At 41.3% G+C, this 121,896-nt stretch overlaps 11 long non-coding RNA genes across 14 annotated transcripts; 4 read left to right on the top strand and 7 right to left on the bottom strand.

Annotated features, from left to right (window-relative positions):
- Positions 1–13,818: 13,818 nt before the first annotated feature.
- On the bottom strand, positions 13,819–21,777 carry LOC121896084. Of its 3 annotated transcripts, XR_006095916.1 has the most exons (6): positions 21,404–21,772; positions 19,837–20,860; positions 17,263–17,384; positions 14,567–14,708; positions 14,438–14,481; positions 13,879–14,180 (listed from the first exon to the last, which is right to left on the bottom strand). It is a non-coding gene; the product is annotated as an uncharacterized LOC121896084 (long non-coding RNA). The 3 variants fall into 3 exon arrangements; XR_006095915.1 differs by having other exon boundaries at positions 13,819–14,180; positions 17,263–20,860; positions 21,404–21,777; XR_006095917.1 differs by lacking the exon at positions 17,263–17,384 and having other exon boundaries at positions 13,880–14,180; positions 21,404–21,769.
- Positions 21,778–24,240: 2,463 nt separating this feature from the next.
- On the bottom strand, positions 24,241–25,553 carry LOC121896085. Its single transcript, XR_006095918.1, has 2 exons — positions 25,180–25,553; positions 24,241–24,617 (listed from the first exon to the last, which is right to left on the bottom strand). It is a non-coding gene; the product is annotated as an uncharacterized LOC121896085 (long non-coding RNA).
- Positions 25,554–28,016: 2,463 nt separating this feature from the next.
- On the bottom strand, positions 28,017–29,329 carry LOC121896086. The gene is made up of 2 exons (XR_006095919.1): positions 28,956–29,329; positions 28,017–28,393 (listed from the first exon to the last, which is right to left on the bottom strand). It is a non-coding gene; the product is annotated as an uncharacterized LOC121896086 (long non-coding RNA).
- An 11,018-nt stretch (positions 29,330–40,347) lies between these two features.
- Positions 40,348–41,665, top strand: LOC121895943. Its single transcript, XR_006095875.1, has 2 exons — positions 40,348–40,721; positions 41,289–41,665. It is a non-coding gene; the product is annotated as an uncharacterized LOC121895943 (long non-coding RNA).
- Positions 41,666–44,192: 2,527 nt separating this feature from the next.
- LOC121895942 lies at positions 44,193–45,510 on the top strand. Its single transcript, XR_006095874.1, has 2 exons — positions 44,193–44,566; positions 45,134–45,510. It is a non-coding gene; the product is annotated as an uncharacterized LOC121895942 (long non-coding RNA).
- Positions 45,511–48,037: 2,527 nt separating this feature from the next.
- LOC121896514 lies at positions 48,038–49,355 on the top strand. Its single transcript, XR_006096021.1, has 2 exons — positions 48,038–48,411; positions 48,979–49,355. It is a non-coding gene; the product is annotated as an uncharacterized LOC121896514 (long non-coding RNA).
- A 2,527-nt stretch (positions 49,356–51,882) lies between these two features.
- Positions 51,883–53,216, top strand: LOC121896513. The gene is made up of 2 exons (XR_006096020.1): positions 51,883–52,256; positions 52,824–53,216. It is a non-coding gene; the product is annotated as an uncharacterized LOC121896513 (long non-coding RNA).
- A 13,759-nt stretch (positions 53,217–66,975) lies between these two features.
- LOC121895533 lies at positions 66,976–68,293 on the bottom strand. Its single transcript, XR_006095795.1, has 2 exons — positions 67,920–68,293; positions 66,976–67,352 (listed from the first exon to the last, which is right to left on the bottom strand). It is a non-coding gene; the product is annotated as an uncharacterized LOC121895533 (long non-coding RNA).
- A 3,180-nt stretch (positions 68,294–71,473) lies between these two features.
- Positions 71,474–72,770, bottom strand: LOC121895536. The gene is made up of 2 exons (XR_006095799.1): positions 72,397–72,770; positions 71,474–71,850 (listed from the first exon to the last, which is right to left on the bottom strand). It is a non-coding gene; the product is annotated as an uncharacterized LOC121895536 (long non-coding RNA).
- An 8,143-nt stretch (positions 72,771–80,913) lies between these two features.
- Positions 80,914–107,912, bottom strand: LOC121895534. 2 transcript variants are annotated; one of them, XR_006095797.1, is made up of 3 exons: positions 107,548–107,868; positions 106,215–107,012; positions 80,914–81,543 (listed from the first exon to the last, which is right to left on the bottom strand). It is a non-coding gene; the product is annotated as an uncharacterized LOC121895534 (long non-coding RNA). The 2 variants fall into 2 exon arrangements; XR_006095796.1 differs by lacking the exon at positions 80,914–81,543 and having other exon boundaries at positions 106,635–107,012; positions 107,548–107,912.
- Positions 107,913–119,241: 11,329 nt separating this feature from the next.
- Positions 119,242–120,575, bottom strand: LOC121895532. The gene is made up of 2 exons (XR_006095794.1): positions 120,202–120,575; positions 119,242–119,634 (listed from the first exon to the last, which is right to left on the bottom strand). It is a non-coding gene; the product is annotated as an uncharacterized LOC121895532 (long non-coding RNA).
- Positions 120,576–121,896: the final 1,321 nt, after the last annotated feature.

Raw genomic sequence — 121,896 nt, 5'->3', positions numbered from 1 at the left:
GCTGACATGAAGTCAAATAAACTAACCAAATGGTTATTACAGTTACATGATATAATCAGCTTAATTTAGATTAAATTAATGTTGCAGCTGGTTGACAGGTGGAGTTTATTTTAACTACTTGTTGTGTTGTTTATTCAAGAACATCACATCATTTAAACTAGTCACATGCTATGTAAGTGAAATCATAATCTATAAGTAAAGCAGGTTTAACTGTATGACTCACTGATTAAAACAGACAAGAGGGTGTAGGGGTTACTACACATGGAAATTAATATCTTGCACTTGTGAAATAAACAGGGGCGCCACCTCCATTAATTAATGAATTAATTCAAAATAAATAAATCAAATTAATCAGTCTTATGTCTGAAAGTCATGAATATAGGGATCTTCATCTCTGTTGTAAAGGAATACACAAATACAATGACTTGGCTTTAAATCAATTTATTTATTGAACTACCAAGGGATAGGGATGAATAGGCAATAACTAAGCATATACATATACAAATAGAATTAATGATGTAGAGTTATCTATTGTGTGATTGGTATGATAGACCTGATAAACAGACGAGATGACTGTTACCTGAGAAACAGCAAGTCAAATCAGCGGTACAACAGCATAGTTCTGAATTGCCAATTGAGGTCATCCAGTCCGGATTTCAAAAGCTCCCATTGGAAGGCAGCTCCTGGTTTCAGCTTTTCTAGTTTTGATTCTTAACTCACTACTCTAGATTTTGAGGTTTCACCTCCTATTGTTCCAAATCACATCTTCAGACTAGCAAAGAGAAAACTTCCAACCAGCATGGCAAAAGGGCTGGAAGACAAAGATAAAAGCAAGAAGGGAGCAAAAAGCAGAAGCCTGGTTTCTCAGATAAGAGATTATTTCAAAGTTTCAGTCTGCCCAACCAGAAGATGCATCCTTGCCAATCACACGGATTGCCGAGGTCTGAGGGGCAGCATCAGTCCCCTCCTGTCCATGGACAGGTTTGTTCAACTCCTGAATGCTGTTACTCTTTTAATCAAAATTGTAAGTCTTATAACAAATGCATGATTTCTAATTTTGCATTTTTGATAATAGCTTCATTATTTTGAGAGTGAAACAAGCAGAGCGGTACTAAATATGACATTAGTGTTATCAAAGGTAATGGAACTATGTTAGTGATAGACTTCCTAGCTTAAAGGCAGGCTAATAAAGTCTAACTAACTAACACACACACATACTAATACATTTTATTAATTGTCCTTAGACAAAATGTTCATGGGTTGTCAGTCCTTTTTTCACTTAGGTCTGACTGTAAATGGCATCAGAGTTCACAGTAGGATTAAAGTTGGTGCCACCTAGTTTCTGTGGGTGACTGGCTCTTGGAGGTCTTGTAGGGTCAAAGGTGGTTGGGTCAGCGGTCTGGTTCAGTGGCCATGTAGGAGAAAAGGGGTCTCTTTATCTGATCATTGCTGTTTGCAGGATTTTAAATCTCACTGATGTCTTTTTGGCTACATTCCTAGGGGGCTGAAGAAAGAGCTGGTCCTTTTGTTGGTACCATCTGTATTCAAAGCAATGAGGGGACTTTTCTCCTACAAGGGTGATGCCATAGTTTTTTTGAGCTACATGGCAGTATTTTTCCTTTCATCCATAGTTTATTGCATAGAAAACTTAATTTCAGGGATGCAGGGACGATGTTGTGAATCATTTTATTTTGCAAAAGACATCCACTGGGTTACTTTTTCCTTTTTACAGTCATGAAGGGCTCCAAATTACTGATTTACATTATAGACTTGAACAGTTTGTCTGTTTCATAGATAGATCTCAAAAGTAGTATGTTAATGAAAAGAGCATTTTGTTTTAAAGAATGTATATTTTCCACATAAATTGATTTGGAAGTCCAAGCAATGAGATAAAGACAGAAAATCTTATCTGAACCCAGGTGTAAAGTACAATTCCTTCAAAACTCAAATCCAGAAATTAACATATTTCCATTTGTCCCTCCTCAAATAAATGCAATTAATTTTCATTCAAAAATTCTTTTGTTACAGTATGAAGACATTTTGTGGCCCATTGATACAAGATTTTGCTCAGTGCAGGACAGGGTACATCCTGATCTCTGGAAATAAATGTCTGTAAAGATGAAGAAGACTTGTCTTTTAAAAAAATAAATGGCCTCATGGCATTTTGAAGTAATTTCAGCAACAATAAAGTCAACGGGAAGTTGAAAAAGAAAGGAGTAAACAATAGAGAGAGGTGAAAGTAAACATTCTTGTAGGTTTCATGCTGCCACAGTGCAGTTCCCTTATGTAGCCCCTTAAGGCCCCTTAGGATTACCTAAGGGGGTTGAATGAGAAAGTTAATAGACACTCGGTACAAGAGAGCCTGTGTCCACCTGTTGTAATGCTTTTGCTATTTCCATCACGCCTTTGATAGCCCCTCATACGCAGTTCACAGAAGTACTGTCACAGAACTGTTCCCTGGACTCTTATCCAACACACATCAGCCATGAAATTGAATCCAGACATCACATGGTGGGATGCATCCAAAAGGTGTGCAAAATGAAAAGGAACCTAGGGTGTTGTTGTCGGACATGCCGGCTTGAATGCACACCCACACAGTGATGCAACATCATATCAAACCCCTAAAAGATGAAACAGGAAGGGCAATTATGCTGTAACAAAGATATGACTGAAAAACAGATGCTCAGATGAAATTTAGGATTTTATTGCCCAATATTATTATCCAGCTGAATTTCCTTTTAATTTAATATCTCTCCCAACTACCTCACACAGACTACTACTAGACATACAATGAAAGTCTTCATGGTTGACCTTGTGTGGAAAAAAATCACTCTAAAATAAAGTACTGTAGCAGTTGCACATTTGAAAGTGTCATTTGCTTAGCTAGTGGACCGTGAGGAATGCTTAGCTATGTACCGGAATGATACATAATAAAGATTTCACCTCACTAATCCAGGGATTTTCATGCAAAATGTCCCAGTTAAAGATCTCTCTAGTGGCTTGCTGTTCAGGCATATTCACAAGTCTGTTCCATTGTCAAATCATCTCATTTACATTTACAGTAAGTCTGATGTTTGGAGCCTCCCATTCCATATCACCAATGATGGCCAAAACTAGTGTCAACTTATGTATTTTGTGAACGATCACAAAGCTTTCTTACCCAATGTTGCATTAAAGGATAAGTCTGTTGATTATTGTGAACAAATACAATGAAGAGACTGAAACCAACAATTAATTGATCTACTATCAAGTATTGTGTGCATACAACCTGATATATTCCTGTGTGTCATAGAGCTCCATTGTTGTCCAAAAACTATTAAAAGACATCAATGCTCTGGGTGACATGTTTCTTCACTACCATGAACACACACACTGTAGTTTGTTTTGACTCAATCCCAAACACACTGTCCTGCTGACTCACAAGCATACCAAACGTGTATTAATCCCCTACTGAAAGTAGTCCCCAACAAAAGTACTTTTCACTCCTATATGAGTAGCAAGTATTGCTAAAAACTACAATGCCCAGCTGTTTTGGGAAATTATTTAGCCTTTTTAAAAAATGAAACTATATATTCACAACGTGATTCAATAGGGATGAAAGTGCTTGGAACTGAATGCCACACACAGGGAAGTCTGAAAGTATTTAGATACGGACTAACACTGTTGTTGTCTTTTCATGGGATTCGTTAACAATAACAAAAACTTAGAATATCACCAGTCTTATCCTTAACATTTTCTCAGAAATATTATAATTTTGAGCTGTGCATGTATGATGGCAGCTAATGGTAAAATTATTATATTTTACATGTCTTAGTTCACTGCCATGCATAAACAAATGTGGTACTGTTCTACTGTCATCTTTTCTTACCTATTGGCAGATCTTATACAATATTTATTCCATCCCTTTTCTTTGTTTTAGTTTGTCACTGTAGCACAGTTGTGTCTGTGCTGAATGAGATAAAAAATAAATAAAACAACATCCACAAAAATCCTTTGAGAGGATAAATGGGTATGTATTTTTATTTGAGGGAATAGGCTGGGCTCCTCCGGGTCTTCCCCAGTAATCCAAGCAGCAGTGCATACGGTGTGTATGTGAGAATAGTAACCCCCACCACCCCCTCCTCCCAAAAGGCTGCAGAACAGAATCCAACAAAGACAAAGATGCACAACACAACACAACACAACACACAAAAACAAAGCATAACCAGGCAGCATAATGAGTGAGAGTGAAAGCTTGTTACATTACAAAGACCACCTCCTTGTCTTTATTGAACATGACTGGAGACTTGTTAGCTGAAAGAGATCGCTGACAGTGTCTGTGACGTGACTGATCTGCCACAATGAACACAATGCCTCAGAGTTAATGAGTACATTCTATTGTATTATTTCCAATTATAAGCTTTTCAATGCAGGAGTAAGAAATAGAAGCTTATTAGTACATTTTCATTTTAGTGACTGTTTACTGATTTGCCAGAGAGAAGACAGTCATCTATGAAAATACATTTTTTAAATTTATCTAAAAAGGAGTTGTTAAATAACAATGTCACAGTTAAATCATGAAAACAATATATCTCAGCAGGAGATATTAGATATAGATCTCAAAGAATAGCTTGATCTCTTGGGACAGGCTATTTCAGAAGGACACTCAGTATAGTAGCTGCTTTTGTCCCCCAGTTTTAACTTAATCTTGAATGTAACCTTAAATAAGAATCATATCACTGTTTTGCTTAAAAAGCTGTCAATATTTGTTGCGTGGATCAACTATTGATGAATTAATTAATTCTTGGAAATCTAATTTGTTAATTTGTTTGTGTACAATTCAAGATCATCCTGTATTACAAGAGGTCATTTGAAGAAAGTAATCATTTAGTGACCTCTGCTGGTGAAGGTGTAGTATTACAGTCTGTGCAATTGAAGAAGTATTTATTGATATGATTGATTACATGAATAGTTTCTTGATGTACTGCACATGTTATCTCTATACTGTGAAGTAGATTATAACAAAGGTACCCCAACCCCACACAAGTTTCTGGATGCAGAATCCAGAGACACACAGACATCATTTCTTACTCATCACAACTACTATTATTATATACTAACATTACATTCACCCATTATTTATGTATTATGTTTTGCACATAGTTCATCACATACACTGTATATACATGACTCTTACTTTCCACTAGATAGCAGCATTGAGAAGAAAAAGAAGACATGTCACAGAGCAGACTTGTAACTGCACTTGTAAAATGCATCACTGGAAACGCCTCTTTAAAGTGTTTTACAGAAATGTTTCTTACGGTTTGATTTTCTGAACTACTGATAATGGTAGGCTTGTTCTACCATGGACAAGTGGAAAAGTGTTGCTGCCCAACAAAGCAAAATTACTTTGGGTTGAGAGCTCAAAGGATTCTAATAGACAAGAGCCACCCCAACCACAGTCTGTACACCCTATCTTATACCACACCAACAGACAACTGGCTTCATTCCTCTGGCTGTGAGGCTTCTGAACTCCACCACATCCTCTGCATCCCTTATATTTATTGCACAATGAAATTTACATTGAAATATTCTGTTGCACTATAACTTGTATATTACATTTATTTTGCACATATTGTAAAAACTGGGTATTTACAGTCTATAAATATTATTTTTCCTTTTTAATTTCTTCTTGAGTGCTACTTTTTTTTTTAGTTTGTTCTATTTTGTGGCTAAATGTATTGTTTTTTTCTATTCTAATTTAAAATGTTTTAATATTTGTCAATACATGTGTAGTATGGAGGGGGCTACAACAGATTTCATTGTGCAATTCTGCACTGTATAATGACAGTTAAAATGAACCTTGCACCTTTTTGACATCTGTTTTACCATTAAGTTAGTATGTCATAGCAAAGTATCATTTCTGTCAAAACAGCACATAAAATTTGCTTCAACTACAAAAAAGGAGCTAAAAACCAGTAACCACCATCATACCTACTGCACTGTGCCACAGCCAACTACACAGCTAAAACAAGAGAACTATATAAATTCAAAACTAGCTGATGAGATAGCCAGAGGTTAGTCTTAGCTAAAGCTAAATTTGTTATCCAATTAAACTGAGGCAGCAGCATCAAAACATGATGAAGAAAAAGAACAGTTAACTAGTTCTGCTAAAATGTAACTAACATTGGCTTAGCTCAGCAGAGTATCAGTAACTGTCCTCTCCACAGGAATTTGACTCCACAGGAATTCATGCATTTTGAATCCTTAAATTGCCTAATTAAATCACATATTAAAATATATAAAATTGTAGATTCATTTTTCTATTCATTTCAGTATAAATTTTAAAAGTAGAAAAAATGTGAAAAACAACAATGGAAGAATCTTTATTTTACCAATGTGTTTCGATGCAGGGCCTTCATAAGGCTTAGTTACAGAATATGGCTGAATTTTGTTTTTATCCAATGAGAGCAATTTAAAAATAAAAGTACACAACAAAATGAAAGGTGAAAAGCAGAAAACATACCCATCACAAAAATGGGGATAGAATTTAAAACCTGGGTGCTAATAAACAGCTAATATAGTTAAACACTACAAAATTACGAAAACTCTGATGCTAAAATTAGCTTTTTAAGATTGTAAAATCAGGAAGCCTTTTTACATTTCCTAAGGAAGTTCATGTCACTCCCTCTGGGCCCATATTGACCTTATTAAGACTAATAAAGGAACACACCAATGAATGTTTGTCCTTCGAAAAATGTCTGGCTTCTGGGTGTTTTATGTTTCCCCTTTTCTGTGAGTGTGATAACATTTTTGCTCTACAGGTGATTCAGCCTTCTTGAAGAGTATATTATTTTTTACACATTCTGTATATCAGCCTGGTATATCAGTGTATAGTGTATATCAGTACACTAGTTGCTGTCCACCAGTGTTAGTATTTTTCTTGATATTTGGTCACATTATGCACCCAAACATTTTCCAAATAATGACACTTAGTCTTGTGACACATGGTCTTTTCTTTTCATATCACACAATAAAAGTATGTATTTTGTAAATTGTATGTAAATTTCCCCCGTGTCAGTCGTAGGCTAGTCTATGGCTGCCACTTAGATACTTCTGGGTCACTTCACTCAATTAGGAAACTTCCTAAGCAAAAAAGACTATGGGCACGTCTCAAGTCTCTTATTTTATGTCTCCTTGCTCCTCACTCCTTGTCTGAACCAGAAGTTCACATGGGCACTGTGATACACTAATAAAGGTGCACAGTTATCACCGCTAGAGCAGCTGTTTCCTCTCTGCAGCCTGTTACCTGTTTAACAAACACCTAAATAAAAACCTGCATTCTGTATTTATACTGTGTCCTGCTCAGAGGCACAGGAACCATTTCTACTCGCAGAATGCGTTTATACTATTTATTTATTTATTTATATTGATTATTCGCATCTGTATTTTTTGATAATCCTGACCGTGAAGTCATTATTCGGTAACTCAGAATATAATCAGGGTGTCTTCTGAACACTGGAAAATATGTATTTGGCTTAATGTTTCAGGGAAAATGGAAATTATGTAACTCATATCAAACCCGACGCTCAGGAATTTTCAGCCTCACATGTGACTGAATGGAAATGACAATAAAGGATGTAAAATATGAATGTGTTTAACTGTTATTATGGATAAAATTAAAGTCAGGAAGAGTCTGTCTGTCAGCAAGAAACAGTTTGATGGAGGAAATAACATCATGAAAAGAAAAATCTTTCTAATAAATGAAGAAAGTTGTTTATGGTTCTTTTGTTGATCAGACCAACAATTAACAGATTTTTAACTATATGATGAATCAGAAAATAAAACATAAATTTGGGAATGATACACTTAAATTTAATCTGTAATCTGTCTCCACTTGGGTATGAAACTGCAGTGATGTATCAGATCAGTCTGATCAGCTGCAGCATCCAGTCAATAACTGATATCCAATAAGGGGGCATGTCGGCCGGTAAAAGACTTCCATGGAGGCTGCTCTCGTGTTTCCTCGCTCTTCAGAGATCGGAGCAGAATAAGAGACTTGGGACGCCTGTCAAAATGGGGCATCAGGAACAACTTCTGGTTCAGGCGAGGAGCGAGGAGACATAAAATAAGAGACTTGAGACGTGCCCATAGTCTTTTTTGCTTAGGAAGTTTCCTTATTGAGTGAAGTGAACCGGAAGTATCTATGTGGCAGCCATGATAAGAGCCGGTCGAATTCTCTAACTGATAAGGAAAGGTGCTTCAATACTTCCTTTCTAATCTCCTTTAGCACACGGTACACTTGACTATCCTCTACGAAAGGAAAGGAGATAATTCCGTCCCACAATTCTTTGCGGCAGCAACACTTAAAGTGACCAAGCGATGCACCATTCATAAACTCAAACAATTAAACCCACATTACACATCCACAGCAGTCCGTGTACCCTCCGTCCAAAGCTGTGTTCAACTTATTTGATAAACAAATATACAATGCATTATTTTGTTATTCTGTTTTTCGTGTAAATTAAATTAAATGGAAATTCACATGCCTTTCCCGTTTTCGTCCTCAAATCAGAAGAGAAACAATACCAAAACCAGTAAACAACTTGTTTTTCGCTTTTGTTGTTATATCTATAATATCTGCCCCCACTGCATCTCAAAACAGTGTCATTGGCTATGCCCATAGCCTAGACAGACAGACAGACAGACAGACAGACAGACAGACAGACAGATAGATAGATAGATAGATAGATAGATAGATAGATAGACAGATAATCAATGAAGTTGCTGCTGTGCCTCATGCATAAATACTCACAGCATATCTCTTAATGGGGAAACACACTTATAGTTTCTGCTTCAGGGCGGGTGTGATGCTGTAGGTATTTAATAACCTCATGTAGATATTTTTCAATGTTAAAGTCTTTTTTATGTCGCCATGTTCTCTTTTTATGTTTTGATCCTTCCATTGTAGCTCAACTGGGAAACACTCAATCAACATTAATGAACATCAGTTCCTGACTGGTCCTGTTGGCATGTCTGGAGATTTAAATAATCAAGTTACTCTGCTTCCCACTTTTTGTTTCCTTGTACAGTATTTCCCTGTTGAGCTGTAGTGGAAGGATCATAACAAAAAGATAAAATATGGTACTAAAACGACTGTAAGATTGAAAGATATCTGCTTGAGTTTATTAAATGATAAACTCAAGCAGATGAAACGATAAGTGTGTTTCCCTATTAAGAGAGACACTGTGCACATTTATGCATGAGGCACAGCAGCGTAACTTCATTCTATCTATCTAGGCTATGAGCATAGCCAATGACAAGGTTTTGAGATGCAGTAGAGGCAGGTCATTGATGACGTCAAATAAGCACTGCTGTCAACTGAGAACTGATGACACATCAATATGGACATCCTCTGTGATGTCACATAGCCGTCATGACGAACATAAGATGAAATGAAAGAGTAAAATAAACATCTGAAACTCAAATTCATTGATAAATAGAATATTTCTCACAACAACAGGTGGAGTTAAGGGAAGCTTGATTGATGCCAATCACAACAGCTCCTCTCATAAGCAGCAGGCAGTTTAATGAGCCAAGAGCTCCGGAGAAAACTCTTCTTCCCAAGATAAAAAAAAATATACACTTCCCTAAATATGAGCACACCGAATATTAACAGACAGCACCCACATTTATACAGTATGCCAAATATGCTTTGGAGGTAAGATTTGAATTTCGGTTGCAGGAGACACTGAAATTCCTGTCACCACGTGCAGTGTGCACATTGTTAGCAGAAAATTAGCATATAATGTACAAAATATTACATGAAACCAGCAGGTTCTTGTAAATATTCCTTTTACACAAGTAATCAACTTTAAATCATTCCCAAATTGTGTCAGTAATGTTACTAGGCTGTATGATCTGTAAACGGTGTAACTTAGGAAAAAATTGTCATAGAGTTAATATTGGATCATGAGGATGTCTTGTCATACTATGGGAAAACTGATGTCCTCCTGAGTGATGTATATCTCAGCAAAGGAGCAATTATGTGTTCTGATGTCAATTGTAATGGACATTTCTCACCCCAAAGCCCTCTGTGCTATGTGTGATGGTATTGTGGGAGCTGTGTATGAGGCCGGAAGATAATACTTTGCTTACTTCTTCCACCAGCGTAAAAACTTGTGTTATAGTATACAACAAAATAGTTATAACACAATATAGGCTAGTTTTAGTGTTATAGTGATGTGTGTCTGTGGTGCTGCATTGATTGGTGCGATTGATAGTAAGTGCTCCTCTTCTCCAGATGGAGGCAGTGTGGGCCAGACTAAGCAGCATTGCTTTCTGAGGTTTCTTCCTGGAACATGAAGCTGTCACAGCTGTTTGTTGTAAAGTGTGCAGAGTGTAAAAAGACTGGGTCCCGCTGTATCGCTCAGGCTGCACTACAGCGTCTATTCACAGGCGCCATCCAACTACTGAGCGGCACGGGGGCTTTGACCTGCTCCGTTTCCCACCTGGGCCGGTGCACCCCTCCTCAGACCACCTGGTGGTCCCGAGCTCCCCCAGGAGCACCATATCCATACCCAACTTAGCGCCGACACCCGATCCACATAGTCCGCTGCAGTTCAGAGCTCCTGAGCTCAAGCCGTCCTCCAGCCTCAGCCTCCAGGTAACTTGGATTACAGGCGCGCGCCACCGCACCCGGGCAGAGACACCTGATTCATCGCAGTTTTGGGATTTAACAAAAGTCATGTCGCCAACAAGCACGTTCCAGCGCCATCTAGCTTCCAAAATGCCAACTACAGTGTTGAAGGTTCATCAAACAGGTCAACACTTTCCCAAAGATCACTCACTGATAATGTCTCATGTTTTGAATAAAGATACATAGTTGTATAACATATGGCCAATTGCTGTTTTAATCTATGCTCATTATCAATTTATTCATATCATCCTATATACATACAGACGCTTGACAAATTCAAGGAAAAGCTGGTCCAGGTCTGAATGCTTGACCCCTACAGTGAGGGGATCTGGTGGCTCTGTTATGCTGTGGGGGGCATTTTGCTGGCATGGTTTGGGTCCACTTGTCCACTCAGAGGGAAGAGTCACTGCAAATCAACACAAAGTTGTTCTGAGTCATCACCTTTATCCTATGATGAAACATTTCTATCCTGATGTGAGTGGTCTCTTTCAGGATGACAATGCCCCAATTTATATGTTCAAAAGGGTTCACTGAATGTTTTGACGAGTATGAAAATGATGTGAGTCATAGTCTATACTATGGCCCTCGCAGTGACCAGATCTCAACCCAAATTCAACACCTATGAGAACTTTTGGACTGACGTGTTAGACAGCGCTCTCCACCACCATCAAAACAACAAATGAGGGAGTATCGTTTTGAAGAATGGTATAACTGACTTTTATTAAAAATAAACAAATAAATAAAAGTTGTGATTTTTTTCTTTTCATTTGAATGTATGTGATGTACATTGTTTGTATTGTATATTTTTTTCCAATGGACTGAGTTTGACAAGAAAGTTGACATAACATAATATAAACGTGGTCAGGACATGGATAACTGATATGCAGATGAGAATAGAAGCCACCTTAATGCAGAAATGACAGAGGTTGTCACTCCGACACAGACCATCAGAAACCTGGATAATGTAAGACTCATACAGGCATATCCTGAACAGGACTAAAAGCAGAACACGTTGTAAGAGGCAAACAGTGGACATGTAAAAGTACTTCATAGCAGTCTGTGTGTTGTTGACACGTTACAGAGCAGTGATGTGAACCCAGTGATGTGGCGAAAATGTCAGTCAAGTGCGCCCCGCGCAGTGCCTCAAATGTACACAAACATGCATAAATATACATAAACGTATATAAATATACATAAACGTACATAAACACACATAAATATACATTAATGTATATAAATATACATACGTACATAAATGTATGCATGCAGTGAAGAAATAAAAGAAAAATTTTAAAAAAAGAAGCGGCATATATACAGGTTCTGAAGCACCCAGGGCCTCCCATACCAGCACGACAGACTGGGCCAGGTCTATGCACTGGCAGGGCCCCAAAGCGTCATGCACCGCCAGCTTGAGCTCAGCCATGCTTGACACCTGGTGGCTATCGAGGACTCCCTTCAGCTGCAGACGTGGGCCGAGGCGTGGGCTGCCATGGTGCTGCAGTGCATCAGAGCCTCCACGTCTCCTGTCAGGGTGTGTGGAATGGAGATTGATGGCAGGAGGGGGTCCTATTTACAAACTCGGGTCAAAGCCTTCAAGCTGTCATTCATGACGTCAAATAAGCACTGCTGTCAACTGAGAACTGATGGGACATCATTATGGACATCCTCTGTGGTGTCACATAGCCCTGGCATGATAGATGACGTCACCACAAACATTCAATAAAACAAACAAGGAGGATGTCCATATTGATGTGTCATCAGTTCTCATTTGACAGCAGTGGTCATTTGACGTCATCCATAACGCCATCAAGGCTCAGACCTTAGATTGTGAACAGGAACTCCTCCAGTCATCTGGCTGCTAACGAGGAGTCTCCTCCATGCTTCTCGTTACCTCCAGGTGAAGCCGCTGAGTTTAATCTGTCGGTGACACCTGGGGGCCCTACCAGCGCGCAGACCTGGCCAACTCTGTTTAATCGCTGCTGGTACGGGAGGCTCTGGCTCCATCCCAGATAGCAAAAATGATATGGCCCAGATCCAGCCCAGAGCCTCCATAAGTTGTGGGCCAGATCTGTAAAATGGACCCGGGATGGTGTCCTTTGGCACAACGGGCCAATAACGGTGTGGATCCGTTTTTTCACTTCTGGGCCGGCACTGGGCCAGCTCCAGAACGGATGAGATTATTTTGTAGTCATTTGTCCGTAGGTGGGCCAGATCTGGTTCAGTTCTGTACTGGTTCCGGCCCAGAGCTTCCATAAGTTCTGGGCCAGATCTGTAAAATGGACCCGGGCCGGCGTCCTTTCTTATCTGGGCCGGTACTCGGACAGCTCCAGATCGGATCACTTTCTAGCCATTTTGTTCAAATATTTGCTGTATCTGAATTAGTTCTGGGCTAACCTTTATCTTTTCCATAACTAAATTCAAATTTAAAAAAGTATCTCAGGATATAAATTTCTAGAACTATAGTTGCATCATCATAACTGGTTGTTAAAAAATAAAAAAAACAGAAATCATAAGTTACGACAGGAGATGCTGCTTTGCTGATCGTTCACTGTACACTCATCAGTCAAAATCTGTAATGAAGTGTACTCTACTCACGGTGGATTAACCCCAGAAAAAAGTGAATGAAGCGTGACATGACATCAAATTGGGTTTACCTGTGCATGTTGAGTGTAAACTGAGTGCCCCCTACAATTTATCAACACACCCTCCCAGCAGTGTGGGACATCTTTAGTGCTGCTACTGTAATTAAAATTTCCATCTGCTGTGTCAGACTGTATGCCAAACAAACGCTATTCTAAAATAAATTTAGATTTAAGTTTTTGCATTTTCAAGTACATTGCTTTTCATTTTGACTGGGGCCACAACAGCTGATTATTTTCATTATGGAGTACTCAACTGAGTAGATTTGATTTTTTAATTGTTGACCCAATGAAAAGCAATGCATTTAAAATGGGACAAGAAGATAAAAAATAGTGTATTTATGTCATATGACAATAGCGTATGGCATATGAAGAAGAGACGAAGTCCTTTTAAACCTGTAATTTAGAGTGTAACAGAAGTAAGTATAAAAACTGACCTTTGACACACCAAAGCACACTGGGAAGAACTAATGTAGTTGTCAGGGACCAAGCAGTAAGGCTCAAGAACACCAGGTGTGTAGCATAAAACATTGTTATTTATTTACAATTTAATTTAATCTTAAAATTCAAATTCAAAATACAAAGATCACTCGAGAAAAGTAAAACAGCATAATGAACTCAACCGGGTTGGCAGGAATAAACAATTAACTAACAACCTTAACCTTAATAGCAACAAAGATTTGAACCAACATTATTCACAACCAAACTAACTGTGACCCCCACCCCCCCCCCCCAAAAAAACAAACAAAAAAAACAACAAAACTTAAAATAATTAAGTTTAACTGAATCCCAAACATATCTCCACCCATGTGACCTCTCCCACTGCCTGCTGTCACTTCCACTTCCTCATGCCACTTCTTTAGCTGGATCCATGAAAAACAAAAAGTTAGAACATAATTTAAAGCAAGCAAGAAATGACAGAATGTTAACCAAAATGTGCATACAAATTAGCAAACTGTCAAAAAATAAAGTGTGTGCTGTAGGAAAAACAAAAGGCTATGTGTACTGTCATTACTTAAAATGTTTGTATGTTAACAGTGCTAAAAAGAAAACCACTAACACTCAGTATCAGTGTTTAGTGCGGCTGCCACAGTAATCATGAATGCAAAATATACAGTACCTTTATGAAGTCAGCCACTGCTGCTCGGTGGAATGTTGTGATGCCTATAAACAGCCAATAGTGAAGTTAAAAACACACAACATAAGTACTGCTGCAAAAGACTAGCACAATACATTATCTGAAATTTACCGTGGTTAATGTCTCTTTAGCCTTGGCATGGTCTTTGCGGCCACCTCCCCAGTCAGATGCCAAGTTAAACCATCTGATAGCGTATGAGTCGATCTCACTGTCTGGAGCACTGCTAGCAGCTTGGTTGGCTTCCTTACAGCCCCTGTTGAGAGAGAATGTCCATCACATTGTAAGACAGATAAGTCCATTTTCCACTTAGCCCAGCTAATAACCCACTGTTTTGATAGCTGCTTTAGAGGGGTGAAAAAAATTAACAACAACAATTAATTACAGAATTTCCTCAAATAGCACCTCAACTGCAGAGGCTACCCAGCCTTATATTAGTGATAGGCCTTTATTTCTAATTCCCTTTTAGTACGAATCCTCCTTTTTTTCTGATCCACTCCTGTTTGCCTGTTTTAAAGTTTTGTTACTGCATTATGCTGTTACATATAAACTCAAGACTTCCTGTATCCATCTCAAATTAAACACCCTCTAGCATTTCTGTAGACAGCATACCTTCATTTCTTAACATTTAAGGCTTTTATTTTGAAATATTTGCAGGAATGTGTTGTGGAAAATTCAGTGACTTGCATGGTTTTATAACACTTCAGATGAGTAATCCAGAACAAGAAGGTGTTTAAAATAGCATGGTTATATTGTTAAAATTCTTAAATTAAAGCGATAGAAATGAATGTACATTATGCTTAGTTGGCATGCACATTATATGAGTCATTCTACCAAACAGGTGCCATTTGTGTCTGCAATGTTTGATGAGGTGCATAACAAGATATATGAGAAAATGCTATTCTTAAAGAGTAACACATTATTTCTTGGTAAGTTTTTATTAGTACAGGGCCATTTTCACATGTCTGGATTGACCAACATGACATTTACATCTAAAATATCACCAAATAAATGTTATATTTTTATCAAACCTTTATTATTTTAAGGAGTATGTGTGTGTCACTACATAAAATATATTTATTCAAAATAAAAACATTATTTTTTGTAAAAAATTTATGATTTGTGTGTGTTCCTCAGTTTGACTTACCACCCCGTCACACTCACCGGTTTTGGCTATAAATACTGTACTGTTGCTATAAGTGACATCACAAAGAGGAAGTGACATAATTTAAGCCTTTGGAGCAGCCAGAGACATGGTCTGTAAAGCTCAACCTTACCACCCCGTCACGCAAAATAGATAGGGATAGATAATTTTTTTACACTATTAATGCAAAGAAAATGATATTTCAAATCAATCACTCACTTGCTCTCTCACTATCTCTGAATCACTCACTAATCTCACTCACTCACTCACTATCTTTGACTCACTCACTCACCAAATTATGTCCAATTATCTAATACTGTAGTTTCAAAACATATAAAATAAAAGTCTTAATTATATCCCAATTACATGCAACCTCTCTTACCTAACATTAAAGAGTTTTTATTTTCTTATTCTTGTCCAAATGTGTTATTAAGTATTTGTGTTTAAAGAATAACGTTACATTTCAGGACAGGTCTGTCTCCAGAATTAATAAAAGTTTCTATTATCAGATGAAGGCTAAAACCAACAGATCACATAGAGAGACAGTTTGTCCGTACCATCCCGTAACAGTGAACCACCCTGTCACAGGGTCATTTTGAATAACATTATTGTTTTGTGGACTAATCAAATGATTATAACTTTTATTTGAAATTTTGAAGTGAATTAGTATTTTTGGTAAAAACAATGAGGCCATTGACATGTCGAATTCATAATTTAAGATTAAGAATCTAAAAATGAAAAAAACTTTCTATTGATGATATCCTAAAAAAGGACATTTTACTTGCAGGAAAACATTAGATTTTTAAAATTCATTTCATGTGTTATTATTCAACTGGTGTACATATTGTCCATGACAGGGTGGTACAAGAATGGCTCCCATGTTTCAATAAAAAGGATCATATTAATAAGGATTTTATGCCTGAGGTGGAAAAATATTTTTTCTTGGAGGATTAACATGTCTTTTATGTTGTGGATTTAAAAAAAATTTTTGCTGTTGATAAAAATTTTAAAAATTGCAAAGTGGAAATGGCACCTGTTTTGTAGAATGACCCATATGATAGGCACCAAAAGTTTATCCATCCTTGTTATTATCCCTGGCCTGTATTTGGGGCCAACCTTTATTTGTTTCTGTCGACCATGCCACCAGCCATTATTTGAGGAAATACGGTAATTTTTATTAAAAATTTAATAGACCATAATACAATTAACAGACAAGTAGGAGACATGCAGTGTAACAGCAGGAAATTGAACTGTGTTTTCTGTGTTTTTGTTGTAGTACCGGGTTAGAGGGCATGCTTTTAGCAACATCAAATAAGAAGTCAAAAACCTAATTATTTAGAATTTTATTTGGTCAATACTAACAGAGTGATAGTACAAGCAGTACTATATAGGCTAGTTAAGCCTCAGGCTAGTTAAGGCTAGCGTTAGCAGTTAGAGCAACTTCAAAAGCACCCCTGCCAACTACTCCCAGTTACAGGCAGACCTAATTCAGATGAATGACACTAACACTGGCAACAAGGTAAAAAATTCCCACTCAACAGCACTTCAGTGACAAATTCATTCTCCTCGACTTGCATCCCTTACATCAGCACTGTTGTGAATTAAAAAAAACTGTGTTTTGTCCTCTTCTACGAGCAATGGCCACACTGTATTCTACAATACTTACTGATCAACAGACTTCTTGTGCCCATTTCTTTGAAGCACTTTTTCCCATTGACCCCTGATAAGCGGGCCCTCCGCCTGACTCCAGAGCTTGTTAATGGAGGTTGCCTCCTTTTCATCTTGTCTCTAAAAAAGATTATTTGACAAAAAAGAACCAATAGTGACTAATAGTAAAAATATTTGTTGACATTCACCAACATATTGAATCTGATATCACCTCCAGAATTACAGTATTGTCTACAGACCAATATGATTATGCCAAAAAAATATTTTACTGTAAGGTCCCCTACAACAAGCTTTTGAAAATGAACTGAAGATTCAAATAAGTGATCAAAAAAAATATGGAAAAAGTAAAAAAGCTCTACAATATACAACCAATATGTAACTTATAGACCTCTAGTTTCACATTGGTCTCATGTGGTCTGATGGTAAGCTAGACAGTTTTCCAAAAATAAAGACCTTTAAGGCTGCTTATATTTGACATGTTTTAAAATATTTGTATGAAACAAATATTCGTTAAAAACAAAACCAAAAACAAACAAACAAAGAAAACACTATTTGTGCTTTGCCGAATAATGTATTTTTATTTGGGCACACCCCTACACCCTATCCCAAGGCTAACTCAGAACTAAGACCCATGGTAACAGACTAGTGTTTCCATGGTAACAATCAGTGACAACTTCTGACCAGTGGCACCACATGACAAAAAAGAGGAAAATATGTGTCATAAATTTTGGTTTGTTAACATTTTTGTGAAGTGACCAATGAGGAGGGAAAGAGTTTTTAGAGAGTTTAGTAACCTGTTGGAAATATACAGCAGTGTGGACATCATCAGTCATTTTCATTTGAAAACTATCCTGAGTCTGGCGAGTTGGAAGAGGTTCTGATCCCTGCCACATTAAGAAGCCACAGCAGCTCACCTCTGCTACGGATTTACACTGCCTTGAGACTTTATGCTACTGTAAGTTTTTTGTATTGTTGCAATCTTCACAGAATTTTCACAGTCAATTGTCCTTGTAACTTTAAATTCTTCCAGAAGACAAATATTTTCTACTGGAGTGAACAGAGCTGAGTGGTTTGACAGGGTTGCTCAATAATCAGTCATGTTATTTAGTTTCAAAAAAGTCTAAATTTACCCAGATTCAATAGCAAATTAGTCCATCTTAAAACAATTAAGAACTAGACAGCTTTGTGCAACATATGAATTTAGAAGTCTATCTGAAGTGTGACTATTAGTTTGCTCTAAGCCATAGTCAAACTATTTGTTTGTGAAACCAACCCCAAATGGTTGTATGTGCAAAGCTGGCAGAAACAAGACAAAAGGTGGGGCAAATTAAAAAGAACAAGCTACCTCTACCAGCTATCTCAGTGTACTAATATATCATGAACCTCATCACAGTTTTACATAACTTAATCTGTAAAATTTCACTAACCCCTGACAGACATGTGACAGAAAACACTTGGTAATAAAAAGCTTAGCCTAAATATGAAATTTGTTATTTGTTACCAACTCCATTCAAATTTCAAAATACTCATTATTGCACACTATTTAACTCTACTTGAGCTCATAAAGATGACGTGTAGTTTGTGAATTATATAATGTATTAATGTCCACGGAGGCCCATTCAGTCCCATTGTATTTATAACAGCACCTGTATACAGTACAAACTCCATTCAAATTTCAAAATGCTCAGTATTGCACACCGATCAACTGTACTTAAGCTTAAAATGTCATGTACTGTAAGTTTATGAGTAACATAATGCATTTACACTGTGTTCACATCAGAATCGCCACACGCAGGTTACTGCTGTGAAACCAGTGGCCATGAAGTTCAATTTTTGTTCAGTCTGTGCCAGAGCAATTCAACACAACACCACGAACAAATTGACTAACGTTACAAGTACAGAGGTGAGTGAACCTCTCTCTTAGCTAGTCACAACAACTAAATGAACAACCAAATACAATATGCTTTTCAGTGGTAATACATATTGCAGCGCATTACACAACTTATTACACAGCGATCATACAATGAATTACAGCTAACTTAAGATGAAATTTTTAACTTCTTTACGTTACTTATCCAATAAGATTACAAAACTTTAACTAACTTATAGCCTGGATTTGAAAATTACTGTAATGATGGGGAAATCAAAGCAGGAAAAAAAAAAAAACTTCTGGGGGAACCTGAACCTGAAATAGAGACAGGTTGTGCTGTCAAATGGTGCTGTTTCAAACTAGCGTTAGCAGTTTGCCTTAAGGTTAACCGTTAGCCTATATGCTACTGGCTACATTCCTATGAGCAGCTAACGTAACGTTAACAGATAGTAAGATGCGGATGAAAAGCAAGTTGTGGGCAACATTGGTTGTAACATCACTAATAACAAACACAGAGTTGTTTATTCATTATTAATTCTAACTAACTTAGCTAGTTAAGTAAGCTAGCCCGGCTAAAAAGCTAGCCGTTGCCGATATAATATTATTAGCAAGCTTAAATGGGAAGTCAAAACCTTCTGAAATTATGTTTAGAAGCATTAAACCACTTTAAATACTGTTTTGCCACAACATTGTTCGCCTTACGATTATAAATAATTTTCCAGGGCTGGAGGAAAAGCCGCCAACGGTCTCCTGCTTCTCCCTGGTCTGGTCTGATACGACTGAACAAAAGGAAACAGAAAAAAAAAATCGTGTGCTCGTTTCTATGGTTCTGGCCCGTAACTACTTTGACTCTGCTGACTGATTGCGAATCTGATTGACACGCCCACTCGTCAGCCTGTATACGGTCCGTATCTGACACGGGGATGTAAAACAGGTGAGACTGTAACATGGATCTGCCGGTTTGGAGGCGGACCCGGTCCAGAGTCAGTTGCTATCTGGGATGGGAGATTCAGAGCCTGAATATTTGCTATTTCCTTCTTTCATCCGCTTCTTTTTTTCTCCACAGGTTGTCCAGTTGTCCAGTTGCGGTTCAGGTGCGCCCGGCCAGATTTCCATGAATCCACTAAAGTGCGCTGGGCACGTCCCAACGCACTGAACAGGGCGCACTTGATTGAGATTTTCGCCACATCAGTCTTTAACTTGTCAATGGCACACCACCTGTTATTGAGTATGTAACCCACTAGGTGCTACAGGGTAAAGAATAAAGAATATATGGACCAGGGGCTAGGTTCATAATGGGAGGGTTGAAAAGGGAATGGCAGACAAAACAGGTAAATGGAGCCACCAGGAACGTTTCAGGTAAGTTTACTGTACCAAGTTATAAAACATGAACATAAAATGCAGTGCAATTATCATCAATATCTCAAGATTTCACAGTCTTTCAGCAGAACTTAGAGTGTAATGTCCCTTTAATGTCTTTGCCATATCAGTCAGCGCGCTCAAGTCAATGTTTTATGTCAAGTCAGGGGGAAAAATTCAAGTAGTCGGATGTGTGGTGGTCCTACCACACTGATACTTGAGTGGAAGCAAAAAAAGATACCAGGTCCTCTTCTCAGGTCTCGGTTCCTCACTCCTTAGGTTAAGAAGAGATCTCACTGGGGGCTCGCCATCTCCCATCCACAGGGAGAATCCAGATCCAGTTCTCTTGTTCTCAAAAAAACCCAGCCTGCATGAAGACGGGACTGTTATTTTCATGACGTCACTACTTTTCTCTAATGGCCATAGTAATATAATAATTCTCCACACATTACTGTAGCACAATAATGATTAAATGAATTCTCTCTTTTAACTGTACAGTTGTTGTTGTTTTTATCTCAATGTAAGTATTTCCCACATTTTATACATTTTTAATCAACCTTTTAAACATGAATTTAATCAACATGAATTTTAGCTGTTAACCCATGAATTATGATGTTTTAACTTTTAGTTATAAATGAACTTATCCATCAGTTTCATCATACAAGGTATCTCAATATAACTACACACACAGTATCAAAATAAACATCATACCTTACTTCTTCTAAATTATCAGAGCAATAATATTCAGTTTTTAACTCTTAAGATAGTTAACAGAAACAGTGAGCAGCAGTGATAAGCCAAGTTCAAGCGTTTATGGAGCACAGACACGTTTTCTGCCACCTCACACATCAACTCACAGTGTGGCTAATACACTTAGCATGCGCTGGCGCTAATTAGCTCGGCAACTCACCAAGACGATAATGCCAAAAGTACTACTACTCCTGGCTCACGGACCCTCGCACACCTCTGACGTCTTCACAAGACTATTTTATCTCATGGATATGTTAATAATCGCTCTTCTAACTCTCTATTTCTCATCCACTCCGACCGCTGCTGTTTTACCCGCACTGCAACTCACTGACTTCTGCGTAAACAGAGGGTGGGACTTAACTCCCTCTAACCAATCATAAGTTTGCTCTAGTTGATATGACAAATAAGGACTGTGTGTGTAAAATAAGTCATTGACAGATTGATTAACAAATGAAAATTAGATAAATAAGGAAACTATAGAAAAATAAAGATAGAATTGGACCCAATTCCCTACTGGGTTACAAGTACTTTAACACCTACACTGTTTGCCTGTTACAACTTGTCCTGGATTTAGTCCTGTTCGGGACATGTCTGCAAGCAGTCATCTCAGTCAATTGCGCCCCGCGCAGCGCAGATGTACATAAACGTACATAAATCTACATTCACGTACATAAATATACATAAATGTAGATAAATGTATGCATGCAGTGAAGAAAGAAAGCAAGAGGATAGAAAAGAAAAGAAAAGAAAAGAAAAGAAAGAAAAAAAGAAGCAGCAATATATACAGGCTCTGAAGCAACCAGGCTGCCTGAGCCTCCCATACCAGCACGACAGACTAGGCCAGATCTATGCACTGGCAGGGCCCCCCGGTGTCATGCATCGCGAGCTTGAGCTCAGCGGTGCACCGCGAGCTCGAGCTAAGCGGTGGACCGCGAGCTCGAGCTCAGCCATGCATGACACCTGGCGGCTATCGAGGACTCCCCTCGGCTGCGGACCGAGGCGACGGCTGCCGCATGCTGCTGCGGTGCATCAGAGCCTCCACGTCTCCTGTGAGGGAGTGTGGAATGGAGATTGATGGCAGGAGGGGGTCCTATTTATAAACTCGGTTCCAAGCCTTGACGCTGTCACTGATGACGTCAAATAAGCACTGCTGTCAACTGACAACTGATGACACATCAATATGGACATCCTCTGTGATGTCACATAGCCGTCACGACGAACATAAGATGAAATGAAAGAGTAAAATAAACATCTGAAACTCAAATTCATTGATAAATAGAATATTTCTCACAACAACAGGTGGAGTTAAGGGAAGCTTGATTGATGCCAATCACAACAGCTCCTCTCATAAGCAGCAGGCAGTTTAATGAGCCAAGAGCTCCGGAGAAAACTCTTCTTCCCAAGATAAAAAAATATATACACTTCCCTAAATATGAGCACACCGAATATTAACAGACAGCACCCACATTTATAGAGTATGCCAAATATGCTTTGGAGGTAAGATTTGAATTTCGGTCGCAGGAGACACTGAAATTCCTGTCACCACGTGCAGTGTGCACATTGTTAGCAGACAATTAGCATATAATGTACAAAATATTACATGAAACCAGCAGGTTCTTGTAAATATTCCTTTTACACAAGTAATCAACTTTAAATCATTCCCAAATTGTGTCAGTAATGTTACTAGGCTGTATGATCTGTAAACGGTGTAACTTAGGAAAAAATTGTCATAGAGTTAATACTGGATCATGAGGATGTCTTGTCATACTATGGGAAAACTCATGTCCTCCTGAGTGATGTATATCTCAGCAAAGGAGCAATTATGTGTTCTGATGTCAATTGTAATGGACATTTCTCACCCCAAAGCCCTCTGTGCTATGTGTGATGGTATTGTGGGAGCTGTGTATGAGGCCGGAAGATAATACTTTGCTTACTTCTTCCACCAGCGTAAAAACTTGTGTTATAGTATACAACATAATAGTTATAACACAATATAGGCTAGTTTTAGTGTTATAGTGATGTGTGTCTGTGGTGCTGCATTGATTGGTGCGATTGATAGTAAGTGCTCCTCTTCTCCAGATGGAGGCAGTGTGGGCCAGACTAAGCAGCATTGCTTTCTGAGGTTTCTTCCTGGAACATGAAGCTGTCACAGCTGTTTGTTGTAAAGTGTGCAGAGTGTAAAAAGACTGGGTCCCGCTGTATCGCTCAGGCTGCACTACAGCGTCTATTCACAGGCGCCATCCAACTACTGAGCGGCACGGGGGCTTTGACCTGCTCCGTTTCAGACCTGGGCCGGTGCACCCCTCCTCAGACCACCTGGTGGTCCCGAGCTTCCCCAGGAGCACCATATCCATACCCAACTTAGTGCCGACACCCGATCCACATAGTCCGCTGCAGTTCAGAGCTCCTGAGCTCAAGCCATCCTCCAGCCTCAGCCTCCCGGTAACTTGGATTACAGGCGCGCGCCACCGCACCCGGCCAGAGACACCTGATTCATCGCAGTTTTGGGATTTAACAAAAGTCATGTCGCCAACAAGCACGTTCCAGCGCCATCTAGCTTCCAAAATGCCAACTACAGTGTTGAAGGTTCATCAAACAGGTCAACACTTTCCCAAAGATCACTCACTGATAATGTCTCATCTTTTGAATAAAGATACATAGTTGTATAACATATGGCCAATTGCTCTTTTAATCTATGCTCATTATCAATTTATTCATATCATCCTATATACATACAGACGCTTGACAAATTCAAGGAAAAGCTGGTCCAGGTCTGAATGCTTGACCCCTACAGTGAGGGGATCTGGTGGCTCTGTTATGCTGTGGGGGGCATTTTGCTGGCATGGTTTGGGTCCACTTGTCCACTCAGAGGGAAGAGTCACTGCAAATCAACACAAAGTTGTTCTGAGTCATCACCTTTATCCTATGATGAAACATTTCGTAATGGGAGGGTTGAAAAGGGAACGGCAGGCAAAACAGGTAAACGGAGCCACGAGGAACGTTTGAGGTAAGTTTACTGTACCAAGTTATAAAACATGAACATAAAATGCAGTGCAATTATCATCAATATCTCAAGATTTCACAGTCTTTCAGCAGAACTTAGAGTGTAATGTCCCTTTAATGTCTTTGCCATATCAGTCAGCGCGCTCAAGTCAATGTTTTATGTCAAATCAGGGGGAAAAATTCAAGTAGTCGGATGTGTGGTGGTCCTACCACACTGATACTTGAGTGGAAGCAAAAAAAGATACCAGGTCCTCTTCTCAGGTCTCGGTTCCTCACTCCTTAGGTTAAGAAGAGATCTCACTGGGGGCTCGCCATCTCCCATCCACAGGGAGAATCCAGATCCAGTTCTCTTGTTCTCAAAAAAACCCAGCCTGCATGAAGACAGGACTGTTATTTTCATGACGTCACTACTTTTCTCTAATGGCCATAGTAATATAATAATTCTCCACACATTACTGTAGCACAATAATGATTAAATGAATTCTCTCTTTTAACTGTACAGTTGTTTTTTTTATCTCAATGTAAGTATTTCCCACATTTTATACATTTTTTTCAACCTTTTTATACATTTTTAATCAACCTTTTAAACATGAATTTAATCAACATGAATTTTAGCTGTTAACCCATGAATTATGATGTTTTAACTTTTAGTTATAAATGAACTTATCCATCAGTTTCATCATACAAGGTATCTCAATATAACTACACACACAGTATCAAAATAAACATCATACCTTACTTCTTCTAAATTATCAGAGCAATAATATTCAGTTTTTAACTCTTAAGATAGTTAACAGAAACAGTGAGCAGCAGTGATAAGCCAAGTTCAAGCGTTTATGGAGCACAGACACGTTTTCTGCCACCTCACACATCAACTCACAGTGTGGCTAATACACTTAGCATGCGCTGGCGCTAATTAGCTCGGCAACTCACCAAGACGATAATGCCAAAAGTACTACTACTCCTGGCTCACGGACCCTCGCACACCTCTGACGTCTTCACAAGACTATTTTATCTCATGGATATGTTAATAATCGCTCTTCTAACTCTCTATTTCTCATCCACTCCGACCGCTGCTGTTTTACCCGCACTGCAACTCACTGACTTCTGCGTAAACAGAGGGTGGGACTTAACTCCCTCTAACCAATCATAAGTTTGCTCTAGTTGATATGACAAATAAGGACTGTGTGTGTAAAATAAGTCATTGACAGATTGATTAACAAATGAAAATTAGATAAATAAGGAAACTATAGAAAAATAAAGATAGAATTGGACCCAATTCCCTACTGGGTTACAAGTACTTTAACACCTACACTGTTTGCCTGTTACAACTTGTCCTGGATTTAGTCCTGTTCGGGACATGTCTGCAAGCAGTCATCTCAGTCAATTGCGCCCCGCGCAGCGCAGATGTACATAAACGTACATAAATCTACATTCACGTACATAAATATACATAAATGTAGATAAATGTATGCATGCAGTGAAGAAAGAAAGCAAGAGGATAGAAAAGAAAAGAAAAGAAAAGAAAAGAAAGAAAAAAAGAAGCAGCAATATATACAGGCTCTGAAGCAACCAGGCTGCCTGAGCCTCCCATACCAGCACGACAGACTAGGCCAGATCTATGCACTGGCAGGGCCCCCCGGTGTCATGCATCGCGAGCTTGAGCTCAGCGGTGCACCGCGAGCTCGAGCTAAGCGGTGGACCGCGAGCTCGAGCTCAGCCATGCATGACACCTGGCGGCTATCGAGGACTCCCCTCGGCTGCGGACCGAGGCGACGGCTGCCGCATGCTGCTGCGGTGCATCAGAGCCTCCACGTCTCCTGTGAGGGAGTGTGGAATGGAGATTGATGGCAGGAGGGGGTCCTATTTATAAACTCGGTTCCAAGCCTTGACGCTGTCACTGATGACGTCAAATAAGCACTGCTGTCAACTGACAACTGATGACACATCAATATGGACATCCTCTGTGATGTCACATAGCCGTCACGACGAACATAAGATGAAATGAAAGAGTAAAATAAACATCTGAAACTCAAATTCATTGATAAATAGAATATTTCTCACAACAACAGGTGGAGTTAAGGGAAGCTTGATTGATGCCAATCACAACAGCTCCTCTCATAAGCAGCAGGCAGTTTAATGAGCCAAGAGCTCCGGAGAAAACTCTTCTTCCCAAGATAAAAAAATATATACACTTCCCTAAATATGAGCACACCGAATATTAACAGACAGCACCCACATTTATAGAGTATGCCAAATATGCTTTGGAGGTAAGATTTGAATTTCGGTCGCAGGAGACACTGAAATTCCTGTCACCACGTGCAGTGTGCACATTGTTAGCAGACAATTAGCATATAATGTACAAAATATTACATGAAACCAGCAGGTTCTTGTAAATATTCCTTTTACACAAGTAATCAACTTTAAATCATTCCCAAATTGTGTCAGTAATGTTACTAGGCTGTATGATCTGTAAACGGTGTAACTTAGGAAAAAATTGTCATAGAGTTAATACTGGATCATGAGGATGTCTTGTCATACTATGGGAAAACTCATGTCCTCCTGAGTGATGTATATCTCAGCAAAGGAGCAATTATGTGTTCTGATGTCAATTGTAATGGACATTTCTCACCCCAAAGCCCTCTGTGCTATGTGTGATGGTATTGTGGGAGCTGTGTATGAGGCCGGAAGATAATACTTTGCTTACTTCTTCCACCAGCGTAAAAACTTGTGTTATAGTATACAACATAATAGTTATAACACAATATAGGCTAGTTTTAGTGTTATAGTGATGTGTGTCTGTGGTGCTGCATTGATTGGTGCGATTGATAGTAAGTGCTCCTCTTCTCCAGATGGAGGCAGTGTGGGCCAGACTAAGCAGCATTGCTTTCTGAGGTTTCTTCCTGGAACATGAAGCTGTCACAGCTGTTTGTTGTAAAGTGTGCAGAGTGTAAAAAGACTGGGTCCCGCTGTATCGCTCAGGCTGCACTACAGCGTCTATTCACAGGCGCCATCCAACTACTGAGCGGCACGGGGGCTTTGACCTGCTCCGTTTCAGACCTGGGCCGGTGCACCCCTCCTCAGACCACCTGGTGGTCCCGAGCTTCCCCAGGAGCACCATATCCATACCCAACTTAGTGCCGACACCCGATCCACATAGTCCGCTGCAGTTCAGAGCTCCTGAGCTCAAGCCATCCTCCAGCCTCAGCCTCCCGGTAACTTGGATTACAGGCGCGCGCCACCGCACCCGGCCAGAGACACCTGATTCATCGCAGTTTTGGGATTTAACAAAAGTCATGTCGCCAACAAGCACGTTCCAGCGCCATCTAGCTTCCAAAATGCCAACTACAGTGTTGAAGGTTCATCAAACAGGTCAACACTTTCCCAAAGATCACTCACTGATAATGTCTCATCTTTTGAATAAAGATACATAGTTGTATAACATATGGCCAATTGCTCTTTTAATCTATGCTCATTATCAATTTATTCATATCATCCTATATACATACAGACGCTTGACAAATTCAAGGAAAAGCTGGTCCAGGTCTGAATGCTTGTCCCCTACAGTGAGGGGATCTGGTGGCTCTGTTATGCTGTGGGGGGCATTTTGCTGGCATGGTTTGGGTCCACTTGTCCACTCAGAGGGAAGAGTCACTGCAAATCAACACAAAGTTGTTCTGAGTCATCACCTTTATCCTATGATCAAACATTTCGTAATGGGAGGGTTGAAAAGGGAACGGCAGGCAAAACAGGTAAACGGAGCCACGAGGAACGTTTGAGGTAAGTTTACTGTACCAAGTTATAAAACATGAACATAAAATGCAGTGCAATTATCATCAATATCTCAAGATTTCACAGTCTTTCAGCAGAACTTAGAGTGTAATGTCCCTTTAATGTCTTTGCCATATCAGTCAGCGCGCTCAAGTCAATGTTTTATGTCAAATCAGGGGGAAAAATTCAAGTAGTCGGATGTGTGGTGGTCCTACCACACTGATACTTGAGTGGAAGCAAAAAAAGATACCAGGTCCTCTTCTCAGGTCTCGGTTCCTCACTCCTTAGGTTAAGAAGAGATCTCACTGGGGGCTCGCCATCTCCCATCCACAGGGAGAATCCAGATCCAGTTCTCTTGTTCTCAAAAAAACCCAGCCTGCATGAAGACAGGACTGTTATTTTCATGACGTCACTACTTTTCTCTAATGGCCATAGTAATATAATAATTCTCCACACATTACTGTAGCACAATAATGATTAAATGAATTCTCTCTTTTAACTGTACAGTTGTTTTTTTTATCTCAATGTAAGTATTTCCCACATTTTATACATTTTTTTCAACCTTTTTATACATTTTTAATCAACCTTTTAAACATGAATTTAATCAACATGAATTTTAGCTGTTAACCCATGAATTATGATGTTTTAACTTTTAGTTATAAATGAACTTATCCATCAGTTTCATCATACAAGGTATCTCAATATAACTACACACACAGTATCAAAATAAACATCATACCTTACTTCTTCTAAATTATCAGAGCAATAATATTCAGTTTTTAACTCTTAAGATAGTTAACAGAAACAGTGAGCAGCAGTGATAAGCCAAGTTCAAGCGTTTATGGAGCACAGACACGTTTTCTGCCACCTCACACATCAACTCACAGTGTGGCTAATACACTTAGCATGCGCTGGCGCTAATTAGCTCGGCAACTCACCAAGACGATAATGCCAAAAGTACTACTACTCCTGGCTCACGGACCCTCGCACACCTCTGACGTCTTCACAAGACTATTTTATCTCATGGATATGTTAATAATCGCTCTTCTAACTCTCTATTTCTCATCCACTCCGACCGCTGCTGTTTTACCCGCACTGCAACTCACTGACTTCTGCGTAAACAGAGGGTGGGACTTAACTCCCTCTAACCAATCATAAGTTTGCTCTAGTTGATATGACAAATAAGGACTGTGTGTGTAAAATAAGTCATTGACAGATTGATTAACAAATGAAAATCAGATAAATAAGGAAACTATAGAAAAATAAAGATAGAATTGGACCCAATTCTCTACTGGCTTACAAGTACTTTAACACCTACACTGTTTGCCTGTTACAACTTGTCCTGGATTTAGTCCTGTTCGGGACATGTCTGCAGGCAGTCATCTCAGTCAATTGCGCCCCGCGCAGCGCAGATGTACATAAACGTACATAAATATGTATTCACGTATATAAATGTACATTCACGTACATAAATATACATAAATGTAGATAAATGTATGCATGCAGTGAAGAAAGAAAGCAAGAGGATAAGAAAAGAAAAGAAAAGAAAGAAAAAAAGAAGCAGCAATATATACAGGCTCTGAAGCAACCAGGCTGCCTGAGCCTCCCATACCAGCACGACAGACTAGGCCAGATCTATGCACTGGCAGGGCCCCCCGGTGTCATGCATCGCGAGCTTGAGCTCAGCGGTGCACCGCGAGCTCGAGCTAAGCGGTGGACCGCGAGCTCGAGCTCAGCCATGCATGACACCTGGCGGCTATCGAGGACTCCCCTCGGCTGCAGACCGAGGCGACGGCTGCCGCATGCTGCTGCGGTGCATCAGAGCCTCCACGTCTCCTGTGAGGGAGTGTGGAATGGTGATTGATGGCAGGAGGGGGTCCTATTTATAAACTCGGTTCCAAGCCTTGACGCTGTCATTGATGACGTCAAATAAGCGCTGCTGTCAACTGACAACTGATGACACATCAATATGGACATCCTCTGTGATGTCACATAGCCGTGACGACGAACAGAAGATGAAATGAAAGAGTAAAATAAACATCTGAAACTCAAATTCATTGATAAATAGAATATTTCTCACAACAACAGGTGGAGTTAAGGGAAGCTTGATTGATGCCAATCACAACAGCTCCTCTCATAAGCAGCAGGCAGTTTAATGAGCCAAGAGCTCCGGAGAAAACTCTTCTTCCCAAGATAAAAAAAAATATACACTTCCCTAAATATGACTATACAGCCCGAGCACACCGAATATTAACAGACAGCACCCACATTTATACAGTATGCCAAATATGCTTTGGAGGTAAGATTTGAATTTTGGTCGCAGGAGACACTGAAATTCCTGTCACCACGTGCAGTGTGCACATTGTTAGCAGACAATTAGCATATAATGTACAAAATATTACATGAAACCAGCAGGTTCTTGTAAATATTCCTTTTACACAAGTAATCAACTTTAAATCATTCCCAAATTGTGTCAGTAATGTTACTAGGCTGTATGATCTGTAAACGGTGTAACTTAGGAAAAAATTGTCATAGAGTTAATATTGGATCATGAGGATGTCTTGTCATACTATGGGAAAACTCATGTCCTCCTGAGTGATGTATATCTCAGCAAAGGAGCAATTATGTGTTCTGATGTCAATTGTAATGGACATTTCTCACCCCAAAGCCCTCTGTGCTATGTGTGATGGTATTGTGGGAGCTGTGTATGAGGCCGGAAGATAATACTTTGCTTACTTCTTCCACCACCGTAAAAACTTGTCTTATAGTATACAACAAAATAGTTATAACACAATATAGGCTAGTTTTAGTGTTATAGTGATGTGTGTCTGTGGTGCTGCATTGATTGGTGCGATTGATAGTAAGTGCTCCTCTTCTCCAGATGGAGGCAGTGTGGGCCAGACTAAGCAGCATTGCTTTCTGAGGTTTCTTCCTGGAACATGAAGCTGTCACAGCTGTTTGTTGTAAAGTGTGCAGAGTGTAAAAAGACTGGGTCCCGCTGTATCGCTCAGGCTGCACTACAGCGTCTATTCACAGGCGCCATCCAACTACTGAGCGGCACGGGGGCTTTGACCTGCTCCGTTTCCGACCTGGGCCGGTGCACCCCTCCTCAGACCACCTGGTGGTCCCGAGCTCCCCCAGGAGCACCATATCCATACCCAACTTAGTGCGGACACCCGATCCACATAGTCCGCTGCAGTTCAGAGCTCCTGAGCTCAAGCCATCCTCCAGCCTCAGCCTCCCGGTAACTTGGATTACAGGCGCGCGCCACCGCACCCGGCCAGAGACACCTGATTCATCGCAGTTTTGGGATTTAACAAAAGTCATGTCGCCAACAAGCACGTTCCAGCGCCATCTAGCTTCCAAAATGCCAACTACAGTGTTGAAGGTTCATCAAACAGGTCAACACTTTCCCAAAGATCACTCACTGATAATGTCTCATCTTTTGAATAAAGATACATAGTTGTATAACATATGGCCAATTGCTCTTTTAATCTATGCTCATTATCAATTTATTCATATCATCCTATATACATACAGACGCTTGACAAATTCAAGGAAAAGCTGGTCCAGGTCTGAATGCTTGACCCCTACAGTGAGGGGATCTGGTGGCTCTGTTATGCTGTGGGGGGCATTTTGCTGGCATGGTTTGGGTCCACTTGTCCACTCAGAGGGAAGAGTCACTGCAAATCAACACAAAGTTGTTCTGAGTCATCATCTTTATCCTATGATGAAACATTTCTATCCTGATGTGAGTGGTCTCTTTCAGGATGACAATGCCCCAATTTATATGTTCAAAAGGGTTCACTGAATGTTTTGATGAGTATGAAAATGATGTGAGTCATAGTCTATACTATGGCCCTCGCAGTGACCAGATCTCAACCCAAACTCAACACCTATGAGAACTTTTGGACTGACGTGTTAGACAGCGCTCTCCACCACCATCAAAACAACAAATGAGGGAGTATCGTTTTGAAGAATGGTATAACTGACTTTTATAAAAAATAAACAAATAAATAAAAGTTGCCATTTTTTTCTTTTCATTTGAATGTATGTGATGTACATTGTTTGTATTGTATATTTTTTCGAATGGACTGAGTTTGACAAGAAAGTTGACATAACATAATACAAACCATCAATCAATCAATCAATCAATCTCAATTTATATAGCGCCATATCACAACAGAAGTCATCTCAAGGCACTTTTCACATAGAGCAGGGCAAGACTGTACTCTTTAATTTACAGAGACCCAACAATTCCCCCATGAGCAAGCACTTGGCGACAGCGGTAAGGAAAAACTCCCCTTTAACGGGTAGAAACCTCAAGCAGACCCCGGCTCTTGGTGGGCGGCCATCTGCTCTGACCGGTTGGGTTGAGAGAGAGAAAGAGAGAGGGAAAGGGGGAGGGGGGACAGAAGAAAAACAATCACAACATCAACAACAACAACAAGCACAAGCAGCAACAGCCAGGGAAGGATGCCATCAGGACTGTGAAGGACCGCGAAGGTTCGGCCCGGGACTCAGGTGAGAAAGCACAAAAAAAACTCCGGGGAAGAAGCAAAGTTAGTGACATGCATTGATGTTACATGAATGCATACAGATGGAGAGGAGGAGGAGAGAGGAGCTCAGTGCATCATGGGAAGTCCCCCAGCAGTCTAGGCCTATAGCAGCATAACTAAGGGCTGATCCAAGGTGAGCCTGGTCGGCCCTAACTATAAGCTTTATCAAAAAGGAAAGTTTTAAGCCTACTCTTAAACATAGAGAGGGTGTCTGCACCCCGGACCCAATCTGGAAGATGGTTCCATAGAAGAGGAGCCTGATAGCTGAAGGCTCTGCCTCCCATTCTACTTTTAAAGACTGTAGGGACCACCAGTAAGCCTGCATACTGGGAGCGCAGTGTTCTAGTGGGATAATACGGTATTATGAGCTCTTCAAGATATGATGGTGCCTGACCATTAAGGGCTTTGTACGTTAGGAGAGGGATTTTAAATTCTATTCTAGATTTTACAGGAAGCCAATGCAGTGAAGCTAAAATGGGAGAAATGTGGTCTCTTTTTCTAGTTTTAGTCAGAACACGTGCAGCTGCATTCTGGACCAGCTGAAGAGTCTTTAGAGACTTGTTAGGGCAGCCTGATAATAAGGAATTGCAATAATCCAGCCTAGAAGTAACAAATGCGTGAACTAGTTTTTCTGCATCTTTTAGGGACAGGATGTGCCTGATTTTTGTGATATTACGTAAGTGAAAAAAGGCAGTCTTTGAGATTTGATTTATGTTGGAGTTAAAGGACATATCCTGATCAAAGATAACTCCCAGATTCCTTACGGTGATGCTGGAGGCCAGGGTAATGCCATCCAGAGTAGCTTTATCATTAGATAATGTGTTTCTAAGGTGTTTAGGGCCAAGCACAATAACTTCAGTTTTATCTGAATTTAGTAGTAGAAAATTGCAGGTCATCCAGGTCTTTATGTCGTTAAGGCATGTTTGGAGTTTGTTTAACTGATTGGGTTCATCTTGCTTCACTGATAAATATAATTGGGTGTCATCTGCGTAACAATGAAAATTTATGGAGTGTTTCCTAATAATATTACCTAAAGGAAGCATATATAAGGTGAAAAGAATTGGTCCAAGTACAGAACCTTGTGGAACTCCGTGTCTAACTTTTGCCTTCACGGAGGATTCATCATTAACATGTACAAACTGAAATCGGTCTGATAAATAGGACTTAAACCAGCTTAATGCAGTTCCTTTAATGCCAATTAAATGTTCCAGTCTCTGCAAAAGGATTTGATGGTCAATTGTGTCGAATGCAGCACTAAGATCTAACAGGACAAGTATAGAGACAAATCCTTTGTCCGACGCAGTTAGGAGGTCATTTGTGACTTTCACCAGTGCTGTCTCTGTGCTATGATGCGCTCTAAATCCTGACTGAAAATCCTCAAATAAACTATTGTTATGTGGAAAGTCACATAACTGATTAGAGACTGCTTTCTCAAGGATCTTAGATAGAAATGGAAGGTTAGATATAGGTCTATAATTGGCTAAAATGCCTGAATCAAGAGTAGGCTTCTTAAGAAGAGGTTTAATTACAGCTACTTTAAAGGACTGTGGTACATAGCCCGTTACTAAAGGCAGATTGATCATATCTAGTAAAGAAGTGCTCACTAAGGGTAAGGCTTCCTTAAGCAGCCTAGTTGGGATGGGATCTAAGAGACAGGTTGATAGTTTAGCTGAACAAATCATTGAAGTTAGTTCAGACAAGTCTACTGGAGAAAAACAGTCCAAATATATGTCAGGATTTACTGCCGTTACCAAGGTTCCTGTGTTTGGGGAGAGAACGGTGCCTGTTGAGGGCAGGAGGTGGTTAATTTTGTCTCTAATAGTTAGAATTTTATCATTAAAGAAGCTCATAAAGTCGTTACTACTGAGAGCTATAGGAACACATGGATCAGTAGAGTTATGACTCTTTGTCAGCCTGGCCAAAGTGTTGAAAAGGAACCTAGGGCAGTTTTTATTCTCTTCTATTAATGCTGAGTAATAGGCGGCTCTGGCATTACAGAGGGCCTTCCTATATGTTTTAAGACTATCTTGCCAGACTAAGCGAGATTCTTCTACTTTGGTGGAACGCCAAATCCTTTCCAATTTTCGCGATGTTTGCTTTAATTTGCGGGTTTGGGAGTTATACCATGGAGCTAACCTCTTATGTTTTATTATCTTCTTTTTTAAGGGGGTGATGGAGTCGAGTGTTTGTCTTAGTGAGCCTGCAGCACTATCAATAAGATTATCAATTTGGGAGGGACTAAAGTTAACATAAGAGTCCTCTGTAGTATTGAGACATGGCAGTGAATTCAGTACTGACGGAATTGCTTCCTTAAATTTATCTACAACACTATCAGATAGATATCTAGTGAGGACATTTTTGTCTAATGGTGTATAATCCAGTAATAGGAATTCAAAAGTTATTAAAAAATGATCTGATAAAATAGGATTTTGTGGAAAAATTATTACAGTTCAATTTCAATCCCATAAGCCAGAACAAGGTCTAGGGTGTGGTTAAGACGGTGAGTGGGATTATTTACACACTGAGAGAAGCCAATTGAGTCTAATAATGAGATAAATGCAGTGCTGAGACTGTCATTATCAACGTCCACATGAATATTAAAATCACCTACTATAATTACTTTATCTGTACTAAGGACTAAATACGACAAAAACTCTGAGAATTCAGATAGGAATTCAGAGTACGGGCCAGGAGGACGATACACTATAACAAATAGAACTGGCTGTAAAGTTTTCCAGGTTGGCTGAGAGAGACTAAGAACAAGGCTTTCGAATGAGTTATAATTAAATTTAGGTCTAGGGTTGATGATTAGGCTTGAGTTGAAAATGGCTGCAACTCCTCCTCCTCGGCCAGTGTCTCGAGGAATATGAGTATTAATATGACTGGGGGAGTGGATTCATTAAGGCTGACATATTCTTCATGACACAGCCAGGTTTCAGTGAGACAAAATAAATCAATACGATGATCTGAAATTAAATCGTTTACTAAAACAGCTTTAGATGAAAGAGATCTAATGTTCAAGAGTCCACATTTAATTATCTTATTTTGTTGTACTATTGCAGTAGTGGTTTTAATTTTTACTAGATTTTCATGAATGACTCTTCTTTTGTTTACTTTGGATTTAATTGATTTATGTGGTCGGGGGACAGACACAGTCTCTATGTGGTTTTGGGTGGGTAACTGCTCTAATGGAAGCGCAGAGAAGCGTGTAGGACTGCAGCTCTGCCTCCTGGTCTCAACTCTGGGTTGTCATGGTTTTGGTTTACTAATAAACTTGGTCATATTTCTGGATATGAGAGCAGCTCCATCCAAAGTGGGATGTATGCCGTCTCTCCTAATCAGACCAGGTCTTCCCCAGAAAGTCTGCCAATTATCTATGAAGCCCACATCGTTTGCTGGACACCACCTCGACAACCAGCGGTTGAATTGTGACATGCGGCTATACATGTCATCACTGGTCAGATTAGGGAGCGGTCCAGAGAAAATTACGAAGTCCGACATAGTTTTTGCAAATGTACACACCGACTCAACATTAATTTTGGTGATCTCCGATTGGCGTAATCGGGAGTCGTTGCCGCCGACATGGATGACAATAGTACCATATTTACGTTTATTCTTAGCCAGCAGTTTTAAATTTGACTCAGTGTCGCCCGCTCTGGCCCCAGGAATACATTTAACTATGGCTGCTGGTGTCGCTAACTTCACGTTTCTGACTATGGAGCTGCCAATAATCAGAGTTTGTTTCTCAGCGGGTGTGTTGCTGAGTGGGGAGAACCTGTTAGAAACATGAACTGGTTGGTGGTGAACCGTGGGCTTCTGCTTAGGGCTATGCTTTCTTCGGACAGTCACCCAGCCGCCCTGGCTTCCCGGCTGCTCGGGAGCTACCGTGGGAGTGGGAGCTACCGTGGGAGTGGGAGCTACGCTAGGTCGGCCCGCACCGGATACTAGGGGCTGGCTAACTATATTAGCAGCTGATTGTTTTTCCATGGTGCGGAACCGCGCTTCCAATTCACTAAGCCTTGCATCCAGTGCTGCAAATAAACTACACTTATTACACTTACCACTATCGCTAAAGGAGGCAGAGGAATAACGAAACATTTGACACACCGAGCAAGAGAGAGCAGGAGAACGAGAGGGAGAGAGAGAAGCCATCGCTAACTGCTTAGTTTAAGTTAGCTGCTAGTGCTAGCTGCAGAGCTAAAGTGACTAACAACTTGTGCGATTAGCGAGAAAAGTCGCTAAGAGAAAAGCGCTGAGAGTGCTTGTGTAAAACTAGCGAAAGTTTAAATATACAGCAGATATTAATCCACAGTAATGTGATATATATAGGAAAATCAACTGAGATGAGAGCAGCAACAACGCTATCAGTAGACACAGTCGGCAACCGGAAATGATACAATACGCTTACCGTAGCACGTCAGCACGTCACTTCGGGGAGAATATGCCGCTTCTTTTTGTTAAATTTTATTTCTTCACTGCATGCATACATTTATGTACGTTTATGTATATTTATATACATTAATGTATATTTATGTGTGTTTATGTATATTTATATACGAGAATGTATATTTATGTACGTTTATGTATATTTATGTACGTTTATGTATGTTTGTGTACATTTGAGGCACTGCGCGGGGCGCACTTGACTGACATTTTCGCCACATCACTGGGTTCACATCACTGGTCTGTAACGTGTCAACAACACACAGACTGCTATGAAGTACTTTTACATGTCCACTGTTTGCCTCTTACAACGTGTTCTGCTTTTAGTCCTGTTCAGGATATGCCTGTATGAGTCTTACATTATCCAGGTTTCTGATGGTCTGTGTCGGAGTGACAACCTCTGTCATTTCTGCATTAAGGTGGCTTCTATTCTCATCTGCATATCAGTTATCCATGTCCTGACCACGTTTATATTATGTTATGTCAACTTTCTTGTCAAACTCAGTCCATTCGAAAAAATATACAATACAAACAATGTACATCACATACATTCAAATGAAAAGAAAAAAATGGCAATTTTTATTTATTTGTTTATTTTTTTATAAAAGTCACTTATACCATTCTTCAAAACGATACTCCCTCATTTGTTGTTTTGATGGTGGTGGAGAGCGCTGTCTAACACGTCAGTCCAAAAGTTCTCATAGGTGTTGAATTTGGGTTGAGATCTGGTCACTGCGAGGGCCATAGTATAGACTATGACTCACATCATTTTCATACTCATCAAAACATTCAGTGAACCCTTTTGAACATATAAATTGGGGCATTGTCATCCTGAAAGAGACCACTCACATCAGGATAGAAATGTTTCATCATAGGATAAAGGTGATGACTCAGAACAACTTTGTGTTGATTTGCAGTGACTCTTCCCTCTGAGTGGACAAGTGGACCCAAACCATGCCAGCAAAATGCCCCCCACAGCATAACAGAGCCACCAGATCCCCTCACTGTAGGGGTCAAGCATTCAGACCTGGAGCAGCTTTTCCTTGAATTTGTCAAGCCTCTGTATGTATATAGGATGATATGAATAAATTGATAATGAGCATAGATTAAAAGAGCAATTGGCCATATGTTATACAACTATGTATCTTTATTCAAAAGATGAGACATTATCAGTGAGTGATCTTTGGGAAAGTGTTGACCTGTTTGATGAACCTTCAACACTGTAGTTGGCATTTTGGAAGCTAGATGGCGCTGGAACGTGCTTGTTGGCGACATGACTTTTGTTAAATCCCAAAACTGCGATGAATCAGGTGTCTCTGGCCGGGTGCGGTGGCGCGCGCCTGTAATCCAAGTTACCGGGAGGCTGAGGCTGGAGGATGGCTTGAGCTCAGGAGCTCTGAACTGCAGCGGACTATGTGGATGGGGTGTCGGCACTAAGTTGGGTATGGATATGGTGCTCCTGGGGGAGCTCGGGACCACCAGGTGGTCTGAGGAGGGGTGCACCGGCCCAGGTCGGAAACGGAGCAGGTCAAAGCCCCCGTGCCACTCAGTAGTTGGATGGCGCCTGTGAATAGACGCTGTAGTGCAGCCTGAGCGATACAGCGGGACCCAGTCTTTTTACACTCTGCACACTTTACAACAAACAGCTGTGACAGCTTCATGTTCCAGGAAGAAACCTCAGAAAGCAATGCTGCTTAGTCTGGCCCACACTGCCTCCATCTGGAGAAGAGGAGCACTTACTATCAATCGCACCAATCAATGCAGCACCACAGACACACATCACTATAACACTAAAACTAGCCTATATTGTGTTATAACTATTTTGTTGTATACTATAACACAAGTTTTTACGGTGGTGGAAGAAGTAAGCAAAGTATTATCTTCCGGCCTCATACACAGCTCCCACAATACCATCACACATAACACAGAGGGCTTTGGGGTGAGAAATGTCCATTACAATTGACATCAGAACACATAATTGCTCCTTTGCTGAGATATACATCACTCAGGAGGACATCAGTTTTCCCATAGTATGACAAGACATCCTCATGATCCAATATTAACTCTATGACAATGTTTTCCTAAGTTACACCGTTTACAGATCATACAGCCTAGTAACATTACTGACACAATTTGGGAATGATTTAAAGTTGATTACTTGTGTAAAAGGAATATTTGCAAGAACCTGCTGGTTTCATGTAATATTTTGTACATTATATGCTAATTGTCTGCTAACAATGTGCACACTGCACGTGGTGACAGGAATTTCAGTGTCTCCTGCGACCGAAATTCAAATCTTACCTCCAAAGCATATTTGGCATACTGTATAAATGTGGGTGCTGTCTGTTAATATTCGGTGTGCTCGGGCTGTATAGTCATATTTAGGGAAGTGTATATTTTTTTTTTATCTTGGGAAGAAGAGTTTTCTCCGGAGCTCTTGGCTCATTAAACTGCCTGCTGCTTATGAGAGGAGCTGTTGTGATTGGCATCAATCAAGCTTCCCTTAACTCCACCTGTTGTTGTGAGAAATATTCTATTTATCAATGAATTTGAGTTTCAGATGTTTATTTTACTCTTTCATTTCATCTTATGTTCGTCGTGACGGCTATGTGACATCACAGAGGATGTCCATATTGATGTGTCATCAGTTGTCAGTTGACAGCAGTGCTTATTTGACGTCATCAATGACAGCGTCAAGGCTTGGAACCGAGTTTATAAATAGGACCCCCTCCTGCCATCAATCTCCATTCCACACTCCCTCACAGGAGACGTGGAGGCTCTGATGCACCGCAGCAGCATGCGGCAGCCGTCGCCTCGGTCCGCAGCCGAGGGGAGTCCTCGATAGCCGCCAGGTGTCATGCATGGCTGAGCTCGAGCTCGCGGTCCACCGCTTAGCTCGAGCTCGCGGTGCACAGCTGAGCTCAAGCTCGCGATGCATGACACCGGGGGGCCCTGCCAGTGCATAGATCTGGCCTAGTCTGTCGTGCTGGTATGGGAGGCTCAGGCAGCCTGGTTGCTTCAGAGCCTGTATATATTGCTGCTTCTTTTTTTCTTTCTTTTCTTTTCTTTTCTATCCTCTTGCTTTCTTTCTTCACTGCATGCATACATTTATCTACATTTATGTACGTGAATGTAGATTTATGTATATTTATGTACGTCCATGTATATTTATGTACTTTTATGTATATTTATATACGTGAATATATATTTATGTACGTTTATGTACATCTGCGCTGCGCGGGGCGCAATTGACTGAGATGACTGCCTGCAGACATGTCCCGAACAGGACTAAATCCAGGACAAGTTGTAACAGGCAAACAGTGTAGGTGTTAAAGTACTTGTAACCCAGTAGAGAATTGGGTCCAATTATATCTTTATTTTTCTATAGTTTCCTTATTTATCTCATTTTCATTTGTTAATCAATCTGTCAATGACTTATTTTACACACACAGTCCTTATTTGTCATATCAACTAGAGCAAACTTATGATTGGTTAGAGGGAGTTAAGTCCCACCCTCTCTTTACGCAGAAGTCAGTGAGTTGCAGTGCGGGTAAAACAGCAGCGGTCGGAGTGGATGAGAAATACAGAGTTAGAAGAGCGATTATTAACATATCCATGAGATAAAATAGTCTTGTGAAGACGTCAGAGGTGTGCGAGGGTCCGTGAGCCAGGAGTAGTAGTACTTTTGGCATTATCGTCTTGGTGAGTTGCCGAGCTAATTAGCGCCAGCGCATGCTAAGTGTATTAGCCACACTGTGAGTTGATGTGTGAGGTGGCAGAAAACGTGTCTGTGCTCCATAAACACTTGAACTTGGCTTATCACTGCTGCTCACTGTTTCTGTTAACTATCTTAAGAGTTAAAAACTGAATATTATTGCTCTGATAATTTAGAAGAAGTAAGGTATGATGTTTATTTTGTTACTGTGTGTGTAGTTATATTGAGATACCTTGTATGATGAAAGTGATGGATAAGTTCATTTATAACTAAAAGTTAAAACATCATAATTCATGGGTTAACAGCTAAAATTCATGTTGATTAAATTCATGTTTAAAAGGTTGATTAAAAATGTATAAAAAGGTTGAAAAAAATGTATAAAATGTGGGAAATACTTACATTGAGATAAAAAAACAACAACAACTGTACAGTTAAAAGAGAGAATTCATTTAATCATTATTGTGCTACAGTAATGTGTGGAGAATTATTATATTACTATGGCCATTAGAGAAAAGTAGTGACGTCATGAAAATAACAGTCCTGTCTTCATGCAGGCTGGGTTTTTTTGAGAACAAGAGAACTGGATCTGGATTCTCCCTGTGGATGGGAGATGGCGAGCCCCCAGTGAGATCTCTTCTTAACCTAAGGAGTGAGGAACCGAGACCTGAGAAGAGGACCTGGTATCTTTTTTTGCTTCCACTCAAGTATCAGTGTGGTAGGACCACCACACATCCGACTACTTGAATTTTTCCCCCTGATTTGACATAAAACATTGACTTGAGCGCGCTGACTGATATGGCAAAGACATTAAAGGGACATTACACTCTAAGTTCTGCTGAAAGACTGTGAAATCTTGAGATATTGATGATAATTGCACTGCATTTTATGTTCATGTTTTATAACTTGGTACAGTAAACTTACCTCAAACGTTCCTCGTGGCTCCGTTTACCTGTTTTGCCTGCCATTCCCTTTTCAACCCTCCCATTACGAAATGTTTCATCATAGGATAAAGGTGATGACTCAGAACAACTTTGTGTTGATTTGCAGTGACTCTTCCCTCTGAGTGGACAAGTGGACCCAAACCATGCCAGCAAAATGCCCCACACAGCATAACAGAGCCACCAGATCCCCTCACTGTAGGGGTCAAGCATTCAGACCTGGACCAGCTTTTCCTTGAATTTGTCAAGCGTCTGTATGTATATAGGATGATATGAATAAATTGATAATGAGCATAGATTAAAAGAGCAATTGGCCATATGTTATACAACTATGTATCTTTATTCAAAAGATGAGACATTATCAGTGAGTGATCTTTGGGAAAGTGTTGACCTGTTTGATGAACCTTCAACACTGTAGTTGGCATTTTGGAAGCTAGATGGCGCTGGAACGTGCTTGTTGGCGACATGACTTTTGTTAAATCCCAAAACTGCGATGAATCAGGTGTCTCTGGCCGGGTGCGGTGGCGCGCGCCTGTAATCCAAGTTACCGGGAGGCTGAGGCTGGAGGATGGCTTGAGCTCAGGAGCTCTGAACTGCAGCGGACTATGTGGATGGGGTGTCGGCACTAAGTTGGGTATGGATATGGTGCTCCTGGGGGAGCTCGGGACCACCAGGTGGTCTGAGGAGGGGTGCACCGGCCCAGGTCGGAAACGGAGCAGGTCAAAGCCCCCGTGCCGCTCAGTAGTTGGATGGCGCCTGTGAATAGACGCTGTAGTGCAGCCTGAGCGATACAGCGGGACCCAGTCTTTTTACACTCTGCACACTTTACAACAAACAGCTGTGACAGCTTCATGTTCCAGGAAGAAACCTCAGAAAGCAATGCTGCTTAGTCTGGCCCACACTGCCTCCATCTGGAGAAGAGGAGCACTTACTATCAATGGCACCAATCAATGCAGCACCACAGACACACATCACTATAACACTAAAACTAGCCTATATTGTGTTATAACTATTTTGTTGTATACTATAACACAAGTTTTTACGCTGGTGGAAGAAGTAAGCAAAGTATTATCTTCCGGCCTCATACACAGCTCCCACAATACCATCACACATAACACAGAGGGCTTTGGGGTGAGAAATGTCCATTACAATTGACATCAGAACACATAATTGCTCCTTTGCTGAGATATACATCACTCAGGAGGACATCAGTTTTCCCATAGTATGACAAGACATCCTCATGATCCAATATTAACTCTATGACAATGTTTTCCTAAGTTACACCGTTTACAGATCATACAGCCTAGTAACATTACTGACACAATTTGGGAATGATTTAAAGTTGATTACTTGTGTAAAAGGAATATTTACAAGAACCTGCTGGTTTCATGTAATATTTTGTACATTATATGCTAATTGTCTGCTAACAATGTGCACACTGCACGTGGTGACAGGAATTTCAGTGTCTCCTGCGACCGAAATTCAAATCTTAACTCCAAAGCATATTTGGCATACTGTATAAATGTGGGTGCTGTCTGTTAATATTCGGTGTGCTCGGGCTGTATAGTCATATTTAGGGAAGTGTATATTTTTTTTTTATCTTGGGAAGAAGAGTTTTCTCCGGAGCTCTTGGCTCATTAAACTGCCTGCTGCTTATGAGAGGAGCTGTTGTGATTGGCATCAATCAAGCTTCCCTTAACTCCACCTGTTGTTGTGAGAAATATTCTATTTATCAATGAATTTGAGTTTCAGATGTTTATTTTACTCTTTCATTTCATCTTATGTTCGTCGTGACGGCTATGTGACATCACAGAGGATGTCCATATTGATGTGTCATCAGTTGTCAGTTGACAGCAGTGCTTATTTGACGTCATCAATGACAGCGTCAAGGCTTGGAACCGAGTTTATAAATAGGACCCCCTCCTGCCATCAATCTCCATTCCACACTCCCTCACAGGAGACGTGGAGGCTCTGATGCACCGCAGCAGCATGCGGCAGCCGTCGCCTCGGTCCGCAGCCGAGGGGAGTCCTCGATAGCCGCCAGGTGTCATGCATGGCTGAGCTCGAGCTCGCGGTCCACCGCTTAGCTCGAGCTCGCGGTGCACAGCTGAGCTCAAGCTCGCGATGCATGACACCGGGGGGCCCTGCCAGTGCATAGATCTGGCCTAGTCTGTCGTGCTGGTATGGGAGGCTCAGGCAGCCTGGTTGCTTCAGAGCCTGTATATATTGCTGCTTCTTTTTTTCTTTCTTTTCTTTTCTTTTCTATCCTCTTGCTTTCTTTCTTCACTGCATGCATACATTTATCTACATTTATGTACGTGAATGTAGATTTATGTATATTTATGTACGTCCATGTATATTTATGTACTTTTATGTATATTTATATACGTGAATATATATTTATGTACGTTTATGTACATCTGCGCTGCGCGGGGCGCAATTGACTGAGATGACTGCCTGCAGACATGTCCCGAACAGGACTAAATCCAGGACAAGTTGTAACAGGCAAACAGTGTAGGTGTTAAAGTACTTGTAACCCAGTAGAGAATTGGGTCCAATTATATCTTTATTTTTCTATAGTTTCCTTATTTATCTCATTTTCATTTGTTAATCAATCTGTCAATGACTTATTTTACACACACAGTCCTTATTTGTCATATCAACTAGAGCAAACTTATGATTGGTTAGAGGGAGTTAAGTCCCACCCTCTCTTTACGCAGAAGTCAGTGAGTTGCAGTGCGGGTAAAACAGCAGCGGTCGGAGTGGATGAGAAATACAGAGTTAGAAGAGCGATTATTAACATATCCATGAGATAAAATAGTCTTGTGAAGACGTCAGAGGTGTGCGAGGGTCCGTGAGCCAGGAGTAGTAGTACTTTTGGCATTATCGTCTTGGTGAGTTGCCGAGCTAATTAGCGCCAGCGCATGCTAAGTGTATTAGCCACACTGTGAGTTGATGTGTGAGGTGGCAGAAAACGTGTCTGTGCTCCATAAACACTTGAACTTGGCTTATCACTGCTGCTCACTGTTTCTGTTAACTATCTTAAGAGTTAAAAACTGAATATTATTGCTCTGATAATTTAGAAGAAGTAAGGTATGATGTTTATTTTGTTACTGTGTGTGTAGTTATATTGAGATACCTTGTATGATGAAAGTGATGGATAAGTTCATTTATAACTAAAAGTTAAAACATCATAATTCATGGGTTAACAGCTAAAATTCATGTTGATTAAATTCATGTTTAAAAGGTTGATTAAAAATGTATAAAAAGGTTGAAAAAAATGTATAAAATGTGGGAAATACTTACATTGAGATAAAAAAACAACAACAACTGTACAGTTAAAAGAGAGAATTCATTTAATCATTATTGTGCTACAGTAATGTGTGGAGAATTATTATATTACTATGGCCATTAGAGAAAAGTAGTGACGTCATGAAAATAACAGTCCTGTCTTCATGCAGGCTGGGTTTTTTTGAGAACAAGAGAACTGGATCTGGATTCTCCCTGTGGATGGGAGATGGCGAGCCCCCAGTGAGATCTCTTCTTAACCTAAGGAGTGAGGAACCGAGACCTGAGAAGAGGACCTGGTATCTTTTTTTGCTTCCACTCAAGTATCAGTGTGGTAGGACCACCACACATCCGACTACTTGAATTTTTCCCCCTGATTTGACATAAAACATTGACTTGAGCGCGCTGACTGATATGGCAAAGACATTAAAGGGACATTACACTCTAAGTTCTGCTGAAAGACTGTGAAATCTTGAGATATTGATGATAATTGCACTGCATTTTATGTTCATGTTTTATAACTTGGTACAGTAAACTTACCTCAAACGTTCCTCGTGGCTCCGTTTACCTGTTTTGCCTGCCATTCCCTTTTCAACCCTCCCATTACGAAATGTTTCATCATAGGATAAAGGTGATGACTCAGAACAACTTTGTGTTGATTTGCAGTGACTCTTCCCTCTGAGTGGACAAGTGGACCCAAACCATGCCAGCAAAATGCCCCACACAGCATAACAGAGCCACCAGATCCCCTCACTGTAGGGGTCAAGCATTCAGACCTGGACCAGCTTTTCCTTGAATTTGTCAAGCGTCTGTATGTATATAGGATGATATGAATAAATTGATAATGAGCATAGATTAAAAGAGCAATTGGCCATATGTTATACAACTATGTATCTTTATTCAAAAGATGAGACATTATCAGTGAGTGATCTTTGGGAAAGTGTTGACCTGTTTGATGAACCTTCAACACTGTAGTTGGCATTTTGGAAGCTAGATGGCGCTGGAACGTGCTTGTTGGCGACATGACTTTTGTTAAATCCCAAAACTGCGATGAATCAGGTGTCTCTGGCCGGGTGCGGTGGCGCGCGCCTGTAATCCAAGTTACCGGGAGGCTGAGGCTGGAGGATGGCTTGAGCTCAGGAGCTCTGAACTGCAGCGGACTATGTGGATGGGGTGTCGGCACTAAGTTGGGTATGGATATGGTGCTCCTGGGGGAGCTCGGGACCACCAGGTGGTCTGAGGAGGGGTGCACCGGCCCAGGTCGGAAACGGAGCAGGTCAAAGCCCCCGTGCCGCTCAGTAGTTGGATGGCGCCTGTGAATAGACGCTGTAGTGCAGCCTGAGCGATACAGCGGGACCCAGTCTTTTTACACTCTGCACACTTTACAACAAACAGCTGTGACAGCTTCATGTTCCAGGAAGAAACCTCAGAAAGCAATGCTGCTTAGTCTGGCCCACACTGCCTCCATCTGGAGAAGAGGAGCACTTACTATCAATGGCACCAATCAATGCAGCACCACAGACACACATCACTATAACACTAAAACTAGCCTATATTGTGTTATAACTATTTTGTTGTATACTATAACACAAGTTTTTACGCTGGTGGAAGAAGTAAGCAAAGTATTATCTTCCGGCCTCATACACAGCTCCCACAATACCATCACACATAACACAGAGGGCTTTGGGGTGAGAAATGTCCATTACAATTGACATCAGAACACATAATTGCTCCTTTGCTGAGATATACATCACTCAGGAGGACATCAGTTTTCCCATAGTATGACAAGACATCCTCATGATCCAATATTAACTCTATGACAATGTTTTCCTAAGTTACACCGTTTACAGATCATACAGCCTAGTAACATTACTGACACAATTTGGGAATGATTTAAAGTTGATTACTTGTGTAAAAGGAATATTTACAAGAACCTGCTGGTTTCATGTAATATTTTGTACATTATATGCTAATTGTCTGCTAACAATGTGCACACTGCACGTGGTGACAGGAATTTCAGTGTCTCCTGCGACCGAAATTCAAATCTTAACTCCAAAGCATATTTGGCATACTGTATAAATGTGGGTGCTGTCTGTTAATATTCGGTGTGCTCGGGCTGTATAGTCATATTTAGGGAAGTGTATATATTTTTTTTATCTTGGGAAGAAGAGTTTTCTCCGGAGCTCTTGGCTCATTAAACTGCCTGCTGCTTATGAGAGGAGCTGTTGTGATTGGCATCAATCAAGCTTCCCTTAACTCCACCTGTTGTTGTGAGAAATATTCTATTTATCAATGAATTTGAGTTTCAGATGTTTATTTTACTCTTTCATTTCATCTTATGTTCGTCGTGACGGCTATGTGACATCACAGAGGATGTCCATATTGATGTGTCATCAGTTGTCAGTTGACAGCAGTGCTTATTTGACGTCATCAATGACAGCGTCAAGGCTTGGAACCGAGTTTATAAATAGGACCCCCTCCTGCCATCAATCTCCATTCCACACTCCCTCACAGGAGACGTGGAGGCTCTGATGCACCGCAGCAGCATGCGGCAGCCGTCGCCTCGGTCTGCAGCCGAGGGGAGTCCTCGATAGCCGCCAGGTGTCATGCATGGCTGAGCTCGAGCTCGCGGTCCACCGCTTAGCTCGAGCTCGCGGTGCACAGCTGAGCTCAAGCTCGCGATGCATGACACCGGGGGGCCCTGCCAGTGCATAGATCTGGCCTAGTCTGTCGTGCTGGTATGGGAGGCTCAGGCAGCCTGGTTGCTTCAGAGCCTGTATATATTGCTGCTTCTTTTTTTCTTTCTTTTCTTTTCTTTTCTATCCTCTTGCTTTCTTTCTTCACTGCATGCATACATTTATCTACATTTATGTACGTGAATGTAGATTTATGTATATTTATGTACGTCCATGTATATTTATGTACTTTTATGTATATTTATATACGTGAATATATATTTATGTACGTTTATGTACATCTGCGCTGCGCGGGGCGCAATTGACTGAGATGACTGCCTGCAGACATGTCCCGAACAGGACTAAATCCAGGACAAGTTGTAACAGGCAAACAGTGTAGGTGTTAAAGTACTTGTAACCCAGTAGAGAATTGGGTCCAATTATATCTTTATTTTTCTATAGTTTCCTTATTTATCTCATTTTCATTTGTTAATCAATCTGTCAATGACTTATTTTACACACACAGTCCTTATTTGTCATATCAACTAGAGCAAACTTATGATTGGTTAGAGGGAGTTAAGTCCCACCCTCTCTTTACGCAGAAGTCAGTGAGTTGCAGTGCGGGTAAAACAGCAGCGGTCGGAGTGGATGAGAAATACAGAGTTAGAAGAGCGATTATTAACATATCCATGAGATAAAATAGTCTTGTGAAGACGTCAGAGGTGTGCGAGGGTCCGTGAGCCAGGAGTAGTAGTACTTTTGGCATTATCGTCTTGGTGAGTTGCCGAGCTAATTAGCGCCAGCGCATGCTAAGTGTATTAGCCACACTGTGAGTTGATGTGTGAGGTGGCAGAAAACGTGTCTGTGCTCCATAAACACTTGAACTTGGCTTATCACTGCTGCTCACTGTTTCTGTTAACTATCTTAAGAGTTAAAAACTGAATATTATTGCTCTGATAATTTAGAAGAAGTAAGGTATGATGTTTATTTTGTTACTGTGTGTGTAGTTATATTGAGATACCTTGTATGATGAAACTGATGGATAAGTTCATTTATAACTAAAAGTTAAAACATCATAATTCATGGGTTAACAGCTAAAATTCATGTTGATTAAATTCATGTTTAAAAGGTTGATTAAAAATGTATAAAAAGGTTGAAAAAAATGTATAAAATGTGGGAAATACTTACATTGAGATAAAAAAACAACAACAACTGTACAGTTAAAAGAGAGAATTCATTTAATCATTATTGTGCTACAGTAATGTGTGGAGAATTATTATATTACTATGGCCATTAGAGAAAAGTAGTGACGTCATGAAAATAACAGTCCTGTCTTCATGCAGGCTGGGTTTTTTTGAGAACAAGAGAACTGGATCTGGATTCTCCCTGTGGATGGGAGATGGCGAGCCCCCAGTGAGATCTCTTCTTAACCTAAGGAGTGAGGAACCGAGACCTGAGAAGAGGACCTGGTATCTTTTTTTGCTTCCACTCAAGTATCAGTGTGGTAGGACCACCACACATCCGACTACTTGAATTTTTCCCCCTGATTTGACATAAAACATTGACTTGAGCGCGCTGACTGATATGGCAAAGACATTAAAGGGACATTACACTCTAAGTTCTGCTGAAAGACTGTGAAATCTTGAGATATTGATGATAATTGCACTGCATTTTATGTTCATGTTTTATAACTTGGTACAGTAAACTTACCTCAAACGTTCCTCGTGGCTCCGTTTACCTGTTTTGCCTGCCATTCCCTTTTCAACCCTCCCATTACGAAATGTTTCATCATAGGATAAAGGTGATGACTCAGAACAACTTTGTGTTGATTTGCAGTGACTCTTCCCTCTGAGTGGACAAGTGGACCCAAACCATGCCAGCAAAATGCCCCACACAGCATAACAGAGCCACCAGATCCCCTCACTGTAGGGGTCAAGCATTCAGACCTGGACCAGCTTTTCCTTGAATTTGTCAAGCGTCTGTATGTATATAGGATGATATGAATAAATTGATAATGAGCATAGATTAAAAGAGCAATTGGCCATATGTTATACAACTATGTATCTTTATTCAAAAGATGAGACATTATCAGTGAGTGATCTTTGGGAAAGTGTTGACCTGTTTGATGAACCTTCAACACTGTAGTTGGCATTTTGGAAGCTAGATGGCGCTGGAACGTGCTTGTTGGCGACATGACTTTTGTTAAATCCCAAAACTGCGATGAATCAGGTGTCTCTGGCCGGGTGCGGTGGCGCGCGCCTGTAATCCAAGTTACCGGGAGGCTGAGGCTGGAGGATGGCTTGAGCTCAGGAGCTCTGAACTGCAGCGGACTATGTGGATGGGGTGTCGGCACTAAGTTGGGTATGGATATGGTGCTCCTGGGGGAGCTCGGGACCACCAGGTGGTCTGAGGAGGGGTGCACCGGCCCAGGTCGGAAACGGAGCAGGTCAAAGCCCCCGTGCCGCTCAGTAGTTGGATGGCGCCTGTGAATAGACGCTGTAGTGCAGCCTGAGCGATACAGCGGGACCCAGTCTTTTTACACTCTGCACACTTTACAACAAACAGCTGTGACAGCTTCATGTTCCAGGAAGAAACCTCAGAAAGCAATGCTGCTTAGTCTGGCCCACACTGCCTCCATCTGGAGAAGAGGAGCACTTACTATCAATGGCACCAATCAATGCAGCACCACAGACACACATCACTATAACACTAAAACTAGCCTATATTGTGTTATAACCATTTTGTTGTATACTATAACACAAGTTTTTACGGTGGTGGAAGAAGTAAGCAAAGTATTATCTTCCGGCCTCATACACAGCTCCCACAATACCATCACACATAACACAGAGGGCTTTGGGGTGAGAAATGTCCATTACAATTGACATCAGAACACATAATTGCTCCTTTGCTGAGATATACATCACTCAGGAGGACATCAGTTTTCCCATAGTATGACAAGACATCCTCATGATCCAATATTAACTCTATGACAATGTTTTCCTAAGTTACACCGTTTACAGATCATACAGCCTAGTAACATTACTGACACAATTTGGGAATGATTTAAAGTTGATTACTTGTGTAAAAGGAATATTTACAAGAACCTGCTGGTTTCATGTAATATTTTGTACATTATATGCTAATTGTCTGCTAACAATGTGCACACTGCACGTGGTGACAGGAATTTCAGTGTCTCCTGCGACCGAAATTCAAATCTTAACTCCAAAGCATATTTGGCATACTGTATAAATGTGGGTGCTGTCTGTTAATATTCGGTGTGCTCGGGCTGTATAGTCATATTTAGGGAAGTGTATATTTTTTTTTTATCTTGGGAAGAAGAGTTTTCTCCGGAGCTCTTGGCTCATTAAACTGCCTGCTGCTTATGAGAGGAGCTGTTGTGATTGGCATCAATCAAGCTTCCCTTAACTCCACCTGTTGTTGTGAGAAATATTCTATTTATCAATGAATTTGAGTTTCAGATGTTTATTTTACTCTTTCATTTCATCTTATGTTCGTCGTGACGGCTATGTGACATCACAGAGGATGTCCATATTGATGTGTCATCAGTTGTCAGTTGACAGCAGTGCTTATTTGACGTCATCAATGACAGCGTCAAGGCTTGGAACCGAGTTTATAAATAGGACCCCCTCCTGCCATCAATCTCCATTCCACACTCCCTCACAGGAGACGTGGAGGCTCTGATGCACCGCAGCAGCATGCGGCAGCCGTCGCCTCGGTCCGCAGCCGAGGGGAGTCCTCGATAGCCGCCAGGTGTCATGCATGGCTGAGCTCGAGCTCGCGGTCCACCGCTTAGCTCGAGCTCGCGGTGCACAGCTGAGCTCAAGCTCGCGATGCATGACACTGGGGGGCCCTGCCAGTGCATAGATCTGGCCTAGTCTGTCGTGCTGGTATGGGAGGCTCAGGCAGCCTGGTTGCTTCAGAGCCTGTATATATTGCTGCTTCTTTTTTTCTTTCTTTTCTTTTCTTTTCTATCCTCTTGCTTTCTTTCTTCACTGCATGCATACATTTATCTACATTTATGTACGTGAATGTAGATTTATGTATATTTATGTACGTTCATGTATATTTATGTACTTTTATGTATATTTATATACGTGAATATATATTTATGTACGTTTATGTACATCTGCGCTGCGCGGGGCGCAATTGACTGAGATGACTGCCTGCAGACATGTCCCGAACAGGACTAAATCCAGGACAAGTTGTAACAGGCAAACAGTGTAGGTGTTAAAGTACTTGTAACCCAGTAGAGAATTGGGTCCAATTATATCTTTATTTTTCTATAGTTTCCTTATTTATCTCATTTTCATTTGTTAATCAATCTGTCAATGACTTATTTTACACACACAGTCCTTATTTGTCATATCAACTAGAGCAAACTTATGATTGGTTAGAGGGAGTTAAGTCCCACCCTCTCTTTACGCAGAAGTCAGTGAGTTGCAGTGCGGGTAAAACAGCAGCGGTCGGAGTGGATGAGAAATAGAGAGTTAGAACAGCGATTATTAACATATCCATGAGATAAAATAGTCTTGTGAAGACGTCAGAGGTGTGCGAGGGTCCGTGAGCCAGGAGTAGTAGTACTTTTGGCATTATCGTCTTGGTGAGTTGCCGAGCTAATTAGCGCCAGCGCATGCTAAGTGTATTAGCCACACTGTGAGTTGATGTGTGAGGTGGCAGAAAACGTGTCTGTGCTCCATAAACACTTGAACTTGGCTTATCACTGCTGCTCACTGTTTCTGTTAACTATCTTAAGAGTTAAAAACTGAATATTATTGCTCTGATAATTTAGAAGAAGTAAGGTATGATGTTTATTTTGTTACTGTGTGTGTAGTTATATTGAGATACCTTGTATGATGAAACTGATGGATAAGTTCATTTATAACTAAAAGTTAAAACATCATAATTCATGGGTTAACAGCTAAAATTCATGTTGATTAAATTCATGTTTAAAAGGTTGATTAAAAATGTATAAAAAGGTTGAAAAAAATGTATAAAATGTGGGAAATACTTACATTGAGATAAAAAAACAACAACAACTGTACAGTTAAAAGAGAGAATTCATTTAATCATTATTGTGCTACAGTAATGTGTGGAGAATTATTATATTACTATGGCCATTAGAGAAAAGTAGTGACGTCATGAAAATAACAGTCCTGTCTTCATGCAGGCTGGGTTTTTTTGAGAACAAGAGAACTGGATCTGGATTCTCCCTGTGGATGGGAGATGGCGAGCCCCCAGTGAGATCTCTTCTTAACCTAAGGAGTGAGGAACCGAGACCTGAGAAGAGGACCTGGTATCTTTTTTTGCTTCCACTCAAGTATCAGTGTGGTAGGACCACCACACATCCGACTACTTGAATTTTTCCCCCTGACTTGACATAAAACATTGACTTGAGCGCAATGACTGATATGGCAAAGACATTAAAGGGACATTACACTCATGGACACTTTCAATTCAAGTTCTGCTGAAAGACTGTGAAATCTTGGGATATTGATGATAATTGCACTGCATTTTATGTTCATGTTTTATAACTTGGTACAGTAAACTTACCTCAAACGTTCCTGGTGGCTCCATTTACCTGTTTTGTCTGCCATTCCCTTTTCAACCCTCCCATTACGAACCTAGCCCCTGGTCCATATATTCTTTATTCTTTACCCTGTAGCACCTAGTGGGTTACATACTCAATAACAGGTGGTGTGCCATTGACAAGTTAAAGAGTGATGTGGCGAAAATCTCAATCAAGTGCGCCCTGCGCAGTGCGTCGGGACGTGCCCAGCGCACTTTAGTGGATTCATGGAAATCTGGCCGGGCGCACCTGAACCGCAACTGGACAACTGGACAACCTGTGGAGAAAAAAAGAAGCGGATGAAAGAAGGAAATAGCAAATATTCAGGCTCTGAAACTCCCATGGAGCCAGAGCCTCCCGTACCAGCAGCGATTAAACAGAGTTGGCCAGGTCTGCGCGCTGGTAGGGCCCCCAGGTGTCACCGACAGATTAAACTCAGCGGCTTCACCTGGAGGTAACGAGAAGCATGGAGGAGACTCCTCGTTAGCAGCCAGATGACTGGAGGACTTCCTGTTCACAACCTAAGGTCTGAGCCTTGATGGCGTTATGGATGACGTCAAATGACCACTGCTGTCAACTGAGAACTGATGACACATCAATATGGACATCCTCCGTGTTTGTTTTATTGAATGTTTGTGGTGACGTCATCTATCATGCCAGGGCTATGTGACACCACAGAGGATGTCCATAATGATGTCCCATCAGTTGTCAGTTGACAGCAGTGCTTATTTGACGTCATGAATGACAGCTTGAAGGCTTTGACCCGAGTTTGTAAATAGGACCCCCTCCTGATATCAATCTCCATTCCACACACCCTCACAGGAGACGTGGAGGCTCTGATGCACTGCAGCACCATGGCAGCCCACGCCTGGGCCCACGTCTGCAGCTGAGGGGAGTCCTCGATAGCCACCAGGTGTCATGCATGGTTGAGCTCAAGCTGGCGGTGCATGACGCTTTGGGGCCCTGCCAGTGCATAGACCTGGCCCAGTCTGTTGTGCTGGTATGGGAGGCCCTGGGTGCTTCAGAGCCTGTATATATGCTGCTTCTTTTTTTTTTTTTTAAATTTTATTTCTTCACTGCATGCATACATTTATGTACGTTTATGTATATTTATATACGTGAATGTATATTTATGTACGTTTATGTATATTTATGTATGTTTGTGTAAATTTGAGGCACTGCGCGGGGCGCACTTGACTGACATTTTCGCCACATCACTGGGTTCACATCACTGGTCTGTAACGTGTCAACAACACACAGACTGCTATGAAGTACTTTTACACGTCCACTGTTTGCCTCTTACAACGTGTTCTGCTTTTAGTCCTGTTCAGGATATGCCTGTATGAGTCTTACATTATCCAGGTTTCTGATGGTCTGTGTCGGAGTGACAACCTCTGTCATTTCTGCATTAAGGTGGCTTCTATTCTCATCTGCATATCAGTTATCCATGTCCTGACCACGTTTATATTATGTTATGTCAACTTTCTTGTCAAACTCAGTCCATTCGAAAAAATATACAATACAAACAATGTACATCACATACATTCAAATGAAAAGAAAAAAATGGCAACTTTTATTTATTTGTTTATTTTTTATAAAAGTCAGTTATACCATTCTTCAAAACGATACTCCCTCATTTGTTGTTTTGATGGTGGTGGAGAGCGCTGTCTAACACGTCAGTCCAAAAGTTCTCATAGGTGTTGAATTTGGGTTGAGATCTGGTCACTGCGAGGGCCATAGTATAGACTATGACTCACATCATTTTCATACTCATCAAAACATTCAGTGAACCCTTTTGAACATATAAATTGGGGCATTGTCATCCTGAAAGAGACCACTCACATCAGGATAGAAATGTTTCATCATAGGATAAAGGTGATGACTCAGAACAACTTTGTGTTGATTTGCAGTGACTCTTCCCTCTGAGTGGACAAGTGGACCCAAACCATGCCAGCAAAATGCCCCCCACCCAATATGGACATAAATACAAAAAAACTACTTAAAACCAAGTCAGCACTTTCATTTCAGTCATTATTTCATTTAAAATCAAATATGCCGGAGTCAAAACAACCTAAATGTGTCACTGTCTGAATGATGGACTTTACACTGCTGCTAGTTTTCCCCTGGCTGTTTCCAGGTTATCCTGGTGCAGGGGAGTTTATGCATCAGCCTTCCAGTGGAGGTCTCACACCCATCAAATAGGACACATGACATTTATTATATTATTTACAATATTTCTTTAGTTTGTAGTCTGTATATATAAACACATTGCTGGTAATGTAAACATTTGTGAGCTTAAAATGCATGTCAAAACACCCCTTATCCTTACATATATGACTGAAGAGGGTCCAGTTAACTCACTTCTCCCATATATGTAGACATTCACACAGCAATAATCCAAATGATGTGCAAAACAGCTGATAATAATAATGGAGTAACATTAACATACAACAGCAGTTTGTTAGCTACAACGGGTAGCTAGTTTATTTACAAATCAATTAGCATTGCTAGCTTTGGTTATCATCTGAAGTTAACAGTTAGCTACAGTGGTGGGCAGGTGAACAATTTAAACTGTGTTTGGTTGGAGCATTGACTGTATATAAAGATGGATGTCATGACAGCTCTCCAAAAGTGAAGCCAAAACATCTTGAGTGCCCCTTGGTGGCTGGCTGCAGTATAGGTCATAAGTCCTGTCCTCTCCATGTTAGTGGATGGGACATGAGCCAAACTAAAAAATCAAAGTACATGTCAAACAAACTTTTCCCAAAGATGGGGGTCCGACATCATGACTGACAGCTGTGACAGCCGCTCTGAAACTTCCATCAGGCAGTGGAACGACTGAGGGGGCATGTTCTGCGGGCCATCAACCTGTCTCCTGACTATACTGTGCAGACTCTGGCTCCAAATGACATAACACAAGCAAGATAGCAGCTCCCAGAAAGGACATATTTTGGCTCCACTTTTGCATAGCAGTAAGAAGTGGAGACGCATTGTCCATATTTATATACAGTCTATGGGTTGGAGAGGTTAACTCGATAAACTCATGCACACAACAAGACCACAAACATAAAGTTGGACTCACCTGTATGTAACGTTAATGTCTGCAGCAGCTCAGTGCGTCTCTGTAAAACACACTGCATTTACTTTGAAAATCCCCAGACTGGTTCCGCTGCCTCTGCTTCTTTTTTAGATAGTTTTATCCTCAAAGTGTTTAAAAGAAGTTATGAATTATGTTCATTATTTAGGCTATTTCTTTATTTACTTTAGCTCTCCTTAAATTGAGCTGCAGCCAACACGCTTCAAAACGCGCAACTTTTACTTTGAAGGTGAACTGTCTCTGTTTCTTTAACAAGGTAACTGAACTTTTTCTTTTTTTTTGAGGGAAAAAACCATTCAACACAAATTATTACTCAAAGCGGGGTATTTTTATATATCCTAAAACATGCCTAGAAGGTATCTTTAAACAGCATCAATGTCAACAAGATATGAAATATCAGCATTTACCACACAAACATGGAGTCATATGTTTTAATTATTTTTAATCCCTGCTGTCTCACATTCCTTAGAATGAACAGATACCGCTGACCTCAAAGCAACAGCAACAAATTTTGTGGGACACTCCCAGGATAATGTAGTGGGAGGACACTCCGCCCCCCCCCCCCCCCCCAAAAAAAGTAAATAAAAGACCCATGGAAATCCCAATCCCAAAGTATGACCTTGTATGTCATCTTGCTCCCTTGAAAAGAGACACGCAAGCCATGCCTACTATGCTAGCTTGTTCTGCATCATGAAGAGCATGCGGTGCTGACATGAAGTCAAATAAACTAACCAAATGGTTATTACAGTTACATGATATAATCAGCTTAATTTAGATTAAATTAATGTTGCAGCTGGTTGACAGGTGGAGTTTATTTTAACTACTTGTTGTGTTGTTTATTCAAGAACATCACATCATTTAAACTAGTCACATGCTATGTAAGTGAAATCATAATCTATAAGTAAAGCAGGTTTAACTGTATGACTCACTGATTAAAACAGACAAGAGGGTGTAGGGGTTACTACACATGGAAATTAATATCTTGCACTTGTGAAATAAACAGGGGCGCCACCTCCATTAATTAATGAATTAATTCAAAATAAATAAATCAAATTAATCAGTCTTATGTCTGAAAGTCATGAATATAGGGATCTTCATCTCTGTTGTAAAGGAATACACAAATACAATGACTTGGCTTTAAATCAATTTATTTATTGAACTACCAAGGGATAGGGATGAATAGGCAATAACTAAGCATATACATATACAAATAGAGTTAATGATGTAGAGTTATCTATTGTGTGATTGGTATGATAGACCTGATAAACAGACGAGATGACTGTTACCTGAGAAACAGCAAGTCAAATCAGCGGTACAACAGCATAGTTCTGAATTGCCAATTGAGGTCATCCAGTCCGGATTTCAAATCTCCCATGGGAAGGGAGCTCCTGGTTTCAGCTTTTCTAGTTTTGATTCTTAACTCACTACTCTCACCTTTCACCTCCTATTGTTCCAAAATCACATCTTCAGACTAGCAAAGAGAAAACTTCCAACCAGCATGGCAAAAGGGCTGGAAGACAAAGATAAAAGCAAGAAGGGAGCAAAAAGCAGAAGCCTGGTTTCTCAGATTAGAGATTATTTCAAAGTTTCGGTCTGCCCAACCAGAAGATGCATCCTTGCTAATCACACGGATTGCCGAGGTCTGGGGGGCAGCATCAGTCCCCTCCTGTCCATGGACAGGTTTGTTCAACTCCTGAAGGCTGTTACTCTTTTAATCAAAATTGTTAGTCTTATAACAAATGCATGATTTCTAATTTTGCATTTTTGATAATAGCTTCATTATTTTGAGAGTGAAACAAGCAGAGCGGTACTAAATATGACATTAGTGTTATCAAAGGTAATGGAACTATGTTAGTGATAGACTTCCTAGCTTAAAGGCAGGCTAATAAAGTCTAACTAACTAACACACACACATACTAATACATTTTATTAATTGTCCTTAGACAAAATATTCATGGGTTGTCAGTCCTTCTTTCACTTAGGTCTGACTGTAAATGGCATCAGAGTTCACAGTAGGATTAAAGTTGGTGCCACCTAGTTTCTGTGGGTGACTGGCTCTTGGAGGTCTTGTAGGGTCAAAGGTGGTTGGGTCAGCGGTCTGGTTCAGTGGCCATGTAGGAGAAAAGGGGTCTCTTTATCTGATCATTGCTGTTTGCAGGATTTTAAATCTCACTGATGTCTTTTTGGCTACATTCCTAGGGGGCTGAAGAAAGAGCTGGTCCTTTTGTTGGTACCATCTGTATTCAAAGCAATGAGGGGACTTTTCTCCTACAAGGGTGATGCCATAGTTTTTTTCATTTGAGCTACATGGCAGTATTTTTCCTTTCATCCATAGTTTATTGCATAGAAAACTTAATTTCAGGGATGCAGGGACGATGTTGTGAATCATTTTATTTTGCAAAAGACATCCACTGGGTTACTTTTTCCTTTTTACAGTCATGAAGGGCTCCAAATTACTGATGTACATTATAGACTTGAACAGTTTGTCTGTTTCATAGATAGATCTCAAAAGTAGTATGTTAATGAAAAGAGTATTTTGTTTTAAAGAATGTATATTTTCCACATAAATTGATTTGGAAGTCCAAGCAATGAGATAAAGACAGAAAATCTTATCTGAACCCAGGTGTAAAGTACAATTCCTTCAAAACTCAAATCCAGAAATTAACATATTTCCATTTGTCCCTCAAATAAATGCAATTAATTTTCATTCAAAAATTCTTTTGTTACAGTATGAAGACATTTTGTGGCCCATTGATACAAGATTTTGCTCAGTGCAGGACAGGGTACATCCTGATCTCTGGAAATAAATGTTTGTAAAGATGAAGAAGACTTGTCTTTTAAAAAAATAAATGGCCTCATGGCATTTTGAAGTAATTTCAGCAACAATAAAGTCAACGGGAAGTTGAAAAAGAAAGGAGTAAACAATAGAGAGAGGTGAAAGTAAACATTCTTGTAGGTTTCATGCTGCCACAGTGCAGTTCCCTTATGTAGCCCCTTAAGGCCCCTTAGGATTACCTAAGGGGGTTGAATGAGAAAGTTAATAGACACTCGGTACAAGAGAGCCTGTGTCCACCTGTTGTAATGCTTTTGCTATTTCCATCACGCCTTTGATAGCCCCTCATACGCAGTTCACAGAAGTACTGTCACAGAACTGTTCCCTGGACTCTTATCCAACACACATCAGCCATGAAATTGAATCCAGACATCACATGGTGGGATGCATCCAAAAGGTGTGCAAAATGAAAAGGAACCTAGGGTGTTGTTTTCGGACATGCCGGCTTGAATGCACACCCACACAGTGTGTGTGTATGACACACATCATATCAAACCCCTAAAAGATGAAACAGGAAGGGCAATTATGCTGCAACAAAGATATGACTGAAAAACAGACGCTCAGATGAAATTTAGGATTTTATTGCCCAATATTATTATCCAGCTGAATTTCCTTTTAATTTAATATCTCTCCCAACTACCTCACACAGACTACTACTAGACATACAATGAAAGTCTTCATGGTTGACCTTGTGTGGAAAAAAATCACTCTAAAATAAAGTACTGTAGCAGTTGCACATTTGAAAGTGTCATTTGCTTAGCTAGTGGACCGTGAGGAATGCTTAGCTATGTACCGGAATGATACATAATAAAGATTTCACCTCACTAATCCAGGGATTTTTCATGCAATATGTCCCAGTTAAAGATCTCTCTAGTGGCTTGCTGTTCAGGCATATTCACAAGTCTGTTCCATTGTCAAATCATCTCATTTACATTTACAGTAAGTCTGATGTTTGGAGCCTCCCATTCCATATCACCAATGATGGCCAAAACTAGTGTCAACTTATGTATTTTGTGAACGATCACAAAGCTTTCTTACCCAATGTTGCATTAAAGGATAAGTCTGTTGATTATTGTGAACAAATACAATGAAGAGACTGAAACCAACAATTAATTGATCTACTATCAAGTATTGTGTGCATACAACCTGATATATTCCTGTGTGTCATAGAGCTCCATTGTTGTCCAAAAACTATTAAAAGACATCAATGCTCTGGGTGACATGTTTCTTCACTACCATGAACACACACACTGTAGTTTGTTTTGACTCAATCCCAAACACACTGTCCTGCTGACTCACAAGCATACCAAACGTGTATTAATCCCCTACTGAAAGTAGTCCCCAACAAAAGCACTTTTCACTCCTATATGAGTAGCAAGTATTGCTAAAAACTACAATGATTCAATAGGGATGAAAGTGCTTGGAACTGAATGCCACACACAGGGAAGTCTGAAAGTATTTAGATACGGACTAACACTGTTGTTGTCTTTTCATGGGATTCGTTAACAATAACAAAAACTTAGAATATCACCAGTCTTATCCTTTAACGTTTTCTCAGAAATATTATAATTTTGAGCTGTGCATGTATGATGGCAGCTAATGGTAAAATTATTATATTTTACATGTCTTAGTTCACTGCCACGCATAAACAAATGTGGTACTGTTCTACTGTCATCTTTTCTTACCTATTGGCAGATCTTACACAATATTTATTCCATCCCTTTTCTTTGTTTTAGTTTGTCACTGTAGCACAATTGTGTCTGTGCTGAATGAGATAAAAATAAATAAAACAACATCCGCAAAAATCCTTTGAGAGGATAAATGGGTATGTATTTTTATTTGAGGGAATAGGCTGGGCTCCTCCGGGTCTTCCCCAGTAATCCAAGCAGCAGTGCATACGGTGTGTATGTGAGAATAGTAACCCCCACCACCCCCTCCTCCCAAAAGGCTGCAGAACAGAATCCAACAAAGACAAAGATGCACAACACAACACAACACAACACAACACAACACAACACAAGAGAGTGAAAGCTTGTTACATTACAAAGACCACCTCCTTGTCTTTATTGAACATGACTGGAGACTTGTTAGCTGAAAGAGATCGCTGACAGTGTCTGTGACATGACTGATCTGCCACAATGAACACAATGCCTCAGAGTTAATGAGTACATTCTATTGTATTATTTCCAATTATAAGCTTTTCAATGCAGGAGTAAGAAATAGAAGCTTATTAGTACATTTTCATTTTAGTGACTGTTTACTGATTTGCCAGAGAGAAGACAGTCATCTATGAAAATACATTTTTTTAATTTATCTAAAAAGGATTTGTTAAATAACAATGTCACAGTTAAATCATGAAAACAATATATCTCAGCAGGAGATATTAGATATAGATCTCAAAGAATAGCTTGATCTCTTGGGACAGGCTATTTCAGAAGGACACTCAGTATAGTAGCTGCTTTTGTCCCCCAGTTTTAACTTAATCTTGAATGTAACCTTAAATAAGAATCATATCACTGTTTTGCTTAAAAAGCTGTCAATATTAGTTGCGTGGATCAACTATTGATGAATTAATTAATTCTTGGAAATCTAATTTGTTAATTTGTTTGTGCACAATTCAAGATCATCCTATATTACAAGAGGTCATTTGAAGAAAGTAATCATTTAGTGACCTCTGCTGGTGAAGGTGTAGTATTACAGTCTGTGCAATTGAAGAAGTATTTATTGATATGATTGATTACATGAATAGTTTCTTGATGTACTGCACATGTTATCTCTATACTGTGAAGTAGATTATAACAAAGGTACCCCAACCCCACACAAGTTTCTGGATGCAGAATATATACATGTATATACATGACTCTTACTTTCCACTAGATAGCAGCATTGAGAAGAAAAAGAAGACATGTCACAGAGCAGACTTGTAACTGAACTTGTAAAATGCATCACTGGAAACGCCTCTTTAAAGTGTTTTACAGAAATGTTTCTTACGGTTTGATTTTCTGAACTACTGACCAGGCTTGTTCTACCATGGACAAGTGGAAAAGTGTTGCTGCCCAACAAAGCAAAATTACTTTGGGTTGAGAGCTCAAAGGATTCTAATAGACAAGAGCCACCCCAACCACAGTCTGTACACCCTATCTTATACCACACCAACAGACAACTGGCTTCATTCCTCTGGCTGTGAGGCTTCTGAACTCCACCACATCCTCTGCATCCCTTATATTTATTGCACAATGAAATTTACATTGAAATATTCTGTTGCACTATAACTTGTATATTACATTTATTTTGCACATATTGTAAAAACTGGGTATTTACAGTCTATAAATATTATTTTTCCTTTTTAATTTCTTCTTGAGTGCTACTTTTTTTTTTTAGTTTGTTCTATTTTGTGGCTAAATGTATTGTTTTTTTCTATTCTAATTTAAAATGTTTTAATATTTGTCAATACATGTGTAGTATGGAGGGGGCTACAACAGAATTTCATGGTGCAATTCTGCACTGTATAATGACAGTTAAAATGAACCTTGCACCTTTTTGACATCTGTTTTACCATTAAGTTAGTATGTCATAGCAAAGTATCATTTCTGTCAAAACAGCACATAAAATTTGCTTCAACTACAAAAAGGAGCTAAAAAACCAGTAACCACCATCATACCTACTGCACTGTGCCACAGCCAACTACACAGCTAAAACAAGAGAACTATATAAATTCAAAACTAGCTGATGAGATAGCCAGAGGTTAGTCTTAGCTAAAGCTAAATTTGTTATCCAATTAAACTGAGGCAGCAGCATCAAAACATGATAAAGAAAAAGAACAGTTAACTAGTTCTGCTAAAATGTAACTAACATTGGCTTAGCTCAGCAGAGTATCAGTAACTGTCCTCTCCACAGGAATTTGACTCCACAGGAATTCATGCATTTTGAATCCTTAAATTGCCTAATTAAATCACATATTAAAATATATAAAATTGTAGATTCATTTTTCTATTCATTTCAGTATAAATTTTAAAAGTAGAAAAAATGTGAAAAACAACAATGGAAGAATCTTTATTTTACCAATGTGTTTCGATGCAGGGCCTTCATAAGGCTTAGTTACAGAATATGGCTGAATTTTGTTTTTATCCAATGAGAGCAACTTGAAAATAAAAGTATACAACAAAATGAAAGGTGAAAAGCAGAAAACATACCCATCACAAAAATGGGGATAGAATTTAAAACCTGGGTGCTAATAAACAGCTAATACAGTTAAACACTACAAAATTACGAAAACTCTGATGCTAAAATTAGCTTTTTAAGATTGTAAAATCAGAAAGCCTTTTTACATTTCCTAAGGAAGTTCATGTCACTCCCTCTGGGCCCATATTGACCTTATTAAGACTAATAAAGGAACACACCAATGAATGTTTGTCCTTCGAAAAATGTCTGGCTTCTGGGTGTTTTATGTTTCCCCTTTTCTGTGAGTGTGATAACATTTTTGCTCTACAGGTGATTCAGCCTTCTTGAAGAGTATATTATTTTTTACACATTCTGTATATCAGCCTGGTATATCAGTGTATAGTGTATATCAGTACACTAGTTGCTGTCCACCAATGTTAGTATTTTTCTTGATATTTGGTCACATTATGCACCCAAACATTTTCCAAATAATGACACTTAGTCTTGAGACTTGAGACGTGCCCATAGTCTTTTTTGCTTAGGAAGTTTCCTTATTGAGTGAAGTGAACCGGAAGTATCTATGTGGCAGCCATGATAAGAGCCGGTCGAATTCTCTAACTGCTAAGGAAAGGTGCTTCAATACTTCCTTTCTAATCTCCTTTAGCACACGGTACACTTGACTATCCTCTACGAAAGGAAAGGAGATAATTCCGTCCCACAATTCTTTGCGGCAGCAACACTTAAAGTGACCAAGCGATGCACCATTCATAAACTCAAACAATTAAACCCACATTACATATCCACAGCAGTCCGTGTACCCTCCGTCCAAAGCTGTGTTCAACTTATTTGATAAACAAATATACAATGCATTATTTTGTTATTCTGTTTTTCGTGTAAATTAAATTAAATGGAAATTCACATGCTTTTCCCATTTTCGTCCTCAAATCAGAAGAGAAACAATACCAAAACCAGAAAACAACTTGTTTTTCGCTTTTGTTGTTATATCTATATTATCTGCCCCCACTGCATCTCAAAACAGTGTCATTGGCTATGCCCATAGCCTAGACAGACAGACAGACAGACAGACAGACAGACAGACAGACAGACAGACAGACAGACAGATAGATAGATAGATAGATAGATAGATAGATAGATAGATAGATAGATAGATAGATAGATAGATAGATAGATAGATAGATAATCAATGAAGTTGCTGCTGTGCCTCATGCATAAATACTCACAGCATCTCTCTTAATGGGGAAACACACTTATAGTTTCTGCTTCAGGGCGGGTGTGATGCTGTAGGTATTTAATAACCTCATGTAGATATTTTTCAATGTTAAAGTCTTTTTTATGTTGCCATGTTCTCTTTTTATGTTTTGATCCTTCCATTGTAGCTCAACTGGGAAACACTCAATCAACATTAATTAACATCAGTTCCTGACTGGTCCTGTTGGCATGTCTGGAGATTTAAATAATCAAGTTACTCTGCTTCCCACTTTTTGTTTCCTTGTACAGTATTTCCCTGTTGAGCTGTAGTGGAAGGATCATAACAAAAAGATAAAATATGGTACTAAAACGACTGTAAGATTGAAAGATATCTGCTTGAGTTTATTAAATGATAAACTCAAGCAGATGAAACGATAAGTGTGTTTCCCTATTAAGAGAGACACTGTGCACATTTATGCATGAGGCACAGCAGCGTAACTTCATTCTATCTATCTAGGCTATGAGCATAGCCAATGACAAGGTTTTGAGATGCAGTAGAGGCAGGTCATTGATGACGTCAAATAAGCACTGCTGTCAACTGACAACTGATGACACATCAATATGGACATCCTCTGTGATGTCACATAGCCGTCACGACGAACATAAGATGAAATGAAAGAGTAAAATAAACATCTGAAACTCAAATTCATTGATAAATAGAATATTTCTCACAACAACAGGTGGAGTTAAGGGAAGCTTGATTGATGCCAATCACAACAGCTCCTCTCATAAGCAGCAGGCAGTTTAATGAGCCAAGAGCTCCGGAGAAAACTCTTCTTCCCAAGATGAAAAAAAATATACACTTCCCTAAATATGACTATACAGCCCGAGCACACCGAATATTAACAGACAGCACCCACATTTATACAGTATGCCAAATATGCTTTGGAGGTAAGATTTGAATTTCGGTCGCAGGAGACACTGAAATTCCTGTCACCACGTGCAGTGTGCACATTGTTAGCAGACAATTAGCATATAATGTACAAAATATTACATGAAACCAGCAGGTTCTTGTAAATATTCCTTTTACACAAGTAATCAACTTGAAATCATTCCCAAATTGTGTCAGTAATGTTACTAGGCTGTATGATCTGTAAACGGTGTAACTTAGGAAAAAATTGTCATAGAGTTAATTTTGGATCATGAGGATGTCTTGTCATACTATGGGAAAACTCATGTCCTCCTGAGTGATGTATATCTCAGCAAAGGAGCAATTATGTGTTCTGATGTCAATTGTAATGGACATTTCTCACCCCAAAGCCCTCTGTGCTATGTGTGATGGTATTGTGGGAGCTGTGTATGAGGCCGGAAGATAATACTTTGCTTACTTCTTCCACCACCGTAAAAACTTGTGTTATAGTATACAACAAAATAGTTATAACACAATATAGGCTAGTTTTAGTGTTATAGTGATGTGTGTCTGTGGTGCTGCATTGATTGGTGCGATTGATAGTAAGTGCTCCTCTTCTCCAGGTGGAGGCAGTGTGGGCCAGACTAAGCAGCATTGCTTTCTGAGCTTTCTTCCTGGAACATGAAGCTGTCACAGCTGTTTGTTGTAAAGTGTGCAGAGTGTAAAAAGACTGGGTCCCACTGTATCGCTCAGGCTGCACTACAGCGTCTATTGACAGGCGCCATCCAACTACTGAGCGGCACGGGGGCTTTGACCTGCTCCGTTTCCCACCTGGGCCGGTGCACCCCTCCTCAGACCACCTGGTGGTCCCGAGCTCCCCCAGGAGCACCATATCCATACCCAACTTAGTGCCGACACCCGATCCACATAGTCCGCTGCAGTTCAGAGCTCCTGAGCTCAAGCCATCCTCCAGCCTCAGCCTCCCGGTAACTTGGATTACAGGCGCGCGCGCCACCGCACCCGGCCAGAGACACCTGATTCATCCGAGTTTTGGGATTTAACAAAAGTCATGTCGCCAAGAAGCACGTTCCAGCGGCATCTAGCTTCCAAAATGCCAACTACAGTGTTGAAGGTTCATCAAACAGGTCAACACTTTCCCAAAGATCACTCACTGATAATGTCTCATGTTTTGAATAAAGATACATAGTTGTATAACATATGGCCGATTGCTGTTTTAATCTATGCTCATTATCAATTTATTCATATCATCCTATATACATACAGACGCTTGACAAATTCAAGGAAAAGCTGGTCCAGGTCTGAATGCTTGACCCCTACAGTGAGGGGATCTGGTGGCTCTGTTATGCTGTGGGGGGCATTTTGCTGGCATGGTTTGGGTCCACTTGTCCACTCAGAGGGAAGAGTCACTGCAAATCAACACAAAGTTGTTCTGAGTCATCACCTTTATCCTATGATGAAACATTTCGTAATGGGAGGGTTGAAAAGGGAATGGCAGACAAAACAGGTAAATGGAGCCACCAGGAACGTTTCAGGTAAGTTTACTGTACCAAGTTATAAAACATGAACATAAAATGCAGTGCAATTATCATCAATATCTCAAGATTTCACAGTCTTTCAGCACAACTTAGAGTGTAATGTCCCTTTAATGTCTTTGCCATATCAGTCAGCGCGCTCAAGTCAATGTTTTATGTCAAGTCAGGGGGAAAAATTCAAGTAGTCCCATGTGTGGTGGTCCTACCACACTGATACTTGAGTGGAAGCAAAAAAAGATACCAGGTCCTCTTCTCAGGTCTCGGTTCCTCACTCCTTAGGTTAAGAAGAGATCTCACTGGGGGCTCGCCATCTCCCATCCACAGGGAGAATCCAGATCCAGTTCTCTTGTTCTCAAAAAAACCCAGCCTGCATGAAGACGGGACTGTTATTTTCATGACGTCACTACTTTTCTCTAATGGCCATAGTAATATAATAATTCTCCACACATTACTGTGGCACAATAATGATTAAATGAATTCTCTCTTTTAACTTTACAGTTGTTGTTGTTTTTTTATCTCAATATAAGTATTTCCCACATTTTATACATTTTTTTCAACCTTTTTATACATTTTTAATCAACCTTTTAAACATGAATTTAATCAACATGAATTTTAGCTGTTAACCCATGAATTATGATGTTTTAACTTTTAGTTATAAATGAACTTATCCATCACTTTCATCATACAAGGTATCTCAATATAACTACACACACAGTATCAAAATAAACATCATACCTTACTTCTTCTAAATTATCAGAGCAATAATATTCAGTTTTTAACTCTTAAGATAGTTAACAGAAACAGTGAGCAGCAGTGATAAGCCAAGTTCAAGCGTTTATGGAGCACAGACACGTTTTCTGCCACCTCACACATCAACTCACAGTGTGGCTAATACACTTAGCATGCGCTGGCGCTAATTAGCTCGGCAACTCACCAAGACGATAATGCCAAAAGTACTACTACTCCTGGCTCACGGACCCTCGCACACCTCTGACGTCTTCACAAGACTATTTTATCTCATGGATATGTTAATAATCGCTCTTCTAACTCTCTATTTCTCGTCCACTCCGACCGCTGCTGTTTTACCCGCACTGCAACTCACTGACTTCTGCGTAAAGAGAGGGTGGGACTTAACTCCCTCTAACCAATCATAAGTTTGCTCTAGTTGATATGACAAATAAGGACTGTGTGTGTAAAATAAGTCATTGACAGATTGATTAACAAATGAAAATCAGATAAATAAGGAAACTATAGAAAAATAAAGATATAATTGGACCCAGTTCTCTACTGGGTTACAAGTACTTTAACACGTACACTGTTTGCCTGTTACAACTTGTCCTGGATTTAGTCCTGTTCGGGACATGTCTGCAGGCAGTCATCTCAGTCAATTGCGCCCCGCGCAGCGCAGATGTACATAAACGTACATAAATATATATTCACGTATATAAATATACATAAATCTACATTCACGTACATAAATATACATAAATGTAGATAAATGTATGCATGCAGTGAAGAAAGAAAGCAAGAGGATAGAAAAGAAAAGAAAGAAAAAAAGAAGCAGCAATATATACAGGCTCTGAAGCAACCAGGCTGCCTGAGCCTCCCATACCAGCACGACAGACTAGGCCAGATCTATGCACTGGCAGGGCCCCCCGGTGTCATGCATCGCGAGCTTGAGCTCAGCGGTGCACCGCGAGCTCGAGCTAAGCGGTGGACCGCGAGCTCGAGCTCAGCCATGCATGACACCTGGCGGCTATCGAGGACTCCCCTCGGCTGCGGACCGAGGCGACGGCTGCCGCATGCTGCTGCGGTGCATCAGAGCCTCCACGTCTCCTGTGAGGGAGTGTGGAATGGAGATTGATGGCAGGAGGGGGTCCTATTTATAAACTCGGTTCCAAGCCTTGACGCTGTCATTGATGACGTCAAATAAGCACTGCTGTCAACTGACAACTGATGACACATCAATATGGACATCCTCTGTGATGTCACATAGCCGTGACGACGAACATAAGATGAAATGAAAGAGTAAAATAAACATCTGAAACTCAAATTCATTGATAAATAGAATATTTCTCACAACAACAGGTGGAGTTAAGGGAAGCTTGATTGATGCCAATCACAACAGCTCCTCTCATAAGCAGCAGGCAGTTTAATGAGCCAAGAGCTCCGGAGAAAACTCTTCTTCCCAAGATAAAAAAATATATACACTTCCCTAAATATGACTATACAGCCCGAGCACACCGAATATTAACAGACAGCACCCACATTTATACAGTATGCCAAATATGCTTTGGAGGTAAGATTTGAATTTCGGTTGCAGGAGACACTGAAATTCCTGTCACCACGTGCAGTGTGCACATTGTTAGCAGACAATTAGCATATAATGTACAAAATATTACATGAAACCAGCAGGTTCTTGTAAATATTCCTTTTACACAAGTAATCAACTTGAAATCATTCCCAAATTGTGTCAGTAATGTTACTAGGCTGTATGATCTGTAAACGGTGTAACTTAGGAAAAAATTGTCATATCCTGATGTGAGTGGTCTCTTTCAGGATGACAATGCCCCAATTTATATGTTCAAAAGGGTTCACTGAATGTTTTGATGAATATGAAAATGATGTGAGTCATAGTCTATACTATGGCCCTCGCAGTGACCAGATCTCAACCCAAATTCAACACCTATGAGAACTTTTGGACTGACGTGTTAGACAGCGCTCTCCACCACCATCAAAACAACAAATGAGGGAGTATCGTTTTGAAGAATGGTATAACTGACTTTTATAAAAAAAATAAACAAATAAATAAAAAGTTGCGATTTTTTTCTTTTCATTTGAATGTATGTGATGTACATTGTTTGTATTGTATATTTTTTCGAATGGACTGAGTTTGACAAGAAAGTTGACATAACATAATATAAACGTGGTCAGGACATGGATAACTGATATGCAGATGAGAATAGAAGCCACCTTAATGCAGAAATGACAGAGGTTGTCACTCCGACACAGACCATCAGAAACCTGGATAATGTAAGACTCATACAGGCATATCCTGAACAGGACTAAAAGCAGAACACGTTGTAAGAGGCAAACAGTGGACGTGTAAAAGTACTTCATAGCAGTCTGTGTGTTATTGACACGTTACAGAGCAGTGATGTGAACCCAGTGATGTGGCGAAAATGTCAGTCAAGTGCGCCCCGCGCAGTGCCTCAAATGTACACAAACATACATAAATATACATAAACGTATATAAATATACATAAACGTACATAAATGTACATTCACGTATATAAATATACATAAACATACATAAACACACATAAATATACATTAATGTATATAAATATACATAAACGTACATAAATGTATGCATGCAGTGAAGAAATACAATTTAAAAAAAAAAGAAAAGAAGCGGCATATATACAGGCTCTGAAGCACCCAGGGCCTCCCATACCAGCACGACAGACTGGGCCAGGTCTATGCACTGGCAGGGCCCCAAAGCGTCATGCACCGCGAGCTTCAGTTCAGCGGTGCACCGCCAGCTTGAGCTCAACCATGCATGACACCTGGTGGCTATCGAGGACTCCCCTCAGCTGCAGACGTGGGCCCAGGCGTGGGCTGCCATGGTGCTGCAGTGCATCAGAGCCTCCACGTCTCCTGTGAGGGTGTGTGGAATGGAGATTGATATCAGGAGGGGGTCCTTTTTAGAAACTCGGGTCAAAGCCTTCAAGCTGTCATTCATGACGTCAAATAAGCACTGCTGTCAACTGACAACTGATGGGACATCATTATGGACATCCTCTGTGGTGTCACATAGCCCTGGCATGATAGATGACGTCACCACAAACATTCAATAAAACAAACACGGAGGATGTCCATATTGATGTGTCATCAGTTCTCAGTTGACAGCAGTGGTCATTTGACGTCATCCATAACGCCATCAAGGCTCAGACCTTAGGTTATGAACAGGAAGTCCTCCAGTCATCTGGCTGCTAACGAGGAGTCTCCTCCATGCTTCTCGTTACCTCCAGGTGAAGCCGCTGAGTTTAATGTGTCGGTGACACCTGGGGGCCCTACCAGCGCGCAGACCTGGCCAACTCTGTTTAATCGCTGCTGGTACGGGAGGCTCTGGCTCCATGGGAGTTTCAGAGCCTGAATATTTGCTATTTCCTTCTTTCATCCGCTTCTTTTTTTCTCCACAGGTTGTCCAGTTGTCCAGTTGCGGTTCAGGTGCGCCCGGCCAGATTTCCATCAATCCACTAAAGTGCGCTGGGCACGTCCCGACGCACTGCGCAGGGCGCACTTGATTGAGATTTTCGCCACATCACTCTTTAACTTGTCAATGGCACACCACCTGTTATTGAGTATGTAACCCACTAGGTGCTACAGGGTAAAGAATAAAGAATATATGGACCAGGGGCTAGGTTCGTAATGGGAGGGTTGAAAAGGGAATGGCAGACAAAACAGGTAAATGGAGCCACCAGGAACGTTTCAGGTAAGTTTACTGTACCAAGTTATAAAACATGAACATAAAATGCAGTGCAATTATCATCAATATCTCAAGATTTCACAGTCTTTCAGCACAACTTAGAGTGTAATGTCCCTTTAATGTCTTTGCCATATCAGTCAGCGCGCTCAAGTCAATGTTTTATGTCAAGTCAGGGGGAAAAATTCAAGTAGTCCCATGTGTGGTGGTCCTACCACACTGATACTTGAGTGGAAGCAAAAAAAGATACCAGGTCCTCTTCTCAGGTCTCGGTTCCTCACTCCTTAGGTTAAGAAGAGATCTCACTGGGGGCTCGCCATCTCCCATCCACAGGGAGAATCCAGATCCAGTTCTCTTGTTCTCAAAAAAACCCAGCCTGCATGAAGACGGGACTGTTATTTTCATGACGTCACTACTTTTCTCTAATGGCCATAGTAATATAATAATTCTCCACACATTACTGTAGCACAATAATGATTAAATGAATTCTCTCTTTTAACTGTACAGTTGTTGTTGTTGTTTTTATCTCAATGTAAGTATTTCCCACATTTTATACATTTTTAATCAACCTTTTAAACATGAATTTAATCAACATGAATTTTAGCTGTTAACCCATGAATTATGATGTTTTAACTTTTAGTTATAAATGAACTTATCCATCACTTTCATCATACAAGGTATCTCAATATAACTACACACACAGTAACAAAATAAACATCATACCTTACTTCTTCTAAATTATCAGAGCAATAATATTCAGTTTTTAACTCTTAAGATAGTTAACAGAAACAGTGAGCAGCAGTGATAAGCCAAGTTCAAGCGTTTATGGAGCACAGACACGTTTTCTGCCACCTCACACATCAACTCACAATGTGGCTAATAAAGTTAGCATGCGCTGGCGCTAATTAGCTCGGCAACTCACCAAGACGATAATGCCAAAAGTACTACTACTCCTGGCTCGCGGACCCTCGCACACCTCTGACGTCTTCACAAGAGTATTTTATCTCATGGATATGTTAATAATCGCTGTTCTAACTCTCTATTTCTCATCCACTCCGACCGCTGCTGTTTTACCCGCACTGCAACTCACTGACTTCTGCGTAAAGAGAGGGTGGGACTTAACTCCCTCTAACCAATCATAAGTTTGCTCTAGTTGATATGACAAATAAGGACTGTGTGTGTAAAATAAGTCATTGACAGATTGATTAACAAATGAAAATGAGATAAATAAGGAAACTATAGAAAAATAAAGATAGAATTGGACCCAATTCTCTACTGGGTTACAAGTACTTTAACACCTACACTGTTTGCCTGTTACAACTTGTCCTGGATTTAGTCCTGTTCGGGACATGTCTGCAGGCAGTCATCTCAGTCAATTGCGCCCCGCGCAGCGCAGATGTACATAAACGTACATAAATATATATTCACGTATATAAATATACATAAAAGTACATAAATATACATAAATGTACATTCACGTACATAAATATACATAAATGTAGATAAATGTATGCATGCAGTGAAGAAAGAAAGCAAGAGGATAAAAAAGAAAAGAAAAGAAAAGAAAAGAAAAGAAAGAAAAAAAGAAGCAGCAATATATACAGGCTCTGAAGCAACCAGGCTGCCTGAGCCTCCCATACCAGCACGACAGACTAGGCCAGATCTATGCACTGGCAGGGCCCCCCGGTGTCATGCATCGCGAGCTTGAGCTCAGCTGTGCACCGCGAGCTCGAGCTAAGCGGTGGACCGCGAGCTCGAGCTCAGCCATGCATGACACCTGGCGGCTATCGAGGACTCCCCTCGGCTGCAGACCGAGGCGACGGCTGCCGCATGCTGCCGCGGTGCATCAGAGCCTCCACGTCTCCTGTGAGGGAGTGTGGAATGGAGATTGATGGCAGGAGGGGGTCCTATTTATAAACTCGGTTCCAAGCCTTGACGCTGTCATTGATGACGTCAAATAAGCACTGCTGTCAACTGACAACTGATGACACATCAATATGGACATCCTCTGTGATGTCACATAGCCGTGACGACCAACATAAGATGAAATGAAAGAGTAAAATAAACATCTGAAACTCAAATTCATTGATAAATAGAATATTTCTCACAACAACAGGTGGAGTTAAGGGAAGCTTGATTGATGCCAATCACAACAGCTCCTCTCATAAGCAGCAGGCAGTTTAATGAGCCAAGAGCTCCGGAGAAAACTCTTCTTCCCAAGATAAAAAAATATATACACTTCCCTAAATATGACTATACAGCCCGAGCACACCGAATATTAACAGACAGCACCCACATTTATACAGTATGCCAAATATGCTTTGGAGGTAAGATTTGAATTTCGGTCGCAGGAGACACTGAAATTCCTGTCACCACGTGCAGTGTGCACATTGTTAGCAGACAATTAGCATATAATGTACAAAATATTACATGAAACCAGCAGGTTCTTGTAAATATTCCTTTTACACAAGTAATCAACTTTAAATCATTCCCAAATTGTGTCAGTAATGTTACTAGGCTGTATGATCTGTAAACGGTGTAACTTAGGAAAACATTGTCATAGAGTTAATATTGGATCATGAGGATGTCTTGTCATACTATGGGAAAACTGATGTCCTCCTGAGTGATGTATATCTCAGCAAAGGAGCAATTATGTGTTCTGATGTCAATTGTAATGGACATTTCTCACCCCAAAGCCCTCTGTGTTATGTGTGATGGTATTGTGGGAGCTGTGTATGAGGCCGGAAGATAATACTTTGCTTACTTCTTCCACCACCGTAAAAACTTGTGTTATAGTATACAACAAAATAGTTATAACACAATATAGGCTAGTTTTAGTGTTATAGTGATGTGTGTCTGTGGTGCTGCATTGATTGGTGCCATTGATAGTAAGTGCTCCTCTTCTCCAGGTGGAGGCAGTGTGGGCCAGACTAAGCAGCATTGCTTTCTGAGGTTTCTTCCTGGAACATGAAGCTGTCACAGCTGTTTGTTGTAAAGTGTGCAGAGTGTAAAAAGACTGGGTCCCGCTGTATCGCTCAGGCTGCACTACAGCGTCTATTCACAGGCGCCATCCAACTACTGAGCGGCACGGGGGCTTTGACCTGCTCCGTTTCCGACCTGGGCCGGTGCACCCCTCCTCAGACCACCTGGTGGTCCCGAGCTCCCCCAGGAGCACCATATCCATACCCAACTTAGTGCCGACACCCCATCCACATAGTCCGCTGCAGTTCAGAGCTCCTGAGCTCAAGCCATCCTCCAGCCTCAGCCTCCCGGTAACTTGGATTACAGGCGCGCGCCACCGCACCCGGCCAGAGACACCTGATTCATCGCAGTTTTGGGATTTAACAAAAGTCATGTCGCCAAGAAGCATGTTCCAGTGCCATCTAGCTTCCAAAATGCCAACTACAGTGTTGAAGGTTCATCAAACAGGTCAACACTTTCCCAAAGATCACTCACTGATAATGTCTCATCTTTTGAATAAAGATACATAGTTGTATAACATATGGCCAATTGCTGTTTTAATCTATGCTCATTATGAATTTATTCATATCATCCTATATACATACAGACGCTTGACAAATTCAAGGAAAAGCTGCTCCAGGTCTGAATGCTTGACCCCTACAGTGAGGGGATCTGGTGGCTCTGTTATGCTGTGGGGGGCATTTTGCTGGCATGGTTTGGGTCCACTTGTCCACTCAGAGGGAAGAGTCACTGCAAATCAACACAAAGTTGTTCTGAGTCATCACCTTTATCCTATGATGAAACATTTCTATCCTGATGTGAGTGGTCTCTTTCAGGATGACAATGCCCCAATTTATATGTTCAAAAGGGTTCACTGAATGTTTTGATGAGTATGAAAATGATGTGAGCCATAGTCTATACTATGGCCCTCGCAGTGACCAGATCTCAACCCAAATTCAACACGTATGAGAACTTTTGGACTGACGTGTTAGACAGCGCTCTCCACCACCATCAAAACAACAAATGAGGGAGTATCGTTTTGAAGAATGGTATAACTGACTTTTATAAAAAAAATAAACAAATAAATAAAAAGTTGCGATTTTTTTCTTTTCATTTGAATGTATGTGATGTACATTGTTTGTATTGTATATTTTTTCGAATGGACTGAGTTTGACAAGAAAGTTGACATAACATAATATAAACGTGGTCAGGACATGGATAACTGATATGCAGATGAGAATAGAAGCCACCTTAATGCAGAAATGACAGAGGTTGTCACTCCGACACAGACCATCAGAAACCTGGATAATGTAAGACTCATACAGGCATATCCTGAACAGGACTAAAAGCAGAACACGTTGTAAGAGGCAAACAGTGGACATGTAAAAGTACTTCATAGCAGTCTGTGTGTTGTTGACACGTTACAGAGCAGTGATGTGAACCCAGTGATGTGGCGAAAATGTCAGTCAAGTGCGCCCCGCGCAGTGCCTCAAATGTACACAAACATACATAAATATACATAAACGTATATAAATATACATAAACGTACATAAATGTATGCATGCAGTGAAGAAATAAAATTTTTTAAAAAAGAAGCGGCATATTCTCCCCGAAGTGACGTGCTGACGTGCTACGGTAAGCGTATTGTATCATTTCCGGTTGCCGACTGTGTCTACTGATAGCGTTGTTGCTGCTCTCATCTCAGTTGATTTTCCTATATATATCACATTACTGTGGATTAATATCTGCTGTATATTTAAACTTTCGCTAGTTTTACACAAGCACTCTCAGCGCTTTTCTCTTAGTGACTTTTCTCGCTAATCGCACAACTTGTTAGTCACTTTAGCTCTGCAGCTAGCACTAGCAGCTAACTTAAACTAAGCAGTTAGCGATGGCTTCTCTCTCTCTCTCTCGTTCTCCTGCTCTCTCTTGCTCGGTGTGTCAAATGTTTAGTTATTCCTCTGCCTCCTTTAGTGATAGTGGTAAGTGTAATAAGTGTAGTTTATTTGCAGCACTGGAGGCAAGGCTTAGTGAATTGGAAGCGCGGCTCCGCACCCTGGAAAAACAATCAGCTGCTAATATAGTTAGCCAGCCCCTAGTATCCGGTGCGGGCCGACCTAGCGTAGCTCCCACCCCCACGGTAGCTCCCGAGCAGCCGGGAAGCCAGGGCGGCTGGGTGACTGTCCGAAGGAAGCAAAGCCCTAAGCAGAAGCCCACGGTTCACCACCAACCAGTTCATGTTTCTAACAGGTTCTCCCCACTCAGCAACACACCCGCTGAGAAACAAACTCTGATTATTGGCAGCTCCATAGTCAGAAACGTGAAGTTAGCGACACCAGCAGCTATAGTTAAATGTATTCCTGGGGCCAGAGCGGGCGACATTGAGTCAAATTTAAAACTGCTGGCTAAGAATAAACGTAAATATGGTACGATTGTCATCCATGTCAGCGGCAACGACTCCCGATTACGCCAATCGGAGGTCACCAAAATTAATGTTGAGTCGGTGCGTACATTTGCAAAAACTATGTCGGACTTCGTAATTTTCTCTGGACCGCTGCCTAATCTAACCAGTGATGACATGTATAGCCGCATGTCACAATTCAACCGCTGGTTGTCGAGGTGGTGTCCAGCAAACGATGTGGGCTTCATAGACAATTGGCAGACTTTCTGGGGAAGACCTGGTCTGATTAGGAGAGACGGCATACATCCCACTTTGGATGGAGCTGCTCTCATATCCAGAAATATGGCCAAGTTTATTAGTAAACCAAAACCATGACAACCCAGAGTTGAGACCAGGAGGCAGAGCTGCAGTCCTACACGCTTCTCTGCGCTTCCATTAGAGCAGTTACCCACCCAAAACCACATAGAGACTGTGTCTGTCCCCCGACCACATAAATCAATTAAATCCAAAGTAAACAAAAGAAGAGTCATTCATAAAAATCTAGTAAAAATTAAAACCACTGCTGCAATAGTACAACAAAATAAGAAAAGAAAAAATAATTAAATGTGGACTCTTGAACATTAGATCTCTTTCATCTAAAGCTGTTTTAGTAAACGATTTAATTTCAGATCATCATATTGATTTATTTTGTCTCACTGAAACCTGGCTGTGTCATGAAGAATATGTCAGCCTTAATGAATCCACTCCCCCCAGTCAAATTAATACTCATATTTCTCGAGACACTGGCCGAGGAGGAGGAGTTGCAGCCATTTTCAACTCAAGCCTAATCATCAACCCTAGACCTAAATTTAATTATAACTCATTCGAAAGCCTTGTTCTTAGTCTCTCTCAGCCAACCTGGAAAACATTACAGCCAGTTCTATTTGTTATAGTGTATCGTCCTCCTGGCCCGTACTCTGAATTCCTATCTGAATTCTCAAAGTTTTTGTCGTATTTAGTCCTTAGTACAGATAAAGTAATTATAGTAGGTGATTTTAATATTCATGTGGACGTTGATAATGACAGTCTCAGTGCTGCATTTATCTCATTATTAGACTCAATTGGCTTCTCTCAGTGTGTAAATAATCCCACTCACCGTCTTAACCACACCCTAGACCTTGTTCTGGCTTATGGGATTGAAATTGAACATTTGATAATTTTTCCACAAAATCCTATTTTATCAGATCATTTTTTAATAACTTTTGAATTCCTATTACTGGATTACACACCATTAAACAAAAATGTCCTCACTAGATGTCTCTCTGATAGTGTTGTAGATAAATTTAAGGAAGCAATTCCGTCAGTACTGAATTCACTGCCATGTCTCAATACTACAGAGGACTCTTATGTTAACTTTAGTCCCTCCCAAATTGATAATCTTATTGATAGTGCTGCAGGCTCACTAAGACAAACACTCGACTCCATCGCCCCCTTAAAAAAGAAGATAATAAAACATAAGAGGTTAGCTCCATGGTATAACTCCCAAACCCGCAAATTAAAGCAAACATCGCGAAAATTGGAAAGGATTTGGCGTTCCACCAAAGTAGAAGAATCTCACTTAGTCTGGCAAGATAGTCTTAAAACATATAGGAAGGCCCTCTGTAATGCCAGAGCCGCCTATTACTCAGCATTAATAGAAGAGAATAAAAACTGCCCTAGGTTCCTTTTCAGCACTTTGGCCAGGCTGACAAAGAGTCATAACTCTACTGATCCATGTATTCCTATAGCTCTCAGTAGTAATGACTTTATGAGCTTCTTTAATGATAAAATTCTAACTATTAGAGACAAAATTAACCACCTCCTGCCCTCAACAGGCACCATTCTCTCCCCAAACACAGGAACCGTGGTAACGGCAGTAAATCCTGACATATATTTGGACTGTTTTTCTCCAGTAGACTTGCCTGAACTAACTTCAATGATTTGTTCAGCTAAACCATCAACCTGTCTCTTAGATCCCATCCCAACTAGGTTGCTTAAGGAAGCCTTACCCTTAGTGAGCACTTCTTTACTAGATATGATCAATCTGCCTTTAGTAACAGGCTATGTACCACAGTCCTTTAAAGTAGCTGTAATTAAACCTCTTCTTAAGAAGCCTGCTCTTGATTCAGGTGTTTTAGCCAATTATAGACCTATATCTAACCTTCCATTTCTATCTAAGATCCTTGAGAAAGCAGTCTCTAATCAGTTATGTGACTTTCTACATAACAATAGTTTATTTGAGGATTTTCAGTCAGGATTTAGAGCGCATGATAGCACAGTGACAGCACTGGTGAAAGTCACAAATGACCTCCTAACTGCATCGGACAAAGGATTTGTCTCTATACTTGTCCTGTTAGATCTTAGTGCTGCATTCGACACAATTGACCATCAAATCCTTTTGCAGAGACTGGAACATTTAATTGGCATTAAAGGAACTGCATTAAGCTGGTTTAAGTCCGATTTCCGATTTCAGTTTGTACATGTTAATGATGAATCCTCCGTGAAGGCAAAAGTTAGACACCGAGTTCCACAAGGTTCTGTACTTGGACCAATTCTTTTCACCTTATATATGCTTCCTTTAGGTAATATTATTAGGAAACACTCCATAAATTTTCATTGTTACACAGATGACACCCAATTATATTTATCAGTGAAGCCAGATGAACCCAATCAGTTAAACAAACTCCAAACATGCCTTAACGACATAAAGACCTGGATGACCTGCAATTTTCTACTACTAAATTCAGATAAAACTGAAGTTATTGTGCTTGGCCATAAACACCTTAGAAACACATTATCTAATGATAAAGCTACTCTGGATGGCATTACCCTGGCCTCCAGCACCACCGTAAGGAATCTGGGAGTTATCTTTGATCAGGATATGTCCTTTAACTCCCACATAAATCAAATTTCAAGGACTGCCTTTTTTCACTTACGTAATATCACAAAAATCAGGCACATCCTGTCCCTAAAAGATGCAGAAAAACTAGTTCATGCATTTGTTACTTCTAGGCTGGATTATTGCAATTCCTTATTATCAGGCTGCCCTAACAAGTCTCTAAAGACTCTCCAACTGGTCCAGAATGCAGCTGCACGTGTTCTGACTAAAACTAGAAAAAGAGACCACATTTCTCCCATTTTAGCTTCACTACATTGGCTTCCTGTAAAATCTAGAATAGAATTTAAAATTCTTCTCCTAACTTACAAAGCCCTTAATGGTCAGGCACCATCATATCTTGAAGAGCTCATAATACCGTATTATCCCACTAGAACACTGCGCTCCCAGTATGCAGGCTTACTGGTGGTCCCTACAGTCTTTAAAAGTAGAATGGGAGGCAGAGCCTTCAGCTATCAGGCTCCTCTTCTATGGAACCATCTACCAGATTCAGTCCGGGGTGCAGACACCCTCTCTATGTTTAAGAGTAGGCTTAAAACTTTCCTTTTTGATAAAGCTTATAGTTAGGGCCGACCAGGCTCGCCTTGGATCAGCCCTTAGTTATGCTGCTATAGGCCTAGACTGCTGGGGGACTTCCCATGATGCACTGAGCTCCTCTCTTCTCCTCCTCCTCCTCTCCATCTGTATGCATTCATGTAACATCAATGCATGTCACTAACTTTGCTTCTTCCCCGGAGTTTTTTGTGCTTTCTCATCTCACAGGAAAACCTGAGTCCCGGGCCGAACCTTTGCGGTCCTTCACAGTCTTGATGGCATCCTTCCCTGGCTATTGCTGCTTGTGCTTGTTGTTGTTGTGATTGTTTTTCTTCTGTCCCCCCTCCCCCTTTCCCTCTCTCTTTCTCTCTCTCAACCCAACCGGTCAAAGCAGATGGCCGCCCACCAAGAGCCGGAGTCTGCTTGAGGTTTCTACCCATTAAAGGGGAGTTGTTCCTTACCGCTGTCGCCAAGTGCTTGCTCATGGGGGAATTGTTGGGTCTCTGTATATTAAAGAGTATGGTCTTGACCTGCTCTATGTGAAAAGTGCCTTGAGATGACTTCTGTTGTGATATGGCGCTATATAAATAAAAATTGATTGATCGATTGATTGATATACAGGCTCTGAAGCACCCAGGGCCTCCCATACCAGCACGACAGACTGGGCCAGGTCTATGCACTGGCAGGGCCCCAAAGCGTCATGCACCGCCAGCTTGAGTTCAGCGGTGCACCGCCAGCTTGAGCTCAGCCATGCATGACACCTGGTGGCTATCGAGGACTCCCCTCAGCTGCAGACGTGGGCCCAGGCGTGGGCTGCCATGGTGCTGCAGTGCATCAGAGCCTCCACGTCTCCTGTGAGGGTGTGTGGATTGGAGATTGATGGCAGAAGGGGGTCCTATTTACAAACTCGGGTCAAAGCCTTCAAGCTGTCATTCATGACGTCAAATAAGCACTGCTGTCAACTGAGAACTGATGGGACATCATTATGGACATCCTCTGTGGTGTCACATAGCCCTGGCATGATAGATGACGTCACCACAAACATTCAATAAAACAAACACAAAGGATGTCCATATTGATGTGTCATCAGTTCTCAGTTGACAGCAGTGGTCATTTGACGTCATCCATAACGCCATCAAGGCTCAGACCTTAGGTTGTGAACAGGAACTCCTCCAGTCATCTGGCTGTTAACGAGGAGTCTCCTCGATGCTTCTCGTTACCTCCAGGTGAAGCCGCTGAGTTTAATCTGTCGGTGACACCTGGGCACAGACCTGGCCAACTCTGTTTAATCGCTGCTGGTACGGGAGGCTCTGGCTCCATGGGAGTTTCAGAGCCTGAATATTTGCTATTTCCTTCTTTCATCCGCTTCTTTTTTTCTCCACAGGTTGTCCAGTTGCGGTTCAGGTGCGCCCGGCGAGATTTCCATGAATCCACTAAAGTGCACTGGGCACGTCCCGACGCACTGCGCAGGGCGCACTTTTTTTTTTTTTATTTATTTATTTTTCTTTATTGGTGATATTGTTGACAAGACATAGTGGGAAGGAAAAGTAAATAAATAAAAGACAAATCAAATGTACAAATGTAGAAAGCAACTAAGCAATATGGGTTGATTGTGGGAAAGGGGAAGGGGGGGTGAGTGAATGAAAGTGAGAGAAGAAGAGAGAGAGAGGAGGGGGAGAAAGAAAAAGTGAGAGCGTCAATAATTATTATAATAATAACGATAATAATAATACAGCAATATAATGTAATAATGATAATAGTCTTGTTTGATAGTGTACTGTGACGGCGGTAGCGGCAGAGGCAGCCACAATAACAGTGAAAAGGGTTAAATAATTAGCTATTTATATTAATTTATATCAATTTATTTCTATTTGAGTTTATATTAATTAAATTAATTTAATATGGCTATGGGGGGTGGAGCCAAACATACAGAGCCCAAAGACCAGACCAGCTGAGACCAGCTAAGGGGTATTCCTCTTGTAGTATTTGTATGTTTTGCTTCTTTCCCCTTTTCCCCTTCTCTGTCTCTTGTTGTTTGTTTGTTTGCCGTTCTGTTTTGGAGATGGTCCAAACCTAGTCCAGCTGGACCACTCTCAGACCCTTTGGGAGAGAGTTTGTCCAGTGGAAGGTGACCAAAGATTTTTTTTTTTTGCTATAAGAGAGGTAGGGGTAGAGGTCCCACAGCCAGTTACCTCCCGCCGTTCTCGCCAAGGACCGCGGCCATACCACCGGAGGCGAAGGAGTCGGGAGAGGTAGGCGCCCCCCCCGCACCACGCCCCGCATGGCTCCACCCCCCACCGCCCTGCAAATAAGACTTTACCCGGACTTACGACTGCCTCTACCTCTACCGCCACCACACTCAAGGACTAGAACAACAGCAGTAATAATAATAATAATGATTATAAAATAATAATGAATATGATAATAATGATAACATCAACAGCAACAACCATAATAATAATAGTGTAGTTGATCATATCTGGAATAACAATAGTAGTGATAATAATAATTGTATAATTCATAGTATGTGGCATAAATGACTATATTAGTGATAGCAATAATAATAATAATAATAATAATAATAATAATAATAATAAGAATAATATAGATATTTAGTTTCTAAACAACAATAATTGGCAAGACCAAGTGGCATGAAAATAATCATCTATGTGACCCAAGGTGCATTGTGAACAGATATCTGTATCGATCAATCCCATTTTAAACATTTTTCCTTGAGTGATGTGTATTCTGTGGATGGTTTTATATTGTATTAGTTGTAAATTTGTATTGGTAGTCATGGAGAAGATGTTTTTATTGATTTGTATCCAGAAATCGGGGTTGGGAGATAGAGCCAGGTCCTTTTCCCATTTTGAGGTTGGGAGTGTTATGGAGGTGTCTGTCAATGAAAGAAGTTTGTAAATTTTTGAAATTATTCTTTTGGGGTTTTTAATTTTGAGGATGTCTTCGCTTAATTTGGAAGGTTGTAATGTGTTATTGGATATGTTGATTTTGGATTTAATAATAGATTTTAGTTGTTGATATTGGAGGAATTGGTCTCTCCCAACCCCATACCTCTGGATAAGTGTATTGAATGATATGAACTGGTTATTTTCAAATAAGTGGTGGAGGTGAGTGATTCCTTTTTGGTGCCATGATGGAAAGTGAACAGAAGTGTTGTACAGTTGGAAATCCGGATTGTACCAAATCGGGGTGAACCTACATGGTGCCAGTGATGATTTGGTGATTTTGTGGGCTTTCCACTAGGCTGTCAGAGTTGAGGAGATTGTGATGTTCTTGTAGTAGTCTTGTTTCTTGATTGATTGTGGTAGGAATGGGATGTCTGTGAGTGAGGTGGTTTTACATTGATTTTGTTCTATCTGTAACCATGGTGTACTGTAATTATCTTTATGGATCCATTTGAATAAATATTGTAGTCGATTTGATAAGAAGTAATGAAGGAAGTTTGGTGCTTCTAGGCCGCCCTGTGATTTTGTGCTCTGTAAGGTTGAAAGTGAGATTCTTGGTTCCAGTAGAATTGAGTTGTTAAAGAATTTAAAGTTTGAAACCAGTTGTCAGTGGGGGTAATGGGAAGTAATGAAAATAGGTAGTTGATTTGTGGAAGGGTTTTCATTTTAATTGTTGCAATGCATCCAATAAGAGTAAGTGGTAACTTGGTCCAGCGTTTAAAATCATCTTCTATGTTTTTCAGCAGAGGGGTGTAGTTGAGGTTAAACAACTCTGACAGCCTGGAGGAAATATTAATGCCTAAGTATTTGATATTACCAGTGTGGAGTGGGAGAGAGGGATCTTGGGCTGCAGAATCCCAGGCATTTGCGGTCAAAGGTAGAATAGTGGATTTGTTCCAGTTTATTTTATAGTGTGAGATTGAGGAGAAGTTGTTGATTATTTTGAATGTTTCTTGTAATGATGTGAAAGGATCTTGTAGGTGTAGTAATAAATCATCTGCATATAAGCTAAGCTTATGTTCTGAATTAGTATATTGTATTCCTTTGATTTTATTGTTTTGCCGTATGGCTGTGGCGAGTGGTTCAATGAAAACTGCAAATAGAGATGGAGAGAGTGGACATCCATGTCTGGTTCCCTGGTGGAGTGTGAAGCTTGGTGAAGTGATCCCGTTTGTGGTAACTGTGGCCCTAGGTGAAGTGTATAGTGTTTTAATCCAGTGGATGAATGACTCTCCGAAGCCAAACCTGTGGAGGGTGGAAAATAGAAAAGTCCAGTTTACTCTGTCGAATGCTTTTTCTGCGTCCAGTGATACAATTACGGTTTTGTTGTGTTTTTGCTGTGATGTATTGATCAAATTAAAAAGTCGACGGATATTGTCTGAAGCATGTCTATTCTTGATGAAGCCTGGTTGGTCGGGATGGATTATAAGTGGAATGACCGTTTCTATTCTGGTTGCCAATGTTTTTGTAATGATTTTGAGGTCTGTGTTAATTAGTGATAGGGGGCGATAACTGGAGGGATGGGTTGGGTCCTTATTGGGTTTTAAGAGTAATGTCATTACGGCGGTGTTCATGTGGGTGGGTATAATGGAGGTAGTTTTAATTTCTGTAGTTACTCTGAAGAATAGTGGTGATAATATATTCCAGAAATGTTTGTAGAATTCTGCAGGAAAACCGTCTGGTCCAGGTGATTTATTGTTTGGCATTTTGAGTAGAGCTTTATGTAATTCTTCGAGGCTGAGTGGTGAATCTAAAAGGTGGGCTAAATCTGATGGTACGGTTGGTAGGTCCAGATTACTTAAAAAAGTGTCTATTTCTGATTGACTGGGTTTGTGATTTGAGGAGTAGAGGTTGCTATAAAATTTATGAAATATGTCATTGATTTCTTGCGGATTATGTGTGACTGTATCTGTGGAATTGAGTATGGATGGGATTGTTGCTTTTTCTTTTTTGAGTTGTAATAGATTAGCCAAATATTTACTTGATTCATTATTGTACTGAAAGTTTTCATATTTGAGCTGTTGGATAATGAATTGTGTTTTCTTGTATATGATGCTTTCCAATTGGGTTTTAAGTTGAGCTAATTCATTTTGTTTTTGTTCACAGGGATTGCTGGTTAGTTGGTGTGTTAGGTGTTTGATTTTTGTCTAGTTTAAGCTAGTTTCTTGTTCCTGTTGCTGTCGTTTCTTATGTGATGAATATGAAATGATTATTCCTCTGATGACTGTTTTTCCTGTTTCCCATAAGAGTGATGCTGAGATCTCTGGAGAGTCATTCATCTCCAGAAAGGATGCCCACTCTTTCTGAATTAATGTGATGAAATCTGGATCCTCCAAGAGTGATGTATTGAAACGCCATCTTGTGGGAGACTTGATATGTGTTTGAGTTTTTATTGATAAGGAAACTGGAGCGTGATCACTGATTATGATTGGATGGATTGTGTTTCCTTGGATGTGCTGGGAGAGTGAATTACTTACAAGAAAGAAGTCAATTCTGGAGGAAGACTGATGGAGAGAGGAAAAATATGAATATTGTCTGGATGATGGGTTTTTCATTCTCCAACTATCGCCAAGTCCAAGTTCCTTCATGTATTGTTTAATAACTTCAGTTGAGTGCCAGGTTCTTGTGTTACCGGGTGTGCTAGAGCGGTCGGTTGTAGGATTGATAACAGTGTTGAAATCTCCGGCTATTATGATGTTTGCTGAGTTGTATAGTGAGGAGAAAAAATTATGGAAAAAGGATGGGTCATCATTGTTAGGGCCGTAAATGTTTGCGAATGTGTATGTTGTCTGATTAATAGATGCATTAACAATGATGAATCTTCCTTGTGGGTCAGTGATGGATGAGTTATGGATGAATGGGATGTTTTTATTGACTAAGATCGAAACTCCTCTTTGTTTTGTGTTGAGTGTGGATGAGAATATTTTATCATATTGTTTGAGTCTAATATATTGTAATTCAGAGTTTGTAAGGTGGGTTTCTTGCATAAAGCATATATCAGCCTTTAATTTTATGAGATGATTGATGATTTTGATTCTTTTAGTCCGTGTACGAAAGCCACGTACATTCCACGTTACCAGGTTGAGTGTCTGCATTGTTATGTGTTTGGTTTATCTTGTTTTGAGTGAAGCATTAAGAAGAAGCCAGTGAAAGAGGGGGGAGGAGGACGGTGGGGGGAGTCGAGTTTCGAGCTGGTTGCTATAACTGCCTTAGACTGTCTAGACATAACGGTCAATGGTGACAATAACATAACATGAGAACACACACGCAGGGCGCACTTGATTGAGATTTTCGCCACATCACTCTTTAACTTGTCAATGGCACACCACCTGTTATTGAGTATGTAACCCACTAGGTGCTACAGGGTAAAGAATAAAGAATATATGGACCAGGGGCTAGGTTCGTAATGGGAGGGTTGAAAAGGGAATGGCAGACAAAACAGGTAAATGGAGCCACCAGGAACGTTTCAGGTAAGTTTACTGTACCAAGTTATAAAACATGAACATAAAATGCAGTGCAATTATCATCAATATCCCAAGATTTCACAGTCTTTCAGCAGAACTTGAATTGAAAGTGTCCATGAGTGTAATGTCCCTTTAATGTCTTTGCCATATCAGTCAGCGCGCTCAAGTCAATGTTTTATGTCAAGTCAGGGGGAAAAATTCAAGTAGTCGGATGTGTGGTGGTCCTACCACACTGATACTTGAGTGGAAGCAAAAAAAGATACCAGGTCCTCTTCTCAGGTCTCGGTTCCTCACTCCTTAGGTTAAGAAGAGATCTCACTGGGGGCTCGCCATCTCCCATCCACAGGGAGAATCCAGATCCAGTTCTCTAATTCTCAAAAAAACCCAGCCTGCATGAAGACAGGACTGTTATTTTCATGACGTCACTACTTTTCTCTAATGGCCATAGTAATATAATAATTCTCCACACATTACTGTAGCACAATAATGATTAAATGAATTCTCTCTTTTAACTGTACAGTTGTTGTTGTTTTTTATCTCAATGTAAGTATTTCCCACATTTTATACATTTTTTTCAACCTTTTTATACATTTTTAATCAACCTTTTAAACATGAATTTAATCAACATGAATTTTAGCTGTTAACCCATGAATTATGATGTTTTAACTTTTAGTTATAAATGAACTTATCCATCACTTTCATCATACAAGGTATCTCAATATAACTACACACACAGTATCAAAATAAACATCATACCTTACTTCTTCTAAATTATCAGAGCAATAATATTCAGTTTTTAACTCTTAAGATAGTTAACAGAAACAGTGAGCAGCAGTGATAAGCCAAGTTCAAGCGTTTATGGAGCACAGACACGTTTTCTGCCACCTCACACATCAACTCACAGCGTGGCTAATACAGTTAGCATGCGCTGGCGCTAATTAGCTCGGCAACTCACCAAGACGATAATGCCAAAAGTACTACTACTCCTGGCTCACGGACCCTCGCACACATCTGACGTCTTCAGAAGACTATTTTATCTCATGGATATGTTAATAATCGCTCTTCTAACTCTGTATTTCTCATCCACTCCGACCGCTGCTGTTTTACCCGCACTGCAACTCACTGACTTCTGCGTAAAGAGAGGGTGGGACTTAACTCCCTCTAACCAATCATAAGTTTGCTCTAGTTGATATGACAAATAAGGACTGTGTGTGGAAAATAAGTCATTGACAGATTGATTAACAAATGAAAATGAGATAAATAAGGAAACTATAGAAAAATAAAGATATAATTGGACCCAATTCTCTACTGGGTTACAAGTACTTTAACACCTACACTGTTTGCCTGTTACAACTTGTCCTGGATTTAGTCCTGTTCGGGACATGTCTGCAGGCAGTCATCTCAGTCAATTGCGCCCCGCGCAGCGCAGATGTACATAAACGTACATAAATATATATTCACGTATATAAATATACATTAAAGTACATAAATATACATAAATGTACATTCACGTACATAAATATACATAAATGTAGATAAATGTATGCATGCAGTGAAGAAAGAAAGCAAGAGGATAGAAAAGAAAAGAAAAGAAAAGAAAGAAAAAAAGAAGCAGCAATATATACAGGCTCTGAAGCAACCAGGCTGCCTGAGCCTCCCATACCAGCACGACAGACTAGGCCAGATCTATGCACTGGCAGGGCCCCCCGGTGTCATGCATCGCGAGCTTGAGCTCAGCGGTGCACCGCGAGCTCGAGCTAAGCGGTGGACCGCGAGCTCGAGCTCAGCCATGCATGACACCTGGCGGCTATCGAGGACTCCCCTCGGCTGCGGACCGAGGCGACGGCTGCCGCATGCTGCTGCGGTGCATCAGAGCCTCCACGTCTCCTGTGAGGGAGTGTGGAATGGAGATTGATGGCAGGAGGGGGTCCTATTTATAAACTCGGTTCCAAGCCTTGACGCTGTCATTGATGACGTCAAATAAGCACTGCTGTCAACTGACAACTGATGACACATCAATATGGACATCCTCTGTGATGTCACATAGCCGTCACGACGAACATAAGATGAAATGAAAGAGTAAAATAAACATCTGAAACTCAAATTCATTGATAAATAGAATATTTCTCACAACAACAGGTGGAGTTAAGGGAAGCTTGATTGATGCCAATCACAACAGCTCCTCTCATAAGCAGCAGGCAGTTTAATGAGCCAAGAGCTCCGGAGAAAACTCTTCTTCCCAAGATAAAAAAATATATACACTTCCCTAAATATGAGCACACCGAATATTAACAGACAGCACCCACATTTATACAGTATGCCAAATATGCTTTGGAGGTAAGATTTGAATTTCGGTTGCAGGAGACACTGAAATTCCTGTCACCACCTGCAGTGTGCACATTGTTAGCAGACAATTAGCATATAATGTACAAAATATTACATGAAACCAGCAGGTTCTTGTAAATACTCCTTTTACACAAGTAATCAACTTGAAATCATTCCCAAATTGTGTCAGTAATGTTACTAGGCTGTATGATCTGTAAACGGTGTAACTTAGGAAAAAATTGTCATAGAGTTAATATTGGATCATGAGGATGTCTTGTCATACTATGGGAAAACTGATGTCCTCCTGAGTGATGTATATCTCAGCAAAGGAGCAATTATGTGTTCTGATGTCAATTGTAATGGACATTTCTCACCCCAAAGCCCTCTGTGCTATGTGTGATGGTATTGTGGGAGCTGTGTATGAGGCCGGAAGATAATACTTTGCTTACTTCTTCCACCACCGTAAAAACTTGTGTTATAGTATACAACAAAATAGTTATAACACAATATATGCTGGTTTTAGTGTTATAGTGATGTGTGTCTGTGGTGCTGCATTGATTGGTGCGATTGATAGTAAGTGCTCCTCTTCTCCAGATGGAGGCAGTGTGGGCCAGACTAAGCAGCATTGCTTTCTGAGGTTTCTTCCTGGAACATGAAGCTGTCACAGCTGTTTGTTGTAAAGTGTGCAGAGTGTAAAAAGACTGGGTCCCGCTGTATCGCTCAGGCTGCACTACAGCGTCTATTCACAGGCGCCATCCAACTACTGAGCGGCACGGGGGCTTTGACCTGCTCCGTTTCCGACCTGGGCCGGTGCACCCCTCCTCAGACTACCTGGTGGTCCCGAGCTCCACCAGGAGCACCATATCCATACCCAACTTAGTGCCGACACCCGATCCACATAGTCCGCTGCAGTTCAGAGCTCCTGAGCTCAAGCCATCCTCCAGCCTCAGCCTCCCGGTAACTTGGATTACAGGCGCGCGCCACCGCACCCGGCCAGAGACACCTGATTCATCCCAGTTTGGGGATTTAACAAAAGTCATGTCGCCAAGAAGCACCTTCCAGCGCCATCTAGCTTCCAAAATGCCAACTACAGTGTTGAAGGTTCATCAAACAGGTCAACACTTTCCCAAAGATCACTCACTGATAATGTCTCATGTTTTGAATAAAGATACATAGTTGTATAACATATGGCCGATTGCTGTTTTAATCTATGCTCATTATCAATTTATTCATATCATCCTATATACATACAGACGCTTGACAAATTCAAGGAAAAGCTGGTCCAGGTCTGAATGCTTGACCCCTACAGTGAGGGGATCTGGTGGCTCTGTTATGCTGTGGGGGGCATTTTGCTGGCATGGTTTGGGTCCACTTGTCCACTCAGAGGGAAGAGTCACTGCAAATCAACACAAAGTTGTTCTGAGTCATCACCTTTATCCTATGATGAAACATTTCGTAATGGGAGGGTTGAAAAGGGAATGGCAGACAAAACAGGTAAATGGAGCCACCAGGAACGTTTCAGGTAAGTTTACTGTACCAAGTTATAAAACATGAACATAAAATGCAGTGCAATTATCATCAATATCCCAAGATTTCACAGTCTTTCAGCAGAACTTAGAGTGTAATGTCCCTTTAATGTCTTTGCCATATCAGTCAGCGCGCTCAAGTCAATGTTTTATGTCAAGTCAGGGGGAAAAATTCAAGTAGTCCCATGTGTGGTGGTCCTACCACACTGATACTTGAGTGGAAGCAAAAAAAGATACCAGGTCCTCTTCTCAGGTCTCGGTTCCTCACTCCTTAGGTTAAGAAGAGATCTCACTGGGGGCTCGCCATCTCCCATCCACAGGGAGAATCCAGATCCAGTTCTCTTGTTCTCAAAAAAACCCAGCCTGCATGAAGACAGGACTGTTATTCTCATGACGTCACTACTTTTCTCTAATGGCCATAGTAATATAATAATTCTCCACACATTACTGTAGCACAATAATGATTAAATGAATTCTCTCTTTTAACTGTACAGTTGTTTTTTTATCTCAATGTAAGTATTTCCCACATTTTATACATTTTTTTCAACCTTTTTATACATTTTTAATCAACCTTTTAAACATGAATTTAATCAACATGAATTTTAGCTGTTAACCCATGAATTATGATGTTTTAACTTTTAGTTATAAATGAACTTATCCATCAGTTTCATCATACAAGGTATCTCAATATAACTACACACACAGTATTGTAATAAATCTGAGTTCAGACAGAAACCAGAACTTATGTGGGATAAATGACAGAGACCTCAGAATAATCGACACAAGACCATCAGAGTATCAAGCGAAAATAGAAATCTTTATTAAGTAAACACCAATAAAAAGAAGGGGCTTCGGAGTTTCACTAAATAGGATAGTTATGCCACTTGAGGGGGAGTCAGGGCTGGCCACACTATAAAATTTCACACCACCATCCAGACATGCAAGACACTACAAGGATAAGAGCACATCACAACAACTTCAGGAAATGTCTGGGAGCACACCACACTGCACACAGTGGAGTCGCACGTCTACTTTAAGAAAGAGGGTGGGGCCAATACAAGACCTCCCCCCACCCGGGACCCAACTCAATCCCACCCAGCTTCTCTCCTGTCCCCACGACAATAAAATACAACAACAGATACACAATACATACAAGCAGCGAGGTTGAAGAGCAGCGGCGGCGGCGGCTTGCGCTCCTAAAGCCCCAGCCCTAACTAACTAAAGGAGGCAGCAGACCTCCCTTCCTAACACAGGAACTCACTAACCCCCTATCGTACCTGTCTTCGTCGCCGGCAGCCCTAAACGGCTGCGAACGACACCCTCCCGCTCCCGGAATGAACGCAGCCACACCGCAGAGCAGCTCGCTCTCCAGACCTCCACACACACGCATGCCTGCTCTTCCCTTCCCCTTTTTCAGAGTCCCACAGCTGCGCAATCAGCCACACCTGACACTCATTAGTCCATCACTTGTCAGTCCAATCAAGGTATCTTCGCCAATTCACATCACACTTTCCCCTCTCCTAATGAAAAAGACTCATCCCCGAGTCACTGCACTATCATCTGGTAATCTTGCGACCAAACAGGTGGCCTCCGGTGACGTAAGGGGCGACCACCGGAACTCCCCTGACCGTTGGACTCTGGCCTCTCCTCTTGACTGGAGCAGGCTGCAGGTGCATCCTCAGGGGAAGGGTCCACAGATGCGGGGGAATCAGAGCAGTTTTTTAGAGGGATCCTCTGTGTTCCTCCAGCTCCGGAAGACACGGGGCCTTGAGCCGCATGACCCCTTAGTGGCAACCTCTCTCCTTCCGATGTCCCCAGGTCAGCTGGGCAGGGATGATGGACCCAGCCCGCACCAAACCGGACCTCTGAACGCTGTCGTCTAGGTCTGGTCAGCTGAACGTCGGGTCTGTCGAGTCCGTCAGCCCTCCTGGACACTGGATCACTGGTCACTGCCAAAGAAGAATTATAGGGCTTAAGCTGGTTGAAATGCACAACACACTCAGGGCCTCCCTCCACTGACATTAGTCTATAGAGCACATCTGTCACTCTTTCGACCACCCTAAAAGGGCCTTTATACCTCCTCTGTAACTTGGGACACAGCCCTCTCTTCCTAACCTTGTTCTGCACCCAGACTAACTCTCCCTCAGAGTAGTACTGAAAATTGGCCCTAAAATCATAAGAATTTTTCTGTTTCTCTGAGGCCCTGGACTGATGTCTTCTTACTGCCTCTACAACTGTCGACAGTGTCTCTCTCATCCTGGACACATAGTCATTAACAGAAGAAAAATGTTCCTGGGTGTCTAGGTTTAACATGATGTCAATAGGCAGAACAATTTCTTGCCCAAACAAGACTTTATAAGGAGTGAATGCAGTACTGGCATGAACACTACTCCGATATGCAAACATCACATAAGGCAACAGAGTGCCCCAGTTTAACTGGTTGTCCTCTACAAACAACGACAGCATGGACAACAGGGTACGGTTAAAGCGCTCTATGAGGCCATCTGACTGGGCATGATAAGGGGATGTACGAGACTTGTGAATATGCAAAAGCCTACACACCTCCCTGAACAAAGTAGACTCAAAATTTCTGCCTTGATCTGAATGGATACTGCGGGGAACCCCAAAACGACACACCCACTCCTCTGTCAGCACTTTAGCGATAGTGCTAGCTTCCTGATTAGGAAGAGGAAAGGCCTCAGTCCACTTTGAAAAATAGTCCCCTATCACTAGGATATACTTATTCTTACAAGGGGTTTCTGGAAGAGGGCCAAGGATATCCAGTGCCACCCGTTCAAAAGGTCTTGATGTAACTGATGGCTGCAACGGAGCACATGGAAGCTTACCCTGGGTCTTGCGGGAGGAACAATCTACACACTCTTTCACCCATTTCTTAACATCCCCAAACCATCCTGGCCAATAAAAACGGTCCTTTACCTTCCCTTGTAACTTATGCACCCCCAAATGACCCCCCGTGGCGTCATTGTGTAGCTGTGCCAAAACCTTAGGTATCAAAGAACAAGGGAGGACCACCTGTCTTTGAGAAGCAGGGTCAGAATGGGCAGGGGGGATCCTCACCAACCTAGATCCTTGGACATGCAGTTGACTCCAAACAGGAGCATACTTATGTAATTCAGGGTCATCTGGCATATGACACTCATCTGCCTGCTTTTTACAGTCTATAATCTGCCGTAGCTCTCTGTCATCCATTTGGGCTTGGGCTAGCTCATCTATCTCCCTCGCTTCACTAGGGGGACCGTGAGGGATTTCCTGTACAGCACACACTTTAGAGATCTCCTTGCTTGTCTCTTTACTGGCTGGCAACTCCTGACCCTGTCCTCCCCCATCACCGAAGGAAGGCAACCTTGAAAGAGCATCAGCATTTGCATGAAGTTTGCCTGGCCGATGTACGATCTTATATTGGAAATTAGCAAGTTGTTCCACCCAGCGAGCTAGCTGCCCCTCCAGCCCCTGGAAATTATGTAACCACCGCAAGGAATTATGGTCAGTACGTAACACAAACTCCTTACCTAACAGGTAATGTTTGAAATGTTTTGTAAACATGACCATGCTCAAAAGCTCTTTTTTTGTGGTAGCATATTTACGCTCTTGCTTAGTAAGCGCCCTGCTGGCATATGCAACAACTCGTTCATGCCCCCCCCATTCTTGAGATAGCACTGCTCCAATTCCCACATCACTGGTATCAGTGTCTAAGATGAATGTTTTGTTTGGGTCTGGATACGCCAACACAGGCGCAGTAATAAGGCTGGCTTTTAGCTGATCAAATGCTTGTTGACAATCTTCAGTCCATTGAAAACGCTTCCCTTTTTTGTCCGCCAGCTGATGTAAAGGACCAGCGATATCAGCAAAACCCTTCACAAAACGCCTATAGTAGGAGGCTAGCCCTACAAAACTCTGGACCTCCGTCTGGTTTCTTGGAACGGGCCACTCCCTCACTGCAACTACCTTAGCAGGGTCCGCCATCACCCCTTCAGCAGAGATGACATGCCCTAGATAATGAACCTGAGTAGAGAACAGATTACATTTAGAGGGTTTAATTTTCAAGTTGGCCTGCTGAAGTTTTACAAGCACCTCATCAAGACGAGCCAGATGTTCTTGAAATGTGCGCCCAAACACAATAATGTCATCCAAATACACTAGACGAGTTGTCCACTGCAAGTCTGCAAGGATTAAATCCATTAATCTTTGAAATGTACTGGGCGCATTGCAGAGACCAAAACTCAAAACATTGAATTCAAACAACCCCTGACGTGTTATGAAAGCAGTTTTATAGCGATCCTTAGGGTCAACTTCCACCTGCCAGTAACCACTAGCTAGATCGAGAGTGGAAAACCAGCAGGTATGGCTTAAGCTGTCAAGAGCATCATCTATCCTGGGAAGAGGATATGCATCCTTACTAGTGACATCATTAAGTTTTCTGTAGTCGACACAAAAACGGAGCCCACCCCCTTTCTTCCGTACCAGAACTACAGAGGCTGCCCAGGGACTACAAGATGGCCGAATGATGCCGCTGTCAAGCATTTGTTTCAGACCATCTGCTACCTCCTGCTGCAAATGGAGCGGGACCCTTCGTGGAGGCAACTTGATAGGCTTGGCCTCACCTGTATCAATTTCATGCATTGTCAAATGAGTTCTGCCCAAATCGGTTTCACCCCGGCTAAAGACAGAGAGATTCCGGTGCAATAACTGTTTTACTGCCTCGGTTTGTTCAACGGAGAGACCCTTATCCCCCACCCCAAATTGACTCATGAGGCTGTCGACTGTCCAGGATTGTAAAGAGTCACCCCCTTCCTGGGTACATCCTCCCACCTCATCAACCTCTATGTCAGTAAAGAGCGTACCCACTTTCATGCCCTTTTTCAGTGGTAAAGCATCACTAGTCACATTAATAACCCGTACTGGCAGTGTCCCCTTCTCCACCGTACAAACCACACGGGCTACCAATAGGTCACAGTGTTTAGACAGGGCTGAGGTGGGTTCCAACATCCCCTCTGCATAGTCCCCCCATGCACTTTGGACCATACCTGAAATTATGGCCTCACTCCGTGGTGGTACTACTGTATCATTCTGAACAGTTTGGGGCTGTGATGTTGGGTTAAGATCTACAAGGGGGAATGTCTTCCCCATTATCTGGCAAGTTTTCTCACCAAGGTCAACCACGGCACCATATCTGGACAGAAAGTCAAAGCCAAGCAGAATTTCTTCAGATGGTACGTCAGACACCAAAAAATCAGCAACCAAGGCTAAAGAATCAAATTGACATTCTGTCTGCCAGCCCCCAAGAACCTCCATCGCCCCACCATTTGCTGCCCTTGCATCCCCAACATATCTTTGTAAGTCAGATCCTCCCTTAGTAATAGAAAGCCAAATCTGCTTAGGTATAACAGAGCGTGTGGCTCCAGTATCAACCAACACATGACGACTGGACCCACCTATCTTGGCTGCAAGATAGCCAGAGCCTCCTGTAGCCTCCTCAAGGGCCCTAGTAGATACCGATGAAGAGGGGGCGGGCATTGGGCCCTCTGTGCACGCCCCCTCTAGTTTCCCTGCAAATAAGGACAGTTGCGACGTATGTGCCGGTTACATCCACACTCCCAACATCTCCCTCCCAGCTCCATAGTCTCTCGTTTAGCTGTAGTATTGCCATATGTGTTAGCTGGCTGGGGTAAAGGGGTTGATGCAACTGGGGGGGTAAGGACAGGACATACAGGGTTTGATTTTAAAACCTGTACAGTAGCCTGCAAAGACTTGACGTCCTGCCTTAACCCTTCCACCACCCCAAGCAAAGTTTCTATCTGCTCATCACCTTTAGACTTCTGCTCTGAAATCCCCCGAACCTTAGCATCTTGAGCTAAATGGCTATTTTCCAGGCCTCTAATGAGCTCAAGTTCGGAAGCCAAATTTATCGCAGCCTCTAATGTTACAGGTTTGGCACTGCGAAGGCTAATACGCAAATCTCCACTGCCCACATGAGTGATAAAATGGTCCCTTGCCAATAAGTCTTGAGTATTGAGGTCTGCAGAAGGGTAGGCTCTAGCGACCAGCCGGCGCAAAGCGATACCAAATTCACGGACAGTCTCATTATGAAGCCTCCTAGCTAGCCCTGTTCCAATCATCACTATCACAGGGATCTAGACACCTCCCCATAGCATCTTTCAACAAGGTATAATTAGTTTTAGCTGCTGCTGATAACCCACTGTAAACCTCACGGGCTCGGCCAGACAATAAGAGACTCATAAATTTTAATCTTAATGATTCATCCCAATTATTTACATCAGCGGCCATCTCAAATTGCTCAGCCCAGTCTGACCATTCTCGTCCAGCACCAGTAAAAGTCTCCGGCATAAAAACTGGGCGGGAAGTTGCAACATTAGCACTTGGAGGAGGGGCATCTTGGTTGATGGCTAACTCAACAGGTTGAGGTGCGTTATTCTCAGGCTCTGACATTTTTAAATGATTTATCCCACCGCTGCCACCAGTGTAATAAATCTGAGTTCAGACACAAACCAGAACTTATGTGGGATAAATGACAGAGACCTCAGAATAATCGACACAAGACCATCAGAGTATCAAGCGAAAATAGAAATCTTTATTAAGTAAACACCAATAAAAAGAAGGGGCTTCGGAGTTTCACTAAATAGGATAGTTATGCCACTTGAGGGGGAGTCAGGGCTGGCCACACTATAAAATTTCACACCACCATCCAGACATGCAAGACACTACAAGGATAAGAGCACATCACAACAACTTCAGGAAATGCCTGGGAGCACACCACACTGCACACAGTGGAGTCGCACGTCTACTTTAAGAAAGAGGGTGGGGCCAATACAAGACCTCCCCCCACCCGGGACCCAACTCAATCCCACCCAGCTTCTCTCCTGTCCCCACGACAATAAAATACAACAACAGATACACAATACATACAAGTTAAAATATATACTAAACTTGCGTGGTCGACGAGACCCCCCCGGGGTCTGAGCTTGTGGCACCGTCCAACTCCCCGGGGAACCACGGCTCTGTCGGACAGCGCAGCAGGTGCACAGGCAGGGAACGGCGGCGTGCCGGAGGCAGCAGCGAGGTTGAAGAGCAGCGGCGGCGGCTTGCGCTCCTAAAGCCCCAGCCCTAACTAACTAAAGGAGGCAGCAGACCTCCCTTCCTAACACAGGAACTCACTAACCCCCTATCGTACCTGTCTTCGTCGCCGGCAGCCCTAAACGGCTGCGAACGACACCCTCCCGCTCCCGGAATGAACGCAGCCACACGGCAGAGCAGCTCGCTCTCCAGACCTCCACACACACGCATGCCTGCTCTTCCCTTCCCCTTTTTCAGAGTCCCACAGCTGCGCAATCAGCCACACCTGACACTCATTAGTCCATCACTTGTCAGTCCAATCAAGGTATCTTTGCCAATTCACATCACAGTATCAAAATCAACATCATACCTTACTTCTTCTAAATTATCAGAGCAATAATATTCAGTTTTTAACTCTTAAGATAGTTAACAGAAACAGTGAGCAGCAGTGATAAGCCAAGTTCAAGCGTTTATGGAGCACAGACACGTTTTCTGCCACCTCACACATCAACTCACAGTGTGGCTAATACACTTAGCATGCGCTGGCGCTAATTAGCTCGGCAACTCACCAAGACGATAATGCCAAAAGTACTACTACTCCTGGCTCACGGACCCTCGCACACCTCTGACGTCTTCACAAGACTATTTTATCTCATGGATATGTTAATAATCGCTCTTCTAACTCTCTATTTCTCATCCACTCCGACCGCTGCTGTTTTACCCGCACTGCAACTCACTGACTTCTGCGTAAACAGAGGGTGGGACTTAACTCCCTCTAACCAATCATAAGTTTGCTCTAGTTGATATGACAAATAAGGACTGTGTGTGTAAAATAAGTCATTGACAGATTGATTAACAAATGAAAATCAGATAAATAAGGAAACTATAGAAAAATAAAGATAGAATTGGACCCAATTCTCTACTGGCTTACAAGTACTTTAACACGTACACTGTTTGCCTGTTACAACTTGTCCTGGATTTAGTCCTGTTCGGGACATGTCTGCAGGCAGTCATCTCAGTCAATTGCGCCCCGCGCAGCGCAGATGTACATAAACGTACATAAATATATATTCACGTATATAAATGTACATTCACGTACATAAATATACATAAATGTAGATAAATGTATGCATGCAGTGAAGAAAGAAAGCAAGAGGATAAGAAAAGAAAAGAAAAGAAAGAAAAAAAGAAGCAGCAATATATACAGGCTCTGAAGCAACCAGGCTGCCTGAGCCTCCCATACCAGCACGACAGACTAGGCCAGATCTATGCACTGGCAGGGCCCCCCGGTGTCATGCATCGCGAGCTTGAGCTCAGCTGTGCACCGCGAGCTCGAGCTAAGCGGTGGACCGCGAGCTCGAGCTCAGCCATGCATGACACCTGGCGGCTATCGAGGACTCCCCTCGGCTGCGGACCGAGGCGACGGCTGCCGCATGCTGCCGCGGTGCATCAGAGCCTCCACGTCTCCTGTGAGGGAGTGTGGAATGGAGATTGATGGCAGGAGGGGGTCCTATTTATAAACTCGGTTCCAAGCCTTGACGCTGTCATTGATGACGTCAAATAAGCACTGCTGTCAACTGACAACTGATGACACATCAATATGGACATCCTCTGTGATGTCACATAGCCGTGACGACGAACATAAGATGAAATGAAAGAGTAAAATAAACATCTGAAACTCAAATTCATTGATAAATAGAATATTTCTCACAACAACAGGTGGAGTTAAGGGAAGCTTGATTGATGCCAATCACAACAGCTCCTCTCATAAGCAGCAGGCAGTTTAATGAGCCAAGAGCTCCGGAGAAAACTCTTCTTCCCAAGATAAAAAAATATATACACTTCCCTAAATATGAGCACACCGAATATTAACAGACAGCACCCACATTTATACAGTATGCCAAATATGCTTTGGAGGTAAGCTTTGAATTTCGGTCGCAGGAGACACTGAAATTCCTGTCACCACGTGCAGTGTGCACATTGTTAGCAGACAATTAGCATATAATGTACAAAATATTACATGAAACCAGCAGGTTCTTGTAAATATTCCTTTTACACAAGTAATCAACTTTAAATCATTCCCAAATTGTGTCAGTAATGTTACTAGGCTGTATGATCTGTAAACGGTGTAACTTAGGAAAAAATTGTCATAGAGTTAATATTGGATCATGAAGATGTCTTGTCATACTATGGGAAAACTGATGTCCTCCTGCGTGATGTATATCTCAGCAAAGGAGCAATTATGTGTTCTGATGTCAATTGTAATGGACATTTCTCACCCCAAAGCCCTCTGTGCTATGTGTGATGGTATTGTGGGAGCTGTGTATGAGGCCGGAAGATAATACTTTGCTTACTTCTTCCACCACCGTAAAAACTTGTCTTATAGTATACAACAAAATAGTTATAACACAATATAGGCTAGTTTTAGTGTTATAGTGATGTGTGTCTGTGGTGCTGCATTGATTGGTGCCATTGATAGTAAGTGCTCCTCTTCTCCAGATGGAGGCAGTGTGGGCCAGACTAAGCAGCATTGCTTTCTGAGGTTTCTTCCTGGAACATGAAGCTGTCACAGCTGTTTGTTGTAAAGTGTGCAGAGTGTAAAAAGACTGGGTCCCGCTGTATCGCTCAGGCTGCACTACAGCGTCTATTCACAGGCGCCATCCAACTACTGAGCGGCACGGGGGCTTTGACCTGCTCCGTTTCCCACCTGGGCCGATGCACCCCTCCTCAGACCACCTGGTGGTCCCGAGCTCCCCCAGGAGCACCATATCCATACCCAACTTAGTGCCGACACCCGATCCACATAGTCCGCTGCAGTTCAGAGCTCCTGAGCTCAAGCCATCCTCCAGCCTCAGCCTCCCGGTAACTTGGATTACAGGCGCGCGCCACCGCACCCGGCCAGAGACACCTGATTCATCCGAGTTTTGGGATTTAACAAAAGTCATGTCGCCAAGAAGCACGTTCCAGCGCCATCTAGCTTCCAAAATGCCAACTACAGTGTTGAAGGTTCATCAAACAGGTCAACACTTTCCCAAAGATCACTCACTGATAATGTCTCATGTTTTGAATAAAGATACATAGTTGTATAACATATGGCCAATTGCTGTTTTAATCTATGCTCATTATGAATTTATTCATATCATCCTATATACATACAGACGCTTGACAAATTCAAGGAAAAGCTGGTCCAGGTCTGAATGCTTGACCCCTACAGTGAGGGGATCTGGTGGCTCTGTTATGCTGTGGGGGGCATTTTGCTGGCATGGTTTGGGTCCACTTGTCCACTCAGAGGGAAGAGTCACTGCAAATCAACACAAAGTTGTTCTGAGTCATCACCTTTATCCTATGATGAAACATTTCTATCCTGATGTGAGTGGTCTCTTTCAGGATGACAATGCCCCAATTTATATGTTCAAAAGGGTTCACTGAATGTTTTGATGAGTATGAAAATGATGTGAGTCATAGTCTATACTATGGCCCTCGCAGTGACCAGATCTCAACCCAAATTCAACACCTATGTGAACTTTTGGACTGACGTGTTAGACAGCGCTCTCCACCACCATCAAAACAACAAATGAGGGAGTATCGTTTTGAAGAATGGTATAACTGACTTTTATAAAAAAATAAACAAATAAATAAAAGTTGCGATTTTTTTCTTTTCATTTGAATGTATGTGATGTACATTGTTTGTATTGTATATTTTTTCGAATGGACTGAGTTTGACAAGGAAGTTGACATAACATAATATAAACCATCGATCAATCAATCAATCTTTATTTATATAGCGCCATATCACAACAGAAGTCATCTCAAGGCACTTTTCACACAGAGCAGGTCAAGACTGTACTCTTTAATTTACAGAGACCCAACAATTCCCCCATGAGCAAGCACTTGGCGACAGCGGTAAGGAAAAACTCCCCTTTAACGGGTAGAAACCTCAAGCAGACCCCGGCTCTTGGTGGGCGGCCATCTGCTTTGACCAGTTGGGTTGAGAGAGAGAAAGAGAGAGGGAAAGGGGGAGGGGGGACAGAAGAAAAACAATCACAACATCAACAACAACAACAAGCACAAGCAGCAACAGCCAGGGAAGGATGCCATCAGGACTGTGAAGGACCGCGAAGGTTCGGCCCGGGACTTAGGTGAGAAAGCACAAAAAAAAAACTCCAGGGAAGAAGCAAAGTTAGTGACATGCATTGATGTTACATGAATGCATATAGATGGAGAGGAGGAGGAGGAGAGAGGAGCTCAGTGCATCATGGGAAGTCCCCCAGCAGTCTAGGCCTATAGCAGCATAACTAAGGGCTGATCCAAGGCGAGCCTGGTCGGACCTAACTATAAGCTTTATCAAAAAGGAAAGTTTTAAGCCTACTCTTAAACATAGAGAGGGTGTCTGCACCCCGGACCCAATCTGGAAGATGGTTCCATAGAAGAGGAGCCTTATAGCTGAAGGCTCTGCCTCCCATTCTACTTTTAAAGACTGTAGGGACCACCTGTAAGCCTGCATACTGGGAGCGCAGTGTTCTAGTGGGATAATACGGTATTATGAGCTCTTCAAGATATGATGGTGCCTGACCATTAAGGGCTTTGTAAGTTAGGAGAAGGATTTTAAATTCTATTCTAGATTTTACAGGAAGCCAATGTAGCGAAGCTAAAATGGGAGAAATGTGGTCTCTTTTTCTAGTTTTAGTCAATACACGTGCAGCTGCATTCTGGACCAGCTGAAGAGTCTTTAGAGACTTGTTAGGGCAGCCTGATAATAAGGAATTGCAATAATCCAGCCTAGAAGTAACAAATGCGTGAACTAGTTTTTCTGCATCTTTTAGGGACAGGATGTGCCTGATTTTTGTGATATTACGTAAGTGAAAAAAGGCAGTCCTTGAGATTTGATTTATGTGGGAGTTAAAGGACATATCCTGATCAAAGATAACTCCCAGATTCCTTACGGTGGTGCTGGAGGCCAGGGTAATGCCATCCAGAGTAGCTTTATCATTAGATAATGTGTTTCTAAGGTGTTTAGGGCCAAGCACAATAACTTCAGTTTTATCTGAATTTAGTAGTAGAAAGTTGCAGGTCATCCAGGTCTTTATGTCATTAAGGCATGTTTGGAGTTTGTTTAACTGATTGGGTTCATCTGGCTTCACTGATAAATATAATTGGGTGTCATCTGCGTAACAATGAAAATTTATGGAGTGTTTCCTAATAATATTACCTAAAGGAAGCATATATAAGGTGAATAGAATTGGTCCAAGTACAGAACCTTGTGGAACTCGGTGTCTAACTTTTGCCTTCACAGAGGATTCATCATTAACATGTACAAACTGAAATCGGTCTGATAAATAGGACTTAAACCAGCTTAATGCAGTTCCTTTAATGCCAATTAAATGTTCCAGTCTCTGCAAAAGGATTTGATGGTCAATTGTGTCGAATGCAGCACTAAGATCTAACAGGACAAGTATAGAGACAAATCCTTTGTCCGACGCAGTTAGGAGGTCATTTGTGACTTTCACCAGTGCTGTCACTGTGCTATCATGCGCTCTAAATCCTGACTGAAAATCCTCAAATAAACTATTGTTATGTAGAAAGTCACATAACTGATTAGAGACTGCTTTCTCAAGGATCTTGGATAGAAATGGAAGGTTAGATATAGGTCTATAATTGGCTAAAACACCTGAATCAAGAGTAGGCTTCTTAAGAAGAGGTTTAATTACAGCTACTTTAAAGGACTGTGGTACATAGCCTGTTACTAAAGACAGATTGATCATATCTAGTAAAGAAGTGCTCACTAAGGGTAAGGCTTCCTTAAGCAGCCTAGTTGGGATGGGATCTAAGAGACAGGTTGATGGTTTAGCTGAACAAATCATTGAAGTTAGTTCAGACAAGTCTACTGGAGAAAAACAGTCCAAATATATGTCAGGATTTACTGCCGTTACCAAGGTTCCTGTGTTTGGGGAGAGAACGGTGCCTGTTGAGGGCAGGAGGTGGTTAATTTTGTCTCTAATAGTTAGAATTTTATCATTAAAGAAGCTCATAAAGTCGTTACTACTGAGAGCTATAGGAATACATGGATCAGTAGAGTTATGACTCTTTGTCAGCCTGGCCAAAGTGCTGAAAAGGAACCTAGGGCAGTTTTTATTCTCTTCTATTAATGCTGAGTAATAGGTGGCTCTGGTATTACAGAGGGCCTTCCTATATGTTTTAAGACTATCTTGCCAGACTAAGCGAGATTCTTCTACTTTGGTGGAACGCCAAATCCTTTCCAATTTTCGCGATGTTTGCTTTAATTTGCGGGTTTGGGAGTTATACCATGGAGCTAACCTCTTATGTTTTATTATCTTCTTTTTTAAGGGGGCGATGGAGTCGAGTGTTTGTCTTAGTGAGCCTGCAGCACTATCAATAAGATTATCAATTTGGGAGGGACTAAAGTTAACATAAGAGTCCTCTGTAGTATTGAGACATGGCAGTGAATTCAGTACTGACGGAATTGCTTCCTTAAATTTATCTACAACACTATCAGAGAGACATCTAGTGAGGACATTTTTGTCTAATGGTGTATAATCCAGTAATAGGAATTCAAAAGTTATTAAAAAATGATCTGATAAAATAGGATTTTGTGGAAAAATTATTAAATGTTCAATTTCAATCCCATAAGCCAGAACAAGGTCTAGGGTGTGGTTAAGACGGTGAGTGGGATTCTTTACACACTGAGAGAAGCCAATTGAGTCTAATAATGAGATAAATGCAGTGCTGAGATTGTCACTATCAACGTCCACATGAATATTAAAATCACCTACTATAATTACTTTATCTGTACTAAGGACTAAATACGACAAAAACTTTGAGAATTCAGATAGGAATTCAGAGTACGGGCCAGGAGGACAATACACTATAACAAATAGAACTGGCTGTAAAGTTTTCCAGGTTGGCTGAGAGAGACTAAGAACAAGGCTTTCGAATGAGTTATAATTAAATTTAGGTCTAGGGTTGATGATTAGGCTTGAGTTGAAAATGGCTGCAACTCCTCCTCCTCGGCCAGTGTCTCGAGGAATATGAGTATTAATATGACTGGGGGGAGTGGATTCATTTAGGCTGACATATTCTTCATGACACAGCCAGGTTTCAGTGAGACAAAATAAATCAATATGATGATCTGAAATTAAATCATTTACTAAAACAGCTTTAGATGAAAGAGATCTAATGTTCAAGAGTCCACATTTAATTATCTTATTTTGTTGTACTATTGCAGTAGTGGTTTTAATTTTTACTAGATTTTCATGAATGACTCTTCTTTTGTTTACTTTGGATTTAATTGATTTATGTGGTCGGGGGACAGACACAGTCTCTATGTGGTTTTGGGTGGGTAACTGCTCTAATGGAAGCGCAGAGAAGCGTGTAGGACTGCAGCTCTGCCTCCTGGTCTCAACTCTGGGTTGTCTAAACGTGGTCAGGACATGGATAACTGATATGCAGATGAGAATAGAAGCCACCTTAATGCAGAAATGACAGAGGTTGTCACTCCGACACAGACCATCAGAAACCTGGATAATGTAAGACTCATACAGGCATATCCTGAACAGGACTAAAAGCAGAACACGTTGTAAGAGGCAAACAGTGGACATGTAAAAGTACTTGATAGCAGTCTGTGTGTTGTTGACACGTTACAGACCAGTGATGTGAACCCAGTGATGTGGCGAAAATGTCAGTCAAGTGCGCCCCGCGCAGTGCCTCAAATGTACACAAACATACATAAATATACATAAACGTATATACATATACATAAACGTACATAAATATACATAAACGTACATAAACACACATAAATATACATTAATGTATATAAAAATACATAAACGTACATAAATGTATGCATGCAGTGAAGAAATAAAAGAAAATTTTTTAAAAAAGAAGCGGCATATATACAGGCTCTGAAGCACCCAGGGCCTCCCATACCAGCACGACATACTGGTCCAGGTCTATGCACTGGCAGGACCCCAAAGCGTCATGCACCGCCAGCTTCAGTTCAGCGGTGCACTGCAGCTTGAGCTCAGCCATGCATGACACCTGGTGGCTATCGCGGACTCCCCTCAGCTGCAGACGTGGGCCGAGGCGTGGGCTGCCATGGTGCTGCAGTGCATCAGAGCCTCCACGTCTCCTGTGAGGGTGTGTGGAATGGAGATTGATGGCAGGAGGGGGTCCTATTTACAAACTCGGGTCAAAGCCTTCAAGCTGTCATTCATGACGTCAAATAAGCACTGCTGTCAACTGAGAACTGATGGGACATCATTATGGACATCCTCTGTGGTGTCACATAGCCCTGGCATGATAGACGACGTCACCAAAAAACATTCAACAAAACAAACACGGAGGATGTCCATATTGATGTGTCATCAGTTCTCAGTTGACAGCAGTGGTCATTTGACGTCATCCATAACGCCATCAAGGCTCAGACCTTAGGTTGTGAACAGGAACTCCTCAAGTCATCTGGCTGCTAACGAGGAGTCTCCTCCATGCTTCTCGTTACCTCCAGGTGAAGCTGCTGAGTTTAATCTGTCGGTGACACCTGGGGGCCCTACCAGCGCGCAGACCTGGCCAACTCTGTTTAATCGCTGCTGGTACGGGAGGCTCTGGCTCCATGGGAGTTTCAGAGCCTGAATATTTGCTATTTCCTTCTTTCATCCGCTTCTTTTTTTCTCCACAGGTTGTCCAGTTGTCCAGTTGCGGTTCAGGTGCGCCCGGCCAGATTTCCATCAATCCACTAAAGTGCGCTGGGCACGTCCCGACGCACTGCGCAGGGCACACTTGATTGAGATTTTCGCCACATCACTCTTTAACTTGTCAATGGCACACCACCTGTTATTGAGTATGTAACCCACTAGGTGCTACAGGGTAAAGAATAAAGAATATATGGACCAGGGGCTAGGTTCGTAATGGGAGGGTTGAAAAGGGAATGGCAGACAAAACAGGTAAATGGAGCCACGAGGAACATTTGAGGTAAGTTTACTGTACCAAGTTATAAAACATGAACATAAAATGCAGTGCAATTATCATCAATATCTCAAGATTTCACAGTCTTTCAGCAGAATTTAGAGTGCAATGTCCCGTTAATGTCTTTGCCATATCAGTCAGTGCGCTCAAGTCAATGTTTTATGTCAAGTCAGGGGGAAAAATTCAAGTAGTCGGATGTGTGGTGGTCCTACCACACTGATACTTGAGTGGAAGCAAAAAAAGATACCAGGTCCTCTTCTCAGGTCTCGGTTCCTCACTCCTTAGGTTAAGAAGGGATCTCACTGGGGGCTCGCCATCTCCCATCCACAGGGAGAATCCAGATCCAGTTCTCTTGTTCTCAAAAAAACCCAGCCTGCATGAAGACGGGACTGTTATTTTCATGACGTCACTACTTTTCTCTAATGGCCATTGTAATATAATAATTCTCCACACATTACTGTAGCACAATAATGATTAAATGAATTCTCTCTTTTAACTGTACAGCTGTTGTTGTTTTTTTTATCTCAATGTAAGTATTTCCCACATTTTATACATTTTTAATCAACCTTTTAAACATGAATTTAATCAACATGAATTTTAGCTGTTAACCCATGAATTATGATGTTTTAACTTTTAGTTATAAATGAACTTATCCATCACTTTCATCATACAAGGTATCTCAATATAACTACACACACAGTATCAAAATAAACATCATACCTTACTTCTTCTAAATGATCAGAGCAATAATATTCAGTTTTTAACTCTTAAGATAGTTAACAGAAACAGTGAGCAGCAGTGATAAGCAGTGATGGAGCACAGACACGTTTTCTGCCACCTCACACATCAACTCACAGTGTGGCTAATACACTTAGCATGCGCTGGCGCTAATTAGCTCGGCAACTCACCAAGACGATAATGCCAAAAGTACTACTACTCCTGGCTCACGGACCCTCGCACACCTCTGACGTCTTCACAAGACTATTTTATCTCATGGATATGTTAATAATCGCTCTTCTAACTCTCTATTTCTCATCCACTCCGACCGCTGCTGTTTTACCCGCACTGCAACTCACTGACTTCTGCGTAAACAGAGGGTGGGACTTAACTCCCTCTAACCAATCATAAGTTTGCTCTAGTTGATATGACAAATAAGGACTGTGTGTGTAAAATAAGTCATTGACAGATTGATTAACAAATGAAAATGAGTTAAATAAGGAAACTATAGAAAAATAAAGATATAATTGGACCCAATTCTCTACTGGCTTACAAGTACTTTAACACGTACACTGTTTGCCTGTTACAACTTGTCCTGGATTTAGTCCTGTTCGGGACATGTCTGCAGGCAGTCATCTCAGTCAATTGCGCCCCGCGCAGCGCAGATGTACATAAACGTACATAAATATATATTAACGTACATAAATATACATAAAAGTACATAAATATACATGGACGTACATATATATATACATAAATGTACATTCACGTACATAAATATACACAAATGTAGATAAATGTACATTCACGTACATAAATATACATAAATGTAGATAAATGTATGCATGCAGTGAAGAAAGAAAGCAAGAGGATAGAAAAGAAAAGAAAAGAAAAGAAAGAAAAAAAGAAGCAGCAATATATACAGGCTCTGAAGCAACCAGGCTGCCTGAGCCTCCCATACCAGCACGACAGACTAGGCCAGATCTATGCACTGGCAGGGCCCCCCGGTGTCATGCATCGCGAGCTTGAGCTCAGCTGTGCACCGCGAGCTCGAGCTAAGCGGTGGACCGCGAGCTCGAGCTCAGCCATGCATGACACCTGGCGGCTATCGAGGACTCCCCTCGGCTGCGGACCGAGGCGACGGCTGCCGCATGCTGCTGCGGTGCATCAGAGCCTCCACGTCTCCTGTGAGGGAGTGTGGAATGGAGATTGATGGCAGGAGGGGGTCCTATTTATAAACTCGGTTCCAAGCCTTGACGCTGTCATTGATGACGTCAAATAAGCACTGCTGTCAACTGACAACTGATGACACATCAATATGGACATCCTCTGTGATGTCACATAGCCGTCACGACGAACATAAGATGAAATGAAAGAGTAAAATAAACATCTGAAACTCAAATTCATTGATAAATAGAATATTTCTCACAACAACAGGTGGAGTTAAGGGAAGCTTGATTGATGCCAATCACAACAGCTCCTCTCATAAGCAGCAGGCAGTTTAATGAACCAAGAGCTCCGGAGAAAACTCTTCTTCCCAAGATAAAAAAAAATATACACTTCCCTAAATATGACTATACAGCCCGAGCACACCGAATATTAACACACAGCACCCACATTTATACAGTATGCCAAATATGCTTTGGAGGTAAGATTTGAATTTCGGTCGCAGGAGACACTGAAATTCCTGTCACCACGTGCAGTGTGCACATTGTTAGCAGACAATTAGCATATAATGTACAAAATATTACATGAAACCAGCAGGTTCTTGTAAATATTCCTTTTACACAAGTAATCAACTTGAAATCATTCCCAAATTGTGTCAGTAATGTTACTAGGCTGTATGATCTGTAAACGGTGTAACTTAGGAAAAAATTGTCATAGAGTTAATATTGGATCATGAGGATGTCTTGTCATACTATGGGAAAACTCATGTCCTCCTGAGTGATGTATATCTCAGCAAAGGAGCAATTATGTGTTCTGATGTCAATTGTAATGGACATTTCTCACCCCAAAGCCCTCTGTGTTATGTGTGATGGTATTGTGGGAGCTGTGTATGAGGCCGGAAGATAATACTTTGCTTACTTCTTCCACCACCGTAAAAACTTGTGTTATAGTATACAACAAAATAGTTATAACACAATATATGCTGGTTTTAGTGTTATAGTGATGTGTGTCTGTGGTGCTGCATTGATTGGTGCGATTGATAGTAAGTGCTCCTCTTCTCCAGATGGAGGCAGTGTGGGCCAGACTAAGCAGCATTGCTTTCTGAGGTTTCTTCCTGGAACATGAAGCTGTCACAGCTGTTTGTTGTAAAGTGTGCAGAGTGTAAAAAGACTGGGTCCCGCTGTATCGCTCAGGCTGCACTACAGCGTCTATTCACAGGCGCCATCCAACTACTGAGCGGCACGGGGGCTTTGACCTGCTCCGTTTCCGACCTGGGCCGGTGCACCCCTCCTCAGACCACCTGGTGGTCCAGAGCTCCCCCAGGAGCACCATATCCATACCCAACTTAGTGCCGACACCCGATCCACATAGTCCGCTGCAGTTCAGAGCTCCTGAGCTCAAGCCATCCTCCAGCCTCAGCCTCCCGGTAACTTGGATTACAGGCGCGCGCCACCGCACCTGGCCAGAGACACCTGATTCATCCGAGTTTTGGGATTTAACAAAAGTCATGTCGCCAAGAAGCACGTTCCAGCGCCATCTAGCTTCCAAAATGCCAACTACAGTGTTGAAGGTTCATCAAACAGGTCAACACTTTCCCAAAGATCACTCACTGATAATGTCTCATGTTTTGAATAAAGATACATAGTTGTATAACATATGGCCAATTGCTGTTTTAATCTATGCTCATTATGAATTTATTCATATCATCCTATATACATACAGACGCTTGACAAATTCAAGGAAAAGCTGGTCCAGGTCTGAATGCTTGACCCCTACAGTGAGGGGATCTGGTGGCTCTGTTATGCTGTGGGGGGCATTTTGCTGGCATGGTTTGGGTCCACTTGTCCACTCAGAGGGAAGAGTCACTGCAAATCAACACAAAGTTGTTCTGAGTCATCACCTTTATCCTATGATGAAACATTTCGTAATGGGAGGGTTGAAAAGGGAATGGCAGACAAAACAGGTAAATGGAGCCACCAGGAACGTTTGAGGTAAGTTTACTGTACCAACTTATAAAACATGAACACAAAATGCAGTGCAACTATCATCAATATCTCAAGATTTCACAGTCTTTCAGCAGAACTTAGAGTGTAATGTCCCTTTAATGTCTTTGCCATATCAGTCAGCGCGCTCAAGTCAATGTTTTATGTCAAGTCAGGGGGAAAAATTCAAGTAGTCGGATGTGTGGTGGTCCTACCACACTGATACTTGAGTGGAAGCAAAAAAAGATACCAGGTCCTCTTCTCAGGTCTCGGTTCCTCACTCCTTACGTTAAGAAGAGATCTCACTGGGGGCTCGCCATCTCCCATCCACAGGGAGAATCCAGATCCAGTTCTCTTGTTCTCAAAAAAACCCAGCCTGCATGAAGACGGGACTGTTATTTTCATGACGTCACTACTTTTCTCTAATGGCCATAGTAATATAATAATTCTCCACACATTACTGTAGCACAATAATGATTAAATGAATTCTCTCTTTTAACTGTACAGTTTGTAGGAGCCATGAATGGATTAATTTCAAGTTTGAATGAATTGCAAAGTAGTAATTCTTTTGTTTTATATTTTGGGTTATTTTGGTTTGTTTATTATTGCACGATCACGGGGATTGATAATCAGGTCACATGGATATGGGCGGTGGTATCCTATAGTTAATTTAAGCACCTGTTCACCTGCATGCCAGCTGGTAAGAGACAGAGGGTGAGTGGGTCGTCGTATTTTTTGTTGACCGCTGTTTTACACCTGATCGCTGTGATTATTTTGAGTATATTTTGTGCACGTTATAATAAGTTGATCCTTTTCATTAATAAAAGTTATTAAACCTATTTTTTGATCTCGGCGAATCTTTTTGGTAGCGTGTCAGACAAACGGCAAACAAGGCCCAACCTCAGCCTCTCAGTGACTTTTACATTGTTGCCAGTAGTCGCTACATTTTGTCAACAAAAAACGGCATTGAAAGAAACATCACCGGATGGCGCATGGGCTCAAGGATCGATTGGAAGGGGCTTAAACAAAGCGATCATCGGGCTGTCAACTATTACAACTTCAGGAGCCGCAGTCAAAGCCAACCACAGAAGCCAGGTAGGCTTACCGGTGTTTATACGCATTAAGCTGTGTATTAATGGAAGGAATGCGGCTTGCATATTCACTGCTGTGTGTCCGCTGGGGACGACTGGCTGATTGATTACCGGTTGAGAGGTGGCTCACCCGGAGTGTTGGCATTAACCTGATTGTATGGTTTCCCGGTGCTGAATTATCTCCGTGGTGCAAAAATAAAGAATCTCCGCTTGGTCTCTTTGAAGTTGCCGCTGCGCTGTTGATGTGGAAATGTGATGTTTGCTGGATGAATAGCCTTTCGGTCTGTGGATGTGTCCTTAAATGCACAAATAATGTATTGAAAAAGTCATCGAAAAGGAACTCAAAAGAGGAAAAATGAGTCAAATAAATGCTGATGTTGCAAGTTCTCAAATGGAGTGTGGGAAAAGAAAAGTTCAACTCACTGCAAAGGCGTTGGTGAATAAAATTGAAAAGCTTCAACGGGAACACAGAAGGACTGTGAATAAAATCAAAGGGCTCATACCACAAATGAAATCATTCATGAAAAAAAGGGAAAACGTCTCTCATGTACAACCCCTTTTAGAGAGTTTAATTCAACTTTGTGAAAATGCCAACATGTCACATAATATGTTGATTCCTTTACTCCCAGAGGATGAACAGAGGAAACAAAATGAATGGTTTTCCAGCATTGTGAAATACAGCAACACATTTAAAGGGCATGTTGAACAATGGTTGAGTGAACCAGAGGAACTGCTCCACAATGACAGTTGTGTTCAATCTGATCCTGTTGGAATCAATGAAGATGTGTCTTTTCTTCAAATAGCCGATGAACCTCAAGTAATAATGCAGGCTGCATCCATAATCATGACAGATGATATACAAGATGATGTAAAGCCAAGTGACAGTGTGTCAAATGTGGGAAGCAGAGTGTCCAGATCACAAAACTCTGCAACAGGAAGAAAGTCTGCTGCTTCTAGTATTTCATCTGCACGTCTTAAAGCTGAGGCGGACTTGGCAGCTTTAAAGATGAGACAAAAATTATTAAAGGACAAACACGAACTGGAAGAAGAGGAGGAACGGCTACGTAAAAGGAAGGAGCAGCTTCAACTGGATGAGGAAATTGCTACACACATGGCTAAGCTAAATGTGTTCAGATCTCAGAGCATCCTAAGTGGGAAAACCTCTATAACAAAGCAATCAGATGGGATGAATTCTTATTTGGAAAAAAGACAAGGAAAAATACAAACCCTCAGTGCTAAGGCAAATCCATTTATTCCACAAATGTCACAAAAGGAAATCAAACGTGACCACCTGGATACAGGAGCAAGGCCTGAGGAGAAAAATCCATCTCAGTTCTTTCATTTGAAGCCTATGTCTGTAGGGTGCCATGAACCCCAGCAACATTCAGTGTATCGTGATGCTCAAGCAACTACACAAATGCAATATGGAAATGTGTCGTATGCAAATATGGGTCCAGAAAGTGAAAACCAAAACAACATGCTTGGTATTATGAGGAAGCAAAATGAAATCACTACACTGTTGATACAGCAGCAATGTCTTTCATCTTTGCCCAAGCGAGATATACCAACCTTTGATGGTGATCCATTAAAATATCATGCATTCATGAAGGCTTTTGAGGATGGTGTGGAAAGGAACACTGCGAGCCACAGTGACCGACTCTATTTCCTGGAGCAGTACACTAAGGGTCATCCAAAAGAGTTTGTTAGAAGCTGCCAGCACATTGATCCAGAGAGGGGATATGTTAAGGCTAAGGCTTTACTACAGGAGCAGTTTGGAAATGAGCAGAAGGTTGCATCTGCATACATGAAAAGGGCTCTTTCATGGCCTCCGATCAAAAATGAAGATGTAAAAGCTCTTCAAGATTACAGCTTTTTCCTCAGAGGCTGCTGTAATGCCATGGAAGAGGTGCAATACTTGCATGAGCTAGACATGCCTGCCAATATGCTGGCCATTATAAGGAAACTGCCTTACAAATTTAGGGACAAGTGGAGAACTGTAGCCTGTGAACTGCAAGAAAGGCGCAGCCAGAGAGCTACATTCATTGACATCACTAATTTCATTGAGAGACAAGTGAGAATCTTAACTGACCCAGTGTTTGGAAACATACAGGATGCTCCATCACTGACAACAAACAAAGGTGTAAGCAAGCACAATCCACAATCTCGTTCTGGAATTAAAGGAACCAGTTTTGCTACCACTGTAGCCCCTGTGGGAAACAAAACTCAACCTGGAACCAAAGGGAAGGAACATGTTCAAACTGAAAGGAAGACATGTCTTTGCTGTGGAGGAGGTCACGCATTGGATTTGTGTCCTCAGTTGGGGAAAAGAGCACATAAAGAGAAGATTGGCTTCTTGAAGGACAATGGTGTCTGTTTTGGATGTTTGTGTATTGGACACATCAGCAAAGATTGCAGAAAACGGATTTCCTGTGCAAAATGTGGTCTTAAACATCCAACCACACTTCACATTCCTCCAAAGGAAAAGGAATCTGACCTAGCTGAGAGGAAAGCAGAGGTGTCAGTGGACAGCACTCTGGTGTCAAGTGGTCTTACTGGGGCTGGTGATCACGATTGTAAACTTCCCATAGTTCCAGTGCAAGTTAAATCCAGAAAGGGGAGCAAGATTGTCACCACCTATGCTTTCTTGGACCAAGGCAGTACAGCAGTATTCTGTACAGAGTCTCTGATGCACAAGCTTGACCTTACAGGGAAGAAGGTACATATTCTTTTACGGACAATGGGCCAAGAGAAAGTTGTGAGCAGTCACATCGTGTCAGGCCTGGAGGTAGCTGGCTTGAATGAGGAGCACTTCTGTGAACTGCCCAAGGCTTACACGCAGATGTGCATGCCTGTTCACAAGGGGAACATTCCGAGACAGAGTGATCTTCAGAGATGGCCTCATTTAAAACATGTCAATTTGCCTGAGATTGAGGCAGGGATTGAGCTGTTGATAGGGACAAATGTTTCTAAGGCCTTGGAACCATTGCAAGTCATACGCAGTGTTAATAATGGACCCTATGCAATAAGGACAATGCTGGGTTGGACTGTGAACGGACCACTGAAAGGAGACAGTGGAGATGCAATGGACTGTGAGCAGCCAGAGTTACAAGTGAACAGAGTGTCAGTTGTGTGTTTGGACGAACTTTGGCAGCAGCAATTTAAGGCAGATTTCCCTGAATGCAGCATGGATGAACAAATTGGCATGTCAAGAGAAGATCAAAAGTTTATGGAACTGGTCACAAACTCAGCAAAGCAAGTGAATGGCCACTATCAGATCAACTTACCTCTGAGGAAAAGGGACATTAGCATGCCAAATAATAAGAAAATCATTGAGCAGCGTGCCTTACACCTGAAGAAGAGGCTTCAGAAGGATTCCTCATTTCATGCTGATTATATGGCCTTCATGAATGACCTTGTTGCCAAAGGTTATGCTGAAAGGGTGCCTGAAGAGGATGTGGAACGTAGTGATGGCAAGGTCTGGTATATTCCGCACCATGGCGTCTACCATCCTACAAAAGGAAAGATCAGAGTTGTCTTTGACTGTGGAGCGAGTTTCCAGGGAACATCACTTAATGCTCAGCTCCTACAGGGACCAGATCTTACAAGTTCACTGATAGGAGTGGTGACCAGATTCAGGAAAGAACGAGTGGTGATCATGGCAGATGTTGAATCCATGTTTCACCAGGTAAGAGTGCCACTGGAAGATGTTGATTTGCTGAGGTTCCTCTGGTGGCCTGATGGGGATTTAAATCAAGATCTCGTCGACTTCAGGATGATGGTGCATCTCTTTGGGGCGACGTCGTCTACCAGCTGTGCCAATTTTGCCCTCAGAAAATGTGCAGAGGACAACAAAAAACAGTTCAGCCAGGAAGTGGTGGATAAGGTCCTACATTGCTTCTATGTTGATGACTGTCTTGTGTCAGTAGCTTCGGAGGAGGAAGCAGTGTCACTTTATCATGACCTTGTCTCCATCTGTGCTAAAGGTGGATTCCAACTCACAAAGTGGATAAGCAACAGGCGTGATGTTCTGTCTGTGATACCTGAGAGCCACAGAGCTAAGGATATGAAAAGGTTGGACATGGACCAGTATGTGCTACCAGTAGAGAGAGTACTTGGGGTGGAATGGTGTATCCAGTCTGATACTTTTAAGTTCAAGATTGTGATCAAGGACAGACCACTCACCAGGAGAGGGATTCTCTCAACAGTTAGCTCCATCTATGATCCTCTTGGTATCTTGAGTCCTGTCATCCTGTCAGCGAAGAAGATCTTAAGGGATCTGTGCAGGAGAGCACTTGGCTGGGATGATGTCATACCTGAGTCGGTTGCTCAGGACTGGACAAGTTGGCTGGATGAACTTTGTCATTTGGAGAAATGTAACATCATGAGATGTCTGAAACCACTGGACTTTGGAGAAGTTACTACAGCACAGCTGCATCATTTCTGTGATGCAAGTGAAGAGGGCTATGGATTAGTGACTTACCTGTTGTCACGAAATGCCCACTCTCAAGTACACAGTGCCTTTGTTATGGGAAAGGCTAGGGTAGCTCCACTGAAGTCTGTTACCATCCCCCGAATGGAGCTTATTGCTGCCACCATGGCAAGTCGCATTGATGTCTTGTGGAGGAAAGAGCTGCACATGCATCTTCAGGATTCTGTGTTTTGGACGGACAGTGCTTCTGTACTCAAGTACATCAAAAATGAGACTTCTAGATTCAGAGTCTTTGTTGCCAACCAAGTCTCAGAAATTCGCAAGGCCTCACACCCTTCTCAATGGAGGTATGTTGAAACTGCACGCAATCCAGCCGATGTTGCCTCCAGGGGTGTGAAAGTAGATACATTTCTCAAGAATGCAACATGGGTGTCAGGGCCTCATTTTCTCCTTCAACCTGAGAGTGAGTGGCCTGTCTCTCCTGACGATGCTCTTCAACTTCCATCAGATGACCCTGAGGTTAAGAAAGCTGTTGCGGTGAATGCTGTACAGGTCAGAGAGGAGGTTGATGCAGTGACTCGCATGATCCATTACTTTGACTCTTGGACCCATCTGAGAAAGTCTGTTGCTTGGATCTTGAGATTTAAGACTTGGCTCTTGTCTGTTTGTCAGAAGAGGAGACAATTGAGCATGGCTCTTGCACAGTCTGACTTGGATACAGACCAACAAAGACGTTCATTGGAGAAGGACACGGAAACTTTTAAGAGAGAGACAGTTTCAAGTTGTCTATCAGTGGAGGAGCTTGAGAAGGCTGAACTGGAGATCATCAAGTTTAGTCAAAGGAAGAGGTTTCCAGAGGAATTCTCCAGGCTGCAAAAGGGAAAAAGTGTGAAGGGGCACAGTCACATCTACACACTCTGCCCACTGATGGAGGATGGTGTTTTGAGAGTTGGTGGTCGGCTCAGCAGGTCATCTATGCCAGCAGAAACGAAACATCCCATAATACTGGCTAAGGATTTACATATATCAGCCATTCTTCTGAGGCACATTCATCAAGAGGTGGGACATGGTGGTCGTAACCACATGTTATCCAAACTGCGCGAGAGATATTGGATCACTGGTGCCAGTACAGCCATAAGGAGAGTTCTGTCAAAGTGTATCATCTGTCGACGGTTGAATGCTCAGCCAGTGTCCCAGCAGATGGCAGACTTACCTTATGAAAGAGTTACTCCAGATGAACCTCCTTTTACTCGTGTTGGAGTTGACTATTTTGGACCTTTCGAGGTGAGGAGCAGAAGGAGTGTAGTGAAGAGGTATGGAGTCATTTTCACCTGCCTGGCCATACGCGCAATCCACCTTGAATTGGCACCTTCACTGGACACAGACTCTTTCATTAATGCACTCAGACGCTTTATAGCGAGGCGTGGTCAAGTTCAGGAATTGCGCTCTGATAATGGGACAAACTTCATTGGAGCAGAGCGTGATTTGAGAACAGCTATTGAGCAGTGGAATCAGTTTCAGATTAATGGTGTTCTTCTTCAGAAAGGAATAAAATGGACTTTTAACCCCCCGGCTGGCTCCCATCATGGAGGATCTTGGGAGAGGTTAATTAGATCAGTGAGGAAAGTCCTCAATTCCACTTTAAAAGTGCAAAACTTGGACGAAGAAGGCCTTCACACAGTTCTCTGTGAAGTGGAAGCCATCATCAATGGCCGTCCAATTACCAAAGCATCCACAGATCCTAATGACCTGGAAGCATTGACACCAAATCACCTGTTATTTTTGAAGACCTTACCATCTTTGCCACCAGGAGTCTTCCAGGGGACAGACATGTATGTTCGTAGACGATGGAGGCAGGTCCAGTACATGTCTGACTTGTTTTGGAAAAGATGGGTTAAAGAATACTTACCTCAACTGCAGGAGCGTCAGAGGTGGTCAGGAGTGAAGCGCAACCTCATCCCTGGAGATATAGTGCTTATAGTGGATAACACGGCACCTCGTAACTCCTGGGTCATGGGAAGAGTCCTACAAACCTTTCCAGACAGGAGAGGTTTTGTGCGTCAGGTACGCATCAAAACAAAGAGCAGCTGCCTGGACCGACCAATAACCAAAGTCTGTCTACTACAGGAGGCCGAAGCTGGATAAGGAGTGGTTGATGCACATTGTGACACTTTGACCTCCATTTTGACTCTGATTTTGACTGACAGACATAGAGTGATGGTAAAGATCACTCTGATAAGACTATGTGCTAGTAACCTCTGGTCTTACTGACTTATGACTCATGTACAGGATCGTGAGGAAGAAAGAAGATCGAAAATGTAAAGTAAATTTATGGACTTTGATTACTGAGCTTTTAATTGCTTCATGCCTCCTATTAACATCTGCAATGTGAGTAATTATTATGTAATAACCTAATAATTAGGTGCTGGCGTGTAGGAGCCATGAATGGATTAATTTCAAGTTTGAATGAATTGCAAAGTAGTAATTCTTTTGTTTTATATTTTGGGTTATTTTGGTTTGTTTATTATTGCATGATCACGGGGATTGATAATCAGGTCACATGGATATGGGCGGTGGTATCCTATAGTTAATTTAAGCACCTGTTCACCTGCATGCCAGCTGGTAAGAGACAGAGGGTGAGTGGGTCGTCGTATTTTTTGTTGACCGCTGTTTTACACCTGATCGCTGTGATTATTCTGAGTAGCCTATATTTTGTGCAAGTTATAATAAGTTGATCTTTTTCATTAATAAAAGTTATTAAACCTACAGTTTTGATCTCAGCGAATCTTTTTGGTAGCGTGTCGGACAAACGGCAAACAAGGCCCAACCTAAGCCTCTCAGCGACTTTTACGTTGTTGCCAGTAGTCGCTACATACATAGTTGTATAACATATGGCCAATTGCTGTTTTAATCTATGCTCATTAGGAATTTATTCATATCATCCTATATACATACAGACGCTTGACAAATTCAAGGAAAAGCTGGTCCAGGTCTGAATGCTTGACCCCTACAGTGAGGGGATCTGGTGGCTCTGTTATGCTGTGGGGGGCATTTTGCTGGCATGGTTTGGGTCCACTTGTCCACTCAGAGGGAAGAGTCACTGCAAATCAACACAAAGTTGTTCTGAGTCATCACCTTTATCCTATGATGAAACATTTCGTAATGGGAGGGTTGAAAAGGGAATGGCAGACAAAACAGGTAAATGGAGCCACCAGGAACGTTTGAGGTAAGTTTACTGTACCAAGTTATAAAACATGAACATAAAATGCAGTGCAATTATCATCAATATCCCAAGATTTCACAGTCTTTCAGCAGAACTTGAATTGAAAGTGTCCATGATTGTAATGTCCCTTTAATGTCTTTGCCATATCAGTCAGCGCGCTCAAGTCAATGTTTTATGTCAAGTCAGGGGGAAAAATTCAAGTAGTCGGATGTGTGGTGGTCCTACCACACTGATACTTGAGTGGAAGCAAAAAAAGATACCAGGTCCTCTTCTCAGGTCTCGGTTCCTCACTCCTTAGGTTAAGAAGAGATCTCACTGGGGGCTCGCCATCTCCCATCCACAGGGAGAATCCAGATCCAGTTCTCTTGTTCTCAAAAAAACCCAGCCTGCATGAAGACGGGACTGTTATTTTCATGACGTCACTACTTTTCTCTAATGGCCATAGTAATATAATAATTCTCCACACATTACTGTAGCACAATAATGATTAAATGAATTCTCTCTTTTAACTGTACAGTTGTTGTTGTTTTTTTATCTCAATGTAAGTATTTCCCACATTTTATACATTTTTTTCAACCTTTTTATACATTTTTAATCAACCTTTTAAACATGAATTTAATCAACATGAATTTTAGCTGTTAACCCATGAATTATGATGTTTTAACTTTTAGTTATAAATGAACTTATCCATCACTTTCATCATACAAGGTATCTCAATATAACTACACACACACTATCAAAATAAACATCATACCTTACTTCTTCTAAATTATCAGAGCAATAATATTCAGTTTTTAACTCTTAAGATAGTTAACAGAAACAGTGAGCAGCAGTGATAAGCCAAGTTCAAGCGTTTATGGAGCACAGACACGTTTTCTGCCACTTCACACATCAACTCACAATGTGGCTAATACACTTAGCATGCGCTGGCGCTAATTAGCTCGGCAACTCACCAAGACGATAATGCCAAAAGTACTACTACTCCTGGCTCGCGGACCCTCGCACACCTCTGACGTCTTCACAATACTATTTTATCTCATGGATATGTTAATAATCGCTGTTCTAACTCTCTATTTCTCATCCACTCCGACCGCTGCTGTTTTACCCGCACTGCAACTCACTGACTTCTGCGTAAAGAGAGGGTGGGACTTAACTCCCTCTAACCAATCATAAGTTTGCTCTAGTTGATATGACAAATAAGGACTGTGTGTGGAAAATAAGTCATTGACAGATTGATTAACAAATGAAAATGAGATAAATAAGGAAACTATAGAAAAATAAAGATATAATTGGACCCAATTCTCTACTGGGTTACAAGTACTTTAACACCTACACTGTTTGCCTGTTACAACTTGTCCTGGATTTAGTCCTGTTCGGGACATGTCTGCAGGCAGTCATCTCAGTCAATTGCGCCCCGCGCAGCGCACATGTACATAAACGTACATAAATATATATTAACGTATATAAATATACATAAAAGTACATAAATATACATGGACGTACATAAATATACATAAATGTACATAAACGTACATAAATATATATTCACGTATATAAATATACATAAAAGTACATAAATATACATAAATGTACATTCACGTACATAAATATACATAAATGTAGATAAATGTATGCATGCAGTGAAGAAAGAAAGCAAGAGGATAGAAAAGAAAAAAAAAGAAAAGAAAAGAAAGAAAAAAAGAAGCAGCAATATATACAGGCTCTGAAGCAACCAGGCTGCCTGAGCCTCCCATACCAGCACGACAGACTAGGCCAGATCTATGCACTGGCAGGGCCCCCCGGTGTCATGCATCGCGAGCTTGAGCTCAGCTGTGCACCGCGAGCTCGAGCTAAGCGGTGGACCGCGAGCTCGAGCTCAGCCATGCATGACACCTGGCGGCTATCGAGGACTCCCCTCGGCTGCAGACCGAGGCGACGGCTGCCGCATGCTGCCGCGGTGCATCAGAGCCTCCACGTCTCCTGTGAGGGAGTGTGGAATGGAGATTGATGGCAGGAGGGGGTCCTATTTATAAACTCGGTTCCAAGCCTTGACGCTGTCATTGATGACGTCAAATAAGCACTGCTGTCAACTGACAACTGATGACACATCAATATGGACATCCTCTGTGATGTCACATAGCCGTCACGACGAACATAAGATGAAATGAAAGAGTAAAATAAACATCTGAAACTCAAATTCATTGATAAATAGAATATTTCTCACAACAACAGGTGGAGTTAAGGGAAGCTTGATTGATGCCAATCACAACAGCTCCTCTCATAAGCAGCAGGCAGTTTAATGAGCCAAGAGCTCCGGAGAAAACTCTTCTTCCCAAGATAAAAAAATATATACACTTCCCTAAATATGACTATACAGCCCGAGCACACCGAATATTAACAGACAGCACCCACATTTATACAGTATGCCAAATATGCTTTGGATGTAAGATTTGAATTTCGGTCGCAGGAGACACTGAAATTCCTGTCACCACGTGCAGTGTGCACATTGTTAGCAGACAATTAGCATATAATGTACAAAATATTACATGAAACCAGCAGGTTCTTGTAAATATTCCTTTTACACAAGTAATCAACTTGAAATCATTCCCAAATTGTGTCAGTAATGTTACTAGGCTGTATGATCTGTA

This window comes from Thunnus maccoyii, chromosome 4 (genome assembly GCF_910596095.1).
Source record: "Thunnus maccoyii chromosome 4, fThuMac1.1, whole genome shotgun sequence".
Lineage (NCBI taxonomy): Eukaryota > Metazoa > Chordata > Actinopteri > Scombriformes > Scombridae > Thunnus > Thunnus maccoyii.
Note: the sequence above shows the minus strand (reverse complement) of the source record. Positions and strands in the feature narration are given on the sequence as shown.